General features: G+C 46.5%; 1 protein-coding gene across 1 annotated transcript; it reads left to right on the forward strand.

Moving 5' to 3' along the window:
* Positions 1-10,162: 10,162 nt before the first annotated feature.
* LOC142587439 (organic cation transporter protein-like) lies at positions 10,163-102,863 on the forward strand. The gene is made up of 11 exons (XM_075698458.1): positions 10,163-10,235; positions 13,840-14,163; positions 20,156-20,259; positions 49,572-49,726; positions 52,173-52,341; positions 58,940-59,081; positions 60,563-60,648; positions 62,791-63,005; positions 79,422-79,603; positions 82,584-82,726; positions 102,625-102,863. The coding sequence occupies exons 2-11, from the start codon at positions 13,849-13,851 to the stop codon at positions 102,686-102,688; spliced, it is 1,575 nt and encodes a 524-aa protein (XP_075554573.1). The 5' UTR covers positions 10,163-10,235; positions 13,840-13,848; the 3' UTR covers positions 102,689-102,863.
* The last annotated feature ends 41,316 nt before the right edge of the window (positions 102,864-144,179 follow it).

The raw sequence follows: 144,179 nt of genomic DNA on the forward strand, positions 1-144,179 counted from the left end.
GTTCCTGTCTTCTACTCACTTCATTTTACTTCTGATTTTCCAGGCAGCAAGGGTTAACCGTGTGTATCTACCCAACCTTGGGTACATATATTAGATTATAGCGGCGTTGTATAGCTGACGTATACAGATATATTCCTAAGCTCGTAGCGTCCCCTTGTTGGGCTCGGTGGTGGGTGGCTACCATCACCGCTGAATATTCTAAGAACGACATGGCAAATGCATTCCCCCCCCTTCCAGATCGTCCTAACAAAAGAGGGCGCACCAAATCAATTTTTGATTTCACTCTAAAAACCAACGTAGAAACATTCCCACGCTACCATGTGATCCACAGTGAAGGACCTCTGCCAATGAGAAAAATATCTCCATTCCTAGCAGCAAAATGCCTAGCAGAAAAAATTGGAAAACAATACAAGGCTTCAAAGATGTCAAGTGGGGATCTCCTCGTTGAACTCAAAACCAAAGACCAAGTAGAAAAGCTCGCTGATCTCGTCAATGTCGGTGACATTAGAGTCACAATCTAAGCACACCGTTCGCTTAACACAAGCAGAGGTGTAATATCAGAAGAAGATTTCTTAAACCTGAGCGATGAAGAACTCCTGGATGGTTTCCAAGAACAGAATGTAATCAAAGTTCAAAGAAGAACTCTCCGAAGAAATAACGAACAAATCCCGACCAAACACGTTATACTTACCTTTGGTACCAGTATTGTACCTACTAGACTTGAAGCAGGCTATCTGAAGATCAACGTAAGACCATATATCCCAAACCCGAGGCGGCCTTTCAAGTGCCGGAGGTTCGGACATGCATCGCAATCATGCAGATGTAAATCAACATGTGCAAAGTGTAGCGCCAACGACCATCATTCGGAGAACTGCAATGCTGCTCCACACTGTACAAACTGCAAAGGAGATCATCCAGCATATTCACGATCTCGTCCTTGCTGGCAGAAAGAAAAGGATATAATTGCACTTACGGTGAAAGAGAAGATTTCCTTCTATGAAGCAAGAAAGAAACTAGCACAGTTACCTCAAACAACCTACGCCAGTGAGGTGCGACAGGGGACAGCACCGCAGTGGTCTCATGAGTCTACAGGGACCGCAGACAGTGGCCCAGTAGTAACTCCATCCGTCGCCTTGGTGGCAGCAGCCACTGCTGCTCCATCATCATCATCACAGACCGGCCTGCAGACCCCGGTTCCACAGGGCCCCAGGCTAAATCGAACACCCAGGCCTGAGACGCGCGTCTCAGCGCCTGGTTCTCGATCATCCAGCGCCTCGGAGAATGGTATGGAGGTCGACAAAAAAACTCCGGCGTCATCGACGCCAAAAGATCAGCGCTCTTTGGAGCGCACTAAGAAAGACAAGATCACCATAACTACGCGAACAAAGGGACCGGTAACCTGAACGGTTACCGTTCTTCCAATAGTACATTTCTGATAATAAATGTCACCTACAGTTGCTTAGTACACATATACAAATTAACATTCTCACTTCTGCCAGTATGGCTTTTATCATACATTGGAATTGTAGAGGACTTATTGACAATTTGGGTGACATTAAAGACATAACAAATAAGTTTTCGCCAGTCGCATTCTGCCTACAGGAAACAAACTTAGGCCCTAAGCACAGTTGATTCCTTAGAGGCTTCACCGTTGTCCGAAGGGACCGGGAATGTTCCAGCCGTTTGTCAGGTGGAGTGGCTATATTCGTGCAGGGCGGCACTCCTACCCGAAATGTCCAATTAAATATATCTTTAGAGGCCGTAGCTGTCACCATTCTATCCTACAAAACCATCACCATTTGCTCATTATATATACCAGCCTACACACATTTTACTATTAAAGACTTAGAATATCTAACAGATCAGTTACCGGAGCCATTTGTCTTAGTAGGCGATTTTAATGCTCATTGTACTCTTTGGGGCAGCGTCAAAACTGACCAAAGAGGGCAACTCGTTGGAGATTTTATTCTGTCAAGTAATATCTGTCTTTTAAACTCAGGTGCGCCAACTTACTTCTGAACGACTTCCCGCACATTTAGCTGTTTAGATTTAGCTTTTTGTTCGCCCTTTCTTTTTACTGATTTTAAATGGGAAGCTCTCGACACCTCATATGGTAGCGATCACTTACCCGCACTCATCAAACTCCTACCATCACCACAAACCTTAGTAACTAGACCACGCCGATGGAAAATACAGCTCGCTGACTGGCAGGTTTTTATGGAAAATGCGAAAGTGGAAAATGTCTTTTCGCCAAGGCTTAGTATTGACAAACTTAATCAAAAAATCACTGAAGTTATAATCACAGCGGCAGAAAAGGCGATACAGCAGTCATCTGGTATTGTGCGCAAACAGCGAAATCCTTGGTGGATAAACGAATGTACTGAAGCCAAAAAAGAACAAAATAAGGCCTGGAGAATCCTACGGAGGTACCCCACTTATAACAATCTTCTAAATTTCAAACAGGCCAAAGCCAAAGCACGACCTATTCGAAGAAATGCAGAGAAATTATCATGACAAAAATACATATCTTCCATCAATAGTACAGTCACATCAAAACGAATGAGGGATTAGGTGAGAAAATTTAGAGGAGAGTACTCATCATACACAATACCACTACTTACATGTCCAGACACACAAATAACAATACAAGAACAGGCAGATATACTTGGAGAACATTTCCGTGACGTATCCAGTTCAGAGCATTATACAAAGGAATTTTTATAGTACAAACAGTCTGCTGAAAAACAGAAGCTGCCCACTACTGGCGCGTCAAATGAACCATACAATTCCCCCCTCGCACAACAACAAATAAACAGGGTCCTTTCTGCAGGGAAAACAACAGCGCAAGGTCACGACCGTATTCACGACGCCATGCTTGCTCATCTATCTCAGGCATCTGTAGATGCTCTCCTTAAATTTTTCCACATAATCTGGGAATCTGGTATAATGCCCAAAGAGTGGAAAAAAGCAATAGTAGTTCCATTTCTAAAAGCCGGTAAATCCCCAACATCCGCAAGCAGCTACAGACCCATAGCCCTCACAAGCTGTTTAGCAAAATCATATGAAAGCATTATCAATATAAGACTTTCATTTATTTTAGAATCAAGAAACCTCTTAGACCCCCACCAGTGTGGATATAAAAAGGGTTGTTCAACTACTGACCATCTTGTCCGTCTTGAACATGAAATTCGACATGCATTTTTACACAAACAACACTGTCTTGCAGTTTTCTTCGATTTAGAAAAAGCCTATGATACCACATGGAAATATGGAATTTTAAGAGACCTGGCTGACCTCGGCATCCGTGGTAAAATGCTGAATTGCCTAGCTGATTTTATGTCTAATAGAACATTTCAGGTACGTCTGGACTCAGTACAATCTCATACATTTAAACAAGAAAATGGTGTTCTACAAGGCTGTGTTCTCAGCACGACACCCTTTATAGTAAAAATGAACTCAGTTAACAAGATCATACCGTCATCTCTTATGCACTCTTTATACGTAGACGATCTCCAAGTGGCGTGCGGCGCCTCAAGTTTGCTAACCTGTGAAAGGCAGCTTCAACTCACAATAAATAAACTTACACAATGGGCTAACGAAAATGGTTTCCGTTTCTCCGCACAGAAAACAGTTAGTTTTGTTCTCTGTGAAACGAGGGCTACACAGCGATCCAGTCCTAAAATTGAACGGCACCATACTGCCAGTGAAACAACACCATAAGTTTTTAGGAGTAACCTTTGACACTAAACTTAACTTCCTAACTCACATAAAAGCACTAAAGTTTAAAGCAAATAAAGCTCTAAACATCCTTAAAATTTTGTCTCATAAGCACAGGGGTTCCGACCGAACGTGCCTTTTACCTATTTACCGGTCTCTTGTGCGTAGCCTTTTAGACTACGGCTACGTGGTTTACGGCTCAGCCAGACAGTCCTACATCCAACGACTTGATCCAGTACACAACCTTGGACTGCGACTGGCAAGTGGTGCCTACAGAACTTCACCTATTCGAAGTTTATACGTCGAGTGTAATGAACCCTGCTTACAGCAGCGCAGAGCATTACTCACCTTTTCCTATGTACTCAGAATTCAGTCATCACCGCAACACATATGCTACAACATCCTCACACAATGCAACTCACGCTTACACTACACAAATAAACCCAACATGATTAGGCCACTTGCCCTGCGGTATGAGCAATACTGTCGGGATTATGACATTCCCCACGAAGTCCTCGAGGATGCCCAGAAACCACAACGGTTGGCCCCGTGGTACGATTTCGCGCAGTTGTGCGACGGGACATTAACACATTTAAGGAAAAGAGACGCTCCACGCGAACACATTATACAAGAATTTCATGCTCTTCAGGACAAATATCAAGATAACATGCAATATTAAACTGATGGCTCTGAAACAAAAGATCACGTGGGTGTGGGGGCCGTAGCGGAAAATTGGGAAACAAGTATTCGATTGCCACAACACGCTTCTGTTTTCGCTGCCGAAGTTTACGCTATCTGGGTTGTTAAAAGGGTTGATAAACACGAACATGCACTCATATACACTGTCTCTTTAACCACACTGAAGGCTCTACAGCTGCAATTTGAGTCTCAACCCCTGATAGGAGACATTTTAAACATGTTGGTGCTGAACGAGTACGGGAGGTCAATTCGTTTCTGCTGGGTTCCAAGCCATGTTGAGATACCGGGTAACGAAGCAGCTGATAGATGTGCATCGATGGCAGCGTACAAAGATATGACAAACACAACACTTCCATAAAAAGATAGCATCCGTGCGATTAAAGAATCCTTAACGGCAAAATGACAACGCGAATGGGACCATTGTGCCGTCAACAAGCTACATCTCACTAAACCCATAGTTGGCGAGTGGAAGTCATGTTATCATCAGGAGCGGTTGATCGAAGTAGTTTTGTGCCGACCAAACATTGGGCACACATCTCACACACAATTACTTACTTACAAAAGAAGACACACCAACATGCGAGAAATGTCAAGAACCACTAACAGTTATGCACATATTACTGACATGTACGCATATTGAAACACACAGACGAGCACTTTTGCACAAATTATATCAACTACACATACCTTTGCATCCTGCTCTAATTTTAGGTGATGATCCACTAGTACGAGTATGTGACGTCCGTAAGTTTCTAGATGACACTGGCTTTTTACATAAAATATAGTTTAACAAAGCCTTTTCCTTCAAACACTGGATCTTAAAACACCTCGTGTTTGGCGCAGCATAGCCTCAGCCGCTTTTGCGCCATTAAACCCCATTTAACTAACTAACTAGCTCGGCCCCGTCGAATCCCTCTCCACTTGAGCATGGTCCTCGTCTCTTGTGAACCAGTTAGATAAGACAAGCCGCTCAGCGCAAGCAATGTTATTCGTTTTTCAAGCGAACAAAAGTGACCTCCTATGAAAGAGGCGAGCATTTGATTGGTTTGTTGAGACAACCCTGCGGGTGACCGCCCGATGCTTGCGTCGGCGGCTACGCAAATTTGACGTCAGGAGATTAACATATTGGAATAGTTTTACGTTATACGGCCCCATGTTAATATAAGTGGAATGCTTGAAAACTGTGCCCTCGAACCTATATATTATTGTAGTGAGTATTGCTAAGATATATTGCAGTGCTTATTGCCAAGTAATTGAAAAATCAATTTATTTATTTATTTATTATACCTGAAACGCCCCAGAGATGGGGTGTTACATGAGGAATGGGCTTAGTTTAACAAGCAGGGATTCGAGAGCAGCCTTGAAGTTATGTGCGTCGGAGTGGCGCGTGACATCGGAAGACAGACCTTTCCAGTCACTTGCGGCTTTCACAAAAAATGATCGTAGATGGGAGGTAGTCTGCGCCGCGGGAGGATACACGGCTTTTCTGTTGTTTATGCGGCTTGACTGACGATGAGCTGGTAATATAGCTGAAATCTGGAGTGGTGAATGATAGAATTTGTGAAAAAGACAGTCTAGAAATATGACGTCGTGATTCTAGATTAGTAAGACCGGCACGGGTTTTTGTTCACAGATGCTTGCATGATAAACATATTCAGAGTAAATAAACCGGGCTGCACGGTTGTGAACTGATTCAAGTGTATTAGATAGGTTATGTTGATGAGCATCCCAGACAGAGGATGCATATTCTAACTTAAGACGGACATGTGTAACATAAGCTAATAATTTTACTGATGGGGGAGCAAATCTTAGATTCAGGCGGATACAAATACGACCAATTGTTTCCAATACGTTCACTAAGAAAAGTTTGCTTCAATTCACATTCGCTTTCTACATAATGCTGCTTTTAGAGTAACATTACTCGCTGAAAGGACTAGCCCAGCAGTTCGTTTTCGTGCACAAGGAGCCCACAAAATTTTTTGTGCCTTCAGTGCACGAAAAAGCCAAGTTGAACTTCGAAATGGAGGGAGGGTGAAATATGTTTGGCATCGTGGAGAGGCAGATGTGTCATACCTGAGAGAGCGCATCGAAAACCTCAGGATAATTTTAAGCCTGCTAACTAAGTTAAGCCTCATTGGCTTTGCATACTCTTTACACTACCACTATAGTCGACCAAGACTTGGTTGTGTGTGTGTGTGGAGTGGGGTGTATTTTTTTCTTTGATGTTCAAGTGGGCAGAGCTTGAACTTCATCACATACCTCAAGTCACTGTCAAAACTCAGATTGTATTTGATTCTAATTGAAACTAAGTGGGCTTCCACACAAAACAATGAGGCTGGTGACCACGATTAAGATGAGAAAGCTGTCGCAAGTTGAGTGTAGGGAATAGTGTCAATCATTTGTCAGACTGGACACCTCTCATGACTGGTGCAGGCCTAAGCGTTAGTGTGTGTTTTGTTGATGAGGGCGCATCTAGAAACAATGAAAACTATGAACCTCCCTTGCTTCTTAAAATTGTGTGATCATAGAAGTTTGACTCATCATGTCTCGCCTTTTTTTGTGGTAGAACGTGCGATTTCTTTAGATTTTAGTTCTAAACAAGCTTTACTTTAATTATTACAGCTATTGTTTCAACATAGTGCTGAACTGGGATAGTTGCATCTTTATAAGAAAATTGAACAGTGCTATGGAAGACATGCGGTCTGCCTGTCGTCTTCACTTCGTCTTGTCTGCAGCGTTGTCCGATTCCCTTCTGAGTTATTTTCTTGTAATTACTCTTAAAATATTGTATAAGCTTTCACTTGTGTTTCGCTATCAAAGTGAAAGAAACTTGTGGTGTCTTTTGCACGAGACGTGTAGTACAATAGTCATTTTTAGTTCATATAACTTCATGATGTGGTAATTGCTCATTTGTGCCCTTTAGTTTCATTGCTTATGTGTGACTGCTTTTCGCCCACAGTTTGTTTATGGCATTTCCTTGCTCATATTAGTGCCTATTTCAAACTGCTCTCTGCAATATTATTCTTCTGTTCAAGATAACTTATTCCTACAATCAACATTTATGTAATTGTTCTCTAGAGAATTTATATTTGAGCGTTTTAATTTATTTTTGAAGCGTTTTATGCTGCATAGTATATTGTGAACTGTTTGTGCATTTAATTCATTGGCGTAGATGCTTTGATACTGTTCACGAAATTGCAAAGGTGATAAGCAAGTGCTTTATAAAACACAGCTGTTTATGTTGATTACGTATCTTTCTGTACGTTCAGCCAGCTCGAAATATCCACCAAATCAAGTGGATATGTGATTAATTTTAGTCGTCTGTGAGCTTCACATACAAGATGTACCAAAACCTGTATCACTACCCTTGTCTAGTGGTCGTCCTGTTTCTAATAAAAAAATCCTGTTGCTGTATGTGCTTCGTTCGTTGTTCAAACCTGCAGGCCGCCGGCTGGCGAAACGCCGCAGGAAAGAGGGTAAGGAAAGAACGACGGGGGGAGGGAAACAAAAAATAAAACGGTTATCAAAATCAGCATTGTAGAACTCTATCCGTATATCCCCTTTGGAGAGAGTATTTTTCTAACCTGCTTTAAAGAGGACTCTAGAACTTCAAATAGTCATATCGGCCGGGCATTTGCAATGATATACGACCGTTTATAACCTTCTAAACAGACTGCGTGTATCATTTAGTGCGTGTCCTTTCAGATGTTCATTTCGTCTTGGCGAATACGTACGAAATCAGACTTTTATCCCTTTTTGTGCTAGCTGGGGACCAACTAAAGAAAAGCGGATTTCAGTCAATGAAGCTGCGAATAAGGCCATATTGTGGAAGTAGTCTGAGAAAATGGTTTTCTGAGGGATAGCGTCAAAAAGGCCCCGTGGTGCGTGTCCTAACAATGACTGCCGTCTACTGTCTACCTGGCTCGACGTAACTGGAAAAATAGTAGAGACATCCCGGAACTAGGGAAGTATGCTCAGCAAAGCTCCCTATCAACAATATTCACCAAAATATTTGTCTGCTTTCGCTGATTCCACGGTGTGTGAACGTATGTCGTTCAAGTGGTGCTCCCAGTTCACTCCCATGAAAGTGATTTGTGGCCCACTCTACCACTTCACGCGTAGGCGGCCGTATATGTATACTTAAAAATTAAATTATGTGGTTTTATGTGCCAAAACCACGATTTGATTATGAGCCACGCCGTAGTGGGGGACTCCCGAATAATTTGGACCACCTAGGGTTCTTTAACGGGCTTATGTAGCACAGACTTATGTAGCTTCAGTAGCATGGAAGTACGCAATGTTGATCTATCTTAAGCAGGCATAAGTTCAAGATCCAAATCATCAAACCTGGTGACCTGGGCTTTTATTCCTCACCGCACAGACCACCATGTGTATTACCCAGGCTTGTATTTCCCGCCAACACGGTACCAGGTGAAGTCGAAGCGCGAACCAAAATAATGCATTGGGGGAATTAAAATGTAATTTTTCTTCTCAATTAAAACGCAAACTACTTTGAGTAAAATTTTACTTGCGAAAGTTGTTGTGTTTTTCAATCGTATGCGCTTTTCTCCTTATTTTTTCATGGACGATTTTAGTCTCACCAACATCTCAACATAGGCCAAAACAGCGTTTTTGCCAAGCTCAGGGCTTATTTTAGAGCCTGTGCGCAGCACATAAGCGAAAATGAAATTTTCGTAAAGTTTAGGGAATGTTTTGTCAAAGTAGTTCCAGACTTTCTTCCTTGACCGTATCTTCTGAAGATTTTCCACAGAACGCTATTTTTTGCGCATTTTAACCTCGGTGCTAACGAGTAAAAAACAATAAGTCGTTTTCTTAAACTGTTTTATAATGAACGAACAATGTCGAGAGAACGGAAAAACGCAAATTTTGAAAGAATGCGCAAAACGGTTGATTTTTGGCGAACTTTTTTAAAATTTGGTTTTCCACTATTTGGTAAAATTCAAATGGCCCTCACGTACCCAAAAGTATTTTTGCGGTTAAAATTGTTTGGGAAAATGCTGTGCAATTACTGCTGATAGAGGTGCAATTTTTTTAATTTGCTGACAGAAATTACTTCTTGCGAGCTTCGCGGTTGGATCAGTTGACGTGGAATGATTCAATTCCTGTTTCCATGCTTAACGCTCTATTTAGGAATTTTTTGCCGTACGAGATGAGCAAGTATGGACACTCCGGTGAATGCCGCCTGCAATCGATCAGGCGCTCTTGCAACGGGGCGGCACAGGACCTGTTTGCAGGCACTAAAGCGTAGCTGTGTGATTCCTTCCAAGAGGCAGCTCTACCAATTCAGCACAATGCAATCTACGAAGCAAGCGAACGAATACAACGTAAAGGCGCATTACGTGCACTCACACAGGCACGTAAACGCTTTTGCAAAGCTGCCAAAGCTGTTAAAAGCAGACGCAGCCAGCCTTCTGGATCACTTGTTATGCTTTGCCTAAACCGACTACCGAAATCCGTGGGCGTCGCATATTTCTATTTTTTTTAACAACGTTTCCTTCGTGTCTCGTCTCGCCCTGTGATTCATTGCCTAACTTTGCAGTTTTCTTTCGCCTGGTCGCCACTCAAACTCCTGTCCGCATTGATGATCTAGAGACGACAGAAACGGGGTCATTCTGTTCTGCTAGCTTTGAATCAAGGTTCACGCTGTTACAAACCAAGGACTGGCGATAACGTTTAGATAGACGACAGCACAGAAAGTGCCCCAAGGAGCGCAGCCATAAAACGTATTGTCGACCGGGTCGTCAGCGACGCACGTTCTTTTACGATCACGGACGAGGCTGTGGCTGGACGTGAACGAGGTGAGTGGGCCTTTTATACAGTGAGAAGCTGCGCTTTTTTTGACGTATTGCATCAGGTTTCTGTGCTTTGCTACTGTCTGCGCGGTGGCTTTAAAAGAAACAGAATACCGCGTGAGAGAGTGCGTTGCACAAGGCTCGCTTCAGCAGTGTAAGACTTAATCTAGTATCGCATGTGATGATTGTGTAGCATCCCACAAAGCGAAACGGATAAAAGATAAAAGTCGCTGGAAAAAAGAGCACTGAGCAGCTTACCCACGCTCTTAAGAAGCGCAAATATGTAGTTACATCACATCTGCATGAAGTGTCTCGAAAAGATTGCCAGTAGATACGACGTTCACCTCGTATTTTTGCCAAAAAGAAACTTACCAATATTTGTGCGGTTATTCAAAGAAAATTTCAAGGCAGGGTAGGTCATGAGGCTAGCGCATGTTTAGTAATATGCGTCTTCGCGCCTTGTATGTCGTTTTCATGTCACAAGTTGTTCACTGGGCAGACCGGCCGATGCGCGAATGTCCGCCTGAAGTAACAGTGCAGCTCACTAAAAGACGACAAATTCCCATTCGTCAAGTCATTGTCGTTGCTGGTGTTGCTAACCGGATTTAGCAAACACGGGCGTCGTCATCAGACAAAGATCAGCGTACACGTGAGGTAGCTGAAGCTTATCGTATCCAGAAGCACGAGCGGAAGTGTGCGTGTCAACAGCCTATCAGTTTACCGCTGGGTCAATGTGCATACTTGAATGTTATGTAACGACCCGTATATAGTGCTTAATTTGTTTTGTTGTTAGTTTAGCTCGTTTGTTCAGCTGTTTTTGGTTTGTGGCGCTGTATGTATACATCTATGACGTCTTAATGAAGTTTCAGTTCAAAGACAGAGCTTGTGTCGTCCCTTCTCGTCCGTGTCTATTCATTGCCCTGCTTTACAACGAACTTTTTCCAACTCGCCCAGTTCACTACAAGTCATGAAATGCGCAAGACTAAAGTTCTAACGTGTCCTGCAGGTTCTTGTTCTTATGGAACTGTCACAATAATAAAATAACGATTCAATTCAATAACTGATCAGGGCAGCCAGAAGGTCGTTTATGCCACGTCTTCTGCCATGTCAACGAAGTAAGAAGGAAAGAAGCTCACTTCACATGATATTAAAACAATGGAAGCTTCGCTTTGTTTCTAGATTACCTCGACCGTTCCTGTGACGAGCATTGTACATTGCGCTCGTATTGTTCTCTAAAAGGCAGCGGTTGAAAAGAAAGTGCTGCGAGTTTAAATAGATTGTGTCATCGTGATGTAGTGCTATGAAAAATGGGTGCCGTGCATTTATTCTGCCATTTTGCTGACTTTGTAGTAGCTTACACGGCATCACGATTTGCTCACATGCCTGGAAGGGAAGGCATCGATAACGGTGGTGCTCGACGCACCAAGCGGAAAAAAAATGATCACCATATTTTTATGTGGCCGCACAGACAAATTCCACTTCAGCAACGCGCGGCTCTCTTCCTTGCCTTTGCTTTGTTCGGAGGGGAGGGGGTATTTTATTGTGGGGCTTCTTACGTTCAAACTTATCAGTTAACAGTACTATAGTAGACGTGAAAGCTGCACGATGTCAATGTGTCCTTTTTCTTCAACACCGCAGTGATTTAGTCGCTGTAGCGTTGCGCTACTGACCTCGGGCCACGTGCCTCGGGCTCATGCGTTCTACCCTGACCGCTTTTTCATGAACGCAAGAACGCTCGTGTACTTAGTTAAGCACACGTTAAAGGACCCTATTGGGCTCACATGAACTTGGAGTCACCCGCTACGGCGTGCGTCATAATGATAACTTGGGTTCGGCATGTAAAACCAAACTTTTCTTTAATAAGGTGCAGTTGGGACCAATTGTGCGGAGACCCCTTTCGGAACTTTCACATTATTTTGCCAGCAAGCAAAAAATAAAATCTGCAATTTTTTTGTTTAGTATGAGAGAACACCAAGGAAGAACGATCAATTAAGCGATGAGGCTTGAAAAAGGATGATGGGAAATTTTGTTTGCCGCTAGACTTTCGAACTACTCATACAGAATCAAGTTAAGCAGCGAGCGCCCGTGGCGAAAGCGTGGAACGTGGTCATAAACTTAGGCGAGGCAACTGATTGTCGCAGCAATGTGGAATATGCTTTGGGCACCTGCCGACTTAGACGCTGTACAGCGTGTGCGGCACGTGCACAGTGTTGAAAACCAGTAGTCGTGTTGTCTTTTTCACACGTCGTATATGCGTCACAGAAACAGCACGAAGTGCCTGCAAGCACTTGCTGAAGCATTGCGAAGAAGTGCCTCGCCTTGGCGGCGCCGTCACTGCTCTAGCGGAACACCAGGGCCGTTACACCAGCAGCGTCAAGTTTATGTGTCATTTCTGTATTCCTCGCTACGTTCTCTTACTTCCATTATCAATAGAAAATAACGGCATAGCGAGCCTCCAACAAAAACAACCAACGAAAATAAAAAGAAGCTAAATACATAAACAAAGAAAGCAAAACCCGAATTGTCGTGGATAAACACCGGCACGCGATGCCCACATAAATATTGGTGTAAGCGCGCCGCCTGCTGAACTGTAGAATTACGACCGCGTTGAAAAAAACAAAAATGTCTTCGTTACCGTCCACCAATTTCCACAGAGCCTTACGAAGAACGTTGCAGAGAGGCCTTGGGCACCAGATTAATTCTGACCACTCGGGGTTCTTTAGCGTGCACGAAATTTACGGTACTGGAGCGTTCTTCCGTTCCGGCCGAGTTCGGACCTCGCGCTCAGCAATGCGCCATCGCCATTGAGCTACCGAAACGGTTGGCGGACTGCGTTGAACCAGTTGCATAGTGGCAGAGGTCTCGGCTTTATTGCCCGCTATCTCCGAGTTGGCGCGCGGAAAAGGGCGGTGTGTGAAGCTTTGGACTCTATAGATGGTGTCGAGGTTACAAGATCACTGTTCTGCAATATACACCTAATTATTTTTTGAGGTAGAATCGCTGTATTGGTATTTGTACATTTTGGAAGTGTCATTATTGCCACCCCTTGTGGCGTAACTTCGTGCTGTTGTATACCACCTGTGCCACGTGATTATTGCTCTAAAACGGCTTGTACACCTTAATTAATGTGGCGTCCCCTATGACCATGAACGGTGGGCTGGTCAATTCAACAGGGCTATGTGTGCACCTATTAAGTAGGTTGGTGTCATTTTGCATTGCTTATGTGTATGTCAAATGTACAACTTGCTTCTCATGTGTAAGTCTGCTACTTCCTGCGAAACTTCCCTTAATATCGCGGCCACTGCTTCAGTGGCACTGTCATCGTGCTTTCGCGTCACGTAAGGTATTATGGGGAAGATTTGGAGGTGAAGTGTCAGGTAAGGCGCTGAACACAGGCGCAAAAGCAAATCACATCCTCACCTACCAACGTATGAGTTGTACATAGCGCGATACTTCTGTGCTGTGTCTCAGTGCCGCTGGTATTCGGCTGAGGGTAAGCTAGCGGACTCGGTTAAAGGGCATGGTTCGTCGGCGGTGGAATGCAAAAGCGCTTTTCCAACGATGTTTAGGTGCATGGTAAATAACCCCAGGTTGCCGTCGTCTGTTTCAGTGCCTGCACATGGCTGCCGCCTCAGTAGACACCGTGCTGGACAAGCTGTCCCGCTGTCACGTGGTCATCTTCGTGTTCGCCTTTATCCGAGGCTTGCCTGTCACGTGGAACCTGATGATGCCAGTGTTCGTGGCACCGTCAGCAGTTGAATTCCGCTGTGCCGACGCATTGAATGAGACTGTGGCGACATCCAGCGATGGCGGTCACGAAATATGGACGAACAATACGGCGCAATGTTTCCACTTAGCTGGAACCAATGCCAGCGAACCGTGCGAATCCTGGGTCTACGACCGCAGTGTATATGGCAAAACGGTCACTGAAGAGGTATGGTGCGTTATAAACTTACTTTCATCGGCTGCATCTAAAAGTTCTGTAAATTTCATTCTTGCTTCACAGGCCGGCTTTCTCAGTTAATTCTACAGCCATTGCTTATCTCTGTATTTCCCATATTGCTATTCCCCAGGCGTCATTTAAGCAACATTGGGTTCTGGTAAGGTTTCAACTATCCTCGTGCATTTGTGTTAAAAAAAAATACACGTTATTAAAATATGTTCCATCGTTTATCTTGCTTGCACACGGCAGCACTGTCGTACTTTCACCTATAGCGTTCTGTTCTCAAGCACCCAGACCAAGCCACACAAGTAGAGCTCTCCGTTTGGAGTTTACAGAGCAAAAATCTCTACAGCTCTGCATGACGTCTTGAGAAGAGATCAGATCTTTCTTTGTCCTGAACTTTAGTTCTCCTAACCGGCTTTCTGGCGGCAACTTTCGAGGTCGCGTTCAAATGGCTGTAGCTACGTACTTTGAAGTGAAGCTTTAATGAATGAAATACAACTGTCAAATATTGTTCCCTCTCTCTGTAGTCCTTTTACAATAATTAGTTTCTGATAAATACTAGGCGAGAACGTAGCACCGCTAACTTAGAATGTGATAATTGTGACGTCGTGGCAGCACCGCGTGCGTCACGGGCGACTTAGAACACTGGCAGTTATGAAAGTTACGTCTATATACCTGGTTTCTCTTGCAAACTTACGATTTTGTGCACACTGTGACGCGCTCGCATAAGCCGAGCACACTTCGAGTTTTCTGTTGCTTGTTACAAGGTAGTTCAAGTCAGCCTATAATGCTACAAAGAATTGCACGACGGAAGCTAGGATCGAACTTCTGTCTTCCAGCACAGAAGCTCAATGCTCTAAATATTAGGTCGTAATTTCGCGCACGCTTGTCTCGCGTCAATTTCTCGCATTTTTGCCTCATGATAGCTGACACTTTGACACGTTGTGCTTCACTTCGCTGCCTTCGTAATAGGCCCATATTTTTCGTCAGAGGAACGTGAAACCTCCCAAGCTGGCTAAGTCTGCCTATAATGCTATTGTTTTCAAACGGACGACGTAGGTCATGTGCATCTAGGCACCCTTTCTGGAAAACAAATTGAGAGGTGAAGCGGAAACTGGTCATCGGAAAGCTAATGTTGTAAAATGTTGCGGGCACCCCGAGACTTCACAGTATTATTTATACGGCTTCGTGATCGAAAGCCTTTACTAGCGGGAAAATGTGAAGTCGGAAATGTAATGCCAGTACCCCTTAAAGCGAAGTTAAAACAAAGTTATTTGAGCTGTATTAATAACATACACTTTTACGACAAGAAGAAGAAGACACTCTTATCGTGAGGGGAGGATTGGTACACTTGAACACACGCGACAAAGGAAGATGGGTGGCGACTGCGCCCTGAAGTTGCCGGACCTATTCGACGTGACTACATGAACTTTAACGGCGTCTGCTTGGGCCTAGTAAGCCTTTACAGCCATATATGGGCTGCATAGTATTATAAGGAAGCCCAAGACAGAACATGGGAAGTTTCCAGCTAGTTTACTGCACCGCAATGACGCAAATACGAGAAAGTGCTTTGAAAGCCACGACGTCGTATAGGCGCGCAGGCCAAAAAGTTTATGCGCGACATTTAAAAAAAAGTGATAGCTTACCTTCACTTTCCTTTAAAATATTCAATATATTACCTCAAAATTTACGTAAACCGAGTTTTGAAAGAATGTTTCATGAGTCTAAACTGATTCAGTGTTGCTGTCTAGTGTTTTTGAAAGAAATTAACGTATCTGGAAACCTGGCATGGACCGCTTGTTGCCCAGTCACAACGTCGGATCCTGTGTAACAATAGGCGGGCAGCCATATGGTAGCATGGCGCAGTCATTCTCAGGATGTTAGCGTCGTCTTCACAGGGGCATTGTAAGCCCACCCTGCCGGCCCGCAGTACAGAAGTAGCAGTACCACGGTAGTCGTTGGCCGAGGCTTGCTGAGTCAGGTATCCTTTGTTTAGACCCCAGACTTCCCACATGATGCCTCAGTCCTTTACAGTGAACAAGGTTATTTGGTTCTCTCGCCTGCTTTTGTGGTCGATAGTGGTGGGACTTCCGTCGTCGATAAAGAGGCGTAGTTGCAAAGGTCACGTGCTCTTGCGCAATCTAGTTGCGGGGCCCATTCGTTGCTGAAGACCAACTCTTAGTAGCTTTTAGTCACCCCGCAGCTCTTAGACACCCCGCATGGGCGTCTGCGTGCGCAGGCGGCTGGTCTCAGGAGTGAACCACCCGGGGGAAATTTGTAGTTGTAGTTTTCCTGTTCTCATCTTCAATCTTCGTCTTTTTCTCTTACATTCCATTTTTCCTGTCTTCTACTCACTTGTGTATTACTTCCGATCTTCCAGACAGCAAGGGTTAACCTTGTATGAGTAGCCAACCTAGCTTATGTCATATTTGGTTACAGTGGTAACGTACAGCTGGAGTTTGCAAGACGCATTTTTACACGCCCTGCAACGTCCCCGTGTAGGGCTGCATGGTAGATGGCTGGCGTTGCTGCCGAAAACTACACGTTTACCTATGGCTGGTTCCTTGCCCTCACTGCCTGATGGCCTTCAAAAAAGAGGGCGCACCGATGAAGTGGTTCAATTTTTTGGACGACAAAAAGAAAGCTTTCCGTGATACTATGTAACTCATCTCCAGAAACCAGATAAGACAGTAAGAATGATCTCACCTTTCGTAGTTACAAAATATCTTACCGAAACTCTTGGTACGGGCTATATAGTATCCAAGATGACGATCTGCTTCGAGAACTCCGTGATAAAGCAACATGAAAAATCTTCCCTAAGCTAGTGTCATTCGGGGATATCTCGGTGACAGCTACCCCACATCGTACCATGAACACAATTAGAGGTGTCGTTTCCGATGATGATCGTATGGAATTGACGAAGCCGAACTTCTAGAGGGTTCCAATGACCACAATGTGATCATTGTGAATAGAATTAAAGTCAGGCGTGACGAAAAAGAGGTCTATACCAAACACCTAATACATTTGGCTGAAGCAACCTGCCCGACACTACAGAGAGAGGGTACGTGAAGATCCGAGTGAGGCCGTATATCCCAAATCCTCTGAGATGCTTAAAGTGCCAGCGATTCAGCCACAGTTCACAGATATGCCGAGGCCATCAGACTTGTGCAAAATGCAGTGCTGTGTGAACTCTGATGAGGAGCACGCCGCATAGTAGTGGTTCTGCCGTCATGAAAAATAAAGGAATAGTTACAATTAAAGTAGAAGAGAGCATATCCATTCAAGGAGCCACGTGGGCGTGCGTACCTGCGGCAGACCAGCTCTGCCCATGTGGCACAACAGGGGGCAGCAACACAATGACTTCCAGTGGCTCTCCGGCCCACACGAAGCGAGCTGTCCCCTCGGAGGCTGCAGTTAGCGCTGCTCCGCCGCCCAGCAGAAGGGTCATCGACCTCCGGGCTTGAGACCTTGAAGGTTACGCCCGACGTGTCGAGGCCTTCACGTCAAACACAGCTCTTCACAAGAGGTGATGGACGCAACAACCAGCCAGACGGCTCCGCCAGCACCTAAGGAGCGGCGACATTTTCGCGATCGCTAAAAAAAAATCCCACATCACAGGGCTCGACAAGGAGTTTTCAAGGTGATTTACATTCCCTAAATACACAGCGCAAACCTCTTTTCTTTACGCACACGCAAACATTGCAGTGGAACGTTAGGGAACTTCTCTATAACCTCGATGACGTTGAATTGCTCCTTTATAAATATAGTCCGAAGGTGCTGTTCAGGAAACGCATCTCAAATCAGGAGACAAACTTTCTGAGGCATTACGCCATTTTTCGCAGAGACCGCCAGCATGGTATACGGCGTCGTCCGGAGGCGTAGCAATTCTTGTAGATAAATATGTTTCTTGTCAGCGTTTTTCCTCGCCAGACACCCCTTGAGGCCACCCCTGAAAAAATCTTCGGCGCCCGATATTCGCTATAAGCCGTGGTACAACAAAACAGAAAGTGGCGGGTCCATATTGTAAACGTGCTTTCCGAAGCAGACGACCGAGCTTGGTACTACCCAGTTCAGGACAGAGGACGCTTTTTAGCTCCATTTTCGCAGCGCCCCCTGTGCAATGCAAGAGCGCCATAGCGGCGAGCAGAGTCGGCGATCGTCGAAAATCTTATCAGCCGGTATTGCAGGTCGGCTTTTATACATGAGTCGGCGATGGTCCCATCGTTATCGATGGTGCCCACTTGCCTTCCAGAAAGTACTACATAATTCGCGTTGCGCATACAATCAAATTACACAAACTTCGGTGACAGCAGACCACGGATAGAACCATCGATATCATTCGAGAAAATTCAAATAACATTTGTGAGCCTGTGAAAAGCGGTCACCGGAAAAAGATAAACAAGTAGACATATCAACATTTAGACACGCTCCCGATGCATTAATACGCAGGCACTTCCTAGAAATCCAATCAAAATACCTTTGCCATGAATTTTATACGGACGTTTAGAAATATCCTGGGTAATCTAAAGTTAAGTTATGGGATTTGACGGCCAAAAACCACCATCTGCTCACGAGACACGCCGTAGTCGAGGACAAATTTGGACCATCTAGGCTTATCAGACTTGTACCTAATTCCTCTCCTAGGAAAGTGTCCTTTACCGATGTTGGGTGGTCTTATGAGTTATCAGGGGTTCTAAATCCACAAATGAGTATTTTTGTTGCCGAGGCTTATATAATAATGTCGAATGTGAAATACATGAGAAAACAAAGGCTTAGAAGAGGTATAAATTACAGACTGTGAAATCCTTGAAACCGAGACTATAAAACAGTGAAGAAGTAGAAAAAACCTGTACTGAATGAACTCTACTCACAGCTGTGCATGGTACAGATATCCAACCACCACATAACGTAGTGTTAGGTGCCTGGGCGTAGATGATTTGAAAGCAATATGCTCGTTGATCGTAATGCTTCATCCGTCCCCCCTGGAGCCGCGCCCAGCAACGTAACAGTGTCAGTCTTCGTTATAAAAGCTTTCCTGTATACGAAATTGAAGGAATGCCGGAAGCAAGACTGGGATAAAGAAGCGTGAAATAAACTGCGCTTGGTAAAGTTCGAAATAGGTAACTGTGTCAGTGGAAACAAGGAACTCAAACTGACATGGCACTCACCCGATTGCGAATAGGACATACGTTTAGGACGCACTCTCACCTTCTCACGGGAAATGAACCCCCAACCTGCAACAAAATTGTGCAAATGCTCATGTCCTAATACAATGCGATGACGTAGAAAATCACAGAATGAAACATTTTCCTCCGGTTTAAAGTAGCGTATTCCGCTACATACTGCGCTGTTCATTGGAAGAGAACCACTTGCGATTGCATGCATCAGTGAAGTTGGCACATTGCAAATTACTGTCACATCTTTGCAACGCTCCCTTTTACATGGAAAATAGGGATTTCTATCACCTCATAACTGTCGCTGGTGTCACGGCACCTGCTTCGACATGTGTATGACTATTGTGAGGCCAAGCGACAACTACAAGTCTTGCATAAATGGACACGAATTTAGACTATCCCATGATCATTCACACGCATTGTTCTGATTTTGTTTATCTGCATCCACTGTCAACTCTTCAGCATTTAACGCCTCACTGTGTGCACCCCCATACTTTATTGCATGGTTACAAGGAATTTTGCGGTAACGTTAGGCCAATTTACAGCCATGCTACATGCACCATCTTACATAGGGCTACCTCACAGCATTAGGAACATTGTTCTGGCACTCTTTGGTCACAATTGGCTTTTGCACCATTAGAGAAAACCATGCATCATCATCAAAGCACTTATCGCGCGACTTTCGACAAACAGAGGTCACGGCGCTGCACATGCTGCAAATGCAGCCAGAAATGTATTTTGGGGACATGAAGAACCTCCTTTTCAGACCACCTTCTGATTTTAAACGGTGCTCCCTTCTTTTGCAGTGGAACATGGTGTGCAGCAACAGGTGGATGGTTTCTTCTTCCCAGAGCATCTACCTCGCTGGCATGGTTGTCGGAACAGTCGCTGCATCCCACATTTCCGACTGGTGAGCACTAAATATTCATTCCAAGGTAGCCTATCCTCTACGATCAACATTGTCACCTCTAACGACATCAGCTCAGTCGTTGAACTTTGAAAAAGAAATCCTGTCTCGAATAGTTTTGCTTGGTAACATAGCTGCCGACGCAACCAATTATTAATTATATCCTCTTTAATGCGACCACTTCTAAACGCGCACCAAACCGCGTGTTATGGGTTATTGCTGTTGCATTATTGTGATTCTGTTACACAATTTAAGATGCCTGTTCGCGATGTTTCTTCTGCTTTTTGAACGATTTTTTGACTTGTTATAATATAAAGCCATTGTTTTTTTTTTTCTTTTTGTTCTCACTGCTTCTGAGCAAATGTATGGGTGGAGGGACCTTAGTCAGGCCTTTATTCCTTTCAACCCAGGCAATTAACGTGTGAATCAATTTAATCTGAAACTGAAAGCATCGCGGCTGCCTGGCATAGACTTTGCAACAGCATCAACATCGGTGGTAGTCGCCAAGGTGTGCCACAAACCATTGATTCACCGATCGGTGTGCCTGGCCGATCAGGTGAAGTTGTCACAAGCTACGCAGTGTTTGTGTTGACATAACCTGTGCGCGTTTACCGCCGATTCATCCCTCTGAATTTATCGATTAATCGAATAATAAGCAAATAATCTTCATCGATGTCCATCTTTCGTTTAACCGACCTAATTGATTAGGACTGTTCGAGTAGTCGTTCTCGACAGTTCGACATCAGTGGCGCAAAAATTTTCAAATCATGCTGCAATGGTGGCGCACGAGGAATGACTGTGCAGCTGTGGTAGAGCGACTGCCGACTGTTTTTCCCAAGTCCCGAGTGACGCCGAGCCGAGCGCTTCCCCTCTTTTCCCCAACACCGCGCACGCCACCACGGCACCACGCCACCCGAAGCCGGCGGCTTGCAATGACCTCGCGATTCAAGACATATTCTAATGACCCAGTCGTTGATCGTCGTCTCCCACTCTACTAAAGACGTGACACAGCTTGCCCGCTAGTTTGGAGCATATATTTGACATAGCCATAGAGTTCATGTTGATTGCGGCAAATCTATAGCGTTCAAGCATCGATTCTCGCATTCTGGTGTGCGGCCATTCAGTGATGGTGTCGGTTTCACACAAATGTCCCAGGCAATTGGCATTGCTTCGCTCTGCAGAAAACGTCATGTGGTTTAACATATTAAACCAGGAATTTTCTTTTCCACTGCGTATATTGCGATTTCTTGAACATTTCAGTGGCACTACAGCTTTCAATTTTCTAATTTTTCTTATTTCATTTTTAAATGTACCGTAGAAGTATTCACCAGTCCCATGTATACTATATGACTCTGCACTAAGTGCCATTTTATAATATACTTAATAAGAGTTGCGAATAAATGGTTTTATTTACAGGAGATGGACGATGATCGTAGCGTGATCGTAGCACAGTCCGGCCTCTCAAACTCCTCGTTCTCTTTGTCTTCCTTCTTTTTGTACCTGCTTTTAGTATCCGTTACGTTACCCCGCAAGCAGATGAAGCCCGTGGGGTGAGTCAGGATGGACAAGCAGGGTAGAAAGGCTTCAGGCGAGCAATGTGAGTCAGCTGTGTTCCGCTTGATCGCCGACCATTAACCAGGAGGCGAGCTGTGACGTAAGTCAGTTCGGTCAGGCGGTCCACAACTACAAATATGCCTGAATATTGTGACAAGAACACTTGGCAGAATCCACGCTTGTGTTGCGGTGTCCAAAGAAGGATCAAGTCACCTTTTTCGAACAATACTTGTACGTGACGGCCGTCGTATCGCTCTTTCGAACGACTTTGCGAGGCCACAGTACGAAGACGTGCCATTCGACGCGCTCCTTCGACGAGACAAAAAGTCTTCGATACAGAATCGTCATTCTGCAGAGCGAAGGGTAAGGAAGTCTCCAGAGGGCTTCGCGGTAATCTCGCATACAGGAGATAAAATGAACTATAGTTCGTGGTTTCGTGTTTCGCCGTGTTGTATGCGCAAGTGATCAAGGGCAGCACGTAGTCCTAATTGTTATGATTGGAGGAGGCGTACATGGCAAGCATGTTGGTCAGTGTTCTGTTTGTCCTTTCAACGAGGCCATTGTTATGTGGATGATACGGTGTGGAATGATGGGACTGTGAAGTGCACACAAACAAAGTAACTCTTCAATGACATCAGCAGTGAACTGGCAAACACCATCGCTGATGATGACACGTGGTGGGCCATGAGTGAGTGAGTTAGAACTTTATTTAGGTCCTGAGGGGAAATCAATCCGGCGGCTCCACCCAGATCGGGGCCGGTAGGCAGAGTCCTCCGGCGACGGCCCGGGCCCTCTGGACAGCCTTGAGCTGAGCGATGAGCTCTGTGCTTCTGAGCGCTGAGTCCCAGGAAGACTGGTCGGGAAAGTCTGTGCTCGCGTTGGCAGGGCACAGCCAGAGCATGTGTTCGAAGTTGTTGTATTCGTGGCCGCAGCGTGGGCATTCAGTAGGTAGGTCAGGATTGATCCTGCTTAGTGTTGTTGGTATGATTTATGTCCTAGTCTGCAACTGACTGTAAGTGACGGCCTGTGCTTTTTTGAGCTTTGGGTGAGGAGGAGGAAAAATTCGTGATAACCTATAATTTGAAGTGATTTCGTGGTATGATACGAGCGGGTCTTTGTTGTCTAGGTCCCTCCAGGCTGGGCTGAAGCGAGAGGGCGGACCGCAGACGCGGAATGTGAGCTCTCGCGCCAGTTGGTGTGCCCGCTCGGTCGGATTACAGTCAGGAGGTCCGGAAATATTGCCCATGTGGGCCGGGAACCATGTGATGTGTGGGGACGTGAGGTTGTCTCCTCCCGTTTCGTGCAAGAAGATAGCGTTGATAACCGTAGCTGCTTTCCTAGAGACGAGGGCCGACGAGATGGTTCTAATAGCTGTTCTTGAGTCCGAGTAAATGACTGACGCTCCTTTGCAGCTTCGAAGGGCCACCGCGATGGCCATTTATTCTGCTTCGTGAGTGAAGTTGGTAACTACCGTGGCTGCGTTGACGAGTGAGCCATGGGCGTCCACCACAGAGACCTTGCCTTCCCTCTCGCTTTTCTACGTCCTGCGTTGTGGGTGGGGTGTATGTTTCGTGGGATGGGATCAACGGTTGTTGATCTCTTGGCGTTTGTGCATAGTTGTGACTTCTCTGGTGGCATGAAGAGGGGCTGTATGCCTGCTTCTTGTAAGATGTCGATGCCCGCCCTTGTGAGTGAGAGCCGACTAACTTGGGAGTTTCGCTGTGCCTCAAAGAGTTCAGTTGCCGTGTTGTGTAGCCTCAATTGGAGGAGTCGTTCCGTGCTAGTGTTTCTAGGGAGGCTTAGGACCTTTTTCAATCCCGTTCTGATTAGTGTATCAATTTTATTCAGCTCCGTGTTCCTCCAGTTGAGGAAGGGGGCGGTGTAGGTTACGGGGCTGATGAGGAAGGCGTGAAACGCTTTCATGAGGTTGTCCTCTTTCAGTCCGTGCCTTTTGCTGGCGACCCGTGGTATGACCCTGGTGAAGCTGAGGGTGCTCTTTGTGATGCGTTTTAGTGCCTCCGCGTTGTCATTGCTGTAAGCCCCAATGACCATGCCCAGGGCCTTGATTGTGTTACACCTGGGGATGTTTCTTCCGTCCCTGGTGTGTAGGTGAACAGGGAGGGAGCTAAGGGGCTGTTTCAGCCTGGGGCCTTGTTTGCACAGAAGGAGCTGCGATTTGCTGGGGGAGAGCTTCAGTCCCGTGATTGCAAGAAACGCTTCCGTGGTGTCCAGCGCTTGCTGTAGGTTCTGCTCCAGAGTGCCTAGCGGGCCGCTCGTGGACCATATGGTGATGTTGTCGGCGTAAATCGCGTGCTCTACCCACGGGACTTTCGAGAGTTTGTTTGCGAGATCATGCATTGCGATGTTGAAAAGAAGTGGCGAAAGCACTGGCCCTTGCGGGGTACCGATGTTACCTAGCATGTGCTTTCTGCTTCTGATTTGTCCGACGTTTATGGTGGCCGTTCGGTTATCCAAAAACGATCTTACGAAATTGTGGAAATTTACTCCGAAATCTAAAGTCGAGATTTCACTGAGGATGTGCTCGTGCCTGACCGTGTCGAAGGCCTTGGTTAGGTCGAGCGCCAGGATGCCTTTTACATCCCTGGATTTGTTGTCTATGACGGCGTTCCTGATGAGTAGCAAGGCGTCTTGTGTGGACAGTGATTTTCTGAAGCCTATGAGATTGTGGCGGAATAGGCCGTTTTCTTCAATGTGCTCTCTAATTCTATTGTGGATGGCATGTTCTGCGACCTTCCTGAGGCACGAGGTAAGAGAGATGGGTCTCATATTCTCTGCATGAAGCGGTTTTCCGGGTTAGGGGATGAGGACTACATTGCCAGTTCGCCATTCGTCCGGCACCCGGCCTTCAGCCCATACCTCGTTAAATTTGCTCGTAATGATTTGTGTGGCTTTGTCATCTAGATTCTGAGTAGTTTGTTTGTTAGTCCGTCTGCGTCGGGGGCCGAGCGTCCGTTTAGGTCACGAAGGGCATGCACAATCTCCGAATCTTCGAAAGGACGATCCAGCGATAGTTGAAGCGTCCCCTTGTACTCGCGTGTCGGGTCGTCCCACGGGACAGATTTTCGCTCTACTGGTAGGTAGATTTCTGCCAGGGCGTCAGCAAAGTCCCGCGGACTCGTGCCTTCTTTCGTGTGAAGATAGACGAGCCTTTCGATCGTTAGTCGGGCATAACTCTTGGTCGGTTTGTTGTCGTCGGCGAATATGTTCTTAAGAAGGCTCCACTTGCTGCCCCTTCTCATTTTACCATCCGGCTCATTACACACTTCGTCCCATTGCTGCGCATTAAACTTTCTGGGGTGTTCTTCGATCTCTTTGTTGATTTTTGTTAATTTAGACCTCAGCCTCCTGTTTAGCTTCTGCTGTTTCCTTCTTTCTCTTAGCGTGTTCTTGGCCTCCAGGAGATGTGCGATTCTGGAATCCATAGCTGGCACCTCCAGATCCACGGTTATTTCTTTAGTGGCATTGGCCACCGTAATTTGCACACTTTTCAGGAGCTCTTCGAAGGTTTCTCCTTGTTTTTCCGCATTGCCCTCAATCTTCTGACGAGGTCCCAGTCGACGTAGGTGTAATTCTTGGGAGAAGTGGGTGTGATGCGGACGTTGATTTCTAGGATGTAATGCTCACTGCCAAGGTCCTCTTGCAGGTTGTCCCACGACCCGTCTGCGTTTCTGAGGAACGTCACGTCCGGGGTGGTGTCCCTCTGAACCGAGTTGCCTCTGCGCGACGGAAACCTTGAGTCCGTGATGAGTTGCATGTCTAGGGTGTCCGCACACTCGGCAAGGTTCATTCCTTTCCTGTCATTGGTGGCGTAGCCCCAGACGGTGTTGTGCGCGTTGAAGTCCCCGGCAACGATCAGTGACCTGTCCTTGGCTTGCGACGCGACCGATGTGAGAAGTTTCTTAAAGTGGGCCATGACGAAGGACCACGGAACTCAGCAAGAAGATCGCCACCTAAGCAGTGGTGGAAGACGGTATGGCTACAGTTTTTGCACACCGTGTAAGATGGTCTACGCAGACATTTATCGGACGGTTCTTGTTGTTAGATAACGGGAATGGACCCAAAAGGTCAATGACTACACGCTCGAACGGCGTACTGGGCGATGTCAATGGCCGAAGGGGACCCGGGGCTGCGGTGGTCGGTCGCTTGTGACGTTGGCACGTTTCAGAACTAGCGGAATAGCGCTTCGTTGATTCGTACATCTTCGGCCAGTAAAAGCACTCCTGCATGCGGTGTAGCGTTCGCACGAAGCCGAAATGGCCGGATGTCACATCGTCATGCATGGCGCGTAAAACGCCGGAGCGGAGACTCTCGGGGACAACAAGCAGAAAAAGCGCTCCATGCCGGGAGTAATTAGTTTTGTAGAGCAACTTATTACGGGCAGTAACACGACCGCTGCCTTGAGAAGTACGGCCGCCGACAAAAAGGGGATCGAGGGTAAGATCATTCCGTTGTTCTCGCTGAAAGCCTGCCGCGTCAGGGAACGTGGAAGTAACAGCAGCGAGACAGCCGTCAAAATTCTCAGCATCGCAGCCGCTAGTCGCAAGACGAGTCCTAGAGAGGCATTCTGCGTCAGCGTGACGATGGCCACTCTTGTAAGATACCACAAAGTCGTATTCCTGGAGGCACAGCGCCCAGCGGGCGAGGCGACCAGAGGGATCACGCAAACGGACAGCTGCCAGCATAAAGAATGATGGTCGGTGATAATCTTGAATTGTCTACCGTAAAGATAACATCGAAACTTTTGTATGGCGAAAACAGCTGCCATGCATTCCTGTTCCGTAACCGTATAATTGCGTTCAGATTTGCTCAGGCAACGGCTGCCATATGCGACAACATGTTCTGCGCCACTGTGACGTTGTACAAGCACCGCTCCTATCCCGATTCCACTACCATCAGTGTGAACTTCAGTCTGGCAAGATAGATCGAAATGACGCACGAGGGGTGGTGACATTAGTATAAACTTCAGTTGAGAGAATGGTGCGTCACACTCTGTACCCAATTGAAGGACGCATTTTGTCGTAAAATACTTGTCAACGGGTGAACGATGTCGGCAAACCGGGGAACAAAACGACGAAAATACGAACATAGGCCAATGAATGAGCGGAGTTCTCGTGCTGACGGCGGTGGCTTCAAGGAGCTCACCGCTTGAATCTTACGAGGATCGGGTCTGACGCCATCCTTGTCGACTAAATGTGCCAGGACCAGTGTTTGACGTTCGCCGAACTGACATTTTTTTAGTTTAGAACCAGTCCAGCTTTCTCGGTGCAGTGGAGAACAAGGCTGAGGCATTCCTTATGTTCTTGAAACGTGCGGCCAAAAATTACAACACCATTGATGTAATACATGCATATCTCCCACTTTAGAACACGTAGTACTGTGTCCATGAATCTTTCGAAGGTGGCAGGAGCATTGCAAAGGCCAAAAGGCATAACGTTAAATTCTAATAGGCCATCTGGAGTCACGAAAGCGGTCTTTTCCTTGTCGGCAGGGTCCCTAGGTATTTGCCAATACACCGATCTCAATTCAAGTGTTGAGAAGTAAGAAGCAGCGTGTAGGCAATCATGACGTCATCGATTCGCGGTTGTAGATACACATGCTTATTCCTTACTGCGTTTAGAAATCTATAATCCACGCAGAATCTCCAGGAGCCACCTTTCTCTCGGACCAGGATTACTGGGGCTGCCCATTGACTAGACGACTCTTGGACGACACCTTTGTTCATCATCTCCTTGACTTGCTCTGCAATAACTTCGCCCTCGCAAGATGACACTCGGTACGGCTTCTGGTGAATGGGGTGTGCTGAGCCGGTATCTATTCTGTGACGAGCGCGGGACCACGGTAAATGAAGGGGTGTATCTCCATGCGTGCAGTCGAATGAAGCCCCGTGCCTGGCAAGGACCTGTACTAGTGCTTTTCGTTCCGATGTACAGAGAGTTTTGCTGATCATGCCAAGCATTAACTCTTCAGAATGGCGATTATCGCAAGGAGAGCAAGCAGTAGAGACGTCCGCAGTTAGCGCCGCTATTGCTTCATTGAAGAGAGCGATCTTCATACCGCGAGGAAGGACATCGGGCGTGGCGGAACAGTTCAGCGCCCACAATGTGGCGACTCCTTTCGTCATGCGCACGACAGAGCAGGGATCACGTACATTTTTAGCACAGTTTATGCGGAGAGGCCTAGCTACAAGGTCAAAACAATCGCCGTCAAGAGTAGTTGCAGAAACACGAATGGGCGTCAGGCACCACGATGATGCAATCACTTGATCAAGAAAATCGATACCAAGAACAATATCGGGCGAAAAACGAGAAAGTACAAGGAATTCCGAAACAAACACTTTCCCAGCAAAGAAAACATTCACAGCACAAACACCAAGGGGATGAAGCCAGTCGCCGTCTACTCCACGAAAGGTAATACAGTCGTTGCAAGAAAACATAACTTTGTGGCCTATACGGTTTTTGAAAGCGAGGCTCATCACAGACACAGTCGCCCCAGTATCAACTAACGACATGGCCGGTATTACGTCAATCGACACATTCACTTTGTTTTAGAGCATCACAACAGGCAGAGGTATGTCTTGCAAAGAGCGTCCGGGGACCTCACCTCCATTGGCCGCGGATGCTAGTTTCCCGGCGGCAGTGAGGAAGAATGGCGCTGAGGGGACGGAGAGCGACGGAGACGGTTATTTGGCGGTGTCAAACTGCGCTCAGATGCGTCTGGTCTCGTGTGAGAAGTGGTCCATTGGAAGCAAATCGGTCGTCCGCAAGTCATATGAAGTACGGCTTCCGGGTGGCGAAAATCTCGATGGTGTCCTTCGTGATTGATGTCCTTGGCGGCAGTGCCGAGCTATATGGCCTGTGGAACCGCAGTTGTAGCACACGGGATGGTCGCGGTTCACAACATCTCCCTAGAAACGAATGCTAGGCTGCTGCGGGCGGCGAGAAAGTTTGTTGTCATGTGGATAACGTGTCTCTTCTGCTCGCTGAAATCTGTTATATCTGTCATAAGTCACGTCGTGGCAGTAGGGTCGGTGCTGTTATTGTCGTGGCCTGACAGAAGTCACAGGTCCTCGGGGGTAAAAACATGGCTCTTCTCGTTGTGGCCGAGCGTCATACGTAGGGCCTCTGTCGTAGAGACGTGGCTGCTGTCGGGGCGCGAGTTCATAATCCTCAGTGCCCGTCGCCGCCGGATACGGGGAGAAGGATGCCACGTTTGTGTCGAACCCTGGTGGTAGGCGGAAGCTATTAGTGCCTCGACGTGTCACTTGCGCGTACAGGCTGAGCTCTTCCCGAACTATTTGTCGGATCGTTGGTGCAAGAACGAGGGGTTGGTTGCTGTCTACGCTTGCAACTCTCGTCACATTGCCTAGCCTGCCAAACTTCGGCGTGATGCATCTCGTCTTCAGTTGCTCGAAAGGGCGACATTGCCGAATGATGTCGGTGATGGAAGCCGGGTTGTATTTTGCGATGAGGAAACTGTAAACATCTGTCTGCCGTAAGACATATACAGAAACTGAAACTTGACAGAGCAATCATATTCACAGACTCGTTAAGTCTTCTAAAAGCACTCATTTCTTTACAAAAGCATACGAATCCTGTCTTCAATGAACTCTGCTCACTCTTATGTAACATCAACTTATCACATCATCATCATCAGCCTGGCTACGCCCACTGCAGAGTAAAGGCCTCTCCCATACTTCGCCAACTACCCTGGTCATGTGCTAATTCTGGCCATGTGGTCCCTTCAAACTTCTTAATCTCATCCGCCCACCTAACGTTCTGCCGCCCCCTGCTACGCTTCCCTTCCCTTAGAATCCAGTCCGTAACCCTTAATGACTAACGGTTGTCTTCATTACCTCCTCATTACTTCTCCTCCCCATGCCCCCCCCCCCATTTCTTTTTCTTGATTTCAACTAAGATGTCATTAACTCGCGTGTGTTCCCTCACCCAATCTGCTCTTTTCTTATCCCTTAACGTTACATATATCATTCTTTCCATAGCAGCTCGTTGCGTCGTCCTTACTTGTCACATAGACATGTAGTAATATGCTCGGTTCCTGGCCATAGAGGAAACGAGGGAAATGTGCTTGCCGACAAGATGGCCAAATCAATAGCATCGCAGGGCATTCGTTCTGCTGCACTCCCTGCTACAGACATGAAGCCTTTCCTAAGAAACAAACTGTGAAGCCGCTGGCAACGCTTGTGGGACGCAGAAACGAGTAATAAGCTTAACCTAATTAAGCCCAAGTTAAGTGTCTGACACCCAACTACGAAAACACGAAGAACAGACGTCCTATTCACTAGACTAAAAATAGGACACACATTCGGCACTCATAACTTTCTCCGTACCGGCAACAAGCCTCCAACCTGTGGTACATGTGGCGAAAGCCTGACCGTTCTCCATCTCTTCCTGGAGTGCCGGAAAGCCGAAAGAGACAGAAGGAAACATTTTCCTTTTACATACCACCATTGTATTCCCCTGCATCCGGCTATGTTTCTTGGTGAAGAACCGCTTTTTAAGACCAAAGCAGTCGTCGCTTTCTTGAAAGATGTTGTGCTACATATTACAAGCCCATTCATTTCGTAGTGCATCCTCTTTCCAGAGTATATCGCTAGGATAGTTTTCTTTGTTTAGCACATGCCTCTGGGCCCTTGGGTTTCAAGGGCTCTATTGAGGCAGCAGTGCTCTAGACAATTTTAGCATCTCACGTATTTTATATATTGCATCATTCTTTCTCTATGCATTCTTATGTTCATAGTACACGTCAATAGTCATTCCCATAATTTTATTACTCGTAGATTTTATGGAATATACATCAACTATTTTAGGCCCCTTTACAACCACGGCACATTAAAGTCACAGATTCATCAGTCTACTGCGAACTCAATAACACTAGCATGGCGCTCTATGGCCATACCTGGCCCTTGCGCCATTAAACATCAAATATTCATTCATTCCTTTTAGGATGTGCCCGTTTTTGTTTTCCTCAGATATTCCAGAGTCCGCCATCCAACACGGTTTTATCACTGCCTCAATGTAGGCCGTGCATGTTTCGCCTGGCACTTGCGCGCGTTGCAGTAGCGTCTGTACTGCCCTTTTCTTTTTTGTTGAGGAGTCGCCCAATCGCTCTTTGATTTCCGAAAGAAATCTTTCCCATGTTGTGAACGTTTCCTCGTGATTGTCGAAGCACAACAACGCAGTATCCGTTACAAAGAACACGACGTTCGAAAGCTTAGAACCACTGTTCCACTTGTTGGCGGGACTCACCCGGTTGTAATTGATGAGCCATTCCTCGACGTCTTCGTCCGATCTTCCGGCGAAGGGACGCGCATCTCTCAGTTGTAGAAAGGAACTGGTCGGCGCAGCAGTTGAAATGGGCCGTTGTTCGTCTGCGTCGTGGGACACATTCAACTACGGTGGCTTCGGTGGGAGTCCAGCAAGGTGACGGCTCCGTTGAAGAACTTGTGTTTCAGCCTCCGTCTTTGGGTGCCGATTGCCGCGCACCTCCACCACAACTGTTACGAAGAGTTTTAATTATTGTCGGGTTTTACGTGCCAAAACTACTTTCTGATTATGAGGCACGCCGTAGTGGAGGGCTCCGGAAATTTCGACCACCTGGGATTCTTTAACGTGCACCTAAATCGAAGCACACGGGTGTTTTCGCATTTCGACGAAGAGTTGCGAAGAAATGGCTTTATTTACAAGAGATGGACGATGATTTTAGCGTGATCGTAGCGCAGTCCGGTCTCTCAAACTCTTCGTTCTCTTCGTCTTCTCTTCTTTCTTGTTGTACCTGCCTTTCGCATCCGTTACAATATATTATTTCTCTGTTCCAAAGCCAGTATAGTGCCAACTATGCTAAGTTTTTACAAGTTAAAGATTATCCTTTATGAAACGTTTATACACGTGTGTTTCAAGCTTGATTCACATCTCAAATATTGAAATATAGTCCTACAAAAGTAGATAAGTGTGTTTCAAGCTTGCAGAAATTTCCCGGCAGAAATTTCGCTTAATCAATTAATCGATGAAAAACCCTGCATCGAAAGCGATTAATGGATTAAACGCTAAAAATTTTGAATGATTAATCGGTAATCGAATAAAAAAAAATTTATCGACCATCCCTAAATCCGTCTCATTCTGGACTTCTCCGCACCCGACGTGGGTCCATTGCTGCCGCTTCCGTAATCCTATTCTGCCTAAACAAATTAAATCACAGGGAAGGCGGACATGACGTCAGGCAAACAAAGACAGCTGGGTGAGGTTCCTCTCCGGCATTAATTCATACACGCAGGAGGCAAAAGTGTGGAATGGCTTAAGAAAGCTAAAAAGGCAACAAATGCATCCGTTGCCTTTGGTGAACGACCAAGGGAATACCTTGCAAGACCAGGCAGAATCTCTTGGGGACCACTTTGAACGTGCGGCGAACTCAATCCACTATTCTCAATCCTTACTTAAATACAAAGAAATAGAAGAACTTAAGCCACTCGTACGTAAATGCAGACATGACGAAGCGTATCACCGGCCATTCAGTATTCCCCAGTTGAGAGCTGCCTTAATCTCATGCAAGAGCATTCCACAGGGACCTGACAGATTCATGTGTGACATGATAAAAAATTTACACATTGACATACAAGTTACACTACTCACACTTTTCAACACTATTTGGGCTGCCGGACACCTTCCACACACATGGAAAGAAGCGATTGTGGTTGCTGTTCTGAAGCAGGGTAAAGATCCTTCCTTGGCGGCAAGTTATCGTCCGATAGCTCTTATAGATCGCCTTTGTAAGCTTTTTGAAAAAAAAAAAGGATTAATCGCAGACCCACACATTTCCTTGAACTCAACAATATGCTCGATTCCTGTCAGTGTAGCTTCAGAGAAGGGCGGTCGACAACAGATCATCATGTGCGCATTGAAGGATATATCCGGGATGCAATTGCACATAAACAGTTTTATGCACAACATGTACAAACCCACGTTAATTCTGGAAATGCATCAATTCTAACTTCATCAGAAATATAACACTGTGTGACGATGATAATAATCCAATTGAAGATCATGACGTTGCGGAAGTTTTGAATTTATCATTCAGCTCAGTTTTCACCCACGAACCGGATAACGAATTACCCGATTTCCCTTACTTTAACTTTCCACCTATGCCGGGCTTCAGCTGCAAATCTGATGGTATTGTCAAAATAATCGACTCTTTGAAATTATTCGCCTCAGCTGGTGTTGACAGAATTAATACTAAAGTGTTAAAAAATACAACACATGCAACTAGCACCATATTGTCTCATATATTTCAGCAATCCCTTTCATCAACCATTATACCCCATGACTGGAAAATAGGCAATGTCATCCCGGTCCCCAAAAAAGGGCCTTCATCTTCTCGCCATAATTATCGACCAATATCTATCGCATGCATCACTTCTAAACTAATGGAACATATAATTTTCTCTCAAAATATAAAATTTATAGTGTCCGTCAACTTCTTCCACCCTAACCAGCATGGCTTTTTAAAAGGTTTGTCTTGCGAAATACAGCTAGCCCTCTTTATTAACGACCTTACCTCTAGCATTGACCTTAACATTCCTATTGACGCCCTTTCACTCGATTTTGAAAAGGCGTTTGACAAAGTTCCTCACAAACGACTATTCCTAAATCTTTCTTGTCTCAATCTTAACGAACATGTTTTTAATTGGATATGCAGCTTTCTCACTAATCTGCAGCAGTTTGTCTTTGCTAGTAAATGTTCATGTTCTTATTCCTCTGTTATATCTGGGGTACCTCATGGCACCGTCTTGGGCCCCCTTCTTTTTCCCATTTATATTAATGATTTGCCTGCTAACATATGTCCTAACATTCGCATATTCGCTGATGATTGCGTTATCTACGGGCCTATTGCTAACACCGCTGACATTTTGTTTCTTCACTCTGACATTCAGCACGTACTAACCTGATGTAATTCATGACTAATGTCCTTAAATGTGAAAAAAAACCTATCTCTGCTATCACTCCACCGACGTCACTCACAACCACCTTCAATATATATAATGGGGAATGCAGAAATCGCTTCAGTATCAACTTACAAGTATTTAGGCATCCTTTTGACACCTGATCTAAATTGGTTTTTCCATATATCACAGGTTACTAACGAGGCAAATCGCGTCCCTGGTTACTTTCGACGAACCCTGCGGCTAGCACCCCCATCAGTGAAATTCCTTGCTTACTTAACACTTATCCGTCCCAAATTAGAATATTCATGCGCGATCTGGGACCCTCATCAAAATAACCTTTCCATTACTATTCAATCTGTACAAGATCGCTCAGCTCGTTTCATTTTCTCCGCCTTTCCTATCATGTAAGTGTAACGGAACTAAAACGTAATGCTCATCTCACAACTTTAGCGAACAGCCGAAAAATTTCCAGACTGTGTCTGTTTCATAAATTCTTTTATCATCCATCTATGAACTCCATTATAAGCCCCGCCCATCGCATTTCCAATCGCACTAACACGGGAAGGCCGTCTACTCTCCCCCTGCCCGCACTTCTGCACATCTGTCATCATTTTTCGTCCATACAGCAAGGGACTGGAATGACCTGCCGAACGCCATCATTGATCAGATCGACTCATCGTCATTCACATCATCCATAGAAGGAATATACTGCTGAAATTCCACCCCCTCATGTAATACTCCTTCAGTGCGGCCTTTGAGGTACTAATAAATAAATAAATGTATCTGCAGGCTTGGAATGACGCCTGTCAACGGCAAAAGATGCTGAGAGCGAGTGGGGCTATACTAATCCAGGTACAACCAAATTAGGAAGGTCCACTAAGCTTCAACAAGACACTCCCTCACCAGAACAGGAATAGGCCTCCCTGGTGCAGTATTCGGCGACCCCCTCCAAAATGACTCACTCGATTACCCAATGGCCCTCAGTCTCCAGCAGCTCCAGAGCACCTGACAAAGGTGGGGGTCAGACCTGTAACGCAGCAGAGGGTGCTAAGAATCTCTTCGCCCCGACAGGCCGCAAAAGGAAACTGACCCTTGCAACGTTTAGCACCCGAACCCTCTCGAGTGAGGACTCTTTGACGAATTATCAGACATTGTTTGGGATATCATCGGCCTTAGTTAGATTAGAAACTGGTGAGGATTATACATTGCTGAATAACGGATATGTCCTCTGCTATAGAGGTCTCCTCGATAAGAAGGAATACGGGGTAGGATTCCTGATCTATAAGGACACAGCGGGCAACATTGGCGAATTGTACAGCATTATTAAGAGGGAAGCTGTAGTCGCAATCAAGCTTAATAAGAGGTATAAAGGTAGTACAAGCCTACGCTCCAACATCGAGTCACGATGATGACGAAGTAGATCAGCTTTATGAAGATGTTGAATTAGAGATGAGAAAAGTGCCAACTCAGTATACATAGTAATAGGAGACTTCAACGCAAAAGTGGGGAAAGGCAGGCTGGGGAACAAGCCTGCCTTTCCCTCTTGCCTCTTGCAATTACGCCGTCAATTCTAGGAATGCTAGAGGAGAGATGCTGGTTGAATTCGCAGAAAGGAATAAGCTTCGAATAATGAACACCTGTTTCAAGAAGCGTAGCAACAGAAAGTGGACCTGGAGAAGCCCTAATGGTAAAACGAGAAATGAAATTGACTTTAGACATTCTGCTGCTTCCAGCATAGTGCAGGATTCAGAAGCGATAGGTAGGGTAAGGTGCAGTGATCATAGGTTAATTTAGGGCTAGGATTAACCTCAATTTGAAGAGAGGAAGAGCGAAATTGGTCTAGAAGAAGCAGGTCAGCCTTGAGGCAGTAAGGGTAAAAGCAGACAAATTCAGGCTGGTATTTGCAAACAAATATGCAGCCTTAGACCAGAGAGATGATGATGACATATAGTGTCACGTGGTGGTTATGTTGAAGAACACAGTAGCAATACTGTGAACGACAAAACTAACTTTTATTGGGCGAGCCTGTGCCCACAGAACAGGCTACACATATAGCACAACGATAGCGGCGAACACGGTCGGCGATCGTCGAAAATCTGATCAGCGGGTCAAGCGCGTCGGCTTTTATAGATCGGTCGTCGAATGTTCCAGATTAACTGCTGGGACCCGCGTGTCTTCCACAAAGTTTTACACTGTTCGCGTCGCGCATAGATGCAATCAGATTACACAAGTTGCGGGAAAGACGGTGGACGGAACCATCGATAACATTCCAGAAACTTCTTTTACATGCAGGCGCGTCCTGCGCTGTGCGATAACATTTGTTAGGCGGCGAAACGTGGTCGCCCGATAAAGTACACCATGTCATTACCCCCCTCTTAAAAAGCATCGACTCGATGCTGCAAACAAACGAAAGTAATCAACAAGAAAACAACAAAAATAAGGAATTTCGTCAGCGTCCGTAAAAGGGTTTAAGGCGCACCACGTGGACAACTTCAGATCGTGCGCGGCGCCGTTGCGAATGCGAAATGCCGTCTGGCACGACCTCATAGTCCAGAGCGCCAATACGTCGGATCACCTTGTAGGGTCCGAAATAGCGTCGGAGTAGTTTCTCACTGAGTCCTCGTCGGCGTATCGGGGTCTATACCCAAACACGGTCGCCGGGCTGGTACTCGACGAAGAGTCGTTGGAGGCTGTAGTGTCGGCTGTCCGTCTTCTGCTGGTTCTTGACCCGCAGGCGGGCGAGCTGTCGGGCTTCTTCGGCGCGCTGGAGATAGGTAGCGACGTCAAGATTTTTCTCGTCAGTGACGTGCGGCAGCGTGGCGTCGAGCGTCGTCGTCGGGTTTCTGCCGTAAACCAGCTTGAATGGCGTGATCTGTGTTGTTTCTTGCACCGCTGTGTTGTAAGCGAATGTTACGTATGGCAGGACCGCATGCCACGTCTTGTGCTCGACGTCGACATACATTGCAAGCATGTCGGCGAGGGTCTTGTTCAGGGGCTCCGTGAGATCATTCGTCGACGGATGGTAGGCAGTTGTCCTCCTGTAACTTGTCTGGCTGTATTGCAGAATGTCTTGCATGCGTTCTGCTGTGAAAGCCGTCCCTCTGTCGGTGATGAGGACTTCTGGAGCACCATGTCGCAGCAGGATGTTTTCGACGAAAAATGTCGCCATTTCGGCTGCGCTGCCTTTCGGTAGAACTTCAGTTTCAGCGAAGCGGGCGAGATAGTCCGTCGCCACGACGATCCACTTATTTCCGCAAGTTGATGTCGGAAACGGTCCCAACAAGTCCATCCCGATCTGCTGAAAAGGTCGGCAAGAAGGCTTGATCGGCTGTAGTAATCCGGCTGGCCTTGTGGGTGGTGTCTTGCGTCGTTGACAGCCTCGGCATCTCTTGACGTGACGGGTACGTCGGCGGTTAGGCACGGCCAGTAGTACCTTTCTTGTATCCTCGATAGCGTCCGGGAGAAGCCGAGGTGCCCGGCGGTCGGATCGTCATGTCGGGTGCGCAGTACTTCTGGAGGCAACGCCGACGGAACAACAAGAAGGTAGTTGGCGCGGAATTGTGAGAAGTTCTTCTTCACGAGATTGTTTTGAAGCGTGAAGGAAGATAATCCGCGCTTAAGTGCCTGAAAACAACGTCGGTGTGCCCTTCCAAATATTCGACAATGCCTATTAGCTCCGGGTCTGCCCGTTGCTGTTGAGCGAAGGCTTCCGCACTTATCATTCCAAGGAAGGCGTCGTCATTCTTGTCATCTTGCGGCGGCGGGTCAGTGGGGGCGCGTGATAGGCAATCGGCATCGGAGTGTTTTCGTCCGGACTTGTAGGTTACAGTGATGTCGTATTCTTGTAGCCTGAGGCTCCACCGCGCCTTTCGTCCTGAAGGATCCTTTATATTCGCTAGCCAACACAACGCGTGATGGTCGCTGACGACTATGAATGGCCTGCCATTTAGATAAGGTCGAAATTTAGCTGTAGCCCAAACGATGGCGAGGGATTCCTTTTCGGTCGTAGAATAGTTGCCTTTCGCTTTTGACAGCGGCCGGCTAGCGTAAGCTATCACTTGCTCGACTCCGTTTCTCTGGACTAGAACGGCACCGAGGCCTAGGCTACTGGCGTCAGTATGGATTTCTGTATCGGCGTACTCGTCGAAGTGCGCAAGTATCGGCGGCGACTGCACCCGTCCTTTGAGTTCTTCAAATGCGTCGGCCTGCGGCGTTTCCCACGTGAACTCAACATCACATTTATTTAGACGTGTCAACGGCTCAGCGATGCGTGTAAAGTCCTTGACAAAGCGCCTGTAGTAGGCACACATGCCAAGGAATCTATGCACTGCCTTCTTGTCGACGGGTTGCGGGATCTGTGCGATGGCAGCTGTCTTTTGCAGGTCTGGACAGACACCCGATTTGCTGATAACGTAGCCTAGGAACAGAAGCTCATCGTAAGCGAAGCGGCATTTTTCCGGCTTCGGTGTGAGCCCCGATGGCTTGATGGCCTCTAGTACTGTCGCAAGCCGCCTGAGGTGATCGTCCAAATTTCTGGCGAAGACGACGACGTCATCCAAGTAAACGAGACAGCTCTGCCACTTCAATCCTGCTAAAACCGTGTGCATCACACGCTGGAACGTTGCAGGCGCCGAGCACAGTCCGAATGGCATAACGTTGAACTCGTAGAGGCCGTCTGGGGTGATGAAGGCAGTCTTTTAGCGATCTCTTTCGTCGACTTCTATTTGCCAATAGCCAGACTTGAGGTCCATCGACGAGAAGTATTTTAGCGTTGCAGAGACGATCCAATGCGTCGTCTATTCGTGGGAGGGGGTGTACGCCCTTCTTCGCGATCTTGTTCAGACGACGATAATCTACGCAGAAACGTAGGGTTCCGTCCTTTTTCTTCACCATGACGACAGGAGATGCCCACGGGCTTTTGGACAGCTGTGTGATGTCCTCGCGCAGCATTTCGTCGACTTGGTGCCTTATTGCCTCACGTTCTCGTGTAGAAACTCGATAAGGGCTCTGGCGGAGTGGTCGAGCACACTCTTCGGTTATTATGCGATGCTTTGCGACTGGCGTTTGTCGAATCCTTGATGACGTCGAAAAGCACTCTTTGTATTGTCGGAGTAAGCTTCTCAGCTGTTGCTTAATCATGAGGAGACTTGGATTTATGTCGAAGTCTGGTTCGGGAACTACGGTGGTCGGGGTACATGCGGCAGAATCCGAGAGGACAAACGCATTGCTTGTTTCCAGAATTTCCTTGATGTATGCGATCGTCGTGCCCTTGCTGATGTGCTTGAACTCCTGGCTGAAGTTTGTCAGCAACACTTTCGTGTTTCCTCCGTGCAGTCGAGCGATTCCTCTAGCGACGCAAATTTCACGGTCGAGTAGTATACGTTGGTCGCCTTCAATGACGCCTTCTACGTCAGCGGGTATTTCTGTGCCGACCGAAATAACACAGCTCGAGCGAGGCGGGATGCTCACTTGATCTTCGAGCACACTCAAGGCGTGGTGACTACGAGAGCTCTTCGGCGGTATCGCTTGATCTTCCGTCAGCGTTATCGATTTTGACTTCAGGTCTATGATTGCGCCGTGTTGGTTCAGAAAGACCATGCCGAGAATGACGTCTCGCGAACACTGTTGGACGATAACGGTAAGGGTAAGCCCGGTCATTAACGGTAATTTTTGACGTATAGATTCCAGTCGGCGTAACCGTAATGAGTTGTCCTCCAGCGGTTCAAATTTGAGGGCCTTCCCATGCAGTTTTAACTTTCTTCAACGGGGCGGCGATGTGTCCACTCATTACGGAGTAATCGGCCCCTGTGTCCACTAAGGCGGTAACTGCGTGGCCGTCGAGAAGCACGTCGAGTTCGGTGGTTCTTTGTCTGGCGTTGCTGTTAGGTCTCGGTGTCGGATCACGGCTGTGTCGTGTTGCACTGAAGCTGGAACGTCGCGTTGTCAGGTTGTATTTCGTCGTCGTATTCTTTGCTTCCAGACTTCGTCGGGACGGCGGCGTGTCGTTATGTCGTCGAGGTAGTTTCTTCGGTGTCTTCGTCGGCTGCGGAGGATCTTAGTCAGTTCGACAACCAGTAACCGCACCTCCATCGGTTGCTGCTTTTAGTTTTCCAGATACGGGTTCGCTGACCGGCCCAGGGCTGAGCCAGTGTCTGGTCGGCGCTGCAGTGACAGGTAGTGGCTTGGTGATGGCGAACGCGATGGTCGTCGACAGCTCCACTGAGTAGCGGCGAGGTAGTCGGCGATATCGCGAGGGCGTTCACCTTGCCGCGGGCGCGGAGCGTTGACGGCGAAACCGCGCAGTCCCATCTCCCGGTATGGACATCGTCGGTAGACGTGACCCGCTTCTCCGCAGTGGTAGGAGAGCGGGCGGTGGTCAGGAGCGCGCCAAACATCTGTCTTCCTCTGGTAGCTGCGCTGGGCGAGGGGTGGGCGTGCTGGCGGCGGCGGCGGCGGCGGTGGTCGTCGGAATTGCGGCCTTACAGGGCCCTGGCGCGGTCGCGGAGGAGGACCTTGACGGCGTGCGACGGCGGCATAGGTCAACGCTTCTGGCTGGGGTTGCGGTAATTGAGGTTGAAGCTCCGGAACTCCAAGCGACCGCTGAACCTCATCTTTGACGATGTCAGCGATCGAGGCCACTTCAGGCTGCGACGACGAGAAGATCCTCTGAAGCTCCTCTCGTAAGACTGCCCTGATAGCCTCGCGCAGGTCGTCGGAGGCCAGTCATTGAACGCCGGCACAGTTTGTTGAGTTGGTGCGGCGGTCGAATTGCCGGATTCGCATTTCGAGTGTCTTCTCGATGCTGGTGGCCTCACGAAGAAACTCGTCGACGGCCTTCGGTGGGCTTCGTACCATTCCGGCAAGAAGTTCCTCCTTCACACCACGCATTAGCAGGTGGACTTTCTTCTCCTCGGGCTTTCCAGGGTCGGCTTGGCGGAATAGACGTCTCATTTCCTCCGTGAAGATCGCGGTTGTCTCATTAGGTAGCTGCACCCGGGTTTGTAATAGCGCTTGAGCTCGTTCTCGGCGTACGACGCTTGCGAATGTCTGCAGGAAGGCGCTTCGGAACAGGTCCCAGGTCTTAAGGTGGCTTCTCGGTTCTCGAACCACGTCCTGGCGGCGTCCTCCAATGCAAAATAGACATGTCGCAGCGTGTCGTAGCTTTCCCAGCTGTTAAACGTAGCCACCCTCTCACACGTTTCCAGCCAGCTTTCCAAGTCCTCAAATGTGGAACCGCGGAATGTCGGTGGTTCCCTACGCTGCTGAAGAATTATTGGGGCCGCTGCGGCTGCCATTGGGGTGTCTTCTTGATCGTTTCTGGACGATCTTCTTGGACTGTCTTCTTGGTCGTATCTGGTAGAAGGCTGTGTTCCGGGGGCAGCTTCTGTAGCCGGCGGCTTGCTCGGTGTTCTTGGACGTGGTTGGTGTTGTCTTTGCGGTCTAGGCTTGGATTACGGCTTGTTGGGGGCGTCCGGTATATGAACGTAAAGCACCTCCACCAGATGTCACGTGGTGGTGACGTTGAAGAGCACAGCCGCAATACTTTGAACGACAAAACTAACTCATATTGGACGAACCTGTGCCCACAAAACCGGCTACACATTTAGCACAACGATAGCGGCGAACACGGTCGGCGATCGTCGAAAATCTGATCAGCGGGTCAAGCGCGTCGGCTTTTATAGATCGGTAGTCGAATGTTCCAGATTAACCGCTGGGATCCGCGTGTCTTCCACAAAGTTCTACACTGTTCACGTCGCGCATAGATGCAATCAGATTACACAAGTTGCGGTGAAAGACAGTGAACCGAACCATCGATAAAATTCCAGAAACTTCTTTTACAGGCAGGCGCGTCCTGCGCGGTGCGATAACGTTAGGCGGCGAACTGTGGTCGCCCGATAAAGTTAAGTACGCGTATCAATAGCTAACGAATGAAACCGTAACAAGATTGGCTTCAGAGGCAGCAATTGAAGCGGGAGGCGAGGCATCAAGGCAACCAGTAGACAAGGTCTCCCAAGTAACAAATGACCTAATAAAGAAACGACAAAAAATGAAAGTGTCGAACTGGAGAGATAAGAGAGAATTCGCGGAACTGTCAAAACTGATCAAGAAGGAGAAAATAAGTGATATTCGAAACTATACCGTGAGAAAGACTGAAGAAGCTGTAAAATATGGACGTAGCCTGAAATCAGTGAGAAAGAAACTTGGCACAGGACGAACCAAGATGTATGCACTAAAAGATAAGCAGGGTAATAGTATCAGCAATCTCGAAGATATAGTAAAAACAGTGGAAGAATTCCACACTGACCTGTACAGTACCCAGAAGAGTCAGGATATCTCAATTAGAAACAGTAATGAACAGGATACAGAAGCTCCTCCTAGTAGAGCGATGAGGTCAGAAGGGCCCTGCAAGACATGAAACGATTGAGCGGCAGGAGAAGATGGAATAAGAGTCGATTTACCCAAAGGTTGAGGACACATAATGGTTGGAAAACTGGCGGCTGTCTACACGAAGTGTCTATCGACTGTCAATGTCCCAAAAAACTGGGAAAATGCAAGCATTATACTAATCCACAATAAGGGCGACTTTAAACAACTGAAAAATTATAGGCCCATTAGCTTACTCCCAGTATTATATAACATATTTACCAAAGTTATCTCCAATAGAATAAGGGCAACATTGGACTTTAGTCAACCAAGGGAACAGGCACGCTTCAGGAAAGGATACTCTACAATGGGTCACATCCATGTCATTAATCAGGTTATCGAGAAATCCGCACATTGCAATACGCCTCTCTATGCGACTTTCATAGCACAGCATATCAAAAAGCATTTGATTCAACAGAGATACCGGCAGTCATAGCGGCATTACGTAATGAAGAAGTACAGAACGCTCACGTAAATACCTTGGAAAATATCTACAGAGGTCCTACAGCTACCTTAATTCTACACAAGAAAAGCAGGAAGATACCTATAAAGAAAGGCGTCAGACATGGAGACAACATCTCCAATGCTATTCACTGCGTGGTTGGAACAAGTATTCAAGCTATTAAACTATGAAGGCTTAGGAGTAAAGATCGACGGTGAATATCTCAGCAACCTTCGGTTTGCCGATGACATTGTTCTATTCAGCAACAATGCAGACGAGTTACACCAAATGATTGAGGACCTTAACAGATAGAGTGGATTGAAGATTAATGTGAAGAAGACAAAGACAATGACAAACAACCGGGCAAAGGAACAAGAGTTCAGGATCGCCAGTCGGCCTCTAAAGTCTGTGAAGGAGTACGTTTACCTAGGTCAATTAATCACGGGGAACCCTGATCATGAAAAGTAAGTTCACAGAAGAATAAGACTAGGTTGGATAGCATATGGCAGACATTGCCAGCTCCTGACTGGAAGCTTATCATTATCATTGAAAAGGAAGATGTACAATCAGTGCATTTTACCAGTGCTGACATATGGGGCAGATACTTGGAGACTGAGAAAGGAAATTGAGAACAAGTTAAGGACTGCGCAAAGACCGATGGAACGCAGATTGCTATGCATAGCGTTAAGAGACAGGAAGAGCGTTGTTTGGATGAGAGAGCAAACGGGTATAGACAATATTCGCATTGACATCAAGAGAAAAAAATGGAACTGGGCAGGTCATGTAATGCGCAGGTTAGATAACAGTTGGACCATTAAGGTTACCGAATGGGTACCAAGAGAAGGGAAAGGCAATCGAGGGCTACAGAAGACTAGGTGGAGCGATGATACTATTAAATTCGCGGGCGCTAGTTGGAATTGGTTGGTGCAATACAGGGGTAATTGGAGATTGCAGGGAGAGGCCTTCGTCCTGCAGTGTAAATAAGACAGGCTGATGATCATGGTGATGATCATCATGATGGGTTTTTCCTATCAATATTCCTCGGTATGGAGACGCTACGGAATCTTGCGAGAATTGTCGGGAATGGGCATCTGTGGAATTAGGCTGAACATAATTGAAAGGTATTTCTTCAATCGTATCTTCCGCGTGAAAATCGGCAACGTATTGTCGCGACCTTTCGCACAAGAAACTGGTGTACGCCAGGGAGGCGTGCTTTGTTTTAAACTCTTTATCGTGAAGATGAACGCTCTTCGTGCTTCACTATCACCTCCCGTTTTCTATTCCGTCAACGTGGACGACTTTTAATTGGCGTCAACTCCTGTAAACTCGCAGTACGCGAGAGACAGGTAAAGCAGGGCTTGAACAAAGTGTCCACGTGGACAGACAAAAACGGATTTAAAATCAACCTCCCAAAAGTTCTTGTGTTTTCTTACACGAAAAAAAAAGCCTGGTTCCAGATCCTTGTGTTCAACTTTGTGGACAACAAATACCTATCAACAAAGAACATAAATTTCTAGGTATTATACTTGACTCCAGGTTTACATTCATTCCACGCTTAAATATCTTAAGGAAGAATGGCTAAGGACAATGAACTTACTTAAAATTCTATTCCACACAACATGCGGTAGCGATAGGAAGTGTCTGATGAATCTTTATATGAGCCTAATTCGATCACTATTGGATTATGGTGCCGTCGTGTATAACTCTGCCGCTCCAGGCGTGCTAAATATGCTAGATACTGTCCACCATATAGGTATCCGCGTAGGCTCTAGCGCTTTCAGGACAAGCCTTATTGAAAGCTTATATGCAGAATCAAATGAATGGTCACTCCTTCTGCAGAGAACTTACATCAGCCTCACATATTTTCTAAAGTACACTCTAATCATGAACATCGATGTTCTAATACCATTAATGATATGACGTGTGCTAGACTTTTCCGTAATCGTCCCTCTGTAAGGCAGCCTTTCTCGCTGCGTCTGAAAGAGCTTAGCGATGAAATGCATGTCCCACTCCTCGAGCTTTGCCTAATGCATCCAACCAAGTTGTTACCATCTTGGGAGTGATAAGTGGTAGAATGTGACATATCCTTTCTAGAAGTTACAAAGCACGCACTCCAGCTCAAGCACTCCTGCACTGAGTTCTACGCAGACGCTTCGAAGTCAAATGCCGGGGTGTCCTATGCAACCATCGGCCCAGCCTTCCCAGAATCCGATGTAATACATCCGGAAACAAGTATCTTTACGGCCGAGGCCGACGCACCATTGTCAGCTGTGAAGCATATAAGAATATCAAAACTTCAAAAAGCAGCTACATGTACAGACTCCGTAAGCATTGTGAATGCCTTGATGTCACTCTATACGCACAAAAATTCAGTATTTAATGAACTCTATTCCATCTTGTGTAAAGCGTACATATCTAACCAGCATATCATTATGCTGGGTGCCTGGCCATAGGGGTATCGAGGGTAACGTTCTTGCGGACGAGGTGGCCACGTCAATCGCATCGCAAGCTGTTAACCCTACCGCTGATGTCTCTGTCACAGATCTGAGGCCTTCCTTACGAAAGAAACTGCGAAACCACTGGCAATGCATTTTGGACGCGAAAACAAATAATAAGCTCCTCGTAATAAAGCTACAGTTAGGATTCTGGCCCTCTGCAACAAAATCACGCCGAACAGATGTCCTATTCTGTCGTCTCAGAATAGGACACACATTTGGCACCCATAATTTTCTACTCATGGGAAATGACCCTCCAAGCTACGGTAGATGCGGGGAGAGGCTGACCGTCCTCCACGTCCTCCTGGCGTATCAGGAAGCCGAATCTGAGACAAAGAAACATTTTCCCCTAGCATACCAGCAGCAGATTCCTCTTCATTCTGTAATGTTTCGCGGTCCAGAACCGCTTTTTAATACAAACACAGTGCTAGGTTTCCTCAGAGATGTGGTCTTACATGTTATTAGCTCAATACATTCGTAGCGCTTCCTCTCTTGAGAGGATGCCGCTGTGATAGTCGTACTGTATAGCACATGCCTCCATGCCCTTGTGTTTCAAAGGCTCTCGTGAGTCAGTTGTGCTGTAGCCAGTTTTTTGCATCTGACATGTTCGGTATATCGTCATTTTTTCGCAATGCAGTGTGAGGCTCATACTACTCGTCATTAGTCATCGCGATAATCTTATTGCACGTAGGTTTTACGCATTTTTACGCATTTTTACGCACAATTTTTAGGCCCCTTTACAGCCACATCTCATCAACTTCACAGAACTCGCCATACCACCGCGAAATTACTGACACGGTCATGGCGCTCTTTGGCCATACGTGGGCCTATGCACCATAAAACAGCACACATTCATTCATTCATTTGTTTGTCTGTACACTGTTGTACACTGTTGCACACCATTCATTGTAAAAACGAATTCCTAGCAAACAGTCACCCCACGCACAATGTTTTATTCTGTTTATGTAGACGATGTGCAGATAGCGTTGAAATCATGTGATATTGCTTTCTGCAAACGAAAACTGCAGCTTAGAATAAACAGATTGTCCAAATGGGCAGATAAAAATGGTGTTAAACTCCCAGAAGAGCACTTGCGTAAGGTTTTCGAACAAGGGAGGCGTCACACCAGTCCCAAATATTGAAATCAATAAAGATGAGCTCTCTGTGAGCAGCGAACACGAATTTCTAGGAATCATTTTGGATTCTAAAGTGACGTGTATTTCTCATCTTAAGCATCGAGGACAAAATGCCTGAAAACAATGAAACTTCTAAACCTTCTGTCGGGCACATGAAGCTCTGATCAAAAATGTATCCTAAACTTGTATAACAGCCTTGTCCGCTCATGCCCTGAATACAGAGCTGTAATTTATTATTCCGCAACGCCAAGTGCATTCAAAGTCCTATACCCCGTTCTCCATGTAGATATCCGCCTCGAGACCGGTGCTTTCAGAGCAAGTCCTATCCAGAGCCTCTATGCAGATTCCAATCAGTGGTCACTTCATCTGCAGCGGTCATATACCAGTTTTACATAGTTTCTGGAAGTATACGCGTACATTGAACATCCTTCTTATTCAGCGATAAACGATTTGACCGCTGCCACACTCTTACAAAACTGACCTGCAGCGAGAAAGCCGCCCTCTTTGCGTATAAGGAACCTTAGTGAGGAAATGGATTTTCCAGTGCTTGCACATTCTCTTATGGGTACACAGCGAAATTGTTACCGCCGTGGCAGTGGCAACTCATAGAGTGTCACACAGGTGTCACAAACCCTTTGTAGAGGTCAGTAAACATGCGCCAGAGGCATATATTAGAATGCATTTTCCGGAACATCAGTCCAAGTAATCGTGAACAGAGTTTTACACAGACGCTTCGAAGTCACTTGCTGCGGTGTCTTATGCAGCTGTCGGTCCATCCCTCTCGGAATCCCCGGTGTACTGTGCCTGGAAATAAGTTTCTTCACAGCCGAGGCCTATGCACTATTGTCGGCTGTGAATCGTATAAGGAAATCAGAACTTCAAAAAGCAATCATATTTCAGACTTCCGAAGCATCGTGAAAGCCTTGATGGCATTCTGTAAACGCTTAGATGCTGTACTCATTGAGTTCTATAGTCGGATACAACTTAAGTCTGCAGTGAACCCCGCCCACGCCCTCATAACGACCAGTCACTGTTCCTCCCCGAGGCTGCAAATAGTTCCTACTTCAAACTTTCTAAATAAGGCAATAACCACAATAATGAATTACAAGCGCGTAATTTTACAAGCTTTCACTTGTCTATTATAGTGCAACGGTAAATGCCTAATTCTTCATTGAAGTGAAATAAAATGCTTGCTCCGCTGCAACTATTTGCTGTCGAGTTTCACTTCACTTGGCATTGAAGTTTCATGAGTGAAAGGGGCTCAGAAGTGAAATGAATTCCACCACGGACTTTTGAAGAGTGTAATGCTCAGAATCCCACACTCTGTGCAATTATGTTGCACCCCTTATCGCTTCTGCCGATGAAAAGACTCAAGAACAGCAGACGCTCCGGAGGTATCAAGTATGACGCCATTTTGTAAACATCGCATGACGACGACTTGGTTTCCTTCTGTGATTGGCTAGTAACACAACGCCGCGCGGTCCATGTGGCTTGGCTGCCAACTGCTCTTTTTTTAAGTTGTATTCTACTATAGTCTGTTCTGTGCAGAGCGTGAATGTCTAACAGGGATCTCAATATATCCTGGGTACCTGGCCATAGAGGCATCGAGGGTAATCTGATAGCAGACCAATTGACCACACACACCAATTACATCGCAAGCTATTAATCCTACCTCTGCTATCCCTGCCACAGATCTGAAGTCTTTCTTGCGAAAGAAACTGCAAACCCACTGGCCGTGCTTGTGGGACGCTGAGACAAATAATCAGGTTCACATGATTAAGTCACAGTTAGGGTACTGGCCCTCCTCAACGAAAACACGACGAACTGGTGCCCTATTTTTTCGTCCCAGAATACCACACATACATGATACCCACAGTTTTTTTTTTTTTGCTGACTAATAATGAACCTCCAACTTGCGGCAGATGTGGTCAGAGGCTGACTGTGCTGCACGTCCTTTTGCAGTGTCGGGAAGCAGGAGCTGATGGGAAGAAATACTTTCGTGTAGCATACCGCCACGACATCCCTCTTCATTGCGCATTGTTTCTTGGCCTAGAAACGCTTTTTGACACTGGACCTGTCCTAGGTTTCTTGAACGTGTCTTACATGTTATTAGCCCCATAACTTCACAGCCTCACGACTTTCCGGAAGATGCCGCTGTGAGTTTTGTAAAGCACATGCCTTCAGACGTTTACACTTCAAGGGCTCTGTTAAGGGAGTAGTGCTTCTTGCAAATGTTTACCTCTGACGCAAATACGTGCACCATAGCCATGGTGCACGTATTTACCAGTTGGCATAATTTTATTAAATATAGGTTTTATGCACTTGTCTTTAGGCTCCCTTTACAGCAACGTAACATCTCTCGTAACTCATAGCTACACTGCCAATTCAATGACCTGTCCGTGCGCTCATTGGTCGTACTTGGCCCTTGCGCCGCAACACACCACATTCGTCATCATCACGCCGTTTACATGGTGGTCAAATGATCACTTGATGCCCACTCGCGGCTCGACCACCCAGAAAGAGGATAGGAAGCGTGCACCTAAGACGGGCATAAAGGCTCCCAGCCTAGGTGATAACGTGCTGCTCGCGTGCGGCGGGACTGTGCGAGTGGGGTTGATCACGTTCTGCCGGTGCGGCGTGTGGCGAGACACTGACTGGTGTTACCGTACAGGGCCCTCTACGGCCTTTATATGCACATAGTTTTGTATACTGTTGCCATATACATACACAGGGACGTTAATGTTCAGGGATGCCAGCGTACCAAGCGGAGCACGCTGAGGGGCAAGGTGGTTACGTGGCGTGACGTCACGGCACTCGCCCATTCACTCTCCTTCTACATCCGCGCCCCACAAACTGCAGAGAAGTTCACCTTCCTGGTGGCGAGGAGGTACGGTTGACAAAAGGTCAAGCTCTCTCCAAAATGTTGGCCCAAAAGTACTTTGCACAACTGGTCAAGCCCTCTGCTTGGCATATATCGAAGAAAGTTACTCGATTCTTCAGAGGTCGTGTCCGTTGGTGCGTTAATGTGGTGTTTTTATTGGCTTAAACGAACGGGGACGCTATCCTCATTGTGCAGATGCCCTGTGCGAAGTTACCATGGCTCAAACCGAGAAGGGGTTGAAGCGCTGGCGCACTGTGCTTTCTTAGAATCTTCTTCGGCATTGGTGTGACCAGCTATAGTAAACTTAATCAGCGTTGACAAAATGTAGCGAGGTCAAGTAAACATTACTTTTTTTGTAACTGTTGCTGCTTTGGCATTTGCTAATTAAATGATTTGTCAATTTGTGCAGGTTCGGCCGCAGAAATACCATACTGGGCGGAATAGTGCTCTCAGTGGCAGCGAGTACGATGACGGCCTTCTCGACATCGGTCACCATGTACTACATCTCGCGGTTCATTGTGGCCCTGGGAATCTCCGGATACGCGGACGTCATTTACACTCTGAGTGAGACATGTGCACATTCATTGTTGCACTTCAGGCAGCAAGTATGTTGTAATGTCTGTAACATTAGTGCCTCTTTGATGTTCCCTATGGGCCCGAAATTATGATTTTACTACAGTACAGTAAAGCTCCCCGTATAGAAGAAAAGATGGAGTAGCGTTTTTCAATACGGACGGCAGAAGACCACCGTATACAGCGAATCCATATTAAGCCGACAATCGACCAGCTGGCCGAGATTCCCACCAGCTACTGAATCTGACCACGTGCACTAAATCTAGGCCAGTACGGCACCAACACGCGACGTTAGCGCCCGCGATCTGTGTATCGGTAGACAGTGCCGCTCTTAAATCAAGCAGTGGTACTTCGCAGACCACTCTGACAGCACGACTAACAAGCGATTGTTATCGCAGTTTAACCGCGTTGCTTACTGACTACGCCGACAAAAACAAACTCCCCATTGTCAATGTCCGAGAGACTGGTGCGTGAGCGAGAACTTCCCGATAAACAATGTACTCTGAATGCCAGCACCTCGCATGGAATTTAGTAGGACTCTGGGTAAGTGAAATCAGGATTTTAATGCTCGTTGTAGAAACTATTAGCTTACTTGTCAGCTGTCGCATCATGCTCCGTCGCGCAATGTCGTTCAGTGAAAGGCAACCGCGGCTGTATTAGCGTATCTGCCGCTACTCCCTCTAGGAGTACAGCAATCGTAGCGCACATTACGTCTTCTGGCTTTAACGGAGGTCATGATGATTTCAAATACACTATTTCTTTCTTACATTGGAGAGAGCGTGCGCAAAGTACAGCGCCTGCGGTGTCAGCAACGTTGCGTCAGCCTTGTCGAATTCGGCCAGTTGCATCTCACCGAATTCAGTGTTGCTCGGTTAACACGTTTATTTGCGACGAAGTCTTCTTTGGGTTTTCTTCTATAGGTAAACAAGCGTCAGCAACCGCTAGGGCACAACATTCGAGGAGCGGGTCGCGGTGAACGACTTCAGTACACATGATTGTACGATAGTCGCCAGACTTTGTATGGTCCATGACTAGACTAAAAAATGTTAGTTTTAAGAGTGTTTCATAAATACATTGATTTCACCACATCGCAGTTTGTTCATCTGATGGAAAAGAACACGGTGGGTTGAAGAGTTGCATTGCGAAAAGGGAGTGACATGATGCGATAGGACAGTGCGCCGACACGTGCTCATGCGAGTGGTTCAGCATCGTAACTTCACCGGGCAGCACGTATTCAGCTCTTTTCCCCTGACGTAGAAGCGGACTGCGTTTTTCAGCGGAAGGGCTCATTCTGGTCAGCCAACGAACACAAAAATATTGCGAAAAGTCTGAGAACCTTGTGCAGAACGAAATAACGAGACTGTCTAGGAAGCGTCACTCAAAAATCCGATTGGCCTGTCGCATCGTGTCCCTTTTATCGTGTTGTGCTGTATTCCCCAGCCCTGAATTTCGGAGTCCTTCGTCGCTTTTATTTTCGACTTTTGTTCGTAACCTAAATTTCAAGAGAGCGAACAAGGCAAAAAAATTTGTTACCACAGCGCTGACGAATGACAGAGCGCACAAACTACAAAAAAAGCACGTTTTGTTTGTTTCTTTCTTGCTTTGTATGCGATATTGTTTTTATGTCTGCACCCTCGGCAACTAGTGGGAATGTTAACACCTTCAGTTTTCTGTTTGTCCAGAGAATTCGTTTTATGAGTTCTCTTCTATACGCTAATTCCGCGCCGTGCTCGAACTCCGTTAAGGATTTTGCATAGATAAGCACAAATCAAAAGGCATGCCAAGATATTGCCTAGACATTTAGAGTATTCCAGGCACTATGGGCAAGCAAGGAGAACATTTCAGTGTGGGAATAAATTTTCTACAAGAGGACAGACATGTGTCTGTCAAGGCGACGTCCCCTAAGGAAGCTAGATCAAGAGGAGTAGAATTTATTGTTATGCGCATTTTGAACGTGAAGGGTCTTCGAGAATTGAGTTGCTTATATCTGTAGTAGTTTGTGTTGCTTTGTCCCTCTCGTGTTTATTGTAGGCCAGCAGTTATGTTCGAATGTGAACATACCCGATTTAATTACAATTTCTTTGCCTCTCCGCGCATGAATCACATTCCCCTTTTCCCATAGCGTCACTATTCTTTCTCGCTTCTTAGTCTACAAGAAATCGTGCCTTCCCCCTTTTGCCTGGCTGTTGTCTTTTCCCACAGCTTAAATACGTTTTCTGACGCCTTCTGGAAAGAAAATAACATGTTTACGATAAACTCCATTGCGCAAGAACTTCTTATTTTGTTAACCACGCAAAGAAACGACAGTCAACAAGCAGTTCATCAGCACGACCATTGGTTCCCGAACTTCTCGCCGAAATCTCTTGTATCACAACGCGGCATTCGGAAAGCGACTCCTTCGACCAACTTCCGTACACTTCTGTTGCCGGTTGCCAAGTCATGGAGACGGTGTCGCCGCGCTACCGCTACATGCCGACAATGACCATGGGCAATGGCTGGACGACGGGCATGCTGCTGTTGCCGTGGCTACACTACTTGACGCGGGACTGGCGTGCCACCCAGCTATACGCAGCGCTACCACTGGCGCCGCTGTTCGTGCTCGGCTGGTAGGTACGCACTGTTAATATGCCATTATCATGTTTAGGCTTCTTTATTATTAGGCAATATTTAATTATCTGCTTGATTATAATTTCAAATCTTCATTTTATTCATATTGCTACTATAATATACGACACTGCATACGTCTTTGACCCTAAGTTGTTTCGTCCGTGGCACTGTAGCCAAGGCTAAGTTACCGCTGCCTTATTTCCTTCAAAACGCGACAAAGATATGCGCATTAATAGGCCGTTTTCCTGCTATATAAGATGGCACTTGAAAGAACCGCTGCGGATCGCCTTCTACTGACCGTCGTTATAAAGTTGTTGCTTGTTTTTGAAGAATCCTCTTCTGTCACTTGCTCAAATTTCTAATCTGCGGGACAGGAACTGCAGCATGGACGGAACACAGAGAAAGTAAGGCTTCTTTTATTTGTAAGAGAAATGCCTTATACAGTCGAACTTCGACATAACGAAGTTGTATTCGTAGAGAAAAACTTCATCAGAACGGAAATTTCGTCAATTCGAGGTTTTAACGTTTCACCAACAATCACAACTTCACAGGTTCCCTGAGCATCCCGGGTGTAAAATATTTTGTTAGTAAGCACTTATAAACAAATCGCAAGAAGGTTGGGCCACAATAGCTCGGTTATGAGCGCCACCGCGTGCGTTGCGGATCGCACCCAGACCAAAGCATCGATGTGGCTCATGGCATCCGAGGTTTGAGTGTGTTGCGTGGCGCGGCGCCGTAAATATTGGAGGCCATAGCTGACCGCGCTTAGTTCCCGCAGCCAGCGCCCACAAACTAAGAACAGAATGTAAAAAGATACAGATATTGGTCCTGAGACAAAGAAAAGTCAGTTTCGCCACTAAGGTGGAGCATTGATGGCGATAGAAGAGAGACTACACGAAGTAAGGTTCGTAGTTTTATCGGTGTCAGGCGCGCTCAGGCATAGATTAGCAGACTTTCCTCGACGACCACGAATTCGCAGTCACAGCGCGAGCGAGCGCTTCCTACGGTGCCTCGGAAAGTTGAGATTACACGACTGCCAACGCTAGACGCGAGGGAACAACAAAATGCGCGCGAAGGCACCATGCATTTCAGCTTGCCGCGAAGAGATTACCTGCGTCTGGCGCGTGACCTCCTCCTCCCCCCACTTTTCTTCTCGCTCGTGCTTGATCACGTTACCGCGCATTCACTCCCTTCCCATCCCTGTTGCTCAAAAGGAATCGTCAGCCCTCGTGTTTCTCCGAGCTATTTACCCACGCGACAAATGACGCACCGGTGTTTCTTGCCTAACCAATCCCGGCGCCCGTGCTTAGACAGCGGCTTTTCCGCTCGAAATTTTCATGTAGAAGGACGCTTTAAATAACCTTTGCCTCGGCCCGCATGGTATTTTGCTAGATTTACTAGCCATACCGGTTCGAAGTAGATGATTGAAATGAGCGAAAGCTTCGTTAAATCGAATCTCTGTCACTAAGTTACTTTGTTATATTGCGAAAAATAAACACGCGGGTTTCAATGGAACTAAAATCGGAAAATGAAAATAGTTCGTTAGATCGCGAATGTCGGTAAATCTAGGTTCGTTATGTCGAGGTTTAACTGTATAGAATACCGAAAATGCCGTGTAAATCTAATCACTAGAACATACAAAAGGAAAAAGAACGAAGAGAAGACAACCTGATTCACACTGTGATATTGATTGTGGAGCAAACATAAGTGAATTGTTTTGTCTTATTACTAGGGAGGAATGCATGGCGCATTCCTCACCCTTTCCCGTCTTGCTATAAAAAGTCTTGATGATGATTTACATTACGACATATCCCTGTTTTAATAAGCCAGCGTTATTCTAAACATCGGCCTCGCAGCCACAATTTTGCCAGTGCGCTGATAACTGTAGCCGCTAGGTGCCCAAGTACGCCTCTCACTCCAGACCCATTATTTCTACATTTAATTTATTCAGTCTCCTCAAACTCGGAGCGTCGCTTATTTGGAACCTTTTAATGCCATACGCCGCAATTTTATTGAAGTTTTTCCTGGAGCAAATATGTTTAAGCTTTCTCCACGCCAGCAAAATGCCTTTTGCAGATTCTCAGCTGTTTTTCGATGGTACTTAGTGTATTATTCCATCTCCTGAGCGAGCTGGATGCAAGCACACTCAGCGATGCATGCAGGGTCGGGTTATGGTCTTCTTTGTGAGTCCTCCATTTGCAATTATATTTGCTGCTGTCATCACTCTGTATTTTTATGTTTCTCCGACTTGCAGCATCCTGTAAAATTCTCACGATTCTAAGGGTATTTAACTGAATAAAGGAAAGTGAATAAATTGTTCTAAGGAACGAAGCAACGCTCGACGAATCAGTGCACGCGGTTCCCTTAGGACGGGAACTATGGGAAACTACTTTGTTGTACAAAACTTCAGCTTGATCTGCCAACCTGGTTAATTAGTAGCGGCCATATTCGATAACAAAGCACACAAGGCAACCTAATCCCTGCTTTCAAATTTAGCTTCTACTGCAAATTAATCTGACAGTTACTGTGCTATTTCTTTAACTAACGTAAATGTAATAATTGCGCCGTATTGATCGTAAAGCACATTGGCAGTGCAAGAAGGCAAGCGAGGGTTATGCGAAACGTTTGTTGTGCTTAACCTTGTCGGTATGCGGGGGGATGCCAATGGCGCATTGCTTCGGCACACCGAGCCTCGCGGTGGACGCACGCCTGGCCATCAACCTCGGTCCAGTACAAGCTCGAGGAAACAATACAGGACAAGCACGTGTACATTCGGAAATGATTTATTATGATTGGAATTAACAAGCAGGCCAGCCAGCTTGTATAGTGGACATCACTGAGGGTTTCCTCGAAGAGAATACCACCTTAGGTAAAGAAGGGCTTACGACCTACCAGGCGGAGATAAGGGCAGCCGCGGCGACTGCCACGGCAAAAAAAAAAATAATATATAGAAAGTCGCAGTTCCGCCCGAAAGGCGAAGCACAAATCGTGATAGCAAATTTGTAGATATCTGTACGAAGTAAAGATAATAGCTTTATCGGCCGTATAAACTTATGAACACTATTAGTCGTATTAATATTATTATAAACTTATTATTATTAGCTTTATAAACTTGTGAACATAGGCTTACTAACTAAATTAAGAATGATAGAACGTGTAAGAGTGGCTGAATAAGGACTTAGAAAGAAACAGTCACACAGAGGCAGCGCTGTCTTTGTGTGTCTGCTTCTTTCTACGTCATTGTTCAGTCGCGCTCACACATTCTATTATGGATTCAAACCAACTAGCCCGCCAACGTGTTTTAACTGGGGGCGAGTACGCTACAGTAGAGTTATCGTCCGCATAAACTTGGAAACATTAGCTTACTAATTGAATAACAAGCACGGTGTCACGCGCGCACAGGTAAACATGAACGCATCTCGCTCGATGAGTGCGGAAACTCGCTGACAAAATGCTGGAGGGAGGAATCGCGGCGAGCAGCAAACGAATTGACCGTCGTGCATCTCTCGCTGCAACGTGAACGAAACGTCAAAAGCACAGTGCATACGAAGCTACCGGCACTACGCTCACCCTGCAAACATCGCAGATCGCTTTGAAGATGAGGCCCGCGCGGGCGCGCACTTTGTTCACATAGCAGATCGCTTTCAATAGTGTTCAAGGCACACAAGCCCCCACAACGCGTCCCTACGGTGTCCGCCAAACGCATGCTCAACGTTAGCACACGCCGCGGATGTCTCCACTCTACACTGAGTGGCGGACGAAGAGGACATCGAGGCACCCACGAGCCGTTCATTTGAGGGATCGCCAGCCGTTTTTGCGCAGGCGCGAGTGAGAGCGGGCGCGAGAGAGAAAATGTGGGGGCTTTTGCTACTTCAGTATATGACTCTGCCTAGGCACTAGGGAGGAGGTTTCTTAGCGCGTGTTGTATGCGTTTGTCCCATAGACATGCTGGCACTGCTGAATGGGGTCGTGTTTACGTTCCGAAGCTGGCTGCCCGCGCGGTGAGGCAGTGGGCACGGACGCCCCATTTCGTGATTGCTGTGTCTGAAGGGGCAAGGCTATGACTGGTGTTGTGTAAGTCGAGGGTTGCTTTTTTCGTCGCGACGATAAAGTGGATTGTTTATAAGCACTGCTAAAGGAGGGAACAGGTAACCTGAACACGGACGCCTCAGGAGAGCACCTGATGTTATGATAAAACAGGCGGCGCAGGATCTCGAGGGCACCCAAGGGGTAGCGGGGGGATCAAAGCTGGAAGTAGGGCGCCCCGTGGGTTGGGGCCGCGGAAGCCGCAGCGTGACATGGGGTGTTCGCATAAAAAATTAACTGTCCGTGACAGCAGACAGCCGATGTTATACACCCCTGGCACGCGCAGGCCTCGGCGAGCCCCAACCCACACACCAGTCCAGGTTCTAGCTTTGGTGTCCTGGAGGCGCCGCCAATAATGCAAAACAATGACACGTTGTTACAATGAGTAAAAAATACGGTTCAATAAAGATCCAGCCATAAGAATAAAGTCCAGCCAGCAACTTGTGACGCTAAGTTGAGCGCCCCGCGACTTCTGTAACGCCAGTCAGAACTTTTCCTCTGAAGGTACGTCGGACAGACTTTCTCGCGCCCGCGATGCTGGTGCTGAGTCAGTCCTGCAGGATTAAATCTTTCTTGATTCTTATGGTGTTCTAGCTTCAAAAAGCATGACTGATTTTTCTGGAGGTGCAGTAGGGGCCGTAGTAGGGGCCCAGCGGTCGCCAAATCGGGCGTCAGTGCCCGGTACTTGACCTAATTTACAGCGCCGGCAGCCAGCGTCCGGGCGTAAATAAACACGACCCCACCCCGCAATGCCAGCACACCTAGGGACAAACGCCTACAAAAAGCCTCATCCGTAGTGCCTAGGCGGCGTCTTCTATTCATGAAGCAAAAGCCCCCAGATTTTCTCTCGCGCCCGCTCTGACTCGCGCCTGCGCACAAACGGCTGGGGATCCCTCAAATGAACGTCTCGTGTGAGGCACCCTAGCACCTCCGGAGAATAACATCCCTCCTTCGTCGCGCGCAACAAGAGAGCTTCGGGCCGCGCTTCCGGACCGTGTTCCTCGCTCGCGCACGCAATCAAACCGCGCTCGCCAGCTCACGCTCGGACGCCTTCACTCGCACATGCAGCATGCGGCTCACGGCGACGGTTTTATCGCCCTTGGGCTTTATACGGAACCTCACGGCGACGGCGACGCCGACGGAAGAAATGCGCCAGCAGTCTCCATAAGGTTGCTAACGTAATAAACCGTAGTTGACTAAGCATGTGCGGGAAAACGGCGGCGGAAAGCGGCGCCGGAAACTTCCACACTCGCAGCTTGCATGCGACCAAAGAAATTCGGGCGATATCAGGGGGATCTCACGTGACACACCCGGTGGCGCTGATAGCGCTTGCTCTTTCGGTGCGGCGGCCGCGAATCGAAGTTTTACCGTCCGCCAACCTACTTGGCGCGCGTGCGACGGACATGGTATTCGAGGATTCTCAGAACATTTTGAAGATGCAATAGGACATACACGGCTGCCTTGAGCAAGACCTTACCGGAGCAGAAAATCGGGCCAGCTGATTTGCTTATTGAAACTCCTACTTACGGCCGAAGGTGTTACGGTAGAGGGATGACAGCAGCATAAATACAAAAAAAGTAATTTAACTTGCAGGTCATGTCGTGTTACATTCAACATCACTCAACCCTGTTCCTGACTTCAAGTTCATAATGAATGCGCACCGTTAGACAAAGCCTGTTGTGTAGGGTATGTACCTTATACAACAAAGCTCTCGATTAGGAAATACTCTTCCGTTATAACAGAAACACTTGAGAAAAAGAAAACAAGAAGAGGAAGTACAATAACTTTCGGGGATGCAGCAAATGTTTCAACGCATAAGAAATTTCAGTATCGCATGACCGTTTGGTCACATGGGCTTGGCTATTTCAGTGCCTTACTGCATGGAAAGAATGAAATTTGAAAAACAGAAACGCTAGCAGTTAATCCGTCTACCTTTACTGGTGGTCATGATGCAGTGATACATAGTTGCAGGTTGAAGATAATTATTTTTCAGGCGGTGTTTGGACATAGAAACATAGTACCTAGAATAGTTCAATGCAGGAAAGTAAGTCGTCTCAATAAGTGAGGCCAACTCTATTGTTTATAATATCTTATGTGATGCTCAGGGGTTCACGCTGATAAAAATGATGCTGCGCTGTGTTGAATTTAGTTCAAGCTGTTTTAGCATAATTTACGTTGCCTATCTGAAAATTGCGCTAGCATACACAACTGTTGGTCGAATGTAAGTTTGGAAAACAAGTAATATGACAGAGGTAACGAGATGCAGGCACGCCACTGACTTCTATATAGCTTGTGAGAAAACGCCCATTTATAGCGAGACAATTAACAAAAGAAATGTTTTGCACCATGCGCAGGGAACACCTATTTTCGTCGCGAAGAGAAATTATTTTCTCGACTCTGAAAATCCTGCCACCTTCGAGGGGCTGGTGGCATTGCGCATAGCTCTCGACTAGCGATATTACTAACAGTGAGCGGCGAATAGAGAGAGCGGCGTTTAACCGAGCAGCCCAGTTTTTTGCCAGAGTCTCCCAGGTGGCTGATGGCAGTGGGCCGGTTCCCGGCAGCCAAGCAAGTGGTCATTAGGTTCGCCAGGAACGCCCCAGCACACGTCGTTGACGACATCATCGATGAGGCCAAGCGCAAAAAGGCAGCGGTGAGTGATCTGGTGCTGTGTGTGTGAGAGAGTGGCAGCCTTTCCTCTATGCCCGGGAAAGATGCCGCCCAGTCTGAATGGCTTAAGCGTAGGCTTAAGCACAGGTTAAGCAATGGCTGCAAACACAGGTTGGCAGAGTAAGCGGATAGTCACTCATACTCATTCACCAACCCTTTCATAGTCTATGCACTCCCGCATACTCATTTGCGGTGACACTCGACTCACGCTCCTACTCGTGCTCACCAACATTAACTCGGCGTCCAGAGAAGCTTCCATTCACACTTACCAGGACCCACTCACGTTCACACACGCGTCAACACCATCTAAGTAGCACTAGCATACATACTCAACATACAGGACAACATGGCCACAATTAGTACATGACCGGGGTAGTTGGAGAAGTATTGGAGAGGCCTTTGCCCTGCAGTGGGCGTAACCAGGCTGATGATGATGATGACATACTCAGGTCCCCTCACACTCGCCGGCAGTCACTCAGGTTAATACTCAAGTCCACTCAAACTGACCGTCACTGAACTGTGGTTGTACTCACGTTAAGCAATGCCCACTCGCGTTCACTGTCATGTCCACTTAAACAAACCATAATTCACTCCCATTCATGCTCACGACCGCTGACAGCCTGAACGGCTCACTAATGCCTTATCTAAAGCCCCTGAAATGAGTGTGGAGTGAATACCAGTCAGGGTGTACTCGTGAATACGCATGCTGAACTATGTCTGCAAGAAGGGCCTATGCACAAATGGTGAACAGTAGCGATCAGTGAACGATATGCTTTCCCACACACCATAATTTTGCAATATTCGCATGTACACGTTTTGAAAGAGTAAACCCTAGTTTGCCGCAATGTCGTCCAATTGTCGTTTACTTTTTCTTTGCTAGACAAGCTGTACCCCTGCAACCGTAGAGGTTTATTCCAATGACATTCGGGCACAAACAGGCAGATTTCTCAATGATAGGCTGTACGAGTACAGCATTAAAATGAGTAAAAACGCAACCAGATCAATTTCTTGCACTACACCTAATAGTACCTGCTGGTCTCTCGTGAAGGTTGCCAGGGTGTTTGGCAAAAGCGTTGACGAAATGACTAAGTACTCATCAAAGCGTGCTGACGCATGAGCCAACCATCGCGTTCATCATGGACAAAGCTGGTATAATCTTTGCACAAATTATCAATGTAATTCTCAATGTAAACGATGCTACTCGTGCCTTTCCTGGTTTTATTTGCCAGTCTACTCTGAGCACGTGCTCAGTGACGCATCTGCTGAGTGTTACATGTGCAGCTTTGATCCTGGAAATAAACGCCTGCAAAGTAGCGCGGCATGTTTTTGCCTATGTGTGCGTCTCGTTTTTATGCCCTGCGTCGAGTGCTGTACATTTTAAACTTGCGGTATGACAGGTCAACTAGCCCAGCGTACAAGCTTAACTACTAAAACTTAAAAGTTTTTCTCCTTATCTTCATTTAGGCTCGTGACATTGGCAGAGCAAGCATCGCCGACTTGTTCTCAACAAAGGTTTGGGCCAGAAGAACGACGCTGTTCAGCTTCCAGCTGTGAGTCCACCATCGGAATTATGTCATGGGTTGGCTTCTTGGTGTCTTGTAGCGTCGTAGTATTGGTATATCGCAAGATATTTTGTCGGATTCATAAAAACTGTTTGCGAGAATGAGCGTGGTAAGCAGGACCAAGCCTCGCCAACAGTGTTAAAAAATATTGCGCAATGTTAACACAAAAGTTCAAGAAATTATGAGAAACGAAACGACTCGAAATGAATGACAAAACAAACCTAAAACTAAAATAAATAATAAAAGAAGGAAAAGAGAAACAACACTGTAAAGACAGCTGTAAGTTTGTTACCTGAGCATATAGCTTTTCAACACTCAAAAGCGAAATTCCTATGAATGTGTCGCTTGAAGGGAAGCTGATATCGATGCTACCAAAGATAAGTTTTTCTCCATGAGTATCCCAGATAACAGAGAAAACGTGTACGTTGCGGCTCCACAAGACTCCGTGCCAGATTCTGGCAAACTTACCAAGTACGCTTACTGTCTAGCGTTGCGCCTAAGTGAATATGTTAAACAAAACAGCGATGAAATAAGCAGTAAGATTGATATATCGACGAATACATATAAAACGAAGCAAAGTTCCTCCCTTATAGGAAAGCCAGGCGTCGGAAAGGCCAAGGTTATGGCAAATAAGGATAAGGCAACAAAAATATAATTTATACGTCAACGTACAAAGAAGGCCGAAGTTCAGAACAAGTTCGAGGTCTTAAGTAATGAACACTGATCAAACAAGGAATAGTAGTGGAGCGAATGTTTTGTCAAAAAAACTTGTCTTCGTCATCGCTGCAACGGCTTTCATTAATAACGTTTATGTAGGCTTAGCTCACTTTCCCCCACCACCGAAGGGGCGCGGGACAAGAAGAGGCAATTGACAGTTTTAGCAGGGCGTTGCTTACGCAGCGCTCCGCGCACATTTCACGCGCACCGGTGGCTGTATAGAATGCGTTGACTTCGTTTATCTAACAAGCGCGTCTCCCAAAGAGGCCAGTTACGTGCTCTCAGCTGGGCTGTAAAACGACAAAGAAACCAACTAGACGCACCATGATGCTCCGCAAAATCGGGTTCCTAGTGGAACGTGGGCAGCGTTCTACGTACCGCTGCCGCCATGAGCGTTGTGCACATACGCACCAGTGTGCAAATTGTTATGATACGCCGGTCTGAACGAAGCAGACCCTAAACACTCTGCTAAAACTCTGTTTGTTGGCCACTATGCAGCCGTATTACATGCACCACTAGTAGTTCATTACAAAGTTGAAAATTCATTACTCACTGGCTTGGCGTTCTTTGACTAGACCTCGATCCTGCGCTACTGAACCACACACATCATCAGAGCAGGAACGCAGAATCCCAACATTACCATAGCTCGTCTAGAAAATTAGCTGCGGCACTATATTGGCATTACACTTGGCTTTCTCTAATGATGGCTTCTTGGAAAAATAACAAGCACAGTAGATGAGTGTGTTTCTCAGCACATCAGGAGGACAGATACGTCGAGACTGGTACTTTTGCCTCACCATTTTTATTTGATGTAAGCATTGCCTCACTTTATATTGCCACGTAGCCAGAAACTTCCTCTGCCGCGAGCCATTGTCCTGGAACGCCGTGTGCCACCTCTCTTGATGAAACCACGCGCGGTCGTCTCCCATTGGTGGGGTAGCACCACGTTGGGAGGTCGTGCACACGCAGGCAGTCGCACTCCGCGTATCGTGACGGACGCTTGTGGTGTTCCGCTTTGCTGCAACGCTTGCGTTGTCCAAAGCGATCTGTGCGGTACATGAATGCAGGCTACGTGGCAATATGCGCAATGTTATGTAGTGGTTTAACCTAATTATGTCTGCATTATTAAGAATTTGTCGGCTCACTGAATGCTGGTATTTCTGGCGCAATTAAATGCAATTCTCTTCAAGTAAGCTAGCCGAAATGGGAGAAGTCGACAATTTGCCGAGAGAGAGACAAAAGGGGAGGAAAGACAGGGAGGCTAGACAGTATAAGTACCGGCTGGCTACCCTGTAAAAACAATAAAAGGAGAAAGAAGAAAAATTTGAGAAAAGTCTGCCACGAGCTGTTCAATAAAAGTTGCGCTGTCGATGCCGGTTGAACGCACGCAGCACATACCGACCGACTTTGCAGGATAATTTCCAGCTTGGTATGGTACCATATGACAGTCTCCACGGCAGCCGTGGGTGGCAATCCGTATGTGAACTTCGCCATCGGCGCATCATCCGAGTACCCGGTGAAGCTGATAAACGTGGTGCTCATCAAGTACTGCCGTCGCCGGTTAACCATCTGCGGCACAATGTGCTTTTCGGCGCTGGTCATGGTCGCCCTCTGGCTTTTGCCGCCCGGTAAGTGGCTGAACTCATAGGAGCGGGAAATAGTAGGTGCAATAATAAGTGAGGGCATGAAGGAAATACACGTAACTGATAATGCAAAGAAGAGTAGGTCAGCTCTGTTGGCCTTTAAAGTGGTTCCTGAACGAAGTTGTGAATAAAGGCGATATATAGAGCTACTAAAAGAAATATAGAGGGAGAATGAAGTATTCCTGGCAAAGCCTAATTTTGAAGGAGACAGCAGACACTACAATGCTCTCTGACACTTGATTTGAGGTCTATATAAGAGGACACTTAAGAGCACTAAAATAAGAGCGCAGTAAGGTATGTCTTAACGACTCGCCTAAACAACATGTAGTAGTGGTAACTACCAGGCGTAGTGCGTCCAAACGACAGTTTCTTGTTAGTAGAGACCCAGAGCACTATTGAACAGCTTGCTCATTTCTGTCGAGGGGAAGGGGGGAGGGAAAGAGCTAGAATTCGCACTTATGTACAAAAATTAGGTCTCATGTCTGTTAATGACAATAAGGCTCACGGAGTCTCAATACACGATTCTTGGTTACCTACAGTCGGCGAATACAAGTATCAAGGAGTGTGCAACAATGTGGCAATTATCTATTTTAAAACCTACGGACATGCACTTAGACCAAACGGCGAGACACATGCAGCTTTGATGAAGCACATATAATCAGGAGCTAGAGTAAGCACATTAATTTTTTTTTGCCGTCACAGTTATTTAGTTCTTTAAAATATTCAGTTTCTGTACAGATATTAAGGGCATCTGTCGGCAAACATACTCAGACTCAGGTCAACTCGTGAGTCTGAGTAAGACAAGTTTAGTTGAATTCTGGTGAGTCTGACTCCGTCTGAGCCCAGCTCAGCAGATGTTTGGTTAATGTGAGTCTCAGTGCGCTCTAAGAAAACAATATATTTACTGAATGAGCCTGAGCAAGTACCGCCTATTTTTCCTACCTATGCAAGCAACGTGGTACACAAAAACAAAGCGAAGAGCGCCAAAACTGTTTTCCAAAGGGAACACAAATGAACCTTTTGTATGTTGAATAAGATTAAAACAGGTACTTTGTGTTCTTCGACATTCTTTGATGACACAATAAAAAGCAAATGTTGCCGGCTGCAAACTATATTACCACGGTAAGTGTTACGTGTTTAGCAATGTTTGTGTATGTGTGCGTGCTAGCTTGTGTTTTTCTTTGTGCGCGCGTGTTTGTGTCTGAGTGTACGAGAGAGGGGATGGTTGGTGCTCGCACAAACAGCGAGCGCTTTCATTTACTTGTTTATTTTATTTTTCGAACGAAGAGCTCATGTGCACAAACAGTACGTATAAGTGAAAGCGCAGGTGTTTGAGAAGTGCCCTAGGAAAGACTTGCAAACCGCAAGTGGAAAATCAATTTGGTTTATTAGCTGAAGTACACTTCAGAAGAACTAGGCTACACAATTGATCATCGCAGATCATCAAACTTTGATATAAAAACATTTCTGAGCTTTTACGTGACAAATCCATAATATGAATGTGTGTCACGTCGTGATGGGGCACTTCAGATTAAGTTTGACCACCTGGGGTTTCTAACGTGTACCCTATGCATTGATACGCGGCTTCCATACGAAAGACAGCTCTTTTTTCACATGTCTTTACTCAAATTTACTAGATCGAACGGACACCACCTAGTGAATACATAGCCTCAGAGTCATTGGAATCACTTTGATCCAGCTTCACATTTAGTATCGTGAACTGAAAAAAACTTGTAGTCGCTAGCGTGATACTAAGAGTTCGTGAGTCGCGTCACAAAGGCTGAACAGAGAGTGTCAGGCTCAATGAGCCTGCCTGAGCTGAATTTCGGTGAGTCTTTGTCCGAGTGAGCCCGGCTGCGTAAAATTTTACTGAGTACTAATGAGTACGAATTTTGGCGAATACGAATAAGCCTGGTTACGCAGATTTTCGTGAGGCTGGGACTGAGGGAGCCCGGCTGAGTTGAATTTCGGCTAGTCTGAGTGAGTGAGCCCGGCTGGGTTCAATTTCGAAGAGTCTGAGTCGGAGTGAGCCCTGCATAGTGAGCAGAATTTTCGTGAGACTGAGTGAGCTTGTTTGCGTATATTTCGGTGACTTGGAGACCAAGTGAGCCCGGCTGAGTATAATTTTGGTGAGTGTGAAACCAACTGAGCCATAGAAAAATATATATTTTACGAGTGAGTCGCGACTTTGGTTTAGTTTGCCCATTTATGATTGCGAGACGTCTGCACACATTTTGTTATTAAAGAAAACAGTTCGTTTGCAGTGTAGTCGCTGCTTGTTCCAAAATATTTTTGCAATCTCTAATAATCTGGCTGACATCGAAGGATCCTAATGAGCCTATAAGAACTGTCAAGTTACTATAGATCAACAACGAACATGTCTCCATAGTTGCATTTATAATATTTAAGATATAAAAGTTATCCCTGCTAAGTGCCTAGCTCTCACAGCAAAGAGACAACAAACTTGCACAAGGTACTCATAGATATTATTTGTGGCAGCGAATTGCCAAAGTAAGCCTTCTTACGGGAAAACATGAAGTCTCTCACCAGCGTTAAGCTGCAATCCTACTGGTCCCTTATTTGCCCTTCCTTCGAGTATGTTGCCGTGGCTTGCGATTCGTTTCACAGCAAAAATTTTCCAACATAGAAAGCATCCAGCACCTGTCTTTTCTGTCCGTCAGTAAATATTCTTCCAATTCTTCTACGAACTAAACGACGACAAAACGAATACACACAAAGAGAGGACGGGGGTTGTCTGTGGATGCATTCCTTTTACAACCGTCTGATTCGCACAAGACTATACTTATTTGCAGACATGAGCCATATTCGTCCTATTCTATGTCATTGTTGACACCATCTGTAGCCAAAATGTTAAAGTCATCATCATAATCATCATCAGCCTGGTTACGCCCACTGCAGGGCAAGGGCCTCTCCCATACTTCTCCAACTACACCGGTCGTGTACTAATTGTGGCTATGTTGTCCTTGCACACTGCTTAATCTCATCCGCCCACCTTATTTTCTGCCGCCACCTGCTACGCTTCCCTTTCCTTGAAATCCAGTCTTGCAATCCAGTCCGTAACCCTTAATGGCCATCGGTTATCTTCCCTCCTCATTACATGTCCTGTCCATGCCCATTTCTTTTTCTTTATTTCAACTAAGATGTCATTAACTCGCGTTTGTTCCCTCACCCAATCTGCTCTTTTCTAATCCCTTAACGTTACACTTATCATTCTTCTTTACATAGCTCGTTGCGTCGTCCTCAATTTAAGTAGAACCCTTTCCGTAAGCCTCCAGGTTTCGGCCCCGTACGTGAGTACTGGTAAGACAAAGCTGTTATACACTTTTCTCTTCAGGGATAATGGCAACCTGCTGTTCGTGATCTGAGAATGCCTGCCAAACGCACCCCAGCCCATTCTTATTCTTCTGATTATTTCAGTCTCATGATCCGGGTCCGCGGTCACTACCTGTCCTAAGTAGATGTGTTCACTCACCACTTCCAGTGCCTCGCTACCTATCGTAAATTGTTGTTCTCTTCCGAGATTGTTAAACATTACTTTAGCTTTCTTCAGATAAATTTTTGGACTCACCCTTCTGCTTTGCCTCTCCAGGTCAGTGAGCATACATTGCAATTAGTCCCCTGAGTTGCTAAGCAGGGCAATATCGTCAGCGAATCGCAAGTTACTAAGGTATTCTCCATTACCTCTTATCCCCAATTGTTCCCAATCCAGGTCTCTGAATACCTTCTGTAAACACGCTGTGAATAGCATTGGGGAGATCGTATCTCCCTGCCTGACGCCTTTCAATATCGGGATTTTGTTGCTTTCTTTATGGAGGATTACGGTGGCTGTGGAGCCGCTATAGATACTTTTCAGTATTTTTACATACGGCTCGTCTACACCCTGATTCCTTAATGCCTTTATGACTGCTGAGGTGTCGACTGAATCAAACGCTTTCTCGTACTCAATGAAAGCTATATATAAGGGTTGGTTATATTCCGCGCATATCTCTATCACCTGACTGATAGTGTGAATGCGGTCTATTGTTGAGTAGCATTTACGGAATCCTGCCCGGTCCTTTGGTTGACAGAAGTCTAAGGTGTTCCTGATTCTGTTTGCGATAACCTTAGTAAATACTTTGTAGGCAACGGACAGTAAGCTGATCGGTCTATAATTTTTCAAGTCTTTGGCGTCCCCTTTCTTATGGATTAGGATTATGTTAGCGTTCATCCAAGATTCCGGTACGCTCGAATTCATGAGACATTGCGCATACAGGGTGGCCAGTTTTTCTAGAACAATCTGCCCACCATACTTCAACAAATCTGATGTTACCTGACCCTCCCCAGCTGCCTTCCCCCTTTGCATAGGTCCCAATGCTTTCTTTACTTCTTCGGGCGTTACTTGTGGGATTTTCCCCGCAGGGGCTTCTGCGTAAGCAGGCGTTTGGTGTGTTGCAACACCACGTACCCGAGCACACGAGGGTTGGACCCTCCCGCGTGCAGCCGTGCGTGGCTTAGCCGTGTGCAGAGCAAAGGGGATCCTGGGGGTTGAGCTAATGCCGGGTGTTTGGACCTTTACGGCCCTTCGGCGGCGGCGACACACCCCTTTGGCCTCGGCTTCAAGTAGACGGCACCTCCAGAATGACCCACCTGGGGAAAATCGGCAGTCGCCCTTTCCTGTCTCTCTCTCCTCAAATCTTCGTCTTTATCCCTTACTTTTGACCTTTCCTGTCTTCTCCTCTCTTTCATTTACTTCCTTTCTCCACGGCGGCAAGGGTTAACCTTGTGTGGCTGTCCTACCTTGGGTACACCATATTTGGTTATAGCGACGGCGTACGGCTGGCGTCGTGCAGGCTCGTACACAAGCTCTGCCGCGTCCCCTCGTTGGGCTCCGTGGTGGGCGGCCGGCGCTGTTGCCGAACATACACATTTTCTATGGCAGCACAAACCTTTGTCGTCTATGATCGGCGTCTGAAAAGATGGCGCACCGAAGTACCATTGCATTTCTTCTTTCGGAGCAACGCTCCATCCTTCTCCAAGTACTATGTAGTACACAGCGAACGCAACATGCCAGTAAGAAAACTCTCTCCATTCCATGTAGCCAAATGCCTGAAAGAAAAAATCGGACCGACCTACAAAGCCTTCAAAATGTCTAACGGGGACTTCCTCCTAGAACTGAATGATAAAAACCAAGCAGAGAAGCTCACTGACCTTACCAGTATTGGCGATACGACAGTGACAGTGTCAGTCCATAGAACACTTAATACAAGCGGGGGAGTAATATCTGCAGAAGACTTTATTGGTTTAAGTGATGAGGAACTCCTTGAGGGTTTCCAAGAACAAAATGTGACAAAGGTGCAAAGAATAGTAATCCGCAGAAACGACCAAGAAATCCCCACCAAGCATCTTATACTCACCTTCGGAACAAGCGAAATGCCTACCTCTCTGGATGCAGGGTATGTAAAAGTAAACGTGAGACCATGTATCCCGAACCCAAGACGGTGTTTCAAGTGCCAACCGTTCGGACATGCTTCACGTGCATGCCGAAGTCAAAGAACCTGTGCTAAATGCAGCTCCACTGATCATCAGTTTGAAAAAGGCACTTCTTCCCCATATTATATTAACTGCAAATGAGACCATCCAGCCTACTCGCGGTCTTGCCCATGCTGAAAAAAAAAAGAAGTAATTGCACTAACGGTCAAAGAAAAAATCTCTTTCTTTGAAGCCAGAACGCGGCCATCGTACCTTCCGCGAAGAAGTTATGCCGATGTGACGCAGGCGGGGGCAGCGTTACAAAGGCCTCTGGAGTCATGCGAGCCCACGCACAGTGGTGCCGCAGAGACCCCTCCCGCTCCCGTGGTGGAAGCAGCCAGTACTGCTCCACCCTCTTCGCAGGCTTTGCAGACACCAGTCCCGCAGGGCGCTAAGATAAAGCGAACTCCATGGCCCGAGACACGTGTCTCGGTCTTCCAGCGCCTCAGAGAGAGCGATGGAGATCGACACAAAAACCCCGGTGTCATTGACACCGAACGTCAAGCGCTCTCTCGAGCGCGGTAAGAGAGGCAAAATCCCAATAACCACTCAAAATAATAAAGCGATAACCTAAAGGTTATCGCTCATTTGTATTAGCTTTCTTAAATCCATGTCACCTAACATCTCACCTATTTTTTTCCTAGTGCCATTTCTTACCTATCCATTTCAATATGGCTTTTATTATCCAGTGGAATTGTAGAGGTTTCTTACACAGCCTGGGTGACATTAAAGACATGTTAAGTAACTTCTGTCCTGTGGCCCTGTGTTTACAGGAAACAAACCTAGGCGAAAAACACAAAAACAGGTTAAAAGGTTTCACTGTTGTACGACGCGACCGTACTCAGGCGAACCGGCTGTCAGGTGGTGTAGCCATTGTTCTGCCAGGTGGTATAGCAGCCAGAGAAGTTCCCATTAACACTCACTTAGAAGCCCTTGCTGTCACCGTTTTAGCTCACAAAACCATCACCATTCATTCAATGTACATTCCACCACACTCACATTTTACCGTGAGAGATCTAGAGATAATTTTAGACCAGCTACCTGAACCATTTTTAATAAGCAGTGATTTTAACGCACATAACACGTTTTGAGGTAGTAAAACAACTAACACCAGGGGTCAAACACTTGAAGATTTTATCCTAACAAACGACAAATGCCTTTTAAACACCGGTGCGGCAACTTACTACTTCCCAAGCACAGGATCTATGAGTTGCCTAGATCTGTCACTGTGCTCTCCATGTCTTTTTGGCGATTTTCAGTGGAGTATTATTGAGAACCCCTATGGCAGTGACCACATGCTTGCTATCATTAAATGAACACCTCCTTTTCCTACCATCCCACAGAGGCCACCCCGTCGTAAACTCTATCCAGCAGACTGGCCTCTCTTTACTGAGAAAGCTACTCTAGAGAACACATAAGATGAGTTAACCATAGATGAAATGAATGACAAGATCACCGCGTGTATACTTGCTGCAGCACCAGAGACAATCCCACAATCCTCTGGCTTCTCAAGAAAAAACCTAAAACCCTGGTGGACGAAGGAATGTACACAAACAAAAAAACTACAAAACAATGCGTGGGGTCTCTTTCGGCGATACCCAACACAACATAATCTACTTTCTTTGAAAAAAGCAAAAGCGAAAGCCAGTTACACACGCAGACAAGCCGAAAGACAGTCCTGGAAAAAATTATGTCTCGTCTATATATAGCTCAATAACATCCAAACGAATGTGGGATCAGGTTCGTAAGTTTAGAGGCGACTACGCTTCTTACACTATCCCTATACTCTCTCCTCCAGGCATGCAAACAAATGTAGAAGAACAAGCAGATGTATTAGGGAAGCATTTTCATGATATATCAAGATCGGTAAACTGTTCAGCCGCACTTCTAAAATATAAGCAATCAGCGGAAAAACTCAAGCTTCTGAGCACGGGAAGTTCAGAGAGATCGTATAATGCCCCCTTAACACTCCCGGAAATCAATAGAGTACTCACCACTGACAAAAAAACACCACCTGGTCCGGCTAGAGTACATAACGCAATGCTCGCTCATCTATCTCCTAATGCAGTTGAAACCTTGGTTCGTTTTTTTAACATATAATCTGGGAAACGGGAAAAATGCCGAAAGAGTGGAGGAAAGCCATCATTATCCCTTTCTTCAAAGCTGGAAAACCTCCCACAATAGCAACCAGCTATAGACCCATAGCACTCACAAGTTGTCTTGCAAAGTCCTATGAAGCCATGATCATAAGATTGACATACGTCCTTGAAACAGAGAACATGCTAGATAACCATCAGTGTGGATACAAGAAAGGTTGCTCCACAACAGATCACCTAGTACGGCTAGAAGACGAGATACGTGCGGCCTTTCTACGCAAGCAATATTGCCTCACTGTTTTCTTTGATTTAGAAAAGGCGTACGACACAACATGGAGGTTTGATATCTTAAGGGACTTAGCAGATTTAGGAATCCGAGGCAGAATGCTCAAATGTCTAGCCGATTTCATGTCGGACCGAACATTCCAGGTGCGTGTAGGAACGGCGCTGTCACGTGTATTCATTCAGGAAAATTGTGTACCACAAGGATAAAGCACAGCATTGTTTGTGGTGAAATTGAACTCGGTCAATAAGGTAATTCCATCCTCTGTAATGCATTCATTATATGTGGATGATCTACAAATTGCGTGTCGTGCATCTAACCAGACAACCTGCGAACGGCAAATTCATATTACATTAAACAAACTAACACAGTGGGCGTGTGAAAACGGTGTTCGTTTCTCAAGTGAAAATACTATTAGCGTTGTCTTTACACAAAAAAGAGGCCTACAACCAGATCCCACCCTTAAGCTACAACAAGCCACACTGCCAGTAAAACAAGAACACAAGTTTCTGGGTGTTCTGTTTGATGAAAAGATGAACTTTCTCGCTCACATAAACAGCCTTGAAATAAAAGCGAACAATGCACTTAACGTCCTCGAAGTCCTGTCCCGGAAGCGCTGGGGCTCTGACCGCGAATGCCTGCTACGCATCTACCGTATTTTGATGCGCAGCATATTAGATTATGGTAGCATCATATACGGTTCAGCCAGACAGTCTTACGTCCGTCGAATTGATCCAGTTGACAACCTTGGACTACGACTGGCAAGTGGCGCTTACAGAACATCGCCTGTCCAGAGTTTGTACGTTGGCTGTAATGAACTTCCTTTACAGCAGCGCAGAGTGCTATTAACTTTTTCTTGCGTACTCAGAACTCACTCCTCACCACAACACATATGCTTCAACATTGTCACACATTGTAACTCACGCTTACACTATACAAACACATGAAACATGATTAAATCGCTTGTACTACGATATGAGGAATATATTCGGGATTATGACATTCCTTGCGAAGTCCTTCAGGGCGCGACAAAACCACAGCGTTTGCCCCCGTGGCACGATTTCGCACCGTTATGTGATTGGACATTGACACATTTAAAGAAGAACGACACCCCACACAAACACATTATACAAGAATTCCGCTTTCTACAGGACAAATATCAAAATTACACGGAATTTTACACTCATGGCTCTAAAACAAAAGAATACGTGGGTGTGGGGGCCGTAACAGAACATTGGGAAAGAAGTATTCGTTTGCCACAGCACGCCTCTGTCTACACAGCTGAAGTCTATGCATTATGGACTGTGGTTAAAAAGATCATCGCTGAAAAACACGAAAACACAATCATATACACTGATTCAATAAGCACGCTGAAGGCTCTTCACATGAAATCCGAATGTGAACCCCTGATAAGGGATACCTTAAACGTGATAACAATAAACAAATACGGCAGGTCAATTAGGTTTTGCTGGGTACTAAGCCATGTTGGTATACCGGGTAAAGAAGCAGCGGGTAGATGCGCATCAATGGCAGCGTACAAAGACATAATAAACACAACACTTCGATATAAAGATAGTATCCGCGACATTAGGAAGGCCTTAACGTTAAAGTGGCAACACGAATGGGACCATTGTACAGAAAACAAGCTACATCTTATTAAACCTGTAATTGGCGAGTGGAAATCATGCAGTCACCAGCAATGGTTCTACGAGGTGATTTTGTGTCGACTTCGAATTGGACACACACATTTGACGCACAATTTCCTCCTCCGAAAAGAAAACGCGCCAACCTGCGAAAAATGCCTTGAACCTCTTACAGTCATACACGTCCTAATATCATGTCCACACATCGACACACTGAGACAGGAGGTTCTTACACAGCCTATATAATTTGCACACTCCATTACACCCTGCCCTCTTACTAGCAGATGACCCCCTAGTGCCATTTGCTAACCTGTTCGATTTTTTAGAAAAAAACTGGTTATTTACACCAACTATAATGTAATACAGGTTTACCTACTCTAAAGTTGCATTTCGTTTTGTCCTGTGTCTGGCGCAGCATGGCCTTAGTTGCCTTTGTGCCATTAAACCCAAACTAACTAACCAACCAACCAACCAACTTGTGGGATTTCAAATTCCTCTAGACTATTTTCTCTTCCATAATCGTCGTGGGTGCCATTGGTACTGTATAAACCTCTATAGAACTCCTCAGCCACTTGAACTGTCTCATCCATATTAATGGATGTTAAAGTAGCTCGGACTAGATTCCCTATGCTTGAAACGGCAAATATTCAGGGAAAAAGTTATTTTCTAATGCGATAGACTTACTTCGCTCATTATGCTACCCCGTCGTCATGAGAAAGCCGTGGCAGAAAAATGCCACACAAATTACGTCATCTTCACCTAACCGAAAAAAAAGTGGCCACCGTGAGGGTCGATCCCCTGCCTCGCCGCCACTACTACCTCGCACTAACCAGTGCGCCACCGTTGGAACAGACAACAGTGATGAATATCTTCGAAGCTGTGCACGTGGTTGGGCTATGCCTGGCGGGCGATTGGCTCGACGGCGCTTGGTGGCCACGCTCTGCGCTACGGTGTCTTGATCGTCCAAAGTTGGATCCCCCGCTTCTACATCAACTTGAACCCACAGACGCCGTGGCCGGAGCCCATAGAAGACGCCGAATTAGGTGCGACGCGCTTCAGGTACCCGTCAGACGACGACTAGACGACTACGACATCCAGCCAGAGTACGAGGTGGCTTCGCCTACGAACCCGATGAAGAAATGTAGTGTCAACACCATCGCGCCACTCGGAAAAGTGACGTCATCGTCCGGCAAAGTCGTGTCAACCTGTTGAAAAGTGGTGTCATTGAGAAAGAACGCTCAACGCATCGTACGTGAAAAACTAACGAGAGCTCCGCAAAGAAAACTTACCTGAGAGATAGCGATCGGGCCGATTTGCCGTATAGCGTTATTGCGACCTCACAAAGAGCAACATTACACTCCGTAGCATAACGCAACCACTATAAACTCAACATTTCGCCGCAACGCTAGACTCCGTGACATGACTCGGCGACACACTCAAATACAAATGGCGCTCTTGCAATGACGCATCATAAAAATTGCTCAAGCGCCCCCATAGATTTCTTTAATTGACCGATGCAATATCGGCTTTGGAAAAGTCCTTATGTGCTGTGCCACTGCACAGATCTTCACAATTAGAGTACTACAAAATTTTAGAATGTACTCGCATATTTCTAGACAGCAGACATTTCAAAATTGTTTTTTACCCTAACACATTAGAGGAATGTATTTCTTTGTCTTAAATTGTTGTAGGATGTAGCTATATGCATTTCCTCTTTCGAATAGAGTTTGTTCTCCCACCTTTCGCACCGAGGCTGCCTCACCCTCCCCCGCCCCTTCTAGCGCTGGCAACAGCCGGCGCACCCAAATTCCTCAGGGTGCCTCATCGACCTCCGGGCTCGTGGGCGCAGGGGTCTTGCCCTCCAAGGCGGCACCCTCCCTGACATCTCGCTCGCAAGAGCACGTGTCCGGCGCCTCACTAGAGGCAATGGACACTACACCAACCCTCAAGGCGCACCAAGCGCCTAAGGAGTGGCGAGGCTCCCTCGAACGCTCCAGAAAAAGCAAAACCCCGGTTACAGGGCCTCGAAAGAGCTCTGCAATCTAAGGCATCACTTCCGTATCCGTAAACACAGCACCAAATTACTTTAAAAATGAATACACAAATAATTCAGTGGAATGTCCGAGGTCTTCTTAGAAACCTTGATGATTTGCAAGAACTCATCCACAAACATAATCCAAAAGTGCTGTGTTTACAGGAAACACACTTAAAATCCAAACACACAAACTTTCTGCGTACGTATGTGACGTTTCGCAAAGATCGCGATGATGCCGTCGCATCATCGGGTGGTGTGGCGATTCTCACTCATAAAAGTATAGCATGTCAACCTTTACAGCTACGAACACCCCTTGAGGCAGTGGCGCTGCGAGCTGTTCTGCTAAACAAACTCATCACCATTTGCTCCCTTTACATACCCCCGCATTACCAACTGAACAAACATGAATTTCACTCCTTGATCGATCAATTGCCAGAACCTTATGCTGTTCTTGGCGATTTCAATGCGCACAGCTCCCTGTGGGGCGACTCTCGTACAGATGCGCGAGGTCGCCTTGTTGAACAGTTCCTTTTTTCTTCTGGAGCGTGCCTTCTCAATAAGAAAGAACCCACATATTACTCTCTTGCAAACCGATCCTTTTCGTCAATAGATCTTAGTATAGTGTCTCCGTCTGTACTGCCTGAACATGAATGGGAAGTTACCGACAACCCTTACGGTAGCGACCACTTCCCTATACTGCTAAGATCACATAAAGAAAACGAATATCCGCCGCAGGCTCCTAGGTGGAAGATTGACACAGCAGACTGGGAGAGGTTCCGAAACTTAACTAGTATATCATGGGATGACATGTCTTCTTTAGAAATCGATGCTGCTGTGGAGTACTTCACAGCCTTCGTAATAGATGCCGCATCTAAATGCATATGTGAATTAAGCGGCTCGGCATGCAAACGGCATGTCCCGTGGTGGAACAATGAATGCAGAATCGCACGTAGGAATCAGAACAAAGCGTGGGGGTTGCTGCGCGCTTCGCGCACTGCAGAAAATCTTGTCAACTTTAAAAAAGTAAAATCCCAAGGCAGGAGAACCCGCCGACAGGCCAGAAGAGAAAGCTGGCAAAAGTATCTATCGAGTATTAACTCGTTTAGGGATGAGGCCAAAGCCTGGAACAGAGTTAATAGGGTTAGAGGGCGGCAAACATACTCAGTCCCCCTGGTAAACACACAGGGCGATACACTGCAAGACCAGGCAGACTCACTTGGGGAATATTTTGAGAGCGTGTCAAGTCCAACAAATTATACACAATCCTTTCTCAAATACAAACAAACAAAAGAACGTAAGCCATTAATAAGAAAAGGTCGAAATAATGAGCCTTACAACCGTCCTTTTTGTATTGCTGAATTGAGAGCTGGCTTGAGCGCATGCAACAGCTCCGCACCAGGATCTGATAGAATCATGTATGAAATGCTCAAAAACTTACACAATGACACGCAGGTTACACTACTCACACTTTTCAACACCATTTGGGATGCAGGGTACCTTCCAACCGCATGGAAGGAAGCCATTGTGGTCCCTGTTTTGAAACAAGGCAAAGACCCTTCCTCAGTGGCAAGTTACCGCCCGATAGCCCTCACAAGTTGCATTTGTAAGGTGTTCGAAAAAATTATAAATAGGCGACTCATTCATTTCCTTGAACAGAGTAAAATGCTTGATCCTTATCAGTGCGGCTTCCGAGAAGGGCGCTCCACAACCGATCATCTCGTGCGTGTTGAAGGGAATATCCGGGATGCATTTATACATAAACAGTTCTTCCTATCGATATTTCTCGATATGGAAAAGGCGTATGACACAACTTGGCGTTACGGAATCTTAAGAGACTTGTTTCATATGGGTATCCATGGAAATATGCTTAACCTAATAGAAAGCTATCTGTCCAGTCGTACCTTCCGGGTAAAAGTCGGCAATGTACTTTCACGACCTTTTATGCAAGAAACGGGTGTACCCCAAGGAGGCGTGCTCAGCTGCACACTTTTCATCGTGAAGATGAACACGCTTCGCGCTTCATTACCACCAGCAATCTTTTATTCTGTCTACGTGGACGATATACAAATAGCTTTCAAATCTTGTAACCTCGCAGTCTGCGAGAGGCAGGTACAGCATGGCCTGAACAAAGTCTCAATGTGGGCAGACAATAATGGATTTAAGATCAATCCTAACAAAAGCTCTTGCGTTCTTTTTACAAGAAAGAGAGGAATGATCCCAGATCCTTGCTTAGAACTATGTGGACAACAAATACCCGTAAACAAAGAGCACAAATTTCTAGGTGTTATATTAGACTACAGACTCACTTTCGTCCCCCACATTAAACATATTAAAGAAAAATGTCTGAAAACAATGAACCTAATGAAACTTCTATCCCATACATCGTGGGGTAGTGACAGGAAGTGCTTAATTAATCTCTATAAGAGCCTGATCCGTTCACGATTAGATTATGGTGCCGTGATCTATCATTCTGCCGCTCCAAGTGCGCTAAAGATGCTAGACCCTGTTCACCATCTAGGTATCCGTTTAGCCACAGGAGCTTTCAGAACGAGTCCCGTACAAAGTTTATATGCAGAATCGAATGAATGGTCACTTCATATCCAGAGAACGTACATCAGCCAAACATATTTTCTGAAAGTCCACTCAAATCCTGAAGATCCCTGTTTTAAAACCGTTAATGACATGACATATGCTACACTCTTTCGCAATCGTCCCTCCGTAAGACAGCCTTTCTCGCTGCGTGTGAGGGAGCTTAGTGATGAAATGCATGTCCCACTCCTCGAGTTCCGCCTAATGCCTCCAGCTAAGCTGCTACCTCCTTGGGAGTGGCAGATAATACAATGCGACATATCTTTCATGCAGGTTACAAAACACGCTCCAGAGATTGAAATCCAGATGCATTTCCAGGAACTGCAATACAAACACTCCTGCACGGAGTTTTACACAGACGCATCGAAGTCACGCGAGGGGGTGTCATATGCAGCCGTCGGTCCATCCTTCTCGGAATCCGATTTACTGCATCCGGAAACTAGTATATTCACGGCTGAGGCCTACGCAATATTGTCGACCGTGAAGCATATAAGGAAATCAAAACTCAAAAAGTCAGTTATATATACGGACTTCCTTAGTGTTGTGAAGTCTTTGATGTCGTTCTGCAAGCACAAAAATCCTATAATAATTGAACTCTATTCCGTCTTATGCAAAGCATATGTATCTAACCAGGATGTGGTTATATGCTGGGTGCCTGGCCATAGGGGCATCCAGGGTAACGTCCTAGCGGACCAGATGGCCACATCAATTTCATTGCATGCAGTTTGTCCTACTGCTTCGGTCCCTGTCACAGACCTGAAACCCTTCTTAAGAAGGAAACTGCGAAACTACTGGCAACGATTGTGGGACCTGGAAACAAATAATAAGTTGCATTTAATAAAGCCACAATTAGGTTTCTGGCCTCCTGTAACAAAATCACGCCGGACAGATGTCCTATTCTGTCGCCTCAGAATAGGACACACATTTGGCACACATAACTTTTTACTCACTGAAAATGATCCTCCAACCTGCGGTAGATGCGGGGAGAGGCTGACCGTCCTCCACGTCCTCCTGGAGTGTCGGGCAGCCGAATCTGAAAGAAGGAAACATTTTCCCCTAGCATACCGGCAGCACATCCCCCTACATCCCGTAATGCTTCTCGGCCCAGAACCTTTATTTGACACCAACACAGTACTAAATTTCCTGAAAGATGTCGTCCTGCATGTTTTTAGCCCCACATGTTCGTAGCGGGTCCTCTCTTCAGAGGATGCCGCTGCGATATCTCTTTAGTATAGCACATGCCTCTAGGCCCTTGTCTTTCAAGGGCTCTGGCGAGGCAGCAGTGCTCCAAGTAATTTTAACATCCTACATATTTTTGATTTTGCATCATTCTTCTACGATGGATTTTAATGTTCATAGTAATCGTCATTAATCATCGCCATAATTTTATAGCACGTAGATTTTACGCACTTTACAGCGACAATTTTTAGGCCACTTTACAGCCAAGTCACATCTCCATAATACATCGTCAACATCACCACTTGTCATGGCGCTCTTTGGCCAAACCTGGCCGTTGCGCCATTAAACACTACATATCATCATCATCACCTTTCGCAATCTATCTCCCCTTCTTTGGTCAGCCTTGCTGCTGGCTGTGTTTGCTGTATTTAATTTATTTGCCTTTAAGTAGAATTTGGAATAGCGAAATTGAAACTAAGAAGTAGCCATGTCACGTGTGTTGAGCAGAACACCTAAGAATAGCACGATTATCTAGACAGGCGCCATTAATACAATGAAAAGCTTTTCTAACGAAGCACTTCGCAGCTCCAATATCTTTCGGTATGCAGGTGCCTTCGTTGTGAAAGTCAGGCACTTTACCGCTAGCGATAAAGTAGGCTAAGCGCTTTCACACACACACACACACAAATTAAATTAGAAGAAGAAAACTTTATCCACAAAGTGCAGAGCAAATCTAGTAGGCCTCCACTGGGTTTCTGAGCAACCCCGTTGTGTAGCTGTGCCTAAGGAGGTGGAGAACAAATACAGCTTGTTACCAAAACAATAAGACAAAATGTGATAAATTTTCTGGAATACTGCATATACAGAAGTTACGTAATGTCTAACAATTGTGACACAATTATGCGATTTTCTCTCTTCTTTTTCGCCTTTTTGCATCATATTTGCCCCTTCGTTCGGTGCGCCAACTGGGAACATTTTCGAGTTTATCGTTATGCATGCCTGCGGTGTACCCGTCTAGCGAAAGTAGCGTGGCATTGTTCTTCGCAGAATACTCGTGGCTGCGGCTGGGCCTCCTCATGCTGGGCAAGGTGGGCACGTCGGTGAACGGCGCAGTGCTGCGTGTCCAGCTGAGCGAGACGTACCCGACCGTGGTGCGTTCAGTCGCCATGGGCTTTTGCTACACACTCGGCAGGCTAGGCTCGGCTCTGGCACCCTTCTTCGACGACTTGGTAAGCGGCTACGCAGAGGTCCATGGCATTCACAGCTGGTGTATGATGGTGTTGGAAGGGTCCGGATTAAGCCGACAAAGCCCAAGGGCTCGTTCTCGAAACGATGAATTTGATACCGCAATGTTCTACTTTAAGCGCGCCAAACTTAACGCAAAAGCAATTGTTGCGTTTCCTATAGGCTATAGTTTTCAGTTGCGGATAGTTTCACTGACTAAATACTAACGAAGTATCACACTCAACAATGTATTGCTCAATTATCATCTAATTAGTTCGAATGCGGAGTCCGTAGCCAGGAATAAATGTGAACAAGTTTTTTGTTTTTCTTTGATGTGGAATAGTGCTTTCCTGTTCGGGATCTGTTCGGGTAATTGTTAGGTCTGACCATGCTCGATGGTTCAAAGTATTTAGGCCAAGCATCTTTTGTGAGCGTTATGAACGAACAATTAAAGGCATAGTTTTCCCTGCCCTTTACAACTCAGTGAAGCGAATGCGTCACGAACTTGTCCCAGTAAGGTTCAGTACACGCGAAACTAACTGTGGTACATGGCCGAGCTGCTTTTTCGCTAACTGCGTCACAAAGCCAGGCGCGCTGAGCGTGACGAAAAACTACCTAAATAATAACGTTGGGTTCCTAGAAAGCGTTGGAAACATCTCCTAGTACGAGCCGTTAACTGAAATTAACTACACCTGGACGGTCGAGCTGTGTTTAGCTAACTGCATCGCAAGTCTCAGTTCCGTGCCATAAAAGCTAAAATTGCTTGAAATACGTCGCAGACTATCCAACAAAGTTTCACACCTTGCCGTAGTCAAATAGTACAGTGGTATTGTGTCGAAGTGCAGAATGAGCGCAAGAATACGGCGGGAGCCCAACAAACACGCTGCATCCAAACTAGACGGGTCGCCGAATAGGCGAACTTTACATACGCAACCGGCCTGACTGGCTTCGGCGGCCTGACTAGCGAATGACGCATGCATCTATCGCGCCTGGCGTGCCTTAGGTTGTTGCTACGTGACGCAAGAAAATGAGTCGCAAAGTAAAATGTAATTTATGTGCACAAGCTTTAGTTCTAGCGGGAAAGAAAAAAAAACTAAAACGTTTTCTGTAAGCTCATTTCGCATTCTTTTTTTTTCCGATGCTGGCGCCAACTAACGGATGGGATTAACACTAAGCGTGACGTGTCTCCTGTAGCCAGTTTTCGCCAAGTGTTGAATTTCTTTCTCTGTGGTTTCGCTACCTTCTTCACCGTCATTACTACGTGACAATGTAAAGGAAGAAAGCCGTCATCAATGGAAGCCAGCCGTCATCACTGGAAGCCAGCGATGTTCGCCAGTTGTTCTGCAATTTATTTCGCTTTACATTTATGCGCCCCGCTCAGTAGTTCATGAAAAGAAAAAAAGATATCGGCTTCCGTTCTACCCTGTAAAACTGCATGTACAGCGAAGCTGTTGCCCACGTTACACAAGTGCAACCACTCCAAGTGTCGTTAGACGTCGTTACGTGCGCGGGCCTTTGAGCAAGAAATTCCTCGAGTTTGAGTCGTACTGCCATTTTTTCCCTCTGCCGTCGTTCGTACTCACGCTCCTCTTCTGCGGACCTACGTATACGTGGCCCACAGATAGCGCAGCCGCAACGACACTGATATCTGTTGCTATAGGCTACTTCTCCTCGAAAAGGCCCCGCCATCTGCCATTGGGTTTTGCCGATTGACGTGAATCCACACGCCGCCAGCTGCAGGTGCATTCTGTCTATTGGCGTCAGCTGACACGCCCACTTTTCCAGATGCCGTTTGAGGTCTAAGTGGCCGCGGCCGCTAGGCGCGCCAGGTGCTCTGTACGACAGATGCAAGGGGCACAGCGCCCACGCATCAAGGAGAGACAGGTTGGGCGCACATGTACAGTCGCATGCATTATGAGCTCAAACAGGGTTCACTTGTTCAAAATGACTGCAAGACTGCATGACAACACCGACCAACGAAAAATTGATGCAATGAAAACCAGTAATTGTATGGGTGTTTAGTTATCCAAATGTTCGGATGTCGGCCGCCTCTGTGCGGCCGTGGGCCCTTTTGAACCAGAGTACCGTGTTTCAGCTCATATTCCGCGCAAGTGCACGTCGCGCACACGCACGAGTGCGGAAGTGCAGCATACATCCTCATTCTTATAGGCCATCCGCCAAGCGCAAGTATCGTATTGAACTTATTGGATTTTCAGAGCAAATTGCGTCATAAAATTTGTAAAGTATGACTAAAACGCAAACTGCGGACACGGTAGCTTCAGATTGTGATTGGAATATACAAAAACACATAATTCTGTTACGCGGAAAATCCGAGGCCCTTCTCCAGCTGTCGTTTGAGGTCTGCCTGAGTGGCTGCGGCCGGTAGGTGGCGCTTATGCGTTTAGGTGGACATGAGCCGATGAAAAAATCCCGAGCAACTAGACGCTAACAGTTTCGTTGTAAAACTTGCCCAGCGATGATAGGGATGCGTCCCTGATTGCATTTATTTTGGGCCAGCAACAGTCACACCTGTTGCCCGCGACAGATCAGGCTCCGGTAACACGCACCGGCACGGCTGCGCTGCGCTTCACATCACTTTTCCTCTTCCTCAACAGCAATTCCGCAAGAACGATGTAACTTTCGTATAACGCAAACGCCAGCGAGGTCAAGAGAGATATCGCGAAACAAATTCCCAAGCCTCAAGTTCTCAAGTTTGGCTTTGCTTTTCAATGTTGTAGCGAGATTAATTGGCGGACAATGTCTTTTTTTCTTAACTGCGAAGCTAGCTTTCAAAGGGACCTGTTTGTAGATCTGTGCTACATTCGGTTGGTTTGAACATTTATTTATTTCCTAATACTCCCTCCTCCACCTTGCACGTTACCACATAACCTTTTCTATTACAAATTAACTGATAGACCCACTTGCATTGGTGCTTGGAGAGCATCCTTGCGCGAAAGTGCGGCGCTTTTCTTTCGTCGACTGCAGGGTGTGGCGACGCAACCGTGGGTGCCAAGCGTGGTGTCGGCAGGCCTCTGCATAGCCGGCGCCGGCGCATCCTGGCTGCTTCCGGAGAGCTTCCAGAAGACGCTGGAGGACGGGTTTTCCAATGGCGAGGCCGCAGTGAACGAGTAAGCGGATAGACTCTTTTGCGAGCCAATGAATGAGGTTGCAGGGAAGCATGTGCGACTGCTCGGTGCATCTGCGCACTGAAGAGTCTGCAGCACAATGTGCGATAGACATACTCCTCTGTCGCACGCAAGGGGCCATAGTCTTAAACGGCCCAGCGTGGTAGATCGGTCACTATGGCCCTGCGCTGCTAAGCACAGGGTCGCAGGCTTGATCCTCGCTGCGGCAGCCGTGGGGGCGGAAAGTGCGTACACGCGTGTACCGTGCATTGTGTGCATTTTAGGAAGCCCCTGTGGTCAAAAATTATGTGTAGCTCTCCACTACGATACCTCCCATAACCCGGTGTACTGTTTGGGACGTTGGCGCAAGTTAACCCGTTAACTGGTAGCTCAAGAACATTGCTGACCCAACAAAAACATGTGCAACGACGAGACAATTCTAAATATTAGTCTGTGCCTCTCAACCTAGATCCGTTTATTTTCCTGCTCAATAGTGGCATTCACAAAAGGGTCAATCGGGAGCAGCAGCAGATGTTTTGATGACAAAACCGGAGGACTTCGTCATTCTCTTCTTAGCGCACATGGTGGTCGCATTCTTGCCAGTGCGATTTTTTTCTTTTCTTTAACTAAGCTATTATTGTTCACCCCATAAAGGTGTATCTCAAGAGTATGCATTGACCTTGCCAAAGCAAGTATCAAGCACCAGTTTTTCACCATACATCGACATTCAACCAACTTCAACCAGCTGCTGAACAATATTTTTGGCCTACCGTATCTCGCTTAATTTTTAGAGAAACTCTTCGATATTTCAGCTGGCGTGTACTTGAGCAATATACTGAAGAAATAAGCAATAAAAATGTTCTAGGTCAAGCTTTTCTTATCTTGCCAGTTAAAGAGTTAAATTTATTGCTGCAGCATTTAGGTGCTCGGCACATCATTTGGCTTGTGCGTCCGTCCGTGCGTCCTGTCATCCTGTTACGCTAACGCGTATTATTTACAGCGAAGAAAATGCTAAAAGCGGAGCGGGTGCCCGAAGCATAACTGAAGGCACATTACGCGCGCGCCACTTGCCAGTCGTCCTTGTACACATGCACGCGCATGCACTTATTATGCAGAGCGCGGTGCTGCACGCCCTACTGTGATAATGCGGCCAAACCTATTTCACAGCATATCATTTTAATGCCTCTCAGTAAGTTATATTTTAATCTGTCTAATCCGAATTAGGTTGGGTTGGTTTGGGTTAGGTTACCTAACCTAACCTGGCACAGCCCTACCGAACCTAACGTGACCCAGCCCAACCGAACCTAAATAAATCCTCGCCGAATTCGTCTAATTAAGAGCAGTTTAGGTTATAAATTTCTAGGTGGCAAGGCTTAACCTGGTGTATGTATCTAACCTTGGGTATTTTAAATTAGGTTATAGTGGCTACGTACAGTTGGCGTGTGCGTTTCCTCCCGGACTCGTGGCGTCCCCTTGTTGGGCTCGGTGGTGGGCGGCTGGCGTAGCTACCGATATAAATGAATTCTGAATGGCTAAGATGTCATTCCCCCCCCCCCCCTTTCCGATCGTCTTCTTTCAAAAAGAGGGCGCACCGAAGAAACTTTTCAATTGTTGAGCCAGCGCAAAGACTTTCCCCGCTTCCATGTGATACCACGGCCGCTCGATCCAAAAGTACAATGTGCGGCCCGCTGCGTCGCGCCTGAACGGCGTCTCGGGCCTAGTTCTCCGTGCGCCCGTTGTGGCGCCACCGCTCGGGGATGGCTGCTGATAGAGAGCGCCTTCACAGCTGCGTCGGCACGCGCGACCTCCACTCCAGTCAAGGCGTTAATAATGCGTTTTATAGTTGAAAATTGCAGACAAAATCTTTTAAGTCGTCATTGGAAGTGCTGATTACGCCACGAACGCCAACAGATTGTCACAGGGGTGGAATTTCTAGAATACGTCTGAACGCTATGCGTGACGGTTGCCACGATGCACGACCGTGTGGTGCACTTTCATAGAGAGGTTCTGCTTGAAGCAATCTATCGGTACTTTTATTCACTGCTCGAGAACACGTACGCAAAGTAAAAACTTTACCAGGGTGTCTACGAAGTTGACATTTCCAAATTCCCTGAGTTTTGCAGGTTTTCCCTGAGTGCCTTTGCACATTTCCCTGAGTGATGCAGAACTATGTTTTATGTCAAGACGAGCTGAAAACATATCGCCTGATTCTGTCACTCTCGAGTAAGCACATGAAAAATATAAAGAAGCGACTCAATCCAATTTGAATACTAAGGAGTAGTGTTTATTCAAAAAGAGAATAGAAGGCAGGGGTTAGTAAAATGCACAGCAAATAAAGTGTCTTCGAAAAAAATTGCAAATGAAGTCGGACATTCACAAATACGAATAAAAAGGAGATGCACATAGAAGCAAATATATTCGAATATGAGCTATTTCTATTAACTGATAGCAAGCTCAGTGGCATGAGGCCCGAACTCTGTCACAATTGACATTCTCTCTCAACCACTCGTAAGTCAACCTCAACTGTCCTGACATACTCTCAGCCCAAGCATGACGCCTGAGTGTTGTGTTTCACTGCTTTAACGAGCTTATTTTGATTTGGATGAGGGACACCTGCATCTCGGCATGAGCCAAAACTTTGTTTTTTGAGCTCAAGCTCCTTCAAAACGGCGGCAGCAAGCTTCCTTTCCCGTTTATTCCTCAACGCGTACATCATTTCTGTTCTTGTCCTCCTTCTGCCACTCGTTCGCCCCAAGGACCATTTGAAGCATCTCAGTCAGTTGCACAGGCCACGGCCGATTTTTAGAACTCCTTAGGGGTCGCGAATATGTTCGAAAAATCGGCCAGTGGGAAAAAAATAAATGCGTGTCATTTACTGCCCTTAGGGACTCAAAACGCCACAGGCACGTTCGAAAACGCTCTGAAGGCCTGTCGGTACACATATTAGGAATATCGGTGCACGTACTGCGACAGGAAATACCGGGTGCATGTGTGTATAATTAAGGAATACATACTGTTTTCCGTGGCAATAGCCCCTTCCCACGCTTGTTATGCTTCACTGCAATACTTTTGTGTATGCTTCACCATGTAACATTTCTGTACAAAGGCGAAGCTAACTTTCGGGAACCGGCATTATGCAATGCGCCGTGTTTTCTAAGTTTCTAAGCCAATCGCGAGGAACTCAAAGGCGGAGTCCGTGCCATTGCTGACAGCAGCTAATTCTTTTAATAAAAAACTCGGCACCCAACGGCAAGAAGCTTCATAGCGAACGTCGAACCAGCTAGGCCTAGCGTTGTCGCAGTGGTGGCAACGGCTGCCAGCGGATCCGCGTGCGAGAGTGCCGGTTAGAGGTGGCGAAGTAATCAAAACGGCGGCAGTGGTGCCTTTGATTATTGGCGTTTTGGACCTGCGGTCAGGGCAAAACGTCAGGAAAATCCGACGGCGAAGAGTTCTTGCGTCCGAAATTTCACACGTTCTGATACGTTGACTCTATGGGGTACGTGGCGGTGCCACGAAGCCGTCCAAATTATCGGGAATCCGCAAAGTCGGTCGTTGAGTGCACACTGGCAACTCCTCCAGCCGACGACAGGGCGTCAAAGACGATTCATTACGATTCCTGTCTGTTGCTCGAGCCAGCATTACCGCGACTTTCGACGCTTTCAATAAAATTGCCGCTAATTTTCCCTTATAGAGGCCCAAATTCCCTGAGTTTTCCCTGACTTTTTCCGGACTACTCAAAATCCCTGAGAATTCCCGGTTTTCCCGGTTGGTAGACACCCTGCTTTACATAGGGAGAACTTGTACAGAGTTTCCCAAGTAATGCAAACTAACTTAGATGAAATAAAAATGCTTATCATTGCAAATAATCATCAGTACATTGTTTGTCATGAAAACGAAGCATATTGAGTGATGCTAGAGGTTATCTAAGGAGTGGGCCCCTTTTAACGAAGCTTCAAAAAGCCTCTGCTTCGAACATGCTCATACCCTTTATTTGAGCACGCCTTCCATAAAACACATTCCCGCAGGATTCTCTCATTGTAGGCAGGTTTTTTTTCTTCCCTGAAGTGGCCACTTGGTTGCTGATAAGAACAGCAGCTGTGTCTCCTTTTTCCGCTCTTTGTAATACCTGAACAAAGGAATTAATTTCGTTGTCGTTTTCATAAACTAAGAAGCAGTTTTTCATTTCTTCCCGTTCGGACTGCAATTTTTTTCAACTCTTCTCCTTGACGGGCAACTTCTTTTTTCAATCTCTTGACTGATTTCTTTGACTGATCTAGGACGTCCACAATATCTAACGTAGTTTGGCAGGCCTGGTCAACAGAAAAACGACGTTCAGAGCACGAGTCTAAGGCAGTCTCTGGAACTAGAGCTTCCACCTCGTCGCTGAGAAACTGCAAGGCACTTTCGATGTTGGGGCTTTCTCCTGAGCTGCCGCAATGAACGCTTGCCTCAACTACTGTGTGATCACTAAAGTTTCTTCGATGGCGTTTTTGGGGCTGCACATTCTCTTTTTGCAGGTACTATAGATATTTGCATAACACGGTCGGTACCGCATTCGGAAGCAGGAGCCGAAGTTTCTTGTTCCTTTTATAGTCACTTTCTTTAAAGTGCAGCGAACATACCAGAGACCTATCGCTCGGTTCCCACTTGCTTCTTTTTCCCGACACTCCTTGGCGAGAGATATCTTTATCCACGCTTCTCGACGCTCCAAGTCGCAGGGAAACTCGTGATATTTCGCAGTCGGGTCCTTTTTGGCATTTGTGTCGCAGAGTGGCACACAACAGTTGCGCGGCATCGCGCCAAATGAACGAGGCTGGCTACGGCACACACGCACACCGAAGAGCCTTAACAAAGCACACCAAGCACAGGCAAACTTGGTCACACACACGCACGCGAAAAAGCACGAGATTAATGCATATCGCACGAGGCAAACACGTTCTGACGCGAACCTACTTGCTCACACACACGCACGCGAAAAAGCACGAGATTAGTGCATAGAGCACGAAGCAAACACGTTCTGACGCGAGAACCAACGCCCGCTTAGCCCCGGCGCGAAGTCGCGAAAGCATCCCCGAGCAGTGGCGCCCTCACCAATAAAAGCGGTCGCAACGGTAAACTCGGCCGAGACGCGCCCGCCGATTGTCCGCGGCGCGACGTAGCTGGCCGCACATTGCTTTGCATCGAGCGGCCGTGGTGATGCACAGTCAAGATCCCAAAAAGACAGTCAGAACTATCTCGCCTTTCATCATCGCGAAATGCCTTACCGACACACTAGGTACTGGCTACAAAGTGACGCAAATCAGCAGTGGCGACCTTCTTCTTGAAGTCTGCCACACTCAACAGCATGGCAAACTCTCCAATCTCATAGCATTCCGTAATGTATCAATCACCGTTACCCCCACCGATCATTGAACACGTGTAAAGGAGTCATCTCTAATGAAGAACTCTTGAGCCTGAGCGAGGAAAAGCTCCTGGAGGGCTGGAAAGAGCACAATGTGATTCAAGTGCAAAGAATAAAGATCAAGCGAGACAACCAAGATATTCCAACGAAGCATCTCATCCTCACATTTCCATCGAGCGTGCTACCAGAAACCCTAGAAACGGGATATACTAAGATTCGATGAGGCCTTGCATTCCAAACCCCCGAAGATGCTTCAAGTGTCAGAGATATGGCCATGGTTCGCAAAGCTGCCATGGCCGACTGACCTGTGCAAAGTGTGCCCAACACGAACACGAATCAAACGACTGCAATGGCACACTCCACTGTCCCAAATGTGACGGTGGATACTCAGCATACTCTAGAACTTGCCCCACATGCGAAAAAGAAAAAGACATGATCACAATCAAAATCAAAGAAAACATCTCATTTCAAGAAGCACGGAAACGTGTTCCCTTTTTTCATACCTTAGCGTATGCTGATGCGGTGCGCAAGGGGGCAGCGTCGCAGAAAACTCCGGCTCCGGCCCGGCCCACAAAGGATGTGGTCGCGGCCGGGCCACCAGCCCCCTTGGCGTCAGCAGCCAGCGCTGCTGCGCCGTCCCTGAAGGAGGGCTCATTGACCTTTGGGTTGGTGGCCTCGAAGGCCCTGCTTTTCGAGGCAAGGCCTACGCTGAAATCTCCCCGCTCATGTGAGCGAAAGTCCAGTGGCTCCCAAGAGTCGATGGACACAACCCCGAGCCAGAAGGCGCATCTTGCGCCTCGCTAGCGGCGCGAACCTCGCGACCCCTCCAAGAAAGACAAAACCCGAATCACGTGGCCTGAAAAGGCTCCGTAAGTAATTTCTCCAATTCGACTCCTTTTGACACACAGCACAAAAACACGAACAATATGGCTACACAGATAATACACTGGAACTTTAGAGGTCTTATCAGCAACCTCGATGACATTAACGAACTCTTACACAAATATAACCGAAAGGTGCTGTGTGTTCAGGAGACACATCTTAAATGTACACAAACAAACTTTCTCCGTCAGTACGCCATCTGCCGTAAAGACAGCAATGAGGCGAATACCTCGTCTGGCGGTGTAGCAATAGTTGTGGACAAGTCCGTAGCTTGTCACCATGTCGCCCTTCAGACGCCCCTTTAGGCAGTGTCAATTCGGGCAATTCTTTTCAATAAATTAATCACTGTATGCTGCATATACATACCCTCTAATTTAATCTCGGAAAAGGTGACTTTTATAACTTAATTGATCAGCTTCTGGACCCATACATACTTGTAGGCGATTTCAATGCCCACAACACTATGTGGGGAGACTCACGATGTGATGCGAGAGGTCATTTCATTGAAAAATTTCTTTACAATTCCGGTGCATGCCTCTTCAACAAGAAGGAGCCAACATATTATAATATTCATCATAATTTATATTCATCAATAGACCTGTCGATTGGCTCTGCTTCAATTTTCCCGAACTTGCAATGGCAGGTAATCAAAAATCCATGAGGAAGTGACCACTTCCCTGTAATGTTAAATACAATACGTGAACACGAATGCCCCCCACGTACGTCTCGGTGGAAACTAGCCTCCGCTGAATGGAATAATTTTAAAGAATCAACTTATTTATCACGACATTTTATCACTGATTTTAACACAGACGAAGCAGTAGCATATTTCGCTTGCTTTATACTCGACGCAGCTGAAAAGTTTATTCCCCAAACACAAGGTCCCTCTTGTAAAAGACGGGTACCCTGGTGGAATGAGCAGTGCAGACTGGCGCGAAAGAAACAAAACAAAGCGTGGGGTTTGCTGCGTCGCTCCCCGACTGCAGAAAACCTCATTGAATTCAAACTGGCCAAATCGCAAGGAAGGCGCACGCGGAGACAGGCAAGGAGGGCTAGCTGGGAGAGGTTTCTCTCGGGCATCACATACTACACTCAAGAGTCTAAAGTTTGGCATGGCGTACGAAAGCTAAAGGGGCAGCAAATCCACCCATTGCCCTTAGATGACCCCCAAGGCACTACCATGGAAGACCAGGCCAACGCTTTGGGCGAACACTTTCAGCATTTATGAAGTTCCGCACACTACACAATATCATTCCTCAAGTATAAACAAATAGCTGAACTTAAGGCACTGGATCGTGAATGCCTTCCGGATGAGCCATACAACCGTCATTTTAATATTGCCGAGCTTAGAGCTGCCTTGGGCACGTGTAGAAGCTCCGCACCGGGAGTTGATAGAATCATGTATGGCATGATTAAAAACTTACATAGCGACACACAGATGACACTTCTGGCACTATTCAACTCTATCTGGGCTGCCGGACACCTCCCGTCCTCATGGAAGGAAGCTATTATTATTCCCGTCTTGAAGCTGGGTTATCGTCCGATAGCTCTTGCAAGTTGTCTGTGTAAACTATTTGAAAAAATGATTAATCGTCGACTCATACATTTCCTTGAACATAAGAATAAGCTTGATCCCTATCAATGTGGTTTCAGAGAAGGGCGCTCTACGACTGATCATCTGGTGCGCATTGAAGGAAATATCCGTGATGCATTTGTACATAAACAGTTCTTATCGATATTCCTCGATATGGAAAAGGCGTATGACACAACGTGGCGATACGGGATTCTGCAAGACTTATCGCGAATGGGCATCCGTGGAAATATGTTAAACATACTAGCAAGCTATCTGTCTAAACGTACCTTCCGCGTAAAAATCGGCAATGTATTGTGCCGACCTTTTATACAAGAAACTGGCGTACTCCAAGGAGGTGTGCTTAGCTGCGCGCTCTTTATTGTGAAAATGAACACCCTTCGTGTTTCATTACCACCAGCCATCTTCTATCCCCTTTACGTAGACGACATACAAATGGGTTTCAAATCCTGCAACCTAGCAGTGTGTGAGAGGCAGGTACAACAGGGCTTGAACAAATTGTCCAAATGGGCAGACGAAAATGTATTTGAAGTGAACCACAACATGAGTTCTCGTGTGCTTTTTACGAGAAACAAAGGTCTCATCGCAGATCCCAGTATCGAAATGTATGGTAAGCGAATACGTGTGAACAAAGAACACAAGTTCCTAGGCATTATACTTGATTCTAAACTAACGTTTATTCCACACATAAGGTATCTCAAGGTCAAATGCTTAAAAACATTGAACTTACTAAAAGTTTTATCCCACACAACATGTGGCAGCGACAGGAAATGTTCAATGAATCTTTACAAGAGCCTCATTCGATCACGGTTGGACTACGGTATCGTGATCTATCATTCTGCCGCCCCGAGCACGCTAAAGATGCTAGATCGGGTCCACCATCTAGGAATCCGATAGAGAACATACATCATACACAGAGAACATACATACTAGACAGAAAATCATACACAGAACATACGTACAGAGAACGTCATACGACAGAGAACCTACATCAGCCAAACATATTTTCTGGATGTCCACCCCAGTTGAAAATAACAACAGAGGTTGCCTTCAGTACTACAGAAATTTCTGTTGTACAACAGAAATTTTCTGTGGTAACTACAGATTCCTGATGGAGCGACAGACTTTTCTGATGTACAACAGACATTTCTTGATGTTACTACAGAAGTACACTCTGTCGTATGTCTGTTGTTACAACAGAAAGCTGAAGCTCTACAACAGGTTTTTGTAGTACTACAGAAAAATTTGTCCTCACAACAGGCACCCTGTTGTGCCAACAGAAATGTTCCTGAAGTAACCCGACAAACTCCTGTAGCGCTACAGACAGCTGTTGAAATACTACAGAAACCTATTGTGGCAACAGGCCCCCAATTGTCACAACATAAGTGTTCCTGAAGTAATGCGGCCAACTTCTGTTGTACTACAGAAAAATGTTGTTGTATACAGAAACCTTTCATTCGAACAGGCCCCAAATTGTCATAACAGAAGTGTTCCTGAAGTAATGCGACAAACGTCTGTTGTACTACAGAGAACTGTTGTACGACGGAAACCTATCGTCGCAACATGTACCAGTACCCAATGATGACAACACAAGTGCACTGAAATTATGCGATGCGACAAGTTTCTGTATTGCCCACTTGAAAAAAACAACAGGAATTCCTGTCGCAACTACAGAAATTTCTGTTGTACGACAGATGTTCCGGATGTTTCTGTAATTGACAGACATTTCTGACGTTACGACAGAAATTCTGATGTCACAGAAACACTCTGTCGCGAAGACCAACAGTTCTGAAGTCTCAACAGAAAGGTCCTGTCGCGACAACAAGAGTTCTGAAGTCGGAACAACAGCTTTCTATCGTGACAGAGACTCTGAAGTTAGGACAGCAATTGTGACGTCGCAACAGAAACATTCGATCGCGACGGCCAAGAGTTCTGAAGCCGCAACAGAAGCGTTTTCCGTGGCGGTACTTTAAAAATTGTATGTCAGTTTCGCATCGGTGGTGTACACTGTACTTTTCTCCTGCGCGGTATTCAATCGCGCTTCTCTGAAGCCGGCAATGCTGACGGCACCGACACCGGTATTAAAGTCGACGTGGCCAATTGTTATAATTGTGCCGTGACGACGCGGCACCAGCAACGCCCTACCGGCCTTCTCAAAATCAGCCGCTGATCAAAATCATACCATCAGCGGGAATGGCTGCGTATCTGTTTTGTTTTATTTGGTAAGATGTGGCACATAGGCCGGTGGACTTACATGTGCGGTCACACTGACACATTATTTAATTTCCCAAAAATATTGCACACGCTTATGCGAAGCGGAAAAGAAGTTTTGGGCTGTTTGACAAAGTTGCGTGAAAAGCTGTCTCGCTCGGGTCTCATTAATCTGGTACAGCGCTGCCGTGAGAAGCCAGTATGCTGTGAGAATGAAGACTCATCCACGAGTGTTTATGTAGCCATTTCGCATTGAACACGCGAATTATATGCGCGCTGAAAAGTGTAAAGAGCGAGAGACAACTGTCAAAATTAGCAGTAATAACCCTAACAGTGTCTCTGGTCACCGTTATCTGTTAAATAATTTCTTATTCAACATGGGTATCGTACAGCAAAATCGATGTTCTCGCACTTCACGATGTACCGGTCGATGGTAACAACACTTTTGCTCTTCTAGAGATGCGGCAGTTGACGCGGTGAAGTTAAAGCGCATCTTGGCAATTATTATACAAATGGAAACAGCAACGCAGACAGCGATTTTTACTGTTAACATAGCCAAAATGTACTCTGACGGACATGTGCGGCGTGGTGCAGTCACTCCGCGTTTGGCTTTCGAGGAGGACGGACGCGTGATGGCTCGCTCCGTGCGAGGTTCTTTGGCGGCCGCCGTTGGCCGCGGTGACAGGTTTTCTTCTGCACCCCCGGATTATAGGATGTTGCTGCCAACATTGCCTTCAGGCGAGACCATGCAGCAGTGCGTTTTCTTGCACGGGGACCTGGCAAAAAGACCATATCGGCTGGAAGATTTTCGCGAACCATTGGAGGATGCTGGTATCATCAAGAACATCACGGGTATTGGAGCCTTCCAGATGAATCACGTCTGGCTAGTCAAGTTGCGCAGCAAGGCGGACAAGGATTCTCTCGTGAAAACGCGTGGACTTCAAGTCAAGGGTGGCTTCTGCGCTGTCATTGATCCCGTCCAACAAGACGTCACCGTGAAAGTGCACTGGGTCGACTTTGCTGTCCAAAGTGAGAGCTTTCGGCAAGCGCTGAGTATCTTTGGTGACGTTCTGTCGCGTCGAACGACAACTGGTCTGTCACCGGTTTTCAACATGCGACGTCCACCACGAGAGTCATGCGAATGAGACTTAAGGAAGGTGTTGTGCTTGATAACCTACCTCATCTTTTCAAGTTAGGAAGTGGCACTGTCCTTCTTGTGGCCTCGGGCCGGTCCCCCCTATGTTTGAGGTGCCGCAGGCAAAGACACATTCGACAGGACTGTCAGACGCCACGTTGGGGTGTGTGCCGGGCGTTCGGACACGAAAGCAATGATTGTGCAAGGAGCTACGCTAGAGTAACTAAAACGGTTCTCCCAACAGAAGAAGTCCAAGAGAATATAATGGATGCGGAGGCGGCCGAAAAGTCTGCCCCGAAGAGAAACACCAAGGAACGCGAAGACAAGGCCCGGGCGACGGACGCCGAGAAGGCTGGAGGGACGACACCTGACAGCCGCGGCTTGAGGAAGGCAACTGAGGAACGTGCCGAAATAGGCTGCACGCAAGAGCCACTGCTCTTAAGTCAAGCAAATGAAGAGGAAGACATGAGCGGCAGCACCGAGATCACTACGGGACAACAACAACAACAACAACAACGGCCGAAGATCAAGCAGACGCTACGGGGGCGACCGCGGCACGTGGGAAGCGTCCCAGAACAGGCATTCCGAAGTTGACGGAGGACAACACCGAACGCAAGGTTAAACGCCTGGAGCGTCAGTGACATCGCGTTGCTGGCGCCAAGGGTAAAAAATATGTCTTCGAAGTCCAGTCGGCGTCATCGTCGCCAGTTCGAGGTCAGGGACGCGATAAGTAATACCCCGGTATTCCCATTGCAGGGTATAGCCACGGCAAGCGTTGTACTGGTGGTTCGCGCTTACAATCACCATGGTTAGTATACCTGCACCATTACGCATCGGTACGCTCAATGTACGGGGTCTAGGGGCTAGTCGCAAGCATTGTCAGGTCAAACGCATAATGCAAGAGAGAGACCTAGATTTGCTTGCGGTCCAGGAGACTCAGGTTAGCAGAGAGGAAGCGGCCGAAGGCTTGGTAGCAAAATTTTCTTTAAGGCACAATTTATGCGTGAGCCATGCGGTGGGAACATCAGCCGGGTGTATGTTGTTTGTTAAAGATTCCTTTGGCATTGTCGTTGAAACGTTTACAAGTTGCTTGCAAGGACGTTTTGTTTTGTGCGATCTTTCTACGGCGAAGTGAAATTTAGATTTATTTGTGTCTATGCACCTACAAAGCCGCATGAAAGATGTCTGTTCTTTCGCGAATTGAGCATGTATTTTGATTGTGAGAGGTGTTTGATTGTGTTGGGTGACTACAATTGTGTCCTTAATCAGGAAGACCGTTCAACCACTGCTAGTGTAAATGATGAAAGTGATGTGTATCTTAAAGAATACGTAAGCAAATTCTCTTTAAATGATCTGGCACAGTTCGTAAGAGGTGGAAGTCGCCAGCGCTTCACACACTTTCAAGGCACCAGCCGTGCACGACTAGAGTGAGTATATATATATATATATATATGTTCGGAGATTGCGCCTTTTTGTCATAACAACGATGCTGATGCTGTTTCTTTCAGTGATCATTGTTTAGTGACCTTCGATATCGGCCAAAAGCAAAAAAGAAACTTGAATGGGAAAGGTGGAAATTGAATGCCAAGCTTATCAAGGATGACGTGTTCATAGATAAAACAAAGAAAGAAATAGAGCAGTTTTTTAATGAGACACTACGCAGTGTCGCAGAGAAATGGGAGTTATTTAAACAAAGGGCAAAATTGAATGCAATAGAAAGAGGTGGGCCTATAAAATATCAAGCTCAAAAACATGAACAAGGTCTGCGGCAGGAGCTCGAAGACTTGGTGTCAATCGAAACAGCTAATCCGGGTTTGGTGGCGCAAAAACTGCAAGTCATAAAAAGAAAACTAGAAAACTTAGAGGAGGATAAATACAGAGGTGCAATTATACGTGCACGAGCTGAAAAATATCTCGCGGGGGAAGTACCAACATAGCGAGCTTTGTCAAATGAAAAGGCGTACGCTCGAGGAAATGAAATATTGGAGGTAGAATATAATGGTAAGATATCCAAAGAACAGAAAGTTATCATGACGGCATTTGAAAGTTGCTATAGAGAGTTGTTTGCTTGTCGTGAGCCAAAGGTGCCGGGATACGAGGATGACTTTTTGGCAGAAATGCCGAAGCTAGTCAAAGAGGAAACGAATTTATTAGAAATGAATATTAGTATCGAAGAGATTGAGAGGGCTATTGAGGAACTAGGCTCGGGCAAATCTCCTGGTCCGGATGGGATTACTGCGACATTTCACAAGGCGTTCCAGACGGATATGGCAACAGCATTGCATGAAGTATTTTCAGAGGCACTCGAGCGGGGGACTTTACCTCCATCGTTCAATCGTGCGCACACAGTTCTAATCCCAAAAGGCAAAGATAAAAATATGTTACTTAAAGTAACAGGATACAGGCCAATCACGTTGACAAATGTAGACTACAAGGTTTTCATGAGAGTTCTTGCAGAAAGGCTGCAGGGAGTTATACGCAAGTTAGTTGAACTGCATCAGACAAGCGGTATCAGGGGTAGGAAAATATTTATAAATATTCATACAGCTAGAAGCATATTAGAATATTGCGATAGCGCTCTCCTCAAGGTACGATGCTGCAAATATATCCAGCTAAGGCGTTTGACATGGTACCACATAGTGTTCTCTTTTTATTAGTTAATTATGTAGGACTTGGTTCCGTCATGTGTAAAGACATCAAAATGGCATATCAAAGCTCAGGTAGCAATTTAATTGTTAATGGTGAACTCTCACAACGCATTCAAGTACTCTCTTCCGTTCGACAGGGTTGTCTGTTAAGTCCTTTACTTTTTGCTTTATTTTTGGAGCAGCTCTGTAGAGAAATAGTTAATAGTACAGAAATCAGGGGTATTAAGTAACAGTCCTGTGAAGTAGGTGTTCTAGCTTATGCCGATGACGTTGCCCTATTTGCTGCAGATAGGGAGAGTGCTAGCGCATTATTAAGAATTACTGAAAGGTTTTGCGAGAAAAGCGGTAGTGAAATCAATAAGCAAAAGTGTATTGGTCTCTGGCATGGCCATTGGAATGCCACGCCCGGTGTTTTTCAAAATATCTGGTGGCTCACGACACCTAGCACTTACCTAGGGGTGCCTTTGGATGGGTATCGTGAGAGCGAGTGACTCTGGCTCGAAAAACGGATGAAATGCGTGCGATGGCCGAAGAATGGGGTGGCCGCGAATTTTCGATTTTTGCACGTGCCACTATTTGTAACGTTTTTCTCGCTGCGAAAATTATGTCTCTTCTGCAGGCACTGTATCGTACGCGTAAGCACATTCAAAAATTTCACCGAATCTTTCCCACGTTTATCTGGTGTTCTACGTGGGAGCGAACATCAAGGACAAATTTGTTTCGTCGAGTAAAGAAAGGTGGTCTGTCGGTGTGCCACTTGTTTCTTCAGCAAGTTGTATCACGTTTCATATTAGTAATGACAATGTTAAGAGCTTCTGTGCCTGATTTTTTCGTTTCTTCAGCCATTGGCCCTCATTACACAATTTCAAGGTTTTTGCGTGAAGTTGTAACGTCCTATCGTTTCCTTAGGGTGCGATTTTCTCTTGAGTACCTCTCCATGTAAAAAGAAAGCGTCTTATGAAGGATCTCATTGAAAATGTGTTCCCTGTTCCATTGTATCGGTTAATATTTCAGGAAGGGCCTGGGCTAAAAGGGTTAGAAATATGTGGATACCGGCAAACGTTAAAACATTCTTTTTCAAGCTTTACACGGAAATCTTGCCTGTTAAAACGTGATTAGAGGAAAGAGGAACTTATGTGCCATGGGGAAGCAGATGCTTTCTGTGCAACAAAGCTGAAACGATCGAACATGTTTTCATTGATTGTAATAATGCCATATTCTTTTGGGATATATTACAGAGAACGTTAAAGATAGACCTACCCCTCAATCCACATGGCATTCGTTTTTTACCACCTGAACGCGATTTTGAACATATGGATGTTATCTTTTTACTTGGGATGCACGCAGTCTGGCGTAGCCTGTTGGCATATAGACATTGTAATGTTTAAGGCCGATCTGTGTATGAATATTTTGTGGAAATGGTTGTGAAGGTACGTGACGTGCACAAGACGAATGGCTGTGATGAAGCTGTGGTGTCAATGCTTGATACTTTGACACATATAAAACGAGTGTGATTAGGATCACAAACTCTTTTGAAGCTTGTAGCCAGGCTGGAAATAAAGAAAAAAAAGTGGCGTGGTGCAGTGGTCCCCGAAAGCGCAAGCACTCGCTAACCCTCGTAGCGCTGCAACGAATTGCCCGAAGCTCTCTCGTTCCCGGCGGCTTTGGTGTTTGAAGCTGAAACGCTCCATTAGTGGGGACGGTGCTGTGTCGAAATGCTAGCGCAGTATGGGGAGCAGCTCACCCAACATCTTAACATGCGGCGTGGCTGGCATGAGAAGGCCGAGCAGGAGGCTTAAGACGCGTGCCCCGCAGCTGGCCAGGAAAATGTCCCGCTGTTTGGCCTCGGGTGTGTGATTTCCCGGAAGTACACGTGGACTTGCTTCTCGTAAACTGGCCAGGCGGACCCATCTCCCTCGAACGGCTCGAGCCTTCCGTACAGTGGCATGGCGACAGCAACGGGGTGCGGTGTTTCGCCGCTGCGGCGGCGTGGACGGTCCGTGGGTACTCGTCGCCAGTGTCATGATCCCTACGGGTTCGTGAACGAGGGAGGGACCCTCCGTGAAACAGACGCTCCGCAGCGTGGTGGTGATGAACGATGACTGACCGCCGAACAGCTGTGCTCGCCGGTGTTTAGTGGTGCAGCGACCAATGTTGTTGCCTACCTAGACTTACAGATCACAGAGCTTGGCGGGCCAACGAAAAATATGTCCTAGGGGGCGTCACATGCTTGTTACACCTTGTTTCAAGTCAGTTGACGATCTGACATGTTGTGCACTATTCCGTAATCGACCCTCAAAGAGGGAGCCGTTTTCAAAGGGGGTCAGGAAACTTAAATGAAAAATTGGTTTCCCAATCCTAGAACATTACCTAATGGCTCCAGCGAAGCTGTTACCACCGTGATAATGGTAACATTTAAAATGTGATTGGTACTTTGTAGAAGTCACGAAGTGCAGTCCTGAGTTACGCATTCGCTTGCACTTCCGGGAACTCCAGGCGAAGTACCCTTGTCCTGAATTTTATACTGATGCATCAAAGTCTCATGTTGGCGTTTTTATGCTGTAGTCGGCCCATGGTTCTCGGAATCCGATGATCTGCACCCTGAAATGAGCATGTTCAGACTGAGGTCTGTGGTCTGCTCACGGCTACAAAACACATTTCTTAAGTGACGTTAAATTTTCAATGCCTCAGAATAACAAAGATCCAGTATTTACTGATCGGTATTCAGTTTTGTGCTCTGCATGAATCTCATCAACACATACTATGCTCAGTGCTCGGCCATAGAGTTATCGAGCGCGATTTGCTTACTGACCAGATCGCCGGATCTGTAACAAGAAAACCTAGCGATTCTTCTACAGCTGTCTCCGCCACAGGTTTGAACTCTTTCATACGGAGGAAACTGAGGAGGTATTCGCCACTGATGTGGTACAACGAAACACTGGTACAACGAAACACCAACTGCCGCTCGATAACAAAAGCTCGATGAACTGAAGTCCTCTTTTGCCGACTCAGTATGGAGCACACATATGACACTAAGAATTTTCTGCTGACGGGGGTGGTCCTCCAAAGTGTAGTAGTTGTGGTGAGAGGCTGTCAGTCCTGCCATGTTTCAGTAGATTATCAGGTAGCAAAACCTCTACGTAAAAAGTACTTCGCTTTAGCCGTCATACAACACATTCCTCTTTATTGGGGGTGTCCTTAGTATATAACCATTTGTGGCCATTCAAAGAGTATTAAGGTTTTTAGATGTCAGTACATTTCAGGTCATAAGCCAAGGAGATCGAAGCACATCGTATCACTAAAGGCTGCTGCTGCGATATTACCAATTTATATACCACGTGCCTCCGCGCCCGTGCGTTTAAGGTTTATCGCTAGGTATTGGCTCTACTAGCACTGACGTCTTTTAGTGTACCACCCTTGATAGCTTAGCTTTTATGTTTGTAACACACCTTACGTGTAATTGTCATAGCTTTAAAACATATACAACGTTTTATGCGATTTACAGCGAGTACTTATCGGCCGCTTTACAGCGATGTCATAAAATGCTTCTTGTCATTGATCTTAGCATCTACTACAGCATACCATTTCTTGGCGCTGTTTGGCCCTCATCGGCCTTTGCATCCCATAAACACATACATCATCGCCATCGTCGTACCTTCAATTAGACTTCAGACAGGCACTCCGCTGTTCGCATTACATATGCCCTCAATGGAACATGTATAGTTTATTATGTTCATCCCATCAAATCCATTAGGGATCGATGGTGCAGACCATACGTCCACATTTGACACTTTGGCCGCTCGGGTGTGGAGCCGTGCTTAATTTTGATAAGTAGGGGCGCCTTTATCAGCGTAGTCTGGGACAAATCCAAGACGTGCGGTAGACGTGCGAGGAAAGGGACAATTCGCGGCGCCGCAGGCTTCCTTATAATCGGAAGCCCATTTACAGGCCGTAGCTGTGGTCAGTGCATCACTCACGCCGACCTTAACGCAGCCTCCTGGCAGCGGAGGCCAGGCGGGAGGTCTTTCTCCGTGCTTTGCAGGCACTTGCTTTTACTGTTATGGTGAATTTATATCGCAGCACTTCATTGCGCAGCTTATGTGGATAACCAATCTAGCTGCCACTGGCAAGGGCTTGGAGGTGCCTGCTGTCAACATATGTTGATGTATTCATCGAAGTGCTAACGTCTCGGGACTAGCGCGTTCATTTGCAGCGGGACATTTCTTATTTCTCGCCTTTATTCTGTGCTATAGGTGCCTTGCAGGTCACACGAGCTTGAAAAACTCACCACGTGCAATCTAGCGCATTTTGAGATTATTTCTTTGCCGTATTACTCTTCCCAAACCCTAAAAAACGCGAATACTACTCCACAGGGCGACTAATTTTGAGATGAATATGCATAGGGTCTTACATTATTATGCATTACGTAATTATAATTCAGATTATTTGTTATTATTGTGATATCAAATATATGAACACTCCAGACGCATTTCTGCCGTCACCTTCACCGTAGCCGTCGCCGTGATCTTTCAATGGAAGCACTAGAGAAAAGCCGACGATCGCGGCTCAGTCAAATCGCAGGCGCAAGAGGAACTGACGATCCTGGCTGAATGTCGCTCGCTATATATGACGAAAGCGAGGAGGTAGTACGAGAGGGAGGGAGGCGGCTTCGACTCCGCCAACAAGTGCGTACTTTGCACGGCTTCGCTAGCCGTATCTTGAAAGGGATCTACAGAGGCCTCATACCTGCGTGCGCACGTGTTCTCCACGCTCTTGCATTGAATCGACAGACCGCACGAAGGTCATTTCGCTCGCTGCTGCGGCCGCGCTTGCTCACACCGGTGTTTGGACACAGAGTGGTCGCGCTCATCGAGTGTGATATGTTCATGCTTGCTTTTGCGCGCTTACAACATGCTTATTAATTAATTTAGATCAACATGCTTAGCTATTCATTTAGTAAACAAATGTTTCCAAGTTTATACGGCCGATAAGACTACTAGCATTACTTTGTATTGCTGTGTAATACTTTGCTGTCGCAATCAATGCTTCGCCTTTCGGCCGAAACTGTGACTTTTTTCCCACGCAACCCTCGACATTGATGTTTGGCCGCAGCCCCGAACCGCTCCTTCCACAATACCAATTTCGCTTGCGTGTCTAACGCAAAGGTATAAGTTGTTTGCGACTAGATTTCTCACATGTGCCAGAGACGCCTATATGTAGCGTCCAATATCTACTCTGTACCGGGTCACTAAAGGAACAGAAAGTCGTTCCTTGTACCGATGGATATTTAAGGACAGAGCGGGTGCCGTGTTCCGCTGCCCGTTCCAGGCTCAGTATTCGCCACACTCTAGAGTAAGCAGGTAACGCGGGATGGCTGGAAAATATACTGAAATCGGTACCTGCTGTTGGGACAAAGAAGTTATAACACTAAATTTGACCGAAATTCTCTAGGGCTAAGCCCTGCATATACCGCGCGCACTCTCATTCGGTCACCTTCCGTGCGTACCTGCAGGTGCGCGGTGGTTCTGTCGATGTCGTATCCGTGAGTGTAACTGAAATGTGTTATACGAATCGCGGGTTGCATCTGTTCCGCGTCACGCTGTAGAAAGTAATGAGAAAGCTGTATTCCTAGCAATATTCCTGAGCATATCTTTGTTGGTACATGACACCATGTGGTCGTACATGTAAGCCATCGTAGGCAGTGATGCTTGCATATCGAAAGTACGAAAACTTGATGTTATGCGTCAAAGCACTTTCCTGTGGCAGTTGTCAACAGGCATTCTGGTGTGTCGTACACACAGCTCGACGATCCCAGTGGCTCGTTTACAGCGACTGCCAATTTACGTTTTCACGGCGAGAAAACATTTTCTCTTCGTTCATACCGAACATAAGGGTAACTACTTTGTTGTTAAATCAGTACTGCCTCGCCAGCGTGACTGCAGAAAGGGTACTGTAGTAATTTCTAGAAGTGAAATATATGAAAAGTCACATGAATCGTGTTTTCAAACTTTTACTTTTCTATTCTTCTTGCAGAGCTGCTGCCACCGCAAGCTCCGACCCAAAGCAAATATATGTTCTTGAAATGACGCACTTTTAACTGCACTAGGCGACCAGAAGTTTTCCTCGACAGCGGGCAACAGGATGGAAGATGGAAGTATCGTCGCACCCAAGGCAAATGCAAGCAATGGTGTTTCTCTACCCATCTTTGAAGACATTTACGAACTGGTCACAGCCAGGCTACCATGTTTTAATATATCTACCGCACTTCTTCATGTGCTAGTCAGTTCATTTAAGAAATACACTACTTAAAACACACAGGTGAAAGACAATTGTATGACGTAATATTACGGCTTTATCAAGCACTGTAGCATGTCTCACGAAGAGAACAGATCATAGCACGAATAACGAGAACACTTAAATCTGCTTTGTCGTCACCAACAGTTGAAATCATCCTGTGATTCAATGAAAGCGTGAACCTTTGGTAAGGCATCTTTCGTATTTCTGTACTCTTTGCCAACATTATCTAAGAGTGAATGGCTGCGAGCTTTGAACACCATTATAGGCACAGTGGTCCCATCTCCTAGAAAATTCATACAGACACACGTATTTGCTGCCATGAGTTATTTGCCTTTATTGCAATATAGGTGCAATCGCAATACCACTTCTGCTTAGAAAGATCGAACCTGTTCTCGTAAGGCGATGGATAGTATTCGCTGCCTCGGGTAACCAACCATGACAACGTTATTCTTAAGCAAATTACAAGCTCGGACCTTTTACAGAACTTATTTACATTTCGAGGAATGGACAGCTCATGCGCTGAACAACAACGTCCTCAGTCTTCTCTACGCTAAAGCGATGGGTCTTCTCCGTCCATTGTAGTACCATCTTAGTACTACCTCTAGCGTTAGAACCGCCGTTCTGGCGCATCTAACCATACTGTTCAGAAGAATGGCGGTAAGCTTCGAGCTTAATGACGTGAACTATGTGATTGGAGCGACGGCACATAGCGTATTGAGAGTGGCAGAAGCAATCTCGTAGTTTACGTTCGTGACCCTGGACGGTCGGTGTACCAGGTTAGCTGCGAGAAGGGATGAGCACCGAGGTAGAACTAGGGAACCGTGTAAGAAGTAGATGTCTTGGTTATCAGCTATCGTACCAACGCTTCTGATTTGGCTGCGAGCACGACAATCGAGGTCGGAGAGTCAAGATCGGCGCCTGGTCGGCAAAAGCGAAGGCGCCAGACGTGTACTCGCTGGCCGGCGCTGCAGCAGCGGCAATTCGCGTGTCCACTTGTGACATGAGTTCATAGCGGAAAAGAATGTAGGTCTGGAGTCGGGCTAAGTCTACTTCTCAGTCTGATTATATAGTTGAAAACACTGCGGCACGCCCGTTTTCGGCACATCTTTGTGCACCAAGTAGGCGGAAAAACGACACCTTTGGCTGAATTTCCCAGCGACCGAGAACACAGGAAAAAGTCTGCAAGAGGTCTACTAAGCCACTATGCTTTAATTTGTGTCTTCGTGTAAAGCGGTCTTCAGAAAATTTTTCAAAGCGGTAGGCGTTCGCTGTCGTAGTCAATTAATGAAGGAGATGAGAAGCCTGCTTGAAAGCTATGTTTATTTTCAAAAATAGCACGCACTAAGCATCGATATGTTAGGAAAATGTTCTTGGGGAGTTTTGTCTTGTTGCGGCTCAGAATTTGTACTAGCATTATTTTACCGATCATATGTAACGAGGGGAGATGGAATATGGTAGTAAAACTACCGCAGGTATTAACTTTGATTGATCGGTTTTTATGTTTGTAAGCGACATATAGCATTAACTTTTTGTCAATGCGCTCAAGCTTATGTGCGTTGCCTCCTGTGGCTTCAGGCAGCTGAACGTGTTGGTGAGCTCGCTTGAACCACATCCTAGTTATATCGAGGCTGTCTTTGCTTTTACTCGAGTGACAGCAATATATTTTGGCAATAAACTTTCCCTTTCGTTCAGTGAGATGTGTCACTATATTCTGACCTTTGTCACATTGCTGTACTCATCTATGGATTGTTGCATTACAGAACGGAGTACAGATGTCTTCTTCAGCATAATATTTAGACATTATACTTACACGGAGAGAAAATATTATGCTGTCCGTTACAAAAAATACCTATTAAAATTATTTAGAACTCCTGCCAACTTTCTATTTACTTTACTGACAGTCTATCTACATTTACATTCTAGTGATATTTGTTCGAAAACACTTCTTTCTTACTTTTGTATAAAGAATGATTTAAATACACCTTTGAAACCACTTCCTTCATACTTTTGTATAAAGAATATTTTGAATACACCGTTCAAAGGGTTCCTTCTTACTTTTGTATAAAGAACATTTGTTCATATACCGTTAAAAGCATTTCTACTTACTTTGGTATAAAGAATAATTTAAATATGTTTATATAAATAACAACTTTATTACTCCGTCAAAAGGATTGTTACTTTTGTGTAAAGGATGTTTTAATATACATGATCAAAATTTTTTTTTCCTGAAGGTCATGTATCCTTAGTACGTCAACTACTCGTACTGTTACCGAAAAATATTTGTAATGGGAAGTAACTTGCGAGTTTTTAATAAATTTTTCTAACTCACATTATTGTCGATATACGACATACTTAGCAATCACGCTCTTTGTTTTAAATCACAGTTCCAATCCAAGTCGGTGGTGAATTGTTGAGAGAGCAATACTAAGACGTTTAAAGAAATTGTTAGAACTAATCTTTTTAAAGGCACTGCACCAACTGACCGGTGTGATAATAGCGGAGTGCTGTGCAATCCGCGCACCAGTTACACAGCTTTGTCCCGGCCGTAGGGTTGTTTAATTAAAGGTCAATTTAGGCTCCCGGCACGCCTCGGACATCTATTTAACTAAAAAGTACTCCTACAATAGCTTTCAGCATTGTTTTGCGCTGGTCGCCATGAATCAAATTTTGGTCTTTGAAAGTGGCAAGTGCTAAAAGATGTTTTTGTGCAAATTAGAAGAACCACATAATTTACCCTGTGTGATCTTATTTTTCAATTTTCATTGCATTTGGAGACAGTCAGTTTTGAAAACCATAATTAGCTCGAAAAATGAAATTATACTGCCCTTACCTACACAACAAAATTAAGCCGGCTGTCTTGTCAGGTTTTTTGTCAACGTCAGTCATAAAGTACATTCCTCCCTCTAAGTGCAGTCCCCCAGAAGGGGATGCACGCACAAAGGCCCGCCACACCTGTCACCGAGAGGTGATCAATGTCTTGGTGTCATTCAACCCTCGCAAGCTAGGGGTGTGTGCGTGGTTCGGTGTAAAGAGGGGCTTCAGTACGGCCGTGGTCAAGGCAAAGCGGGTGGACGAAAAGAGTGCCACATGCCTATCTGGCGCACGCACAGAAATTTGACAGTGGGCCGAGTCGAGGCAAAGAAGGAGACCATCGCCATCGATATCAGTTTCCTTTGCGACGCCGGCGTGGTACGGTCACAGCGATGTAGGTGTTTGGTCGTGTATTGTAGAGCAGCAATCTAGCTATTTTTGCCGCTGTTTATGCTTATCCTGTGTTGTGGCTGATTCATCGATACAAGCCAACCAGCACCGTGCTTGCGAAGCCCACGGCGTTTTCTTCGTTCCGTGATGTGAACGTTTACGCAACTTTTCTGATAGCTGCGATGCAGTGTCTTGTGAAGAGATAGTGATATAATGTAGGTACTGTCCCTTTTTTCAACTGCCCATTCCACAAGTAGCGAGCAGCTGTTCCTCAAGATAGCACTGCGCCGAAGTTGTGTCTGTCTCCAAATTATAATAAAAGGTATCATCTTTTCCATCATTTTTCATAAACATATTCATCATCATCATCATCAGCCTGGTTATGCCCACTGCAGGGCAAAGGCCTCTCCCATACTTCTCCAACTACCCCGGTCATGTGCTAATTGTGGCCATGTTGTCCCTGCAAACTTCTTAATTTCATCCGCCCACCTAACTTTCTGCCGCCCTCTGCTACGCTTTCCTTCCCTTGGAATCCATTCCGTAACTCTTAATACATAAACATATTATTTTTATATTATTTTGATTTCAGTTTGCTGTGCGAAATTTCGGCAGGTTATCACAAGCGCTAACTGTGATGGCGTGAAATGTTTTAAGAATGATTTTATTGCATACTGGAACTACGCCGCGTCATGCTGTTCACTTGAAGTTGTTATAAACATGAAGCGGACAAACTTCGTTTTCACAGCAGACGCGGTGACTTAATGTGTGGTAAATAATATCTGATGACGAACTCATTCTTTGCTCTTTTATACTCAGGCTCTACAGGATGAGAGGTAGTCAAATATTTAGCATATAGTTTCCCGCCTGCGAGCTTAAATCATCAGGGTTTTTTTGTATTACTTGTTTAACGCACACATCACTTTATCAGACAGTAATACACAGCTAACTGCTACTAACTTCCCTTTTCTTTCAGCATACAACGTCCAGAATCGCACAGCAATAAGCTCACAAACAGAAAGGTGTCCATTATAGCTAAGGCGCGACTGCAACTTACGCCCAGATGCTGAACCAGCTTCGCAAAACAGTCTCATTTCTGCTGTTCCCGAGTTTGACTAATTAAATGTAATGAATGATACAAACTTCGCAACGTTTCCAAATTGCCAGATGTTTATTTAAAGTCGCTCCTTACGCGCCGTGTGGCTTCAGCTGCGAAGCGTGTCAAAAGCTTATCATTTATCAATGTTCCAGTGAGATCGCATACACATACATCTCCAATCTTCGGCTTTCTCTCGTACGTATAATCTTTCCTGTCCTCCCTTCACTTCTGACTTCCGTGTTTCCGGCCGCAAGGGTTAACCTTCTGTGGATAGCCAGTCTTTGTTATGCTGTCTTTGGTTATAGGAGCGATTATGGCTGGCGTAGGCAGGGCTTCCCTTGCAGGAACTTCTGTCACATCCCCATGTTGGGCTCCATGGTAGGTGGTTGGCATCGCTGCCGAAAACACCATCTACACTTACGGAAAATGCTTTCCCTAAGCTCCCTGATCGTCCTTAGAAACGAGGGCGCACCGAAGATGTCTTTCAGTTTTTTGGACATCAAATTCAGAACTTACCCCGTTTCCACGTTATTCACTCTGAAAAGTCAGACAAACCTGTGCAAACCATCTCTCCGTTCCTTGTTTCTAAGTCTTCGACTGAAGTATTTGGTCCAGCTTATAAGGCCTAAAGGATGGCAAGTGGTGAGCTCCTCTTGGAGCTCCGCGATCAGAATCAGTATGAGAAACTGCCGAATCTAGTGTCATTTGGGGAGCCCCAGGTAACAGTATCCCCGCACCGTGCTATGAACGCCACCCGCGGCGTTATCTCGGACAATGACTTGCTCCAGCTGACAGAGGCTGAGCTCTTGGAGGGCTTCAGCGAGCAAAATGTTGTCAATGTCAAAAGAATTAAGATAAGGAGGGGTGGCAAAGAAATCGAGACCAAACACCAAATAGTCACATTTGGTTCAAGTGTCCTGCCGGAGTTGATCGAGGCCGGGTGCATCATGCTCCGTGTTTGGCCATACGTACCCAACCCCTTCAGATATTTCAAATGCCAACGTTTCGGTTACAGTTCACACAGCTGCCGAGGCCGTCAAACCTGTGCGAAATGCAGTGCCCATGAACACAACTCTGAATTTTGCGAAAACGCGCTCCACCGTGTCTTCCATTTATATACCGTTGAACGAGCATCTCGAAAAAACAGACTTTTATAACCTCATTTATCAGCTTCCCGAGACTTGCATGCTCGTGGGCGATACTAACGCTCATAGCACGATGTAGGGAGGCTCACGATGCGACTCGATAGGTCGACTCAGTGAAAACTTCCTTTTAACCTTCAGTGCGCTCCTCTTTAATAAGAAAGAACTGACGCACTATAATCGACATCATAACTCATACTCGTAAATATAGCCCTCTCTATCGGCTCTGCTTCTGTCTTCCCTGATTTATAATGGTCTGTAATTAAAAGTTCATTTGGAAGTAATCACTTCCCATTAACTCTAAACCTGGTAACGCTACGTGACTCCCCTCCGCGTGTTCCTTTCTGGAAACGAGCCGAGGCTAAATGGAAATGCTTTGAGGTATCCACCTACATGTCACCAGATTTAATTACTGATTTTAGCATAGATCATGCCGTATCATATTTTACCGCTTTTATCATTGGCGAAGCAGATAAGTTCATCCCTCAAACAAGTGGCACTTCATTGAAAAGATTGGTCTCCTGGTGTAATGACGATTGTAGAGAGGCACGGAGAAGACAAAATAAAACTTGGAGAAAACTACGTGAATGCCCTACGTCCGAAAATTTAGTAGAATTTAAACAGGTTAAATCTCGGGAAAGGAAAACGCGACGACAGGCAAAGAGGGCAAGATGGCAGAGCTTTCTTTCAGTTATAAATTCATATACTCAAGAGGCTAAGGTATGGGACGGGCTTCGAAGGCTAAAGGAACATGAAATTTATCCGTTGCCCCTAGTTAACCATGAAGGGAATAGCTTGGAAGATAAAGTTGACGCACTTGGGGAACATTTTGAGCGCATTTCCAGCTCTAATCATTATTCCAAGGCATTCCTACAGGACAAATAGCAGAACGCGAGGCCATCAACCGCAAATGCAGACAGAATGAGTCCTATAACCTGCCTTATAACATTGCCGAGTTGACAGCTGCCTTGGCTGCATGTCAGAACTCTGCACCTGGACATAACAGGATCATGTACGACATGTTTAAACATCTCCACAGCGTTACTCAAGTAACGCTACTCGCACTTTTCACTGCTATATGGGCTGCTGTGTACCTCCCATCTAAATGGAAAGAAGCTATTGTGATCCCTGTTTTCGTCATCATCAGCATGGTTACGCCCTCTGCAGGGCAAAGGCCTCTCCCACACTTCTCCAACTACCCCGGTCCTGTACTAATTGTGGCCATGTTGCCCCTGCAATCTTCTTAACCTCGTCCGCTGACCTTACTTTCTGCCGTCCCCTGCTACGCTTCCCTTCCCTTTGTATCCAGTCCGTACCCTTAATGACCATCGGTTATTTTCCCTCCTCATTACATGTCATGCCCATGCCCATTTCGTTTTCTTGATTTCAACGAAGATGTCATTAACTCGCGTTTGTTCCCTCACCCAATCTGCTCTTTTCTTATCCCTTACTGTCAAGGGATCCCTGTTTTAAAGCACGGTAAAGATACATCATTGCTGACCAGCTACCGCCCTGTAGTGCTTACGAGCTGCCTTTGTAAGCTCTTTGTGGAAATGATCAATCGCCGTCTCTTATATTGCCTAGATTCTAGCAAAACGCTTGACCCATTTCAATGTGGTTTCAGTAAAGAGCGATCTACTGACCATCTAGTGCACATCTAAGAAAACATATGCGATGCCTTCGTCCATAAACAATCCTGCTTTTCCGCGTTTCTTGATATGGGAAAGGCGTACGATACAACTTGGCAGTACGGAATGCTGCGCAACCTGTCTGTGCTGGGCATCCGCGGCAATATGTTAAACATTATAGAAAGCTACCTAGACAGCCATACCTTTCGGGTGAAAATAGGTAATGCACTGTCGCGTACGTTCATATATGAAACCGGGGTTCCACAGGGTGGCGTGCTCAGGTTCACGCTCTTTGTCGTGAAGATGAACACTCTTCGTACATCATTACCACCAGCTATTTTTTATTCCGTCTACTAGACGACATACAAATAGGTTTCAAATCCTGCAACCTCGCAGTGTATTGTGAGACAGGTATTGCAGCGCTTAAACAAGATGTCCATGTGGGCAGACAAAAATGGATTCAAAATCAACCCCCGCAAAAGTTCTTGTGATCTCTTTACAAGAAAGAGAGGCCTGGTTCCAGATCCCTGTGTAGACCTGTGTGGACAACAAATACCTGTCAACAAAAAGCATAAATTTCTAGGTATTATATTTGACCCAAGGCTTACATTCGTTCCACACATTATATATATATATATATATATATATATATATATATAAAAGCACTGAACTTACAGAAACTTCTATCCCACACAACATGGAGTGGCGACAGGAAGTGTTTGATGAATTTTCATAATAGCCGAATTCGGTCACGATTGGACTATGGTGCCGTCGTATATAACTCTGCCGCTCCGAGCGCGCCAAAGGTGCTCAACCGGGTCAACCATCTAGCTATCCGCTTAGCCACTGGCGCTTTCAGGACAAGTCCGACTGAAAGCTTGTACGCAGAATCAAATGAGTGGTCACTCCACTTGCAGAGAACACACGACATACATATTTTTTTCAGAATGCACTGTAATCATGAATATCAATGTTTTAATACCGTTTCCGATACGAAGTGTGCTACACTTTTCTGCAATCTTGCTTCGTAAGACAGCCTTTCTGGCTGCGTGTGAAGGAGCTTAGCGATGGAAATGCATGCCCCACTCCGCGCGCATCGCTTAATGCATCCAACCAACCTGTTACCTCCTTGGGAGTGGCTGGTGGCAGAATGTGACATATACTTTCTAGAAATTACGAAGCACGCACCATAGGTCGAAATACGAATGCGTTTCCTAGAACTTTAATACAAGCACTCGTGCACAGAATTCTACACAGATGCTTTAAAGTCAAATGCCGGGGTGTCCTATGCCGCCGTCGGTCCATCCTTCTCGGAATCCGACGCACTAGATCCAGAAAGAAGTATCTTTACGGTCGACGCATACGCGCTACTGTCGGCTGTAGAGCATATAAGGAAATCAAAATTCCAAAAAGCAGTTACATATGCAGACTCCCCGCATATGCATATGTTTGCAGACTCACTTTGCAAACATAAAGATGCCGTACTTATTGAAGTTTATTCCGAGCTGTGTAAAGCTTATCTAACCAGCATATCATTATATGCTGGCTACCTGGCCATAGGCGAATCGAAGGTAACGTTCTGGCAGACCAGGTGGCCACGTCAATTGCATCCCATGTTGTTAATGCTACTGCTGCGGTACCTGTCACAGATCTGAAACCTTTCTTACGAAAGAAACTGAGAACCCACTGGCAGCGCATGTGGGACGCAGAAACAAATAACAAACTGCACGTGATAAAGGCACAGTTAGGTTTTTGGCCCTCCGCAACAAAATCAGGGCGAACAGATGTCCTATTCTGTCGTCTCAGACTAGGGCACACATTGGGTAAGCATAATTTTCTACTTAATGGAAATGAACCTCCAGCCTGTGGTAGATGTGGTGAGAAACTCCCCGTCCTCCACGTGCTCCTGGTGTGTAGGGAAGCCGAAGCTGAGAGAAAGAAACATTGTCTTCTTCCATATCCTTATTATATTCCTCTTCACCCGGCTATGTTTCTTGGTAAGGAACCGCTTTTTAGCACCAAGCCACTCGTAGATTACTAATGTTGTCCTACGTAGATTACTACGTAGATTACTAATTAAATAATGTTGTCCTACATGTTATAAGCCAACTGCATTCATACCGCATCCTCTTCAGAGAGGATGCTGCCGCGATAATGGTTTGTATGGGCGTCTTGCGCTGGAGTTTGCGGTATAGTAGCGGCGCCTGGCGGCGGTACGCGAAACGTTATCTGGGTAGTACCAGCTTGGGTAGTATTGAGCCCTGGCTGTGGCGAGGCGCGTTTCTGGCCCGAGTTTTGCGTTGATTCGCGCTTTTTTTCTGCCCTGTTGCCAGTGCGAAAAGGCTCGTCACTTCTCACAAACCACGCCGACCACGCTGCGAGCTAGCCGCACGCAGCCTATAGTTTAACCAAAACGGACTCTCCGTGAGACGTAATGCTGGAAGCAGAAGGAATCGGCGACGCCGATCCGGAGAGACCTAGCTCAGCCTCGAAAAAGCGTCACCGTCGTTACTTCTGCGTCGTGGGCTGCCATGAACAAGAAGGCCTGAATCCCAACATCAGATTCTACCGTTTTTGTTCAAGGCCTCACGAAGCGGAGCGTCGGGCGCGCTGGATAGCTGCAGTTCGTCGCGCTGGGTAAGCGAAAGTTGGCGCCATGACTGCTTCGCCTGTCTGGAAGCTTGCTTGAGTATCTGCGTTATAACATTCGGTCTTTTGCACCTACGGTCCCGACGGCATACCGACATAGCAACATGCATGGCTGGTGATTCGCGATTCGAGACCAGGCCACAGCGACAATTAACAATTCGACCGGTGCGAAGTGGTGAAGTGACCAGGTGTGTGCAAATGAGCAGAAATGGTCGGGCTGATTCTGTGGCAATTCACTACGGCACTACGAGCAGCACAGGTTAGAGAGTTAAATGTGCTCATTCTTGACCTCAAGCCAGTACGTTGAGGCAGCCCAGCAAGGTAGTATTGATTGCAGCACGTCGATTTTCGAGCGATGTCATTAAAAGCTACATCAAGCGAACAGCGCACGAGCACGCGCTGCAGCGCGATTTGCACGTACGTTACTGCGAGCTCATACGCATTGCATCAGTTATTTTTCAGTTGCTAAAGGGACAGATGACCGCTACTACAGTGCAGGCCTAACTGCTTGTCTGGCGGCATGCTGTCAACAAAGATTGCAGGAGGCCGGCCGTTTCGCGGCATGTCCAAAGACCTCTGCCATTGCGGCGCGTACGATCGTGCGCTCGAGCAGTTCCGTACACATGATGTCTGCTTATCGCTGCTGTGAATTCATTTAGAGCAAGCGTTTCCTCGTGTTCGTGCTCCTGAATCTAGCAGCGTGCAAACCTTACCTGAAGTTCAACTTCGTACGCGACTCGCTTCACTTGCGATTGACACCGCGCTAAAACTCCGCCGCTTATTTCTTGAACGGCGTACAGGTATTCGGCGTTGCATAATTTACTGCCTTTACGCAGCGTGCCACCCCTGAAAATATATTCGGCGCCCGATATTCGCTGCAAGCCGTGGTACAACAAAACCGAAAGTGGCAGGTCCATATTGTAAACGTGCTTTCCGAAGCACACGACCGAGCTTGGTACTACCCAGTTCAGGACAGAGGGCGCTTTTTAGCACCATTTTCGCAGCGCCCCCTGGGCAATGCAAAAGCCCCATAGCACATGCCTGCAGGCCCTTGTGTTGCAAGGGCTCTATTGAGGTAGGAGTGCTCTAGCAAATGTTAGCATCAGACATATTTTGTACGTCGTATCATTAGCTCGCAATGCTACTTAATGCTCATAGTTCCCGTTATTTTTCATCGCGATAATCCTATTACAAATAGATTTCACGCACTTTAGAGCCACTATTTTCAAGGCACCTTAGAGCCACGTCACATCAACCTCATAGAAATCATACCTCAACTGCAAGCTCCATTAACACTGGCATGGTACTCTTTGGCCATGCGTGGCCCTTGATTCATTGCCATGCCCTTAACATTGACGTCAATGACATTCTGCGGCGAAAACTGAGGTCTTAAAAATTTCGACGAACTTGCATTTCTTGCTACCAGAACTGCGTTAATCAGTCTCCCTCGGCAGTGCTTGTTTTTTAGCTTACGACAAAGATTTTCATGGATGATGGAAACGGCCGCCCCGGTATCGACAAGGGCTTGTGCCGGTGCACCTTTAACATTGACGTCAATGACATTCTGCGGCGAAAACTGAGGTATTAAAAATTTCGACGAAATTGCATTTTTTGCTACCAGAACTGCGCTAATCAGTCTCCCTCGACAGTAGCTGGTCAACGACGCATCGGTAACCGCGACTGTTGACGTAGAGAAGGAGGATGGCGGTCGAGATCAAAGGGTCTCGGCGTCAAGTCAGTGGAACCTCGGGAACGAGTTTCGGCGCCATGTTGCGGCGCGTAGCGGAGCTGGTTGAAGGCGCCAACGCTAGACGACATGGTACGACGACAGAAGCCGCACAATGGGACCAGCGATTCCACAGGCGAAGCAGATATACCGGTTGTCTGGCCTGTGCCATTTTTCTGCGCGACGAGAAAGCCTGGGAAAAAGCGGCAACTGCAAAGGACGAGACGGAGTCAGCCTGTGGGACGTTTTGGCCCGCGATATTGTGTTGGCGGCGGAATTCGTGGAAACTCTGACACCTGTAGAAGATAACGGTGACACTTGCCCTCTCGGCAAGCAGAATTTGAAAGGCGTCGTCCTCAATCCCCTTGAGAATATGTTTAATCTTCTTATCCTCCGTCATAGTTGGATTAACACGACTGCAGAGATCCAATACATTCTCAATATAGCGTGGAAAAGTCTCGTCCGGCTGCTGTGCCCGCTGGCTTAGACTCTGTTCGGCGCGTAGCTTGCGGACAGTTGGGCGGCGAAACACTTCTGTGAAATGTTTCCACATTGCAGACCAACTTGAGATGTCATATTCACGATTTTTGAGCCACAGGTTCGCAACACCATCAAGGTGAAATATGAAGTTCTTAAGTTTCGCCGGGCCGTCGCACTTATTATGAGCGCTTACACTTTCACAGGGGAACAGCCAGTCTTCAACGTCATGTTCACTGTTCGCTATGAAGAGGGCCGGGTCACGCTGACGGAGAACGCCGGCGCAAGTGACAGGGGCAGCCATGGTGTCAGTCGGTGCGTTGGCCACGTCACTCGTGGTGTTGGTGGGTAATGTACGAGTGCGGAGCTCCAGGGTGACTTGAGAGATTTCAGCCACCTCCATAAACTTAATGTGGTTTAATTGAAAAAGGGATAAGCAGTCCAGTAACAGCTTAGCAGTAGCGAACAGCGCGAGTTCTCTCGTGTTCACTGCACGGGTCCTCGTCGTCGTCTTCGAGCTACCACCTAAAATACGAGGCGCGTCTGCTTCATTATACCTGTATTACCTCGATAACCAAAGCACGTCAGAAAAGGAAAGACAGAGAGAGAAGTCTAAATTTATATTAGCATCCAAAATGCTTCTTGCATTTCGTCCTGTGTTCTTTTTTTCCGTATTTAGTATTTTATTTTGCAGGTGACTTACCCCTCTGCTTGGGTCTCCTCAAGGCCTGCAATATTTCTGAAAATAAAATATATCTAAAAAGTAAAGGGCAGTGAAGTAAACAGACTCCGCCTGTTTTGCTACCCTGTACTGGAGAAGGGACGAAGGGTGCTGAAAGATGAAAGGAAGGTGAGGAGTTCATGGTACGCAAGAGTTTTAGGACTTCACCGTTCAAATCATGACACTCGATCACACAATCTAGTGCATCTCAGATAACGCCAGAGAACCTGGAGGCACACTAAAGGGACATGAAGTCCGATTGCACTGTAGTGTGAGTTGAGCTTTATTGCAACAACCGAATTCCCTGTGGTAGGTGCTTTCTAGCCTCGCACGAAGCCACTGACAGATAAGAACTTCCTATGCTATAGTGCTAAGCTAGTCCAATTCGCTTGCATTCTGTGGCATTTACGCAGCGGCGGAATCTGTCCCTATAGTATCCCGGGCGACAGAAGCAGCTAGCTGTGCAGGCCCTACTGCAAGGCTTCTGCAGTGGTGGTTTCAGCAATTCTAAGCAGGTCTTTTCTCCGCAATTGCTGCTTGCACAGGTCTTGAACTCCGACGCTGACTGGCATACTGAAAGTAAACCAAGAGTTATGAAAGAAAGCTTCGTGAAAATAAGGAATAACTTCGCACATTTCATATACAAAAACGTTTAATCAAGTGCGCCGCGTCATCTTCATCTTCACCTATCATCATCGCCTCACGCATGTCCCGAAGTTGACGTCACGGGAACTGACCGCATTCTCGCTCTCGACCGGGCGTGTCACCGCAGCCGCGTTCCGCGCACCGATTTCGCTTCCCGAAAAAATACAGGGACCACGGCATCGGTCGTCGCCCGCCTTCGTGTCTTCTTACAATGTGGATTATATAAGATTAATACGGCTTGTTGCTAGGGCGAGTTGGTTCATAATGCTTAGGAGAAATAAAATACGCAGTGCAGGCAAGGACGAGAGGTCAAGGGCGCCAACGCGTGTCCCTTGACCTCTCGTCCTCGTCTGAGTTGCGCATTTTATTATTTCTAAGCATGTACGATTGAATTTTGCCCGCCATATTATGGTCACGGTTGCTTGGATACGCACAAGCACGTGAAGGAATATCACAGCAGGCTAATCTATACTTTTGCACTCGGCAGACGCCTTCGCGGAAAATTTTAGTGGCTGAGTCCCCTTTCGTTCGTGCGGCCATTGCCTAATTGAAGCTGGCGCGGGCGCACACACTCTTGTGCGAACGTGGATCCGATGTGAATGTGCTACTTGACTTGAGGCACGCCCCTACTCGACAACACAGAGGCAGCTATCACGTGAAAAGTATGGGCGGGTTTGTTATGAAAGCCCTGCGCGAGCAAGGCAGGACTATGCGTGAAGTTGTTCACGGAGGGAAAGCGTTGCCTTTTACAAAACAAGATATCAAAGCGCCGGCGAGTGGCAGCGATGACGTCATCACAATAATTTGCCAAAACTTGAGATAGCAACAAATGTAATTCGTGTCACACGGGCATTTTTTCAACGGCTACGGAGACAATGGCGTTCAAAAACTTGAAAATCTGTCGGCTCGACAGATTGCTTCGCTACTACGCGCCCGTTTCATGTGTCGTTGAATTGTTACAGCAATCTGACGTCCACTACTTGCAGGGCCGCCGTCATGAGCGACAAACTGTATCCCCGTAAGTGACTGACCTTGAAAAGGATCATAAATATTTAAAAGCGCGTTTCATTGCTGAATTGTTCCTAAATGTCATTTCAGAATAGTTCATTGCATTTTGCTGGCTTTTAAGGACGAGGCAAAAATGCTTGAGGTAATTGTTTCTATTTCTTGAAAGCGTTCTCGACACGCTGTGCATAAGAGTATGCTATTAAAAGAAGACTGCAGATCACACACACTGTTAGAATCAACCCCATGCGAAGTATTTTGCGGACTGCAGGCTATGCGGCATTCTTTGGACTTTCGCTGCCATAGTGGACTTCGGTGCAGCGTTGTGGTACTCGGACACTATGTGTAGCAGCAACGAGCAGGCCTGAGTGTTTGATTAAGCGGCCCGGTACCTACGAGAACAGCCGTTAGATTCCAGTACGACCTTCGGGAGGAACGAGGAGGCGGCGCATTGCTGTGCGGCGCTCTGAAGTTAACACTGCTGGGAAACTTCTCTTTCCATCCCTGTTTGAACGGATGCAACCACCACGCGGTGGTCTGCTGCCGAGATTCCGGGATTTAATTACATGTGCCATCTGACTCGAGCTAAGTTAGATTGCGAAAGTCAGAGACAAGAATCGAACTACGAAGCTTGAATGACGATGCAGCGACCATGACGACATCGCGAACACGTGCATCGGTACAAGTTAGTGGAAAACTTGGTCCACAGGGTCGATGTAAGCTCTTGCCATGAAAAGAAAATTGTGCCGTGCATGCATACATGCCAGTCATGCTATTAGACGCATTTCATTACATATCGTTCTTGTACCGCGTGCCTGCCATGACACGCATACCCGGAATATATACAGTTAAAAAAATGCATGTCATTCAGTCCTATAAAGACAGGTTATTTCATTCATTACATTAATGTTATAACAAGCATGTCATGTCATCCGCGTCATGACATGATTGTCATTCGTGTCAGGTCAACTTTTAAAGTGTTGTGCGTCAGCATATTTATAACATGAATGAAATGACATGACATGCATCACTTGAGTGACATATGGCATCTATGCCATGACGTGTTTGTCATGAATGACATATGCGGCTTGAGGTGATGAATTCATGATCTTATGTTTAATGGTATGATCATGATGAGGGTGAATGGGGTGTTTCTTGCGCAAAGGCCAAGTATGGCCAAAGAGCACAAGGCCGGTGTCAATGAGTTGACAGTGGAGCTATGAATTACGAGAGGTAGATGTTACGTGGCTGTAAAGCGGCCTAAAAAACAGTCGCTGCAAAGCGCGCAAAAGCTATACGTAATGAAAGTATGCAAATGGCTCAGGAGGTGTACTATACACACGAAAAATACATTCTGAAAGAATGGTGATATAGTAAAATATGTCAGAAGTAAGCGCTTGATACGAGCACAACTGCCTTAACAGCCCTTGCTGTTAGAAAGCCTTTCTTGCTGCGTGTGAGGCAGCTTAGTGTTTAAATGGATGTCCCAATCCTCAAACATCGCCTAATGCCTCCAGCTAAGCTGCTACCTCCTTGGGAGTGGCAGATGATACAATGCGATATATCTTTCATGCAAGTTACAAAACACGCTCCAGAGATTGAAATCCAAATGCATTTCCGGGAACTCCATTACAAACACTTCTGCACGGAGTTCTACACAGACGCATCGATGTCACGCGAGGGGGTGTCCTTGCAGCCGTCGGCCCATCCTTCTCGGAATCCGATGTACTGCATCCGGAAACAAGCATCTTTATGGCTGAGGCCTACGCACTATTGTCGGCTGTAAAGCATATAAGGAAAACAAAACTAAAAAAATCTGTTACATATACGTACTCCCTGAGTGCTGCAAAGGCCTTAATGTCATTTTCTATAAGCACAAAAATCCAGTAATCAATGAACTATATTCCGTCCTATGTAAAGCGTATATATGTAACCAGCATGTCATCATATGCTGGGTGCTGGGTCATAGGGGCATCGAAGGTAACGTTCTGGCGGACCAGATGGCCAGATCAATTGCATCGTATTTTGTTAATCCTACCACTGCAGTCCCTGTTACAGATCTGAGGCCCTTCTTGCGCAGGAAACTGCGAAACTACTGGCAAAGCTCGTGGGACATGGAAACAAATAATAAGCTGCACATAATAAAGCCACAGTTAAGGTTCTGGCCTTCTGCAACAAAATTATGCCGAACAGATGTTTTATTGTGCCGTCTCAGAATAGGACACAAATTTGGCACCCACAATTTTTTACTCAATGGAAATGAGCCCCCAACCTGTGGGAGATGCGGGGAGAGGCTGACCGTCCTCCATGTCCTCCTGGAGTGTCGGAAAGCCGAATCTGACAGAAAGAAACATTTTCCGTTAGCATACCGTGAGCACATTCCCCTTCATCCTGTAATGTTACTCGGCCCAGAACCGCTCTTTGACACTAACACAGTCCTATACTTCCTGAAAGATGTTGTGTTACATGTAATTAGCCCCATACGTTCGTAGCGTCTCCTCTCTTCAGAGCATGCCGCTGTGATAGCTATTTCGTATAGCACATACCTCTCGGCCCTTGCGTTTCAAGGGCTCTGGCGAGGCAGTAGTGCTCTTAGACAATTTTAGCATCTTGCTTATTTTATATAATGCATCATTCTTTCTTAATATATTTTAGTGACCATAGTACACGTCATTAATCATTGCCATAATTTTATTCCGTGTACATTTTATGCAATTTACACCAACTCCTTTAGGCCTATCTTCAGCCACGTCACTATAAATTCAAAGAACCCATCAGACCACTGCATATTCATTACCTCTAGCATGGCGCTCTTTGGCCATACCTGGCCCTTGCGCCACTAAACCCCAAACATCATCATCATCAAGGTGTACACGTTACTTTGACGCGGTAAGATTTTGCGGTTTTGTCACGTCGCGTGAGAGGCACGTGAAGTGGGTGCAGCCCGAAAACTTATGACCAATAGCCGAAGGCTAATGGCAAAAAGGCGTCGAATCATAAATAACTATTTCTGTTTTGTTCGGCCAAGTCATGCATAATCAGTGTGTGCACGTCATATCAGATGGGGAGCTATTGCGGTTTTCGTGACGCCGCGTGACAGACAGGTGAAGTGGGGGTGGACCAAAAAAGTTTTTGACCAATCGCGGTGCGCTGATTGCAGAATTAGAATAGAAAAGTTTGGAATAGGTTTACGTTATAGCGCCCCATATCTGGTAGTGTTCGGTTGAAGCGTTCAAAGAGGCCGTTTGTTTGGGGGTGGTATGCTGTCGTGAACTTGTGTTTCATGGCACAAGAGCGAACTAGATCATCGATAACCCGGGATAAAAGGTAGCGGCCCCCGTCTTTGAGAAGCTGGCGAGGGGCTCCGTGGTGTAAGATGACGTCTTGAAGCAGGAAGTCTGTGACGTCGGTAGCACAACTGGTCGGGATGGCTTGTGTGACGGCATAGCGGGTTGAATAATCCATTTCAACGCCGATGCACTTATTGCCAGCTCTGGAGGTAGGGAAAGGGCCCACCATGTAGAGGCCAGCGCGATAAAACGGTTCGGTGGGTATATCAAGTGGCTGGAGGGTTCCAGCCGGAAGCAAAGCAGGCTTCTTACAACGTTGGCATGGTTCGCAAGCAGCGACATAACGTCGCACGGCACGGTAGAGTCCAGGCCAGAAAAATCGTCGCCGGACACGGTCGTAGGTCCTGGAAACATCCAGGTGGCCAGCGGTGGGGACATCATGGAGTTGCGCAAGTACATTTGCCCGGAGATGAGAAGGAACGACTATCAGCAGTTCACGCCCTCCTGTGCGCATATTTTGGCGGTGTAAGATGCCGTCCAAAACGAGGAACAAGCTAAGCGAGGGGTCTGACGGGTCAGAACGGAGGCGGCTGATGAGGTCGCGCAAGAATGTAATCACGTGGTTTTTCCTGGCCGATGTGGTGGAACGTGGAGAGCGTGAATATTCCAGCACTTACATCACTGCAGTCAGGACCGTGGACGGCGTGCCGAGAAAAACAATCACCATCCTGGTCTAGCCTACCGGACTTGTACATCACTCTTTAGGTGAATTATTGAAGACGTGGTGCCCAGCGAGCTAGACGACCCGTTGGATCCTTTAATGTTGAGAGCCAACAGAGAGCGTGATGGTCCGTGGTAGCAGTGAGCTGTCGACCATATAAATAGAGACGCCTTGCATACGCAATAACTTTGTCACGCCCACGTTGACACTGAGCTAAAACCGCGCCAACTCCATAGCCACTAGCGTCTGCACGGACCTCTGTTGGGTTAAATGGGTCGAAGTGACAAAGAATTGACGGAGTAGGGAGCATGGTGATAAGGCGTTGGTCAGGACCCTATGAAAAGGGGGCGCCTTGCTTCAGAAGTTCAGTCAGAGGCCGAGCAATGTACGCAAAATTTCTGACAAATCGACGGAAATAAGAGCACAAGCCTACAAAGCTGCGGGCGTCTTTGGCACAGGTCGGCACACGAAAATCGAGAATAGCACGAATAATTGCGGGATCGGGGCGGACGCGAGACGAGTCGACGAGATGACCGAGGATAGTAATTTGTCGGCGACCAAAGTGGCATTTCGAAGAATTTAATTGTAGCCCAGCAGCACGGAAAACGGAAAGAATGGACGAAAGGCGTTCCAGGTGTGTCGCGTAGGTCGGCGAGAACACGATGACGTCGTCGAGATAACGGAGGCGAATAAACCACTTAAAGCTGTTCAAGAGCGTGTCCATCATACGCTTGAACGTGGCTGGAGCATTGCGCAAGCCGAATGGCATGGCTCGAAACCGTTAAGGGCCATCTGGCGCAACATATGCGGCCTTCTCTAAGTCCATGCCATCGACGGCAATCTGCCAGTAACTGGGGCGCAGGTCCATCGATGAAGAATACATCACACCGTGTAGGCAATCCAATGCGTCGTCTATGCGTGGCAGTGGGTAGACATTCTTATTTGTTATTTTGTTTAGATGGCGGTAATTCATGCAGAATGGCCAGGTGTTGTTCTTCTTCTTTACTAAGACAGCAGGAGAAGCCCACGGGCTGGACGATGGCTCAGTAATGCCCTTGGTAAGCATCTTATCAGCCTCCTGTTGCATTACTCGGCGCTCGGCATGTGACACGCGGTAGGATCGTCTGTGAATAGGCAGTGCATCGGCGGTATGTATGCGATACTGAACTAGGGACGTTTGTCCCAACGCCAGACCGTCAAGGTCAAAAAATTTCGGAATAAGATGTGAGCAGAAGACGAAGATCGACAGTTTCTACTGGGGCACGGTCCAGGGCTATCATCTTGGCAATGTTGTCGTGCGCTGGAGGCGACGTGACGCAATGAGAGTTGCAGGCGGCGGGAGAGTTGTAGGAAGACGTAAGAGGCGAGAAGGAAGAAAGGTCCTACTAGTGCGACGGCGACAGTGTGGAGAGAGAGATCCCCTTGGGGAGGACCTGAGTGAAAAAGCTGAAATTCAGGAGCGCAAGGTAAGTTTTGTTAGCCGATGCGGTCACTACGGTGTGAGGGAACGATGTGCCGTGCGAAGGTAAGGCACTCGCACACGGAGTGACGACACAGTCACTATCCGGTACACAGGGGTTGGGCACAGCAGTGATACCGGTCAGTGCCTGCGGAGATAGACGAACAAAGTCGGCGCAACAGAGCTGGATCGGTACGGTGTTGGTAAGGTCGGTAACATTGAGGAAATCAAGTTTGACTACACCAGTCGAGCAGTCAATTATAGCTGAGTGGGCCGATAAAAAATCAAGGCCAAGAATCATGTCGTGAGGGCAATCAATGGTCGAGTACATGGAACAATACAGATGTGTGGCGACATGCGACGCTGATACGAGGGGTACACATTCCCAGCACAGTGGGAGCTCCCCCATGAGAGACTCGTACGACGCGGCACTCGGCAGAAGTGAGCACTTTCTTGAGCCGCTTCCGGAGATCAGAGCTCATGACGGAGATGTGTGCACCGGTATCGATCAGGGCAGTGACAGGTAGGGCATCAACTACCCCGTTGACTAGGCTCTGTATTGTTGGCAAGGTGAGGAGAGGATTTTCAGGTCGAGAGTGCAGTGCAGCGTCACCTCCGGAAGCTGCATTCGTGAGTTTTGCGGGGATGAGCGTACAGAAGGGTTGGGCGATTAAAAACGATGGGGCAGGGGTGAGCGGGACCGACGATCGTGCGGCAACGGCGAACAGCTTGAGCGTCTGAAGGACGCAGAAGGGCTCGGTCATCGTATGTCGGGTCATTTGGAGCATGAAAAGGTGTCTGGCACTGGTTGTCATTGTGGCGGTAGGAGAACATAGAGCGTGAAAATGAGAGCTGACGATAACGGCAATAGCGAGGAATGCGCCCCACGCCGCTACAATGGAAGCATATAGGCTTGTCTGGTGTTCGCCATTGGGCCGGATCTCGATAGCGTCAAAACGTCGGTGGAGGGCGCTGAAGAGGGGCAGGGGTAACCAGAGGGCGTGTGATGGAGCATACGGGTTGAAGTCCTGCGCTGGCCAGTTCTTCGCGGCCAACTGTGTGGATGAGGGAGATTGTGGCTTGCGTATCCTCAGAAGGACGCGCTAAAGAAGATGGCGACGCAGCCTCGATTTCGCACCTCACAATTTGGACAGCGCTATGTGTAGTGGACGAATGAAGCGCCAAATGAGCGCCTTCGCACGACGACGTAGCGGCGGTGTTGGGAAGCCGCACGAAATGTCCGGCGATGCGACGGCTCTTTGCGTCTTGGAAACGTCTGCACTCACGGATAATTTCGTCTACCGTCGAACAGTCTTTAAAAACGAGCAAGTTAAACGCATCATCGGTGATGCCTTTCAGTATGTGCCTCACTTTGTCAGCCTCGGGAAGTGTCGTCGACGTGGCGGCACAAAGAGCTAGGACATCAAGGATATACGCAACGTACGACTCGGTGTGTGTCTAAGCCCGACAGGATAGGTCTTTCGCAGCGGCGCACTTGCGACCAGCGAGCTTGCCGAAGAGGTCGCGAAGCTTTTGCTTGCATGCGTCCCAGCTGGTCAACTCTTCGTGTGTGTCATACTAGGTGCGTGCTGCTCCCTGGAGGCAGACGAGGAGATTTGCGAGCATCACTGTCGGGTTCCGTCGGTTGTGTGCAGCGACGCGTTCGTATGTGCCAAGCCATTCTTCGATGTCGACTTTGTCGGTGCAGTTACCAGAGAAGGTGCTGGGGTCGCGCGGACGGGTCAAGACGCTGACGGTTGCGGTGTCGCGGATGCTGACTGCCCGGGTGCGCTGGCTGCTGACGCCGTGCATAACCCAGCCGCCTGGTCGTCTGTCAGCATTCTAGGACGGCCGAGGACAGGCCTACTGCGGAGTTCGCTTGTGCGATACCCAGCACCTCCACCAAAAATGAAACGGGCAGCGGAGGAGGAAAGAACTTTATTGTGTGTCCTGCGAGTTGGTGGGGAGGGCCAAAGGCCCCGCCCAGGTGACGGCCAGGAGTTCCTGGGTCCTGACGGCACCCTCGGCCCGCTGGACGGCCCATAGTTGATCCCCGAGGGCGGGGCTGAGCAGCGCGGCTTCCCAGCGCGTGCGAAGGCTGCTGCTAGAGGCCGCGTTTTCTTTATTGTTATTTATCCTTCGGCATTCCCATAATATATGCTCCAGAGTGGCTCTAGATTCACATGTTTTGCATTTGTCCGTAGGATAGACATCCGGATATATGATGTGCGAGAGCGCAGGATTCGGATACGTCCTAGTTTGTAACTGCCGCCATGCGACAGACTGCTTTTTTGTCAATTTTGAGTGAGGTCGCGGGAATGTGTGCCTCTGTAACCTATAATGTTTCGTAATGTCATTATATGTTGTCATTCTGTCCTCCCACCCCCACTCATTTACCGCACCGTCACGTCCGGAGGGTGTCGGGGCGTCGCTTGCAACTGCGGCTCAGTCCGTAAGCCCTCGAGCCGCGTCGTGTGCCGCCTCGTTGTTGCCGTCCTCCGTGAGGGTGTGAGCGGGTGTCCAGGTGATGTATATCTTTCTTTTGTAAATTTGGCCTCCTGCAAGAAGAATGCGTAGTGCCTCCTGGGAGAATCGGCCGTTGGCAAAGTTTCTTATTGCCGTCTGAGAGTCGCTGACTATCACGGTTGCGTTAGTCTGAGCTACTGCGAGCTCAGACCATGTGGGACCATGTTTACTTTGCAGAAGATATGGCCGGTACAGCCTGTATGGCCGAGCGTTAGGTTAGCCCCACTACGTCGTCTCTTTGGTGTTGCTGGTATTAGTCGTGTTTATCCATCTCGTGGCACCCTGACAATATTATTGCGTTTTGAAATTCTGATTTCCTTATATGCTTCACAGTCGACAATAGTGCGTGGGCATCAACCATTAGGATACGTGTCTCCGAGTGAAGTAGACCGGATACCGAGAAGGATTGACCCAAGAGGGCATAAGATACCCCGGCACGTGACTTAGAAGCGTCTGTGTAAAAATCTGTGCACAAGTACTTGGACTAGAGTTCCGGGAAATGCATTCTAATATGTGCCTCTGGCGCATGTTTAGGTCACCTCTACAAGGGTTGTGTGACACGTGTGGGACACTCTGTGTTTGCACTGCGACGACGGTAACAGTTTTGCTATAGCCATAGGACAACGTTGAAGCACTGAAACACCCCTTACCTCACTATGGCTCCTTACACGCAAAGACAACGGCTTTCTAGCTGCAGGTCAGTCATGGAAGAGCTTGGCAGCGATCTTATCTTTTATGGTAAAATACGAAGGATGTTTATTATTCGCATGTACATTCAGAAAATATGTGAAACAGGTATATGGCCGCTGCACATCAAGTGACCATTGATTCGACTCTGCGTAGACGCTCTGGATCGGACCTGTCCTGAAAGCACAGGTCACGATACGGATACCTAAATGGTGGACGGTGTCTAAGGTTTATAATGCGCTTGACGTTGCGGAATGATGAATTAAAGCTCCATAATTAAGGCATGAGCGGACTAGAATATCATACAAGTTCAGGAGACACTCTGAATCAGAGCCCCATGTTGTGCGCAACAGAAAGTTTAAAAGGTTGATTGTCTTCAGGCATATTGTCCTCAGATGCTTAAGATAAATAAATGTGACTTTAGAATCTCAGATGATTCCTATAAACTTATGCTCGCTGGCCACAGAGAGCTCATTTCTTGGGTCACTGGGTCGATCTAAGAGGATAGATAGATAGATAGATAGATAGATAGATAGATAGATAGATAGATAGATAGAAAGATAGATAGATAGAAAAGATAGATAGATAGAAAATATAGATAGATAGATAGATAGATAGATAGATAGATAGATAGATAGATAGATAGATAGATAGATAGATAGATAGATAGATAGATAGATAGATAGATAGATAGATAGATTCAAAACGCCTAAGTTCGCAAAGAACGCTTCTCTATAAAGAACATCTTGCGTTACCTTTTTCATCATTAGGTTTTTTTTCGCCTAAAGGCAACAAAATGCATTACTCTCAATGCGAGCTTCTCCGCAAGCCGCATGCGTGTAGAACTGCTAGTTACAGTTCTTCTCTGATGTAACACAAGGGTGTATACGCTATTGACTAAAAGTTTAGACCTCGCCCGCTACCAAGCAATTAAAATTTCATTTAGCACATCTTCGGCAACATCTAATTGCTTCCATAGATTGCTTTAATCGAAGACGCAAGCGAAAACTGGCCATTTTGCTTCAGCCGGCGTACCCAGGCTGCCAACAAACCTTTTTCCCAGGCATTCTTCCTCTCAGAACTATAGCTCACGGTAATCCAGACATCCCATAATATGCGCATTACCTGTGTCGCACCATGATAGTCGAAGATATTGCAGCTGTCCTGTGCGAAAAGTTCGAAAACTGGCCGACGGCATCTAGCCTTATCTCGTTAGAGTACTCGCCGCGTTTTTTTAAATAGATTGTCGATACGCGCAGTTCTCAGCGGCCGCCCATTGATAGCTTCCAGTAGAGCAGATGACCAATATCCGAACAGATAACCTATGCGCAGATCAGATAACCGATGTTTCCTTAGAGAAAGAAAGTATGTACCAAAAGAAGGGAAATGGCCTTCCAGGACGGCAGGCATTAGATGGTAGTATGAGACTGGAAAATTTCTAGACATATGATGACGTCACACGGCGCACGACAGGCGCAACCTAATACCGCTGGGAAAAGCCGTGGCCATGCAGTGTACATAAATAGATAGGCCCATGATGGTGATGAAGATGATTATCGTGCTAGTTTCCTGACTATGGGTCCTTTGAGAGTCTGAAAATATTATTGCTTTTTGAAGTTTTGGTTTCCTTATATCCTTCACAGTCGACAATAGTGCATGGGCCTCAACCATTAATATACTTGTCTCCGAGCGAAGTAGAACGGATTCCGAGAAGGGCGGACATTACCTGAACGAGTAGGCCTTGGCTAATAAAGATGCACGAAAAAATTCTGGCAGAACCCATGTCACGATGAATGTCGACATTGATGCGATTAGCATTCAAGCAATAGAGTGACACACCTACTTGCTGAAGACATCTTTATTTAGAATTTGTAGTTAGCATCCCAAGATTTCCATTGCTTCGGCTATATGTGACACATTATATTCGGGATCGGCCCAATTTGCAATGACACGCACTCGCCAGGATTGGCCATGACCATGATAGCATGACGACTGTATGAAGAAGACGCAATTATGACGATGGGATACGAAAAAATGACGTCACTGCAAGGACGAAGGCAGTATGACGACGATGAGATTACGACAGTGGGATGGAGATAAGGAAATTATAACGCCGATATGACTACTACAGTAAGACGATCACGGCATAAGGACAATTGGATCACGACGAATATACGACGACGAAGGTATGACGAGAATCGAATGATGAAACTGAAATGACGACAGAAGGACCACGTCAATCCCAACCACGAGCACATACGCAGTGCCCCAATTTGGCGAGGTTTGTTGAATTAAAATAAAACTTAAATCTAGTGGCTGTTAGTTTCGAATTTCCGATTAAGGTCGTTAATTCCTATTACATAGCGGCAAAAATCATACATTTTCAGAAAATGAAGCTATAATGTTTACAACACTGTAACTCAGCAATGAAAAATGACATCACAATTATGTGAATTGGATTTGATAGTACATCTAAAAGAGACAAAAATAATATCTTACACGTAAATAATAAAATCTAGTAATATGGAAATATAGCTTTTGAAGAACCTTTGTACACAACGTAACAAATTCATGTAAGATATAAAATGACATGGCAAATTTATTCGCTTTCAATGATCTAGCAGATGCCGTTTACAGAACCGCGGATCTGTTTTTGATGCCGAGCTATTAATTTATAAACTTCGTGCTTCTTTTCAAATCTTCGAATTCTTGAAAATCATTTAAACAATATGCAGGCGCCAAATCGAAATTCCGCCTCCTACAGTAACTAGAATTTAACTTTCTCTGTCAGATGCAACAAACTTCATGAAGATAGGTCCAGGGGTTATCTCAGGAAAGCGTTTTTGCGTTTTACATGTATTTGAATAGGCCACGTACGAGTAGGGCCTGAGCTAAAGCTTCCTCTTGAGGAAGTTGCAGCTCGGGTTCTGCAAGAGCTGTATTTCTATATCACTGAATATTTTAGATTCATGTATCAATTTCGTCCGCTTTTGATGTACTATGAGATGCAATTCACAGAATTGCGATATCATTTTTTCTTGCTGAGTTAGAGAGTTGTAAACTTGATAGTTTCGATTAGCGAAAATTTTCGATTTTGCCAATTCTTTATAAAAAATTTACATCCTAAATTGAAAACTCGGAAAAGCAGTCACTAGACTTTAAGTTTCTCTTTTAAATGCAACATCATCATCATCAGCCTGGTTAAGCCCACTGCAGGGCAAAGGCCTCTCCCATACTTCTCCAACAACCCCGGTCATGTACTAATTGTGGCCATGCCGTGCCTGCAAACTTCTTAATCTCATCCGCCCACCTAACTTTCTGCCGCCCTCTGCTACGCTTCCCTTCCCTTGGAATGCATTCCGTAACCCTTAATGACCATCGGTTATTTTCCTTCCTCATTACATGCCTTGCCCATGCCCATTTCTTTTTCTTGATTTCAACTAAGATGTCATTAACTCGCGTTTGTTCCCTCACCCAATCTGCTCTTTTCTTATCCCTTAACGTTACACCTATCATTCTTCTTTCCATAGCTCGTTGCGTCGTCCTCAATTTGAGTAGAACACTTTTCGTAAGCCTCCAGGTTTTAGCCCCGTAGGTGAGTACTGGTAAGACACAGCTATTATATACTTTTCTCTTGAGGGATTTGAGAATGCCTGCCAAACGCACCCCAGCCCATTCTGATTCTTCTGATTATTTCAGTATCATGATCCGGATCCGCCTTCACTACCTGCCCTAAATAGATGTATTCCCTTGCGACTTCCAGTGCCTCGCTGCCTATTGTAAATTTCTGTTCTCTTCCGAGACTGTTAAGCATTACTTTAGCTTTCTGCAGATTTATGTTTAGACCCACTCTTCTGCTTTGCCTCTCCAGGTCAGTGAGCATGCATTGCAATTGGTCCCCTGAGTTACTAAGCAAGGCTATATCATCAGCGAATCGCAAGTTACTAAGGTATTCTCCATTAACTTTTATCCCGAATTCTTCCCAATCCAGGTCTCTGAATACCTCCTATAAACACGCTGTGAATAGCATTGGAGATATCGTACCTCCCTGCCTTACGCCTTTCTTTATTGGGATTTTGTTACTTGCTTTATGGAGGACTACGGTGGCTGTGGAGCCGCTATAGATATCTTTCAGTATTTTTACATACGGCTGGTCTACACCCTGATTCCGTAATGCCTCCATGACTGCTGAGGTTTCGACAGAATCAAACGCTTTCTCGTAATCAACGAAAGCTATATATAAGGGTTGGTTATATTCCGCACATTTCTCTATCACCTGATTGATAGTGTGAATATGATGTATTGTTGAGTAGCCTTTACGGAATCCTGCCTGGTCCTTTGCTTGACAGAAGTCTAAGGTGTTCCTGATTCTATTTGCGATTACCTTAGTAATTAGTTTGTAGGCAACTGACAGTAAGCTGATCGGTCTATAATTTTTCAAGTCTTTGCGTCCCTTTTCTTATGGATTAGGATTATGTTAGCGTTCTTCCAAGATTCCGGTACGCTCGAGGTCATGAGGCATTGCGTATACAGGGTGGCCAGTTTCTCTAGAACAATCTGATCACCATCCTTCAACAAATCTGCTGTTACCTGATCCTCACTAGCTGCCTTCCCCTTTGCATATCTCCCAAGGCTTTCTTTACTTCTTCCAGCGTTACGTTTGGGATTTCGAATACCTCTAGACTATTCTCTCTTCCATTATCGTCGTGGGTGCCACTGGTACTGTATAAATCTCCATAGAACTCCTCAGCCACTTGAACTATCTTATCCATATTAGTAATGATATTGCCGGCTTTGTCTCTTAACGCATACATCTGATTCTTGCCAATTCCTAGTTTTTTCTTCACTGCTTTTAGGCTTCCTCCGTTCCTGAGAGCATGTTCAGTTCTATCCATATTATACTTCCTTATGTCAGCTGTTTTGCGCTTGTTGATTAACTTCGAAAGTTCTGCCAGTTCTATTCTAGTTGTAGGGCTAGATGCTTTCATACATTTGCGTTTCTTGATCAGATCTTTCGTCTCCTGCGATAGTTTGCTGGTATCCTGCCTTACGGAGTTACCACCGACTTCCATTGCGCACTCCTTAATGATGCCCACAAAATTGTTGTTGATTGCTTCAACACTAAGGTCCTCTTCCTGAGTTAAAGCCGAATACCTGTTCTGTAGCTTGATCTGGAATTCCTCTATTTTCCCTCTTACCGCTAACTCATTAATCGGCTTCTTATGTACCAGTTTCTTCCGTTTCCTCCTCAGGTCTAGGCTAATTCGAGTTCTTACCATCCTGTGGTCACTGCAGCGCACCTTGCCGAACTCGTCCACATCTTGTATGATGCCAGGGTTAGCGCAGAGTATGAAGTCTATATCATTTCTAGTCTCGCCGTTCGGGCTCCTCCACGTCCACTTTCGGCTATCCTGCTTGCGGAAGAAGGTATTCATTATCCTCATATTCCGCAGACTCTACTAATAACTCTCCCCTGCTATTCCTAGTGCCTATGCCATATTCCCCCACTGCCTTGTCTCCAGCCTGCTTCTTACCTACCTTGGCATTAAAGTCGCCCATTAGTATAGTGTATTTAGTTTTCGCTCTACCCATCGCCGATTCCACGTCTTCATAGAAGCTTTCGACTTCCTGGTCAGCATGAGTGGATGTAGGGGCGTAGACCTGGACAATCTTTATTTTGTACCTCTTATTAAGTTTCACAACAAGGCCTGCCACCCTCTCGTTAATGCTTAGAATTCCTGTATATTACCAGGTATATTCTTATTATTCAGGAATCCGACTCCTAGTTCTCTCCGCTAAGCACCGGACGTGCCCGCTTTTTAGCACTGTATATGCTTCTTTTGGCCTCCTAACTTCACTGAGCCCTATTATATCCCACTTACTGCCCTCTAATTCCTCCAATAGCACTGCTCGACTCGCCTCACTAGATAACGTTCTAGCGTTAAACGTTGCCAGGCTCATATTCCAATGGCGGCCTGTCCGGAGCCAGTGATTCTTAGCACCCTGTGCTGCTTAGCAGGTCTGACCGCCGCCGTGGTCAGTTGCTTCGCAGCTGCTGGGGACTGAGGGCCGGGGTTTGATTGTTGTGTTCATATAGGAGGTTGTGGCCGAGTACTGCATCAGGGTGGCCGATCCTGCTCTGGTGAGGGAGTGCGTTACCGGTTATGGTCACCGGGATCAGGCCACACTCCAGGCCTGTTTATGCAATTTTATCAACACGCGGATTCTCTTTTTTTTAATCCGGTGAAAAATTGCCGGCACCGGGATTCGAACCACGGACCTCTTGCACGCGAGGCGGGTGTTCTACCTCTACGCCACCGCTGCACCTTAAATGCAACAAACCTCGTCAAATTTGGTGGATTGGTTGCCGAGAAAAACGAGTTCTCCTTTTGCATGTATTTAGATAGGAGCACCCGAGCTAAAGATTCCTCTTAAGCTTGTCGCTTAAGCTTCTTCTGCTGTTTGCTTTTCCGTTGCGTAATCACACGATTGTGAGAGCAATCGTAAAACAACTTAGGGTGATCTAACTAAACTTTTGTAGGCGTTTGTATCACGATCCGAGCGCATTCTGCACGTTAGGGTTGGCCTGCCGAGCTGCTGAATTCTCACGTTACATTTAGGCCTGTATATTGCTCGTGTCCAAGAATGTCGTACACTTGCCCTTCTGGAAATAACGAAACTTTTGGGCGACTTATGAGACTGGTGCTTATGTACACGTTCTCGGGTGCATGCTAGTATTATGGTGAGGTCAAGCTTACATACGTGTCAGCTGCCTGTAACGATCGAAACGTCTACGCTTCTTATTAGACTATTGCACCTTCGCACGTTGTCGTATATTTAGCAATAGAGTCCCGGCCACTGCGCCCGAATTTCGATTGGGGCGAAATGCGAAAACACCCGTGTACTTAGGTTTGGGTGAAAGTTAAGGACCTCAGGTGGTCCAATTTATTCAGGAGTCCCCCACTATGACGTGCCTCATAATTAGATCGTAGTTTTGGCGCGCAAAACCTAATAATATAATTTTTTTAGTAATGAAGAATGTTTGTCTCTCTTGACTGTTAAATAAATTTCTGCCAAGTGATTTACCGTGTCGTTTAAGCTTTGTTACCGTTTGAGTTTCCTTTGCGTAACCGCGATTGCAAGAGCCCCGTACCCGCCCCGTACCAGTACTCACGTATGGGGCAGAAACCTGGAGGCTTACGAAATGGGTTCTACTTAAATTGAGGACGACGCAACGAGCTATTGAAAGAAGAATGATAGATGTAACGTTAAGGGATAAGAAAAGAGCAACTTGGGTGAGGGAACAAACGCGAGTTAATGATATCTTAGTTGAAATCAAGAAAAACAAATGGGCATGGGCAGGACATGTAATGAGGAGGGAAGATAACCGACGGTCATTAAGGGTTACGGACTGGATTCCAAGGGAAGGGAAGCGTAGCGGAGGGCGGCAGAAAGTTAGGTGGGCGGATGAGATTAAGAAGTTAGCAGGGAAAACATGGCCACAATTAGTACATGACCGGTGTAGTTGGAGAAGTATGGGAGAGGCCTTTGCCCTGCAGTGGGCGTAACCAGGCTAATGATGATGATGATGATGATTGCAAGAGCAATCGTACAATCACGCAAGTTCCGAGCAACGGAACTGTTGTAGGCATTTGTATTTCAATGGCAGCACCTCTCACACAAGGCAGTTTACCAACAGAGCCGCTTCAGTTTTCTTATCGCATTTCCTGTCATTTGGGCCAGCGCATGTGCCGACATGTGTGCGCGTGGCGCTGGACAAGATTACGAGACTCTTGCACTCCCATATTGCCATTGTAGTTTTAGTGAAACTATGTAGTCGACATTCGCCATTTTTTTCTCTATTACTGCGATAGAAATTCTAGGAACACTCCTGTCGAAATTCCGCTGACGCGAACATGCGCTGTGTTGGGTTGTAGCTTCGTAAGCGCTGTTCCTGCGCAGCTGTTGTGTCGAATGTTGCGTAATATTGGCCCTGAAAACGCATTGCAGCTAGAAGCAGCAAGAAGCGATCGCGTGTCGCTGCTGCGTCGCTTCATCACGCCAGCGTTCCTACAGCGTGCTTACCCTCAGCGAGATGCGTTCATGTTTCGTTTTGCGCACGACACCAAGTTGGTTAATTTAACAAGGAAGCGAAGGTTTATTGTTATCTACAGCGGCGATAACACGTACAGCTGCTTAATTATAGCTGTCTGGTAATTTGTTGTCGCAATCATTGCTTCACCTTTAGGACAAAACGGCGACATTTTTTTACTGTTATCAGCTCGCTTGACATAGCTAAGCTGACGTAGAGACTAGAATTACTTTTTTCTTTGTACTAAGTTGAAATCATTAAAACTTCTTTTCTGATAACTGTTACCTCAGCAATTTAGTACAAAGCCACAAGGAAGCAAAGTTGCTGTCAGAACTAGCAGATTGATGTTAAGAGTGCAGGTTGTTAACGTGCAGATGTGTATTGAGAGCAATTGGATCCACATGTACATATATATGGATCCACATATATGGACCCTACATGTACATGGATAGCAATTTTCGTACACATTTCTAACACGCTTTTTTTGCATGCTTTACAGGCATACTATGTTCTTGCCATCAGCCTGGTGTCATCTTGGGTTGACCTAATTCTTCGTTGAAGATCAGCACAGAAACAAGCGCACGATAATCTGCTAACTTTCTTAGTACGATCTCAAGAGAGAATTTTCGTGCCTCCGACCACTGGAACCGATCCTGCAGGATCACTAGTAAATTGTGTAGCGTAACCATGATCACTTCTGTTCTGCATGTGCAACCATGGATGAAAGGATGCACCCAGCGTATGGTAACTTACTTGTGCGCCGATGTACCTCTGAACTCAGGGTTCATTTTGTTTCTGTGACTGTTTAAACAAGTCCACAGAAACGCCCCACTAAATTTCTTAGTGCATGTGAACTGCAATGTCTGCGACCGCTGAGCCAGCCTGCAGCGTGCCTTAGTAATGGGTTTAGTGGCGAAGGTACCTGTGATCTTTTCAGAGGTATCTGTATCTGCTTCCATGGAAGAAGAGCCACGCTCTGCCTCTAGTAACTTCCAACGAGGTTGTCTGATACCTGTGAATTTTCAGGATGAACTTGTGTTTGTGTGTGGCCGCTGAAGCAAGCCCACACAAGTCCTCTGTTAGGTTTTCGTACAGGGTAACTCATATAATCCATTTTTGCGTCTATGCCTGCTAAAGCGAGCATGCTGCATCCCTTTAGTTAATTGCGTCGACATCAAGTTACCTGTGACGGCTTCAGCAATATTTGGTGGCGATCACGGAAAGGTCGCATTCAGTTCCTGTTTATTGTCTTCGCCTGTGAACATTTACGGTGAATGCGTTTGTGACTATAGTGCAGCAAGTATCTTGTAACTTCTAGTACCTATGAAATGAGTTTGGTTTTGTGCCGAAGCAAGTGTCGTGTGACTGCTTTTGCACCGGTGAACTCTCCAGTAATATTGCTGTCTGCAACTGCTTAGGTGATCCTTTAGTAATTTTGCTATGTTCCAGTGTGTCTATCAAATCTTTAGTACTTTTACTGCGTGCGACCACTGAAGCAGGCCCGCAGAAAGTCTGGAGTAGCTTCCTTCGTGGCTAGGACACATGCGAAATTGGCAGTTAATATTGCATTTATATGCCTGCGACCGCTGAAGTGAGCCAACCTCAAGTACTCCTACTAAATTCTTTGTAGCTCCCACCTTTGCAGAGGGCTTTTAAAGTTCTTTTACTGGCCGAGATGCATCTGACAAATATTAGCTGAACTGAAATGGCCGTGACGCTACACGAAAACGTCAATGTTTGCTCTGGTGACCTTTACTAGAACTTGTTATGGATGCATAGCACATTTGCTCTATAAATGGATCATCATACAGCAGCTTTTCGCGCCTACATATGACTACTGAACTACCTCAAGTAATTTCGTTAATGCCTAATGTAGTTGTTACATATTAAGCATAACTCGTGTTAGTGTGTGTAACTGCTACATGTCGTCTAGAGTAATGCTCTGGTAACCTAAGGTGGCAAACATGCCTGAACTGCTCAGCAAATTTTGCATTGATGTTCTTGTGACCGCAGGAAGCCTCATGATAACTTTCATAGTCGCCCCACTGCGAATTTTAAATTTTCTTGCTACCAAAAGTGAATTTGTAAACATTTTACTTCATGCATACTTTTACTAACCACAGTGCGTCATAAATGACTCCTGATGGCTGATCTTGTATAATGAAATTATTGAGTTTTATTTGTTTGCATTGATGCGTCTTACTGAAAACTGCTGAGGGAATCTGAGAGTTGAACTCGTGATCTTCCTGCATCTATTTTATTGAAATGCTGTATTTTTAATGGAAATGTCAAATGATTCAGCAGCCTGCGAAACTTAGTCCTCTAGCTTCGTTCCTGTTAGCACAAAAATGTATAGCTTGCATGTCTATATGCTTCGATTTAATTCATTTTTATCAAGTTGTATCTAATGTATTAGCTTACCGTAGCACGGAATTATATGCCAATGCTTTGCTGCGCTGCAGCCTTCTCCAGCATGCTTTTGAGATGCGTTGGGCTGTAGTCCTGGCCTGTCTCCTGGTACTTCAGCTTTTCCATGACAAAAATGTTTGGTTGCCTTATTGGACCGCTAAGATGGATTTTCAAGAGCCATGGAATTCCTTTTGATAATTCCCCACAAGCGAATACAAAACCAGGCCAAGCTTTCTTTGTTAATGATGTGTAAAATGCAGCAGGCCTGCTGCACTGCTACGGCGCATTATGAGGAATGTCTGTAATATTTTACATCATAATCAATATGGACGTCCTGTGGAGATCCTAAATCTACAACAAAATGTCCCACAAACTTCCTTTGGACGATTGTTAAGAAAATCTCCCAGACGTACTCAGGATTATGCAGTAAGAATAATCCGTATTCAAACGTCTCTTGGACGTCCGCATGTCCCATTATGTGGTTCGTGAGACGTTTCTATGAACGTCAATTCGCGTGCATGGGACAAACCCATGGACGACCCAGGGACGTTCGAGTGTCCCGTTTTGGATCTCTGCTGGGCATCTGTGGGACGTTGGTGGTCCGATGGGTTATCTTGCAAAGTCCAGTAGACGTTCGATTATCCGATTTTTATGTACGATGGACGTTCGTTGGATGGGTATTTTCTTTGCGTCGGACGATCCTACAGACATTCGTAGTACATCTTTTGGACTTCTGTAGTTGTCCGACTGACGTCAAAATATCCGTTGTGGAATGTCCTTTGGATGTTTCCTTGATATCTGTGGTCAAATGGGTAGTAAAGGCACGACAACCCATGGTGCAGAACCCAACCCATATCTTTACGTGTCGTCGACGACGATGTCTTTACACCACCCTATCATGCAGTCTTGTTCCGGTTATCTGCGGGGCACAGTACAACGAAGACGGAATAGCCGAAGAAAGACCGGCACTTCTGCTCCGTCACGGCACTTCCATCGCTCGTGGCATTGTCAGCTTAGGAGAGGAATGTGCTGACGAGCTGCTGAGCAATTTCACCAACGAACGGCAGTACATCAGCAAAGGCACCACGGTAGTATCCCTTGACCAAATCCACAATACTCAATATTGTTTTACGGCTTAAGATGAAGCAATCCACGTGCCATCTAACCATATTTGCCATCTAACATGAATACCATCTACAGAATGTCATCTAACAAATATTTTATTTATTGATCTGCATTTTTTTTGTGTATCTGTACCACTCCTTTCTGTAGCGCCTACGGGCCTTGAAAGTATTTAAAATAAATAAATGAATAGTTGTTGTGGCACGAATGTGCCTATCGTTGACGCTGGACCAAGCTTAATGCCGAAAGATAGACAATTGGATTGTTTCTCCTTGACATCGCGATTTGGGCAAACGTCGCTGACTAATTACGGCGCATTGACGGAGGAGAACGCAAGATCGATTCGCAAAAATCTGTACCGGGTGGCTCAGAAAGAACGCGAGGAAATACAACAGCAGGTCTAGAAAATTCTAGAGGATGATGTCATCCAACCGTCAAAAAGCGCCAGTGGTGGTTTTAAAAAAGGATTTAAACCGTGTGAAGAGGAAGACGTTTATTCGCTGTCACGCAGATCCAGACAATGATCGCGGAAAACTTGAAAGTATTTATGCATGAAATGATGACGTTAGTTAGCCAAAGGTTAACGGAATTTCAACAACTATGCACGAAGGACTTCGAGAAACACAAGGTATTCGTGGCGGAACAGCTTAAGGCAGTCTCGAAGGCTCTTCCCACCAAAAAACGCGCAATTGCGATAGGAGCGGGCTCAGCAAAAACTAAAATAAGCCACTGCGTAACAGAATCCGACGGCTCGGACACGGAAACGCCACGGGCTTAAAATAAGAGTGGGCAACATGGCTAATCACGCTAAGAAATCACAACGAATACAAAATTCAGACCAATTAGAGATATGGCAATGGAACTGCCGCTCCTTCTCCAGGAAAGCGGCAGTGTTCCACCAGTTTATCAAAAACTCCGGAATCGCTCCGGACGTGATATGTCTGCAGGAGGTCGGGGCCAAGCCGGCCAAACTGCAGGGATACTACACTCTGAGCGATCCTCAAAATTCGAAGGTCGCCACGCTGGTGAGCAAGTCGATAAACGTTCAATTATTAACACTTCCGCAAACTGAGAGAGAGACTAATTCCATAGTTATCAGTGTGGTGCGAAAGAAACGAAGTAAGGCACACACAATAATCACAAATCTGTACAGTCCTCCCAAAAGCAAAGGGAACGACCTACCCCACATTCTCTCAGCAACAAAAGATTTAGCGGGCACCAGGGATAAGGCGGTGATAGTGGGTGACTTTAATGCACTCCACATACTATGGGGATACGCGAAAACGTCGCCCAAAGGGTTCCTACTCGAGCGCACCGAACCGGCCTTAGGCTTACGGGTAATCAATCAGATCGGCAAACCGACGCGCACGGGTAACTGCGTCAGCAGAGACACGGCGCCCGACCGTGCCTTTACAATTAACATCAGAGACGCACAATGGGTTTCCTTTGACGAAAATTTGGGAAGCGATCACGACATAATCCGAGTAGCGCTCTCCACGCCCAACATACGGAGAACAATAGGAATGACTAAATTAACTGACTGGCCTCGTTATAGAGAACTGCAGAGAGCGCTGGAGGAGTCGGATACAGCCCCGACCAACATGCGAGGATGGACTGAATTCCTTCGACGAGCACACGGGGACACCACTAAAGCCATTGAGCGTACAGCGGAGGTGCCGGTGATAGACTCTCACCTGGTCAGCCTACGGGAAGAGAGGCGGAAACTGGCCAAGAGGTGGAAAAGGCAACGTCTAAACAAACACCTGAGACAAGGCATCGCTCTCTTGGCAGAGCAAGCCCAAGGCCACGCCAACGTGCTCGCTAAAAACGAGTGGGCGACGTTCTGTGGAACCCTATCAGGAACTCTTGGAACGACCAGTACGTGGCGAATACTACGAAGCGTGCTAGACCGGATGAGCACGCGTACTGAGAATAACAAGAAGCTCCAAATTATAGCAGACAACTTCGAGGGTACAGGCCAAGATCTCGTTCATGCGCTTCAGAAAAAGTACATAGGACCCTCACCTGCCACGGTATCGTCGTACGCGAGGAGACAATACGCGGGGGAGGCGAACCCTAAATTAGACGAAGATATAACGTACGCGGAAGTGTATGTGGCGGCACAATCCGCAGTTAAAAACTCGGCACCGGGCCCAGACTCGATCACAAATGCAATGATTCGAAACATGGATTCGGTAGCCCTAGCGAAAATCACAAAGATTCTTAATAGCGAGTGCTGGGCCAAGGGAGACTTGCCCCAAGAGTGGAAATTGGCTAAAATAATCATGATCCCCAAACCAAAAAAGAATCCCTCGATTGATACACTACGGCCGGTGTCGCTCACGTCCTGCCTAGGTAAGCTCTATGAAAGGGTTATCCATAGCAGATTGCAGCGATACCTGGAAGAGTGGAGCTGGTTCCCGGACTCCATGATAGGATTTCGCACGGGTTTATCTTGCCAGGACGCGTTCCTCCTACTTAGAGACGAAATTCTAACTAACATACCGTACGGCGACGAGAGACTAGTCCTAGCACTAGACCTCAAAGGAGCTTTCGACAACGTCTCTCACGCCGCAATATTGGAGGAACTCGAACTCGCGGGTTGTGGTGCGCCCACATACAATTACTTAAGAGCGTTTCTTTCCAACCGCGAGGCGAGCATCAGTATTGGCCAAATCACTTCGGATTTATTTAAAATGCCTGACAAAGAAACACCTCAAGGAGCTATATTATCTCCTCTTCTCTTCAACATGGCGATGTGTCGCCTTGCGCGCGATCTGGATCGGATACCCGAACTAGGTTACACGCTCTACGCAGACGACATCACGCTGTGGACGAACAGAGGTTCACTAGGGGATAAGGAATATACGCTCCAAACCGCAGTATTAGCGGTGGAGAAATTTTCTAGATGGAGTGGCCTGAAGTGCGCACCCGAAAAATCTGAGGTTATCCGGATACACGCGAAAGGCTACAAATCCAGAGGATCGATTAACATCGTGGTTGAGGGCCAATCAGTCCGAGAGGTACCCACGATGCGAGTCCTGGGTTTGTGGCTTCAGAGCGACGGGAGAGCAGTACAGACACTCAAGACCCTCAAATCCACAGCCAACAACATAGCTCAAATGATACGTCGCGTGACGTATCGAAAAGCGGGAATGCGAGAAGAAGATACCCTAAGGCTCGTACAGGCCTTAGTGGTTAGTCGAATAACGTATGGCTTACCGTAACAAATCCTGAATAGGGAGGAGGAAAAGCAGGCTAACACAACAGTCCGAACCGCTTTCAAAGCTGCTCTGGGCCTGCCTAAATGTACTTCAACGGAGCGCATGTTACTTTTGGGAGTGCACAATACTTTCGACGAACTGAGGCAAGCCACCCTGATGCGACTGAGGCCTCAGCTTCACAAAAACTGGTAGGGCAATATTGGCTAGACTCAATAACCCAGCATACCCCATTTATCTCACAGAGCAGGCCGTACCTCTCCCTCCTTCGATGAGATCCAAAATTACAGTAGCCCCAATTTCGAAGAATATGCATCCCGAGTAGAACAAAGAAAGGCGCAAAACACGTGCACAACACATTCAATCAGCGTACTCTAATAACCATAGGTACAACACGTACTACACGGACGCAGCTCTGTATGCAGAGGCGACCGGGCAGCGCTACCAAAGGAGGTACGCCCTGGCAGTTGTGAACGCTATCAACCAACAGCAAATTACCGCGACAGCCACGGCGGGATCTCCCACCTCGGCTGAAATATTAGCAGTGGCGATCGCACTTGCTCACGCGGAGCGTTCTCAAAGGGACTCGGTCGTGGTCACGGACTCCCAGGAGACATGTCGCATGTTTCTCAATGGGCACGTGACTGCGGCTAGCCTCGCGATAATCCCCAAATCCTTCAACCACCATCATCGCCTACTCTGGTGCCCGGACCACGCGGGGGTACAGGGGAACGAAAAGGCTAACGCGTTAGCTCGAGGGTTCCCTAACCGAGCGACGGCGTCCTCTTCTAACCCCAACCACCCGCCCTATCCCTCACAAAATTCCACCAATTTAAATGCTAAAGACATCCTTGCTCATCAGCGTGGACTCAGCAGAAAATACCCGCCGCCTCACCCACAACTTGACGGAGAAGAGGCCGCCGATTGGCGTAAAATATAGACTGGGGTGTTCCCTCATTTAAAATTGCTAAACGCCATGTATACCACTCGTTATAGCGCCAACTGTCCTTGGTGCGGTGGCATACCTACCTTAATGCACATAACCTGGGAGTGCACCCTCACAGCACCCTCACAGGCCAAATACCAGTAGGACAATGGAGCAGTGGGAGGCACAGCTCGCCCGCTCCGACCTGGCAGGACAAAAGTCATTAATTAGCCAGGTCAGGCAGGCAGCAGAGGCCAGTGGGGCCCTGGACTGAGAGGCTCCGACCACCCCTCCTTCAAATCTTTACAACTGCAATAAAGTTTCTCTCTCTCTCTCTCTCATCGATGGATCTGAAAAGTGGGTACAAGCAAATTCGCTCGGCGTGATAGAAAGAACGCCGCTTTCATGACGCCAAATGGGCTTTAAGAATTCAAGGTTCTTCCCTTCGGTTTGTGCTCAGCCCTGGTGACTTTTGGACACCGACTAATGGATACTGTCATGTTCGGCCTCAAATGAAAGACTTGCTTGGTAAACTTGGGCGCTGTACTTGCTTTTTCGGTCACGTTGGAGGAACATCTTAAACGGCTCCTGTCCATTATTCAGGTCATGCGGCCGTCTGGGCTCACTTTGAAAACAGAGAAATCTTTGGCTTTGAACAACTTCAGTTGTTGTGTCATGTTGTCGGGGTGGTGTTAGACCGGATCCCGATAAAATTGCTGCCGTGGCGAAGTTTGCAAAGCCCAAGGACAAGAAAACCGTGCGACAGTTCATGGGCCTTTGAGCCTATTACCGGCGTTTTATCAAGTGTTTTGCGTGCATGGTCTCTTCGCTCAACAGTTCCCGCAAGACAAAACGTCGCATTTATATGGGGAGAGGAGCAGGAAGCGGCATACAACGAGTTCCGGCAACGCCTACAAACCCCGCCATTAGTCGCTCACTTCGACAAGGATGCACCTACATCAATCTACACAGATGCCAGCAACGTGGTCATAGGTGTAGTTCTCCTTCAGTGGCAAGACGACGCGGAGCGAGTCATTGCTTAGGCGAGCGCCCTCTCATGGGTAGAGTCCAACTATCCAACCACAGAGAAAGAATGCCTGGCTGTAGTATGGGTTGTCGGTAAGTTTCGCCCATACTTAACAGCCGCTCCTTGCAATTAGTGAGCGACCACAACTCGCTTTGCTGATTCTGGAGCCTACTAGGTCAAGAGTACATTATAGTGGCCCATAAATCGGGGAAGCAGCACTTACATGCCAATTAAGGGCCTCTCAAGATCACCAATTGAATCACAAGGCACTAATGAGGATGATGGATACGCAGGCCTTTTCGCAGTTGTTGATGTTGCCACCTTTCCTCGCCAACAAGAAGACAATAAAGAGCTCCATTCAGTCAATAACATTTTGGAAGACCAACCTACATATGTGCCGCAAGTGTTTTTAAAAGGACTATCATCGTTCTCCTTGCGTAACGGTATCCTCTATAAAAAGAACTATTTTTCTACAGGGCACAACTACCTGTTATTCGTCCCATATACCCTCCGCAAGCAAATCATGCAGGCATGCCACGATGGCGCCACGTCAGGCAACCTCGCTACAAGCAGACATTGGCAAGAATCAGAAGCATGTACTACTGTCCAAAGCTTGCTGCAGAGGTGACGCACTACGTCACAACTTGCCTTTACTGTCAGCGGCCCAAAGCTCCACCCACTAAATGCGTCGGGCTGTTACACCCTGTTGCAGGGCCGGAGTCGCCGTTTGCATAAAATTAATTGGATCTTCTCGGCTCATTTCTAACGTCATCCAGCGGAAATCAATGGGTCGTAGTCGCGACAGACTACCTCACCAAGTACGCGGAAACCAAGATACTTACGAGACAGGGCAGCTGAGGCAGCAAATTTTTTTACTGAGAACATCTTCCTCAGACCTAGTGCTCCAGCCGTCGTTATAAAAGACACAGAAATCGCTTTAACAGCGGTGCTTTTAAGAAATGTGCTCAAGCTCAGCCTTACGGCCCATAGGAGGACAACAGCAAACCATCCTCAAACGAATGGGCTTACAAAATGGCTGAACAAGACCCTCGCTGACATGCTCTGTATGTACGTCGACGTGGAGCACAATTGAGACAAAATTCTGCCGTATGTCACCTTTGCGTAAAATACGGCACACCACTATCCTATGGTTACCCCCACCTTATCCTACGTCATAGTTATACACCCTGCACTATGCTGGCATCGTCGGAAAGTGAGAAATCTATTTCTTGTGTCGGCATTAGGTTTTTTCCAAGTCCACTTGCTGTTGCTACGCTTCTTGAAGAAGATATTCATTATTCGGAGCTTATTCCTTTACACGAATTCTACCAGCATCTCTCCTGAAGCGTTCCTAGAATAGATGCCGTAGTTGCCAATTGCTTGTTCATCAATCCACTTTTTCCGCACTTTTGCATTGAAGTCGCCCATGACTAGACTATACTGACTATGTACTTTTGTCATCGCTAATTTATCATCTTGAGTGGAGGTTGGAGTCTATGCTCCTACTATCTTTATTCTATAC

Source organism: Dermacentor variabilis, chromosome 7 (assembly GCF_050947875.1).
Source record: "Dermacentor variabilis isolate Ectoservices chromosome 7, ASM5094787v1, whole genome shotgun sequence".
Lineage (NCBI taxonomy): Eukaryota > Metazoa > Arthropoda > Arachnida > Ixodida > Ixodidae > Dermacentor > Dermacentor variabilis.

Bases quoted from the DNA above. Each gene is read 5' to 3' on its own strand.
- LOC142587439 (XM_075698458.1), top strand. From the start codon at position 13,849: ATGGCTGCCGCCTCAGTAGACACCGTGCTGGACAAGCTGTCCCGCTGT. The intron at 52,342-58,939 runs GTAGGTACGCAC...CGAGCAGCCCAG, and splicing joins CCGCTGTTCGTGCTCGGCTG to TTTTTTGCCAGAGTCTCCCA. The intron at 63,006-79,421 runs GTAAGTGGCTGA...TGTTCTTCGCAG, and splicing joins CCTCTGGCTTTTGCCGCCCG to AATACTCGTGGCTGCGGCTG.